At 45.6% G+C, this 143,612-nt stretch overlaps 1 protein-coding gene and 2 long non-coding RNA genes across 4 annotated transcripts; all 3 read left to right on the forward strand.

Moving 5' to 3' along the window:
- Nucleotides 1-36,352: 36,352 nt before the first annotated feature.
- On the forward strand, nt 36,353-41,839 carry EN1 (engrailed homeobox 1). Its single transcript, XM_060178008.1, has 2 exons — nt 36,353-37,700; nt 40,632-41,839. Exons 1-2 carry the CDS (start codon nt 36,869-36,871, stop codon nt 40,946-40,948), a joined length of 1,149 nt encoding a protein of 382 aa, XP_060033991.1. The 5' UTR covers nt 36,353-36,868; the 3' UTR covers nt 40,949-41,839.
- Nucleotides 41,840-47,575: 5,736 nt separating this feature from the next.
- Nucleotides 47,576-112,612, forward strand: LOC132534326 (uncharacterized). Its single transcript, XR_009546050.1, has 6 exons — nt 47,576-48,389; nt 50,415-50,494; nt 92,938-93,027; nt 101,768-101,821; nt 105,112-105,221; nt 111,439-112,612. It is a non-coding gene; the product is annotated as an uncharacterized LOC132534326 (long non-coding RNA).
- Nucleotides 112,613-136,394: 23,782 nt separating this feature from the next.
- Nucleotides 136,395-139,826, forward strand: LOC132534327 (uncharacterized). 2 transcript variants are annotated; one of them, XR_009546051.1, is made up of 3 exons: nt 136,395-137,410; nt 137,618-138,033; nt 139,259-139,826. It is a non-coding gene; the product is annotated as an uncharacterized LOC132534327 (long non-coding RNA). The 2 variants fall into 2 exon arrangements; XR_009546052.1 differs by having other exon boundaries at nt 137,622-138,033.
- The last annotated feature ends 3,786 nt before the right edge of the window (nt 139,827-143,612 follow it).

A 143,612-nucleotide genomic window follows, 5' to 3' on the forward strand; every position in this document is an offset into this window, starting at 1 on the left:
AACAGTAAATACAAAGCAGAACTTGGACTGGGTCTGGTGTATTGTTCCAAAGTAAAGGACTCTGGGGTGGGGCTGGGGGTGGGGGTGGGGAGGTTCAGGTCCTGGAACATGATGGCAGAAGAGGACCTAGAGGGCATAATGGTTATGCAAAGAGACTCTTACTCCTGAGACTCCCAAGTCATGTTGAACTCACCATTTTTTTTTATTTATAAAAAGGAAACATTGACAAAAACCATAGGATAAGAGGGGCACAACTCCACACAATTCCCACCACCAGAACTCTGTATCCCATCCCCTCCCCTGATAGCTTTCCTATTCTTTATCTCTCTGGGAGTATGGACCCAAGGTCATTGTGGGATGCAGAAGGTGGAAGGTTTGGCTTCTGTATTTGCTTTCCCGCTGATCATGGGCGTTGACAGGTCGATCCATACTCCCAGCCTGCCTCTCTGTTTCCCTAGTAGGGTGGGGGCTCTGGGGAATCAGAGCTCCAGGACACATTTGTGGGGTTGTCTGTCCAAGGAAGCCTGGTCAGCATCTTGCTGGCATCTGGAATCTAGTGGCTGAAAAGAGAGTTAACATACAAAGCCAAACAAATTGTTGAACAATCATGAACCTAAAGGCTGGAATAGTGCAGATGAAGAGTTGGGGTATACTCCATTTTGTAGATAGCTAGTAGGCATATTTTAGTTATATTCCATAGGGCCTGTGGCTATACTGTTTTTTTTTTTTTTCCCTTTTCCCTGAGCCTGAAATTTGATATGCAGGTGGGCCCAAGTTATTGTCTGGGGAGATGACGTCATGGATGGAAAAGGAACAGAAAGCTGGATCAGGGAAGAGAGTAGCTCCTTAATATGGGAAAGGGGTATAAGCATTGTTGACTGTAAACCCCATTGATTTGATTTGGTCTAGGTCCTGGAACATGATGGCAGAGGAGGACCTAGTGGGGTTTGTATTGTTATGTGGAAATGTACAAACTATTATATTTTACTGCTGACTGTAAACCGTTAATCCCCCAATAAAGATATTTTAACAAATAAAAAAAGCAAATTTCACCTGAGGAGGCTGGTCTTGTACAAATGCATAGTCCCGGGGAAAGAACATTTCAAGGTCTCCATCTTGTGGCCACCCTACAGAATGCAATCCCTGGTCAAGTTGACAGCCCCACCAGCCACATGGAGGCAACTAGTACATAATGGAAGTAGCTTGGAGCCCTCTGTGGAGAACTTCTTGGGGTCCCTGGGAATTGGGGCTGGCTGGGAGCACAGGTATACAGCAAACATAGATAGAGATTCAGATACTGTTCTTCTAGGCTACCTGTCCTAGATCCCAGACAGGTGAGTCCAGAATTCCCTAACTTTAAGAAAAGCTCCCATGTCTTTTGCTTTTCTTGTGCTGTTTTCAGTGCCATCACCAGAGCTGGGCACAGAGGTGGGTTACAAAGGGAGCCACCCTGCATGCAGAGTGCTATCCCACAATATTGTGACTGCCCTGCCTCAAAGCCCCCAGAAGCCAAACCTATCCGACTCCACTTTCCTACCTAATGAAGAGATCCAGCTCATTTCCACCTCCATCTCCCCCTGGTCACAATCTAATTAGGTTCTTTTACAATCAACTACTCATAATTAAAGAGGAGCAAAGCCCATGTGTCACTGTTAAACTTCATCCATTAAACAACAATGTCCAATTTGGAAATCCCTCTTTAGACACGAGGAAACGGTGCGTGTGTGAGGGATCAGAATTCTCCAGATATACTAACCTAAGTCTAATTGCGTACGGAGAACTGAGGCCTCACTTCATTCCTCCTGCAAGTGCTGTAATTAGAGCTTAATTAGGGAGAATCACAGGCCAGCATCATTATCCAGGTGTCACGCCAGCCTAGAGGAAAACAGTTCAGTTCTTCTCACATGCATGCTGCTCTAAAGCTTTGAAAAGCATAGGAATGATAGGGAGTCCGGCGGTAATGCAGAGTGAAGTGTGTATGGCGCAAAGCACAAGGACCAGTGTAAGGATCCCAGTTCGAGCCCCGGGCTCCCCACCTGCAGGGGAGTCGCTTCACAGGCGGTGAAGCAGGTCTGCAGGTGTCTATCTTTCTCTCCCCCTTCTGTCTTCCCCTCCTCTCTTCATTTCTCTCTGTCCTATCCAACAACAATGACATCAATAACTACAACAATTAAAAAAAAGGGTAACAAAAGAGAAAATAAATAAATATAAAAAAATCTTTCTACCTTCTAAATGTAGCAATTATTCAGTTGCCTCTTCTCCTTTATCAGTGGACCATGAGTTTATAATAGTGCTCTACACTCAAATACATCACCATTTCTGCCGTGCTGCCCCCCATCTGGCTTCCATTCCCCACTGTCCATGCTCTCCCTGTGCCCACACCTCAGACCTCCCACCCCTTCTCCCTCCTAGAACTTCCAGTGTTAGTAGAGTCCAAATGTTTGTTTTTGTTTTGTCTTGTTTGTTCATTTGTTTTGTTCCTTCATATTCTTATTGTCTCCAGGGTTATCGCTGGAGCTTGGTTCTGGCACTACGAATCCACTGCTCTTATGGCCACTTTTTCCATTTTATTGGATAGGACAGAGAAATTGAGAGAGGAGGGGAAGACAGAGAGAAAGAGAGAGAGAGAGAGACAGAGACCTGCAGATCTGCTTCGCCGCTTGTGAGCATCGCCACTGCCAGTGGGGAGTTGGGGATTCGAGCCCAGATCCTTATGCATGTCCTTGCACTTAGTACTATGTGCAATTGACCAGGTGTGCCACCACCAGACCCCCTGTTTCTTTATATTCTTCATATGACTAACACCTTATGGCATTTCCATTCTCTTGTTTACCTCACTTAAGCACAGCCAACTGAAGTTCCATCCCTGTTGTTGCAAATGGCAAGGTTTCATCTATTATTTTACTAACCAGAGCACTGCTCAACTCAACTTATTGTACTAGTTTTCTCTTTTTTCCCATCCTGACATCTGATATGCAGGCAGACCCAAGTTATTTTCTGGGGAGATGCTGGCATGGCTGGATAAAGGGCTAGGAAGCTCCCAAAGTTCCCTTTAATGGAGTGGGGGCTGGGTGCAAACATGGGTTGTGCCCATGACAAAGCAGTGAACTATACAAGTAAGCTCGCTGGCCAACCCACCCATTTGAAACAAACTGAGAGTTTCTCCTTTGGGGCTTACAGGTGTCTCACCTGGTAGAGCACACAAACTACCTTGCATGAAGACTCAGGTTCGAGCCCTGGGCCACCACATGGAAACCCGTGGGCTGGGCGATGGGGCAGGGAGGGGGGAGACACTTCACAAGCTGTGAACAGATGCATAGTGTTTCTCCTCATTCCCTCTGCCTCTTTTTACTTTTTAATCTCTCTTTTAAAAATATTTTATTTATGTATGTATTGGATAGAGACAGAGAAATTGATAGAAAGGAGGGAGAGAGAATGGGAAGCACCTGCAGTATTTCCTGACCACTTGCAAAGATTTCCTCCTGCAGGTGGCACTTGAGCACGGGAACTTCCGCTCCACCATGTACGCCAGCACTCAGCCCCACTTGACCTGTCTCTCTCTCTCTCTCTGTCTCTCACCAGAAGAAAGAAAAGAATGCTTTCTGGGAGCAGTGATCATAATGCAGGCACTGGCTTCAGCAATAGAAACAAATCTCTTTTTGGAGAAAATATTCATAACGAATATATCTGACAAGAAAATAATACCTAAGATATTCCAAGAATTCAACAACCACAGCAATAAACAATTGATAAAAAATAGAAGGCAGAACAGCTCCCCTAGTAGTGTCTGATTCAATCCCAGTACCCCCATAAGCTAGAGCTAAGCACTGCCCCCACCCCACCCCCGTGTGTATGGTATATGTTCAAACTAACTAACTAAATATTTTTAAATGAGTGGAAAACCTGAATAGACAGTTCTCCCAAGAAGGCATGCATAGAGAATGCCCGCATATACGTGAAAAGATGATCACCACCTCTTACTACCAGGAAAATCAAATCACAAGCACAGAGAGCTCTCAGCTAACACTAGTGAGAAGGCCCTAGCTGAGGACAAGAAACCACTGAAGGGGAGAAACCTTCATAAATTGTTGGTGGGAATGTAAACTGGTCCAGCCTCTTTGAAAACAGTAAAGATGTGGAAAGTAGACCCAGAAAGTTCATGTCTGATGATTTATATGAAGAGTATGAAAACAGTAACGTGAAAAGATACATATGTACTGCCTCACTCTTCACGATAGTCAAGCTATGGATACAACCTAAGTGTCTATCAACAGGTGATAGTGTAGCCCAGGAAACTAGCTCAGGAGGCAGGGCGTGTACCTGGTGAAGCATGGGACCCAGGCTCCAATCTCAATACCACATGGGAGGAAGAGACTCTGCGACCTGTGGATATTCCTGTGCTGGGGTGTCTCTGTCTCTCAGTATCTTTTCTCTGTGTGTGTCCCTCTGACAAAGCAGTCTGAGTCTGGGAGCAGTGCAATTGTGAATGTGACTCTACAGAGGGAAAGAAAGAAAGAAAAAAGAAAAACAGAAATATATAAAGAAGTTGGGACACTGCCTGGCTAAAAACGGGGGGGGGGGCAAAATCTTGCCATGTGTGAAAACCTGGATGGAATTTGAGATATCTATATAAAGCGAAATAGGTCAAAAAGAAGGAAGAGGAGAAGGAGGGGGAGATGGAGATAGACAAATATCAGACAATGTTATTCTGTGTGCAACAGAAAGAGACAACATGAGGGTCAGGCTAAGTGGGTTAAGTGCACATTGGTGCAAAGCGCAAGGACCAGCTTAAGGATCCCAATTCAAGCCCCTGGCTCCCCACCTGCAGGGGAGCCGCTTCACAGGCAGTGAATCAGGTCTTCAGGTGTCTGTCTTTCTCTCCCCCCTCTGTCTTCCCCTCCCCTCTTGATTTCTCTCTGTCCTGTCCAACAACAATGATATCAATAACAACAACAATAATAACCACAACAATGATAAAACAACAAACCCAACAAAAGTGAAAAGGGTAGTCTCCAGAAGCAGCAGATTTGTAGTGCACGCACCGAGCCCCAGCAATAACTTGGAGGCAAAAAGAAAAAAGAAATAGACAACATAAGTGAACAAAATCAAATAAAACAAAACAATCCTCAGAGTCACAAGGGTTCATGAAGGGGTAGGGGGGTTGTGGGGGGATCAAGCACAAGAAGCTGAGTGGAAGGTGGAGAGAGGCGGGGGTGGGCGTGGGAGATGGGAAGCATGAGTGGTGTCATACACTTGAAGCAGTGAAGATAGTACTCCTCAAGCTTGTACACTGCCATAATTCAGTGCTAGCTTTTTAAAAAAAAAGTCCTGGGGCCCAGCAGTGGTGCACCCAGTTAAGTGTACATAGTATGAAGCCCAAGGACCCACACAAGGATCCCAGTTTAAGCCCCCAGTTCCTCACTTGCAAGGGGAAAGCTTCACAAGTAGCAAAGCAGGTCTGCAGTTGTGTCTCTGTCTCTCTCTCTATCTCCCCTCCCCTCTCAATTTCTCTCTGTCCCAATAAAATGGAAAAAATAGCTACCAGGAGCAGTGGATTCATAGTGCCAGTACTCAGCCCCAGCAACAACCCTGGAGGGAAAAAAACCCTTTCATATGGTGTCTTAAAAATCTGTTTTTTGGGGGTCAGGCGGTGGCGCAGTGGGTTAAGCACATGTGGCGCAAAGCGCAGGAACCGGCGTAAGGATCCCGGTTCGAGCCCCCGGCTCCCCACCTGCAGGGGAGTCGCTTCACAGGCGGTGAAGCAGGTCTGCAGGTGTCTATCTTTCTCTCCCCTTCTCTGTCTTCCCCTCCTCTCTCCATTTCTCTCTGTCCTATCCAACAACGAATTGCGTCAACAAGGGCAATAATAATAACCACAACGAAGCTACAACAAGGGCAACAAAAGGGGGGAAAAATGGCCTCCAGGAGCGGTGGATTCATGGTGCAGGCACCGAGCCTAGCAATAACCCTGGAGGAGGAAAAAAAAAATCTGTTTTTTTTTTAATTTATTTATAAAATGGAAATAGTGACAAGACCATAGGATAAAAGGGGTACAGTTCTACAAAATTCCCCACTACCAGAATTTTGTATCCCATGCCCTCCCTTGAAAGACTTTCTGTTCCTTATCCTTCTGGGAGTATGGACCCAGGATCATTATGGGGTGCAGAAAGTGGAAGGTCTGGCTTTTGTAATTGCTTTCCCAATGAACATGGGCATTGGCAGGTCAATCCACACTCCCAGCCTGTCTCTCTCTTTCCCTAGTGGGGCAGGATTTTGGGGAGTCAGGGATCCCGAACACATTGGTGGGGTTGTCTGTCCAGGTAAGTCAGGTTGGCGTCGTGGTAGCATCTGCAACTTGGTGGCTGAAAAGCATTAAGATATAAAGCAGACCAAATTGTTAAATAATCAAGAACCTACAGGTAAGAATACAGTAGATAAGATTTGGGGTCTCCATTTCTGAAAAAGCTAGTAGGTCCATTTTAGGTATATTCCAAGGGGCTCATGACTTTAATAATTTTTGCCTGAGCCCAACAGTTAACATGCAGGTGGACCTAAAGTCTAGAACATTGCTCAGCTCTGACTTACAGTGGTGCTGGGAACTGAAGCTGGGATCTTTGGTGCCTCGCCTATGAAAGTCTTTTTGCACAATTCCTATGTGATCTTACCAGTCCCTCAAGTCAGAACAGGACAGTCTCCGGGGCTCTGCACACAGTGGATCTTGTATTCAGTCTCCCAGAGCTCAGACTGCCCCATCAGCAGCCTCTGACTTGTTTGCATTCTTCCACCCACTGAACTCGGTGGGAGCGATTTGGATATATGAAACCGTCAGTGAATAAACCCAGAAACCCAGCGGAGTACTGAGGCAGTGCTTGGACCCTGTGCATAGTGGAGAATTGTGAACATGGCCTGTCCCTCTGGGGACCCACAGGCAACTCTAGAGTCATTGGGGTCTACTTCCATGCAGGGTCCCCTTAGGGGAGACCCCCTCCACACACACACACACACACACACACACACACACACACACACACACACCCCTCCCCCTCTCAGCTTGGGCTGGGGCTGGGGCCAGTCCACAAGCACCAGCAGGTCCCAATGGGCTGTGTCTGTAAGCGCCCCTGATAAGGGCTCAGGGGATCTCCCAGCTCTCTGACTCCCCGTGACTCACTGCTGAAGGGCGCCGACAGATGCTTTGGCATCCTCCCTGCAGCTGCCTGGGGCTTGGAATAAAATGGAAAAGAGACTGTCAAGGCAGAGAAAGTTCACTACTCAGACTATAGGAAAGAGAGAAGCCCCAGATAACAGGAGGCCTTGAGAAAGCCCCTCCCACACCAGTGGTGAATCTTCTCCTGACAGGTTATGAAGCTTCTAAGTCCTAAGGTTAAATTTTCCCAGATACAGCTGTGCAGTTGAAAAGAACAGTAACCATAAGAGTAACTAAGGTGACCGGATGCTGAGCTTGGGTACAAGTCCCACTCCCGTAACCTTACAACCTCTGCTTCTGAATTATTATTATTATTATTATCTTCATTTATTTGTTGGGTAGAGACAGTCAAAAATTGAGAGGAGGAGGGGAGATAGAGAGAGACAGAGAGACACCTGCAGACCTGCTTCACCATTTGCAAAGCTTTGCCCCTTGCAGGTGGGGACCGGGGTCTCAAACCCAGGTCCTTGTGCTCTGTAACATGAGCACTCAACGAGGGCACCACCACCTGGCCCCCAACCTCTGTCTCTGTATTGACACTTTCTGCTCTCAGCCCCCTATAGAAGCTGGACCATCCCTTTGTTTGGAGCTCAGGATTCTTTAAGAGCTTGAGCTCTTTCTTTGGCCCGTTCACTTTAATAAAGTTCCTCCTTGTTGACTCTGTTGACCGGCTCTGAGTCTTGAATGCACAACTGGATGGAAAAAGCCACTCATGCACATGTGAGCTGGGGGAGCAGGGAGGGGGGTGTCTGCACCAGGATTATATCCTGGTCTCAGCTCTGAGCTCTGCTCTGGCCACAGTTTTCTAGAAGTTGGGTGGGTCTGAGGCTCAGCACTTCCAAGGTGAGCAGTGAGAATGTGGGGGGCGGGGGTTCAGCCCACATACACCTCCACCACCCCGCCAGGGTCTTCACTGGAGGCAGCACACCTGTACCACTCCTGGATTCTTTTTTTTTTAAATCTTTTTACTACCTTTATTTATTTACTGGATGGAGACAGAAGTCGAGAGGGAAAAGAGAGATAGGGAAGGAGAAAGACAGAGACACCTGCAGTCCTGTTTCACCACTCTCAAAGCTTTCCCCTGCAGGTGGAGAGTGGAGTCTCAAACCCAGGTCCTCGTGCACTGTAATGTGTGTGCTCAACCATGTGCGTCACCACCTGGCTGCCCCCCCTTTTTCTTCTTTTTTAAAAAACATTTATTTAGGGAGTTGGGCAGGTAGCACAGCGGGTTAAGTGAACATGGCAAAAAACATTTATTTATTTATTTATTTATTTTCCCTTTTGTTGCCCTTGTTTTCATTGTTGTAGTTATTGTTATTGTTGTCATCATTGTTGGATAGGACAGAGAGAAATGGAGAGAGGAGGGGAAGACAGAGAGGGGGAGAGAAAGACAGACATCTGCAGACCTGCTTCACCACCTGTGAAGCAGCTCCCCTGCAGGTGGGGAGCTAGGGGCTCGAACTGGGCTCCTTAAGCCAGTCTTTGTGCTTTGCGCCATGTGCGCTTAACCCTCTGCGCTATCGCCCAACTCCCCTTTTTTATGATGGTGCCAGACAGAGTAGGAGAGAGAGGAGAAATAATACAGTGTGAAGCTTCCCTTTTGTGTGGTGAGCTATTTCCCTGAATTCTGGAGCAAACATTCTTTTACTGCTGATGGCCCCTCATTCCAAGGAGGGGCTGAGGCATTTGCAAAGTCAAACTCTGGGAATCTGGGGAAAGTAATAGGGTATAAACTCTGTGTGGTGCCTAATATCCCCAAGGGAACTGCTAAGCGCAAAGAAGAATCCTCAAGTCAAATAGGAAAAATAAGGACTCTGATTGTTTTCACCTTCGTTGAGTTAGGGTTTGACTGCCAAGCCAGGTGTGCTAAAGGAGTTTTCTGAGTTCTTTTGGTTTGATTAAAGATGACAGAGGAGGCCTAGAGGGGAAGTGCTAATTACAGTAGCCATTAGAACACCAGCGCCATTGTCTCATTTCTGCAGTGGTTTTCTCCATCCATCTTTTTAAAAAAAATAGACCTCTAAGAAAACTGCATTTGCATAGTCCGCAACATACAGTTTAGATTTTAAAAAATAATAAAGAAAAATGAAAAAGGAGAGAGGAGAGAGAGAGAGAGAGAGAGAGAGAGAGAGAGAAAGGAGAATAACTAGATAAAAACCCAATTCTGGCCTGTTGAACTAGCTAAGCAGTACAGATCACACCTTACAGGCATGAGTCCCTGGGTTCAATTTCCATCTCCACCCCCAAACTACAAAAGGACAAAAGGTCCTAAGTGGTTAAATAGAGCTTTGGCCTCTGTGCCTGACTCTCCTGCATAGACACAAGAGTCAGTACTGTCTTTCCTTACCCAGTTCCCAGCACAGAAGAAATTCTAGAGCTTCCCCCTGAGAAGTGGTTGCTTGCCCACAGGAAACAGTTGTGTAAGGAAGCATCCAGCAGAACTTCTGGAGCTTCCTATTTCTGAAGGGGCCAGTCCTTCTCCAGGGGGTTTCAGGACTATCTGCTGGCTGGCTGGGTCCCCTGCTGGGTTGGAGGCTCAGCCTGAGCTTCTGTCTGCAATAGAGAAAATGGGGGGCAGAGTGGTGGTGCACCAGGTTGAGCACACATGTTATGATGCTCAAGGACCCTGGTTCAAGACCCAGTCCCCACCTCCAGGGGGAAAGCTTCGAGAGTGGTGAAGCAGAGCTTCAGGTATCTCTCTGTCTCTCTCCCTCTCTATCTTCCCCATTCCTCTCAATCTCTCTGTCTCTATCTAAAAAAGGCGAGAGAGAGAGAGAGAGAGAGAGAGAGAGAATGGCATCTCTTTAAAAAATTTTTTTATATTTATTTTCCCTTTTGTTGCCCTTGTTTTTTTTTTTTATTGTTGTTGTAGTTATTGATGGTATCATTGTTGGATAGGACAGAGAGAAATGGAGAGAGGAAGGGAAGACACAGAGGGGGAGAGAAAGACAGACATCTGCAGACCTGCTTCACTGCCTGTAAAGCGACTCTCCTGCAAGTGAGGAGCTGGGGGCTTGAACTGAGATCCTTAGCCAGTTCTTGCGCTTTGCACCACCTGTGCTTAACCTGCTGCGCTACCGGCAGACTCCTGGAATCTCCTTTCTATGCACAGGACTATGAGGGCATCTGCTCCCCGGCTTACAGTGACTCCAGGTTTGTGTGTGTCCTAGAGAGGCTGGGAATACTCCTTCATGGGTGGACAGGGACGCTAGGCTGCAGGGGTGCTCAGGGTTCCAGGGCAGCACCTTCAAATCTCTGGCTCCGTAGGAGTCCTTGCCTTGACCCTGACTTTGAATAAGAGAGACAGAGCCTGTTCTTTCACCATCATAAGCCAGAAATGAGCAGTGTACTTGTCAGTCTCTCTCTTTCATAAAAATAAGTAAATTTTTTAAAAAAAATTTTAAAAATAAGTAAAATTATGTTTTAAAAATGAAAAATAAAAAGAACTGCACTCTTAGCCAAAACCTGGATGCAGCCCAGGTGTCCAACAACAGATGAGTGGCTGAGCAAGTTGTGGTCTATCTACACAATGGAATATAACTCAGCTATTAAAAACAGTGATTCGTTTTCAGCCCATCTTGGATGGAGCTTGAAGAAATCATGTTGAGTGAAATAAGTCAGAAACAGAAGGATGAATACGGGATGATCTCACTCTCCAGCAGAAGTTGAAAAATAAGATCAGAAGAGTAAACACAAGTAGAACCTGAACTGTAGTTGGTGTATTGCACCAAAGAAAAGACTCTGGGTGGGTGGGGAGAATACGGTCCAAAAAGGCTGATAGAGGAGCTAGTGGGGGTTGTATTGTTATATGTAAAGCTGGGAAATGTTATGCATGTACAAACTATTGTATTGACTGTTGAATGTAAAAAATTAATCCTCCAATAAAGAAATTAAAAAGAAAGAAAGAAAGAGAGAGAGAGAAAGAAAGGGAAAAAAAAGAACTGCACTTTTAAGAGTTAATTTCAGAAAGTTGACATCACAGAGACCATGTAGCTTAATAGTGTCCTTCTCCTGACCCAGGGAGAAGGACACCCCACTACTGTTTAATCAGGTCAACCTCATTGTCACCATCTTTCAACAAAACCTTATGGGGGGATAGTCTCATGTGAACCCCAGAATTTTGGTGTGCTCCTGCATGCTGATGTCCATTTGTCTACTCGGTTGTCAGCTTTTATTGTCAACTGAAGTTCCCTGTTTCAAATTATTTTTTAATTGATTTAATAATGTTCAACAAGTTCATTGGATAAGAGGGCTACAATTCCACATGATTCCCAGAGTTCCATATCCCCTGCCCTTCATTGGAAGCTTCTCTGTTCTTTATCCCTCTGGGAGTATGGATCAAAATTCTTTATGGGGTGTAGAAGGTGGAAGGTCTGGCTTCTGTAAGTGCTTCTCCACCGGACATAGGAGTTGGTAGGTGGATCCATCCCCCCATCCTGTTTCTATCTTGCCCTAGAGATGTAGGGCTCTGGAGAGGTGAGGTTCCAGGACACATTGGTGAGGTTGTCTGCCCAGGGAAGTCAGGTTGTTGTCACGGTAGAATCTGCAACTTGGTGGCTGAAAAGCATTAAGATATAACTGTTTCAAATCTGAAGCAAAGATTTGGGGTGGGATGTGTGCCTCTCCTCACTTACCAAGGGAAAGTCGTGACTGGAGACATCATGTGTGCTTTGGCTTCAAGGCAGCTGGAGTCACACAGCTTCCTTCAACCTACACCATTAAATATATATATATTGGGACTGGGAGGTAAGTACAGCGGGCTAAGCACACATGGTGCAAAGCACAAGGACAGGCATAAGGATCCCGGTTTGAGCCCCACTCCTCCCCACCTGCAGAAGGGTCACTTCACAAGTGGTGAAGCAGGTCTATAGGTGTCTGTCTTTCTCTCTCCCTCTGTCTTCCCATCCTTTCTTGCTTTCTCTCTGTCCTATCCAATAACAACAATAATAATAACAACTGTAAACAACAAGGGCAACAAAAGTGAAAAGGTAGCCTCCAGAAGCAGTGGATTTATAGTGCAGGCACTGAGCCCCAGCAATAACTCTAGAGGCAAAAAAAAAATGAATGAATGAAAAGTGTTATTCATATATGTCCAAAACAAAAATTTCATGAAGCAATCTTTTTCTTTCAACCGACTCATTTCATTGAGGAAATGTCGATGTAAAAGACAGTAGCTGGAGGGAGTCCTGCGGTAGCCAGCAGGTTAAGTGTGCATGGCACGAAGCACAAGGACCAGCGTAAGGATCCCGGTTTGAGCCCTCAGCTCCCCACCTGCAGGGGAGTTGTTTCACAGGCGTTGAAGCAGGTCTGCAGGTATCTATCTTTCTCTCTCCCTGTCTGTCTTCCCATCCTCTCTCCATTTCTCTGTCCTAGTCAACAACAATGACATCATCAACAACAATAATAATAACTACAACAACAACAACAAAAAACACCAAGGGCAACAAAAGGGAAAATAAATATTAAAAAATACATATTAAAAAGACAGTAGCTGTCAGATGGGTACAGGCACCAACACCGGACAACTCTTACACTCCCCTCCCTGTAGTTCTCTCTGTTGAGTCCTTGAGTCTGTTAAAATAGATCACATGCTTTTTATTAGTAATTTGATTTTGATTTACAAAATTATAAGGTAACAGGGGTATAATTCCACACCTTCTTCACCACCAGAGTTCTGTGTTTCCATTCCTTCCATGGGGAACTGCATCAGTTCAGGGGCCAGTCAGTGGTACACCTGTTTAAGTGCTCACATTACAGTGTTCAAGGACCTGGGTTCCAGTCCCTTGTCCCCACCTGCCAGGGGAAAGCTTCATAAGTGGTGAAGCAGGGCTGCAGGTATCTCTTTCTCTCCCTCTTTCTATCTCCCCTTTCCAATCAATTTCTGTCTGTATTCAATAGTAAATAAATAAAAGATTGAAAAGAAAACTGAGAAATGTTATGTACAAATTACTGTATTTATTGTCGAATGTAAAACATTAATCCTCCAATTAAAAAATGAAAAAAAAAATAAAAGATTTTTAAAAAGAGAGAAGAAAAGCTGTATTAGTTCTCCCAAGATCACAGGTGTGGGCTGACTATCATTTCCATAACTATCTATCTATATTTTTATATAGTTGCCCTTTTTCTTAATGGTCCTGCTTCTCTTCTCTTCGTAGTCACGGCTACTACTTTTAAGTGTCCTTCTTTTTTCTCTCTTGTTGGGAAATTGTGCAGATGTGGTTGAACATTGGCTGGGCCCACAAACCACTAAATTTCCATGCAAGTATTAGTTACAGATCCCCACCACGTTATCCCCTCAAGGTATTGCTAATTCAGTTAAAACCATTGCAACAGTTGCTAAGGATGCTTCCACCAGCATGCCTTTTGTCTCTCTCCACCCCCTTTCCTAGCCAATTCCATCCCGACTTGCCACTTCCAGAATTCTCCTATAAAAGTCACTCCTGTTTCCGCTCTCTTCCTCTCTTTCTCTCCCACGTCCAGACCTGGAGAAGGGCTGGCGAGCATAGTGGGAGGCAGCCATTATGCTAGCTCCACGTGGCCTAAACCTGCTGTGCTCACAGCCAACTCTGGGGCTCCTGCATTAATAAAAAATTGTATTACCATGCCCACGAGTTCCTGGTCTCTTCTCTCTCCCCCGATGCAAAACCCAACACTCTCTCTTTTCTCTTCAGGTCCTGATGGAGTTGGAGTTCAGAGCCCTTTGTAGACTATGTTTTTTTAAATATTTATTTATTTATTTTATTTATTTTCCCTTTTGTTGCCCTTGTTGTTTTTATTGTTGTTGTAGCTATTATTATTGTTATTGATGTTGTCATTGTTAGATAGGACAGAGAGAAATGGAGACATGAAGGGAAGACAGAGAGGGAGAGAGAAAGATAGACACCTGCAGACCTGCTTTACAGCTTGTGAAGCGACTCCCCTGCAGGTGGGGAGCCAGGGGCTCGAACCAGGATCCTTACACTGGTCCTTGTGCTTTGAGCCACGTGCGCTTAACCTGCTGCGCTACCACCTGACTCCTTATATTTATTTATTTATTTATTCCCTTTTGTTACCCTTGTTGTTTTATTGTTGTAGTTATTATTGATGTCATTGTTGTTGGATAGGACAGAGAGAAATGGAGAGAGGAGGGGAAGATAGAAAGGGGAAGAAAAAGAGAGACACCTGCAGATGGGCTTCACCACCTGTGAAGCAACTCCCCTGCAGGGGGGAGCCAGGGGCTGGAACCAGAATCCTTACTCGGGTCCCTGTGCTTTGCGCCATGTGCGTTTAACCCACTGTGCTACTGCCCAACTCCCGTAGACTATAGTTTTTAATGGTCCACTTTTTTTTTTGGAGCCTCAGGCATAAGAGTCTCTTTGCATAGCCATTATGCTATCTATCCCTACCATGGTTCACTCATTTTAAAAAGAATTTATTTATTTTATTTAAAAAATATTTTGGGGGGATTCGGGTGGTAACACACCGGGTTAAGAGCATGTGGTGCAAATCACAAGGACCAGCTTAAGGATCTCAGTTTGAACCCCCCAGCTCCTCACATGCAGGGAAGTCACTTCACAGATGGTGAAGCAGGTCTGCAGGTATCTATCTTTCTCTCACTTCTCTGTCTTCCCTTCCTGTCCCCATTTATCTCTGTCCTATATAACAATGATGACATCAATAACAACAACAATAACTAAAACAAGGGCAACAAAAGGGAAAAATAAATAAATATATAATTTAAAAAATAAGTTTAAAAATATTATTTATTATTATTTTTTTTTAATTTTATTTTAATGAGAGAGAAATATACAGAGAAAGATATGGTGAAAAGACCAGAGCACTGCTCAGCTCTGTCTCATGGTGATGTTGGAGACTGAACCTGGGACCTCAGAGCCAACGGAAGGATCCCGGTTCGAGCCCCCACTCCCCACCTGCAGGGGAGTCGCTTCACAAGCGGTGAAGCAGATCTGCAGGTGTCCTTCTTTCTCTCCCCTCTCTGTCTTCCCTTTCTCTCTCGACTTCTCTTTGTCCTATCCAACAACGATGATAGCAGTAACAACAACAATAATAATAACAATTATAAACAACCAGGGCAACAAAAGGGAAAAGGTAGCCTCTAGGAGCAGTGGATTCATAGTGCAGGCACAGAGCCCCAGCAATAACCCTGGAGGCAAAAACCCTGAAGGCAAAAAAAAAAGGAAGTGAAGTCATAGTACCTTTTCTAAATATCTTTTGAATTCACCTACTTCCCAACACTGTTCTCTCTCCTCTGCATGAGAGCTTGTATTCATTTATCCTCAACATTCTCTGTCTCTGAATTATTCCAGCAGTCTCTAGCTGGTCTTCTTTCTTTCTAAATCCTCCTCAAGCCTATACCCCACAGTGGAGAGTAGGTTTCTCATATGTATGCCTGATAAGCTTAATCTAATATGTTATCGTATATTAGTGTGTGTGTGTGTGTGTGTGTGTGTGTGTGTGTGTATCATATGTCTGCTTTGTCAAATTTGTGTTAGGGATTGGTCTAAGGGTCCTCTGGACCAGGAATGTTAGCTGTTATTTAGTTCAACTCTCTCTTTTTTTCCTGAGAGATAAAGTGAGAGACATACCAGGCTCACTCCAGCGCTAGTGAAGCTTCCTGGGAAGCTCCCATGTGATGACATCTGCTTTCCTTGGGTAAGCCAGAACAGCCCCTGCTGACTCAGGCTTCTTACACACTGCATATATAGCTGAAATCCTAAGTATCTGTGTGTGCCTCTCTCTGTTTTCATTCATCGCAATTTCTTGAAAGCACTGCATTTCTGGTGAGTATTTGTTTCATGCAGTCTTTTGGGAGAATAACTTGACATTTTCCAAAACTGAGCTTATGAACAACTGTGGCCAGGTCATTGCATTGTGGTGTGGGTAGGGCAGGGTCAGTCAACTGCAGCCCAGGGCTCAGTTTTGTTTTATTTTGCCAAATACAATTATACTGGCCTTCGGCCACACTCATCTGGTTCCTTTTGACTCTGGCTGCTTTTGCCCCAAACAACAGAGCTAAGTAGCTGAACCAGGGATGGGAAGACCCACAAAAACTAAAACAGTTTACCACCAACAAGCTTTTTTTTTTTTTTTTTCTTTAACAGAGTTTGCCAATGTGGAGCTAGAGGCTTACATTTAAAGTCTGATTTTGGGTTTTTTTTTACTTATCTTTAAAAAAATTTTTTTTTTATTTATTTAAAAAAGGAATCACGGGAGTCGAGCTATAGCACAGTGGATTAAGCGCAGGTGGCGCAAAGCGCAAGGACCAGGGGAAGGATCCTGGTTGGATCCCTGGCTCCCCACCTGCAGGGGAGTTGCTTTACAAGTGGTGAAGCAGATCTGCAGGTGTCTATCTTTCTCTCCCCCTCTCTTTCTTCCCCCTCCTCTCCATTTCTCTCTGTACTATCCAACTACGATGACAACAATAATAACTACAACAATGAAACAATAAGGGCAACAAAAGGGATTAAGCAAATATTAAAATATATATATATATATAAAGGAATCACTGACAAAAACCATAGGATAAGAGGGGTACAACTCCACACAATTACCACCACCAGAACTTCTTAACACACACCATCTCTCAGTAGGTGAATTTTTATTTTTTTAACCAGAACACTGTTCAGCTCTGGCTTATGGTGGTGTAAGGGATTGAACCTGGGACTTTGAAGCCTCAGGCATGAGAGTCCCTTTACATAACCATTACACTATCTACTCCTACCCTAGTTGGCTAATTTCTTTTAAATTTCTTTATTGGGGAATTAATGTTTTACAGTAAATACAATAGTTTATGCATGCATAACATTTCCTAGTTTTCCATATAACATTACAACCCCCACTAGGTCCTCTGTCATCCTTCTTGGACCTGTATTCTCTCCCCCCAACCCCAGAGTCTTTTATTTTGGTGCAATACACCAATTCCAGTTCAGGTTCTACTTGTGTTTTCTCTTGTGATCTTATTTTTCAACTTCTACTAATTTTTTAAAACAGTTTTTGTTGTTGTCCTTGTCATCAGGTCTTCACCGTCCTCAAGCTGATTTTTTCAGACAGAAAGAGAGAATAGAAAAACAGGAGAGATACCACAGCACCAAAGCTGCCCCAAGTGTGGATGGACCTGGGCTTGAACCTGGCTCACAGGTGTGGCAAAGTTGGCGAGGTGAGCTAGCTTGCCAGCCCAAGTTTTAAAAATTCTTTTTAATATGTATTATTTGTTTTATTATAGTGAGAAAGAGAGATGGAAGTGGAAGTGGAGGTGAAGATAGGGGCTGGGCAGTGGTGCACCCAGTTAAGCACACATGGTACTGAGTGCTAGTGCGAGGGTCTGGGTTCAAGTTCCTGCTCCCCACCTGCAGGGAGGACAATTCACAGCTGTGAAGCAGATCTACAGGTCTCTATCTTTCTCTCTATCTCCCCCTCTTCTCTCACTCTCTGTCTTATCCAATAAAAAGGAAAAATGATTGCCAGGAACAGTGGATTCATAGTGTCAGCACCCCCAATGATAATCCTGGAGGCTCAAGCAAGGGGTGGGGGGGATGGACACACGACACAGAGACCAGAGCATTGCTCAGTTCTGGCATAGGATGGTGTAGGAGATGGAACCTGGAACTTTGAAGCCTCAAACACAGGCATCTTTTTCCAGAACTATTATGCTATCACCCTTACCTATTTTTTTTAAACTTTTAAAAAAAAATTAAGTATTTATTTTCCCTTTTGTTGCTCTTGTTTTTTTTTTATTGTTGTAGTTATTATTGTTGTTGTTATTGAAGTCGTCATTGTTGGATAGGAGAGAGAGAAATGGAGAGAGGAGAGGAAGACAGGGGGAGAGAAAGACAGACACCTGAGGACCTGCTTCACTACCTGTGAAATGACTCCCCTGCAGGTGGGGAGAGGGGGCTTGAACCCGGATCCTTACGCCAGTCCTTGCACTTCACACCATGTGAGCTTAGCCCGCTGCGCTACCGCCCGACTCCCACCTTTTTTTTTCTTAGAATTTCTTTATTTTAATATTTTATTTTATTTATTTGAGTAATTGGGTAGAAACAGAGACATTAAGAGGAGAAGAACAGATAGAAAGAGACAGAGAGACACCTGCAGCACTACTTCACGACTTACAAAGCTTTCTCCTCGTATGTGGGGGCCTGGGTATCGAACCCAGGACCTTGTGGATTGCAACATGTACGTTCAACCAGGTGTGCCACCAACAGGCCCCGGCCTTATTTTTTAAAGAAAAGTTTTAAATTCCTAGGGAAACGGAGTAAAGAGCACAGAGGGTTCCCATATGCCAGTCATGTAGCTTCACTGGCCCGCCCCACCCAATGAGGGTAAAAACAAGCAAATAAAGAGGTTTATCAACAAACGCCCCAGCTAAACCCGGGACCAAGAGGCGGCTTGTGGTTGGTGTCATGTCATGTAATAAGCCACACGATGGCGCCAGAAGCCACTTTTCCAACATGAGTCAACAGGGGCTCCCAGCCTACCAATCTCTGCCCTTCAGTTCCTCTTGAACAGAAAGAAAGGGAAATGTTTTGGCTTTTGTTTTTACCATTTTATTGAGGATTTAATGGTTTAGTGGGATATCATAGGCAGAAAGGAATTTTTAAAAAATATTTATTTCCTTTTTGTTGCCCTTGTTTTTCTTATTGTTGTGGTAGTTATTATTGTTGTTGATGCCGTCATTGTTGGATAGGACGGAGAGAAATGCAGAGAGGAGGGAAAGACAGAGAGGCGGAGAGAAAGATAGACACCTGCAGACCTGCTTCACCGCCTGTGAAGCCACTTCCCTGCAGGTGGGGAGCCTCGAACCGGGATCCTTACGCTCGTCTTTGCCAGGTGCGCTTAACCCGCTGTGCCACCGCCCAATTCCCTGAAAGTAATTTTTACTGAAGCCATAATGAGCTTTCTTCACTAATGACTGATAAGTGATAGAAACCAGTGAGCAAATTTCCAACATGGCTTCTAAGGGGGAGAAGTGAGTCAGACCACTGCTGTCTGCTAGAACTATAATATGAGGGTGGGGGAGATATGCAATGATTATGCAAAAAGACTTTCATGCCTGAGGCTTCAAAGTCCCAGATTCAATACTCCGCACCGCCATAAACCAGAGTTTAGCAGTGCTCTGGTCTCTTTTTCTCAGTACCTCTTCTTATATAAAAGCAAATAAAAGTATTAAAAGGAGAAGGAGAAGAAGAAGACTGGCCAGGTGGTTGCACACCTGGTTGAGCACACACATAACAGTGCACAAGGACCCAGGTTCAAGCCCCTGGTCCCCACCTGCAGGGGGAAAGCTTCATGAGTGGTGAGGCAGGGCTTGTCGGTGTCTCTTACTCTATCTCCCCCATCCTCTCAATTTCTTTCTGTCTCTATCCAATAATGAATAAATAAAAAAATTTTTTTTAATTTTTTTTTTTAAAAAATCTTAAAAAAAATTTTTTTTTTATTTATTTATTCCCTTTTGTTGCCCTTGTTGTTTTATTGTTGTAGTTATTATTGTTGTTGTCGTTGTTGGATAGGACAGAGAGAAATGGAGAGAGGGAGGGGAAGACAGAGAGGAGGAGAGAGAGACACCTGCAGACCTGCTTCACCGCCTGTGAAGCGACTCCCCTGCAGGTGGGGAGCCGGGGTTCGAACCGGGATTCTTATGCCGGTCTTTGTGCTTTGCGCCACCTGCGCTTAGCCCGCTGCACTACAGCCCGACTCCCAAAAAATTTTTTTAAAAACATAATGTGAGCCCTTAAAAGAACTGGAATAAATTGTTTCAAATGCCACGCTAAGTGTGACTAGGTAAGTGCTCACCTGCACACACTGCACTGCGTAAGGACCTGGTCCAAGCCCCTGGTCCCCACCTGCAGGAGAAAAGCTTCATGAGTGGTGAGGCAGGGCTACAACTGTCTTCTATGTCTCTCTCCCTCTCAGTCTTTCCCTCCCCTCTCAATTCCTCTGTCTCTATCCAATAATAAATAAGTAAAATTTAAAAGAAACCCTCCTGAAATCCCAGTGTTGGGATTGCCTGTTAATGCACATGTCACCATACGAAAGAACCCAGGTTCAAGCTAAGGGGATGCAGAAACTTCTTCTTTGTCCTCTGGGTCTGTATCCTTTCCTTTAAGAGAAAATCCCATGGCCCATGCACTTCCAGAACCCAGGTCTTTAGCCTGTGAGTTAGAGGAAGGGGAAAGTGTGTCAGGTTTAGGACACAGAGACCGACCGTGTAGACTCAGAAGGGCAGAGGGAGGAATTGCAGGTGTGACCCAGCCTGGCTGCTTCCAGGCTGTCATGATGCTGAGAAGTCATCTTTACACTCGGGATAAGTGCATCTCGGCTCTACAATGCCTGCACCACATACAAACATTTATTTTTATTTTATTTTTTACTGGAGTACTGTTCAGCTGTGGCTTACGGTTTTATGGTGGATTGAACCTGGGACTTTGGAGCCTCTGACATGATAGCCTCTTTGCATAACCATTGTGCTGTCTACCACCACCTGCACCACATATAAACAGACAAACTTTTGTTTCAGTTCTGTCTAGGATGGTGGCCTCTGGGCTGGTTTAAAGTGAGACGTGCTATGACTCTCCAATGCCAAAGCACTGACAGCTATAGCAAGACAACATTGCACTGACTTCTTTTTACACTATTTGTATGCGGAAATGATGTTCTGAATATACTGAGTTAAGTGAATTATATTAAACTTCAATGTCTCATGTTTTTGTTATTTCATTTAATATGGCATTATATTAAAATTATTTATTGGATAAATGCAGAGAGAAATTGAGATGGGAGGGGAGATAGAAAGGGAGAAAGTAAGAGAGAGAGGGGCCAGGTGTTGACACACTTGGTTAAGTACATGTATCACCATGCACAAGGGCTGGATTTCTAGGCCCTGGTCTCCACCTGCTGAGGGAAAGCTTCACATGTGGTGAAGCAGTGCTGCAAGTGTCATTCCAAGTGTCATTCTCTCTCTGCCTCTCAATTTCTCTCTATCCAATAATAAATAATGTTATGAAAAAATATCACTGTGAGGAGTCAGGCTGTAGCACATCCGGTTAAGTGCATGTGGCACAAAGCATAAGGACCGGCATAAGGATCCCGGTTCAAGCCCCCGGCTCCCCACAGGCGGTGAAGCAGGTCTGCAGGTGTCTCTTTCTCTCCCCCTCTCTGTCTTCCCCTCCTCTCTCCATTTCTCTCTGTCCTAGCCAACAACAATAATAACTACAACAATAAAACAACAAGGGCACCAAAAAGGAATAAATAAATATAAAAAAAGAAAATATTTTTTTAAAAATCACTGTGAGAAAGGCAGCTTCACTGCTGTCTCACAGCCTTCTACCCTGTGAGTGAGATAAAACTGGAGCTTGAAGCTGGGTGCTACGATTTATTTTTTATTGAAATGCTGCTCAAGTTTCTTTTGCAGCCATTTAATACATGACTTTAGCGTACGTAAAGTATGCTTCCTAAGCTGCTAATTACGAAGAAATAATCTTTGGAAATATTAAAGCATAGTGGATTCTGGAAATAAATCCACATGGAAGAGAATGAGAAGTAAAATTGTTTTCCTTTTAAGTAAGAAATTGGATCTAACTGGAAGAACTGTTGATCAGCTCAGAAAAACAAATTATGCTTGACCTAGAGCCAATTTGGCTCATTAATAGAAAACAATCTCTCCCGGGAGTCTTACGCATGTTATCCTGGGAGCTCCACTGTGTGCACTGCGGCCTGCCCACTTTATGCGGCATTACTTTCCCCATCTCTGTCTCCTCACCCCTCTCAACTTCTCTGTCTTTATCCAATAAATAATAAATAATTTTAACATAATGCCACATTAAATAAAATGACAAAAACATGAGACATTGATACCTTATTAATATAATTTACTTAACTCAGCATATTCAAAACATCATTTCGATATACAAATAGTGTAAAAAAAAAGTCAGTCCAATAACGTCCTGCTATAGCTGTCAGTGCTTTGGCACTGGAATCACAGCTACAACACGTCTCACTTTAAACAAGCCACATTTCACGACGTACTTTATTCATTATATATTAGAGGGAGTTTCACAAGACGCAGAGGAGAGAGTAGCCACAGCACCACCATAGCACACGGGTGCTGGGAACAGACTGGGAACCTCAGATATGAAACTCTGATGTTCTGGCCCCAAGGGGTCAGTTTTTAGTGCCTGGTCCATGGACAAGGAATCGGGCCTGCCATATCTGAAAAGAAGCCCCTTTGCCTCAACAGCCTGCTCAGATCAGAGTGTGCTCTTGCCAGAATTAGCCCAACTTTCATGTCCCTACAGGCCAGCTCTGATCCAGCAGCCAGAGGGATCTAGAACCTGGCCCCATGCCTTCTCCTTCAGGACCTCCGTGCCAGGCTAAGGGGATCCTAATGCCAAAAAAAAGTTTGCTGCAAAGGGGATCCTAATGCCAAAAAAAAAAAGTTTGCTGCAAAATTTCTCGAGGAGGGAATGTTCATGGGTGAACCAGAAAGGCTGACTCAACAGCTGTTGCTGAAAACTTAGCTGCAGTATCAAATGTGTCTCATTAGGTGACATATCTGATTTAGAAACAAATTCTTCATAATGTAGCAAGAACCCCCGGGGTGGAGCTGGGTTCAACAACAACAGCAAGACATACTTGCTTGGAAGTTGTGAAAAGAATGTGTGCATATTAAATCCTTATATCACCCCCCTCAAAATTCCCAGGGCACCCTTCCCATTTTCCTACCGTGGGACTATTGTGGCCTCAATGTGGATGGTCAGCCCGGGATGAGGAGGGGACAGTACTGTCCACTGTGCCATTGTCCTGGACCAGATGCAAACTGCCTGCAGACCTGGAACTTGCCCGTGAGGTCCTGCCTTCCCCTCCCCCTCCCCCCAGGGGAAGCAAGTATGAGGCTGCAGGGTTGGTGAAATGCAAAGAGGAAGCATGGGGGGAAGGGCCCTGGGAGTGGATTTTGCCCTCTCTCCAGAGCAGGGCCGGAAAGGCTATGGAGGTAGGTGGTGGCTGCCCATCACTATGGCGCCTGCAAGCCAAAGAGCAAATGCACTTCCCAGCAGATATGACCAGGAGCCCCAGCACCAAGGCTTTACAGAGCAGGGGCAATGAAGTGCAAAGCCATGGCACCCCAGCTTTATAGAAGAAGAAGAAACACAGTAGGGCAGGGGGTTAGATAGCATAATGGTTATACAAAGAGACTCTCATGCCTGAGGCTCCAAAGCCCCAGGTTCAAGCCCCACCCCCCCACCAGCATAAACCAGATCTGATCAGTGATATGGTTAAAAATAATAATAACAAAATAGGGAGTCGGGCAGTAGTGCAAAGGATTAAGCGCACATGGCGCAAAGCACAAGGACCAACATAAGGATACCAGTTCGAGCCCCTGGCTCCCCATCTGCAAGGGGAGTCCCTTCACAGGTGGTGAAGCGAGTCTGCAGGTGTCTATCTTTCTCTCCCCCTCTCTCTCTTCCCCTCCTCTCTCCATTTCTCTCTGTCCTAATCAACAACAATAATAACTGCAACAACAATAAAACAACAAAGGCAACAAAAGGGAAAATAAATAATAATAAATTAAAAAATAATAATAATAAAGGACTTATTTTTTTAAAAAAGAGGAAGGACACAGTACAAAATCTACGTGTGAACTAGAGTGACCAAAATGGCAAACTCCAGGATGCCTCCTAGCTGTGGATCTGATACTCGCTTTGTGCCAAACCCCAGTCGAATTTTGGTCATGCAGTCTCTGGGGGCTTAAACCCCCAACCCTAACATTCTCTCTGTTGATGACAATTCTTACTCAAGTGTCATTTAAGAAAAGGTCTACCAGTAAGACAATTGCCTATATGATATATGAAAATGTTGAAGTTTTTTTTATTTTTAACTTTATTTTTTTCATTATTATCTTCACTTACTTATTGGATAGAGACTGCCAGAAATTGAGAGGACAGTGAAGATAGATAGATAGACAGATAAAGAGAGAGAGAGAGAGGGAGAGAGAGAGAAAGAGAGACCTAAGCCTGTCTCTACCGCTCATGAAGATTTCCACCTGCAGGTGGGGACCAGGGCCTGAACCTGGGTCCTTGTGCACTGTAACATGTGCACTGTAACACATACACTCAACCATTAGCGGCACCACCCACCCTGATATGCTGCTTTTTAAAGTTATTAAAAGTATAACATAGACAAAATAAAACATTTTGGTTTAAAGCTTAAGGTAGACCAGAATTTGTTCCTTTGGGAAAAGTGATAGTATTTATTTATCTGTTTATTTTAAGAATTTATGAATTTATTCATGAGAAAGATAGGAGGAGAGAAAGAACCAGACATCACGCTGGTACATGTGCTGCTGGGGATCAAACTTGGAACCTCATGGTTGAGAATCCAATGCTTTTTCCACTGCACCACCTTCTGGACCACACAAAAGTGATATAGTATTTATAGAAGTAGTTATATTTTCCCCATGAGGGAAAGCCAGTGTCATTTTTCATCACAGCAGGAACAGTGGGATCTCCAAGGAAAGTGAAGATGACAAAATAGGAAAGGCAGGTGTACAGAGTCCATGTTGCTCACAATTGGATTCCCGAGTCACTAAGAAATGAGATGAAGGCAAATTCAAGGGCAAGTTATCAAAGTACTGAGGTGATTCTCCAAAGCCAAAGGGCCAGGGATTGCTGGGGTAGGTATTCCCACAATCTTCTGTCATGAGTCACTGCTGCCTGCAAAGTGGGAGCTGTGCTGCTTTGGGCTCACGTGGCGCCAGTTCTGCAGGAGCAGGGGAGCACTGGCTGGAGAAGAGGGCGCATGGTGGCAGGAAGGTGGGCAGTGGCAAATGGCCTAATAAGGAAACACTAGGTCCTGGAAAAGTCCTGGTGTTTTATGCAACCAGAAATAAACAAGTCAAAGGGAAGATTCAAGAGCCCCCCTGCTCCTACCTCCCTGAAAAAGTTCAGAGCAACAAGAATAGGAGGGATATACATTTCCAAGACATCGTTACTCTGCAAATGTGAAGGGTCAGTCTACCAACCCTCTCATCACCGTCACCAGTGGCTGCACCAGTGGTGAAGATCAAGTCTGGAAAACAAAAGGTCCAGTACTCATAGAGGTTGGAGCTTGACAGAAGACCCCCTGCCAAGAGGAAGTCTGACTCACCAGGAGAGCCTGTAACTCCCACCCTGTGTGCTCGGCAGCGCTGGGGTTTAACAGCAGACAGGAGGGGTGTTCCCAGGCTCCAGACACCCAGTACTCTGGGCTGAGTGTTGGCTGTCTGGGGCTGTGCTTTCTGGCACATAATTACCACCATCAAGATTATTATTAGCATTAGGCATTGACGGGACACTTAATATTTTCAAAGCATTGTCATGCAGTTTAATTAGTTTTCCTTGCAACATGCATGTCGAGTCTGCACTTGATATCCAGGAGACTGACAGAAGGCAGAGATAAACACTAAAGGCTGGTGGAAACATGGAGAAGGAGGCCCAGTTTCTTGGCGCTCATTCTCTGGCCACTCAGCCACGATCACTCATCTCCCCAGCTCCCTGGCAATTCTGGAGGCTGCCCCCTGCCATCAAGGTATCTATGTGTCCAGGGATGCTGGCAGGGGTCTCTTCCTGGATGTATTTTGGCTGACACCTTTAAATAAGGTCCTTGTCAAGGTCAAGGTCACACTCATTTAGAACTGCTGACATCCTCACTGTCTTTGCAAAAGTCTCCATCAGACTTGCCATAAAATCCCAACATAAGCCAAGGCAGCTTCCACTGGGATGGCTGCAGCGTTTGACAGGCTGGTTGGCGCTGTTAAAACTGAGAGCACTGCCCCTGCTTGCTGGCCATGGGGAGTCCCTGTTCCCCTGGGAGCTGCAGGGGGTGGATTCTACTTCAGTCAATAAAAGCTTTTTTGTCTCCACCCCCAGGGGACCTCAGTCCTGCTCCTCCGTTTTCCAGAAGGAGAGAGAGAGGGAGAGGGAGAAGAGAACTGCCTCCTTTACACACTTACTTTGCTAAAAGTAGTGGAGATATCCTTTTGGGGAGGAAAGCCCTGAACTAAGGCGAGCAGTCCTTCAGGCACCTTCTGAAGATGTTGTTATTGGGGGAGGGGCATTTCCCACTGGCCCTTAGGTGTCTGGGAAGTGATAGGGACTGAGGGGACTGGAAGTATTGACCCTCAGTCCCTCCTGCTCCCTCCAGCCTATTCCTATTCTCTTAAAGGTACACCACAGGCCTCTGCCTGAGTGTCTGGGAGTGGGGTGATCCCAGCAAGACTGGGGGAAAAACTGAATTCTCCTCCTCCTACCCTTTGCCCACCTCAGGCCACTCTACCTCCATTCCAAAAATCTGGGACTTGAGGTAAATCTGAGATTTGAAGTCTGTTTTTTTTTTTTTTAGGTTTTATTTACTGATTAATGAGAAAGATAGGAGGAGAGAAAGAATCAGACATCACTCTGGTACATGTGCTGCCGGGGCTTGAACTCAGGACCTCACACTTGAGGGTCAAGCGCTTTATCCACTGCACCACCTCCCGGACCACTGAAGTCTGCTTTACAGAGTCCCGGGAGGTGATGATGGAACTGAAACAGTCTCCCTCCCCCTCCCCCTTATTTGCCGCTCCCCCTCCAATTCTGCCCCCTTCGCTGTGAACTGGGCACAGGGCATAAGACCCTGTACAGTTTGGGCCCTGTGACCCCAGAACTACAAATGGGGTTCACACATTTCAGAGCTCTGGCCGCCAGGTCTGAAGAGCTGAGCTGTGCCCAGAATGACCATGGGTTTCAGTCAGACTCTGAGAAGTGAGAAGAACCCCACCCCACCCCCAAACTTCCTTCTCCAGGAGAGGGATTATAGCTTGTGCTAATGGGTGTCTGGGAAACCCCTTGGACATGAGGGCTGGGCTCCTACTCAGAAAGCTGCTCTTAAGGACGAGCTGGTGCATGTCTTGGCCCTGAATTGTTTCATTTCTTGATAGAAACAGCCACCCGGGTCCTGCGTCCACAAGCACCCTGGACACCTGGGACTCCAGGGAGCAGTGCAGGGTGCTGGCAGGATAAAGCCGCAAATGTGCTGCAGGGGTTCAAAGTGACAGCCCCTCTGGGTGGCCACAGGAAGCTTGTGAGAGAGGGGAGATCTGAGGCCAGCACAAAGTCGCTAGCGGAGGTGCATGTCAGGCCTTGGGGAGTAGAAGGGAGAGCAGTGGACCCTTCACTTCTGCAGGGGTGCTTCACATCCAGACTGGCCATTCTGATCCCCACCCCTACACACTCACCCATGAGCATACAACCTCCCCACCCCCGACCCCAAGCTCGAGCACCTGGACCACCCAAACAGCCTAGAACCTGCATTTTCCTTCTGCCCAGCAAACACTGGACCCTGCACCCAAGCCACCTCTGCGTTACAGATCAAAATGCTGCTCCCTTCCCCAGCTTCTGAATTTATTGATTTTAGGGGGCATTCAAAGGCTGGAAGGGACAAGAGGCCTGAACTCTTCTGTATTAATCACCAAGCCAGCTCTGCTCCCTGGGACACAAGGTCTTTTGAGAGCTCAGAGTGTCTGTGGACTCCATCCCCACCCTCTAGGACACTAGCCAGATTCATATGCTCTCCTCTGAAGTCTGCTTCAGTATCTATATACTGGTCTCAGGACACGCTTTTTTCCAGTGGACAGATGAAGTTTTCTTGCTTGTCTGGTGATTTTTGCTTAATTAAGTAAATGCGTGCTCCTCCCCTATGATAATTCGAGCCAGAAACCATCCTAATTCCGCTAAAATAAAATTGGCTATACCTTAAAAACAAAATGCGTGCAAGAGATCAAGGTATAGAGGGCACAGAAAGATTCAGAATCTATTAGGGGGCAAAGACGGAAATAAGACAAGGCACACTGAGTCTGTGGGCATCTCTCAGATTCAGAGTTAGAGTGGGGCTGGGGGTCAGAGGGAAAGGGTACAGTCAGATTCACTGGGCTTATAAACGGGGTCACCCCGCACTGAGCAGGTGCAGAAGGTTTCCAGTACAGAAGGGTTCCAGTCCCCTACTGACATATTCCGAATTTACTTTCTGAATCACAGAGGAAACACTCTCATGGCTTTGTCCATTGCGAGGCGAGAAGATCCAAAGACTTCTCTTCCCAGAATCTCGCTGTCAGGAGTCTGAAAAGAAGATTTTTTTCCCCCAGTCAATTCAAAAACCCACCTGTACCAACAGCCTGGCCAGCGCCGCCCACACCAAGCAGGTGTAGTTCTCCGACAGCACCGACAGGTGGCGCGTTCCTCACAGGAAAACCGGGCGCGGTTTTCCCCCTTCCTTCCCCCGACCCTCGAATCCGGCTTCCTACCCTGACCGTGGGCCTAGCTAGGGTCCTTCTGCGGAAAGAAAGGGGGCCAGAAGGGGTTCAGAAGCTGAGTGCATAACGCCTTGGCAAGAAAGACCTTAAAAAATCCGGATCCAGGGCGGCTTGGACTTGCTCCGTGCTTGACCTTTTAAGGGGCCAATGAGCGCAGAGTGTCCTGGCGAAGGCTCTGCCCTACAGGCCAGGCAAGGAAAGTGCTGGGGTCCCAGAAGGTCACCTCTAGAGGGTGCTACGTCCCGCCACCAACAAGGCCATTCAGCTCACCCAGGTTCTCCTGCCTTCTTTCCTAGGGGCCCCACCCTTTCTTGGAGTCTTTTTTTTTCTTTTTTTTTTTCTTTTACGTTGTGGGAGGAGGGTAAGGGAAAGAGAGCGCTTTTTCAATTGCTACGATAATTGTCCGCGAGATGAGTTTCTTAATCTGCTCATCCATTATTGACTTCTCGTCTAATATTTAGCTTCGTCGCTTTGCTCGCCAGAAGATCACATTCGGGATTTCTTTGCATAACAATTTTGGGTCGGGCGCCCAAGGTGGGAACGGGAAGGGACGTGCTTGGAATGGGTTTTGGGGTTGGTCTCTCGCCCCCCCCCATAAACACACACACACACACACACACACACCCTTCTCAAGAAGTGAGGCCAGCCTTCCCTCACCTCCCAACAACCCCCCAACTGCGCCCCACTTTGGGCCAGGAGAGCTCTGGAGGCTGGGAGAAGCCACTGGAAGCTACTCAACTCCAGTGGGTGGGATGGGGTGGGGGGATACCGGCTCGAAGAGGACCTGAATGTAGGAGAAATTTCGTGACACACACACACACACACACACACACACACACACCCCTACCTCTAGGAAGAAAGGGACCCTCACTTGAAGATGAATGGAATAGACTGTACAGCTGCCAATGAAAGGAGGTTGGCATGAGACCACTCAGCTCTCCACCTGGGATTTATGAGCCTGGACAAAACTGGAGCGTCCTTAATCCTGAACTTATTCTGGCATCCCTGAGGCCAGCTCAGGTCTGCGTGTGACTAGTCCCTTCTTTCCTCTGGGGCTCAGTCGCCCCATCTGTGCAATGGGCTTTGGGTCTGTGCGCTCCCTGAGGCTCCTTTGACCTTGATCTTCCTATGACTCCCCACCCCACCCCACCCCCGGGGTTCAGGGATGTTACCTGTATGGGGTGTCTTGGTGGCAATACAAGCAGTAGCTGGCTTCCCTTTGATGAGGGAGCTGGGAGTGGGCATGACAGGGGGAAAGGGACGCTTTAGGGTCTGAACTCTCACTTCTGGCGACTCCACATGCTCCACTGGAAAAGGCTCAAAGTGACTGGTGTTCGGATGCACACGCGCACGCACACGCGCACACAGAGCGGTCACCGGAGTTTTGGCACATGGAAGACCCACTCACCTGAAGCCCCTGCATAACCCCACATTCTTGTCCTCGCCCGTGGTCCTGAAGGTGGAGGCAGAAGGAGAGGTGGTCGTGAAGGCCTAGGCACTGCCATGACACCTCCTTCTCCCCCACCCCCCACACCAGCGCCGGAGCCAGTCCGGGGGAGCCTCGCCAGCTCCGGCCCCTCTCTCCTACTGCACTTCTCCGCCCATCCCCTTTCCATCTAAACTTTTCCCTCTCCAGCCTCCCAGGCCATTTCCTGCTGCGCCAACGGTTAGAGTTTTTCCTCCTGCATCCCAGGGCAGAGGGTGGGAGGCTGCACCCCCTAGGACGAAAAGGGGGCGCGGCCTGGATGGCTGTCGGGGCTGCGGGCTGGAGGCTGGAGGCTGGAAGGCGCCGGCCCGGAGACCGAGTGGCGAGAGCGCTCTGGGTGCGCGGGTTCTTGCGGGATTTCCTGGGGGCTGTGGGAGTGAAGCCCCGGGACACCCCCAACTCTACAGGATTACAGGGTGAGCAGAAAGAACTCGGTTTCGGAGCCGCGGCGGTGTTCCTACGCAAAGGACTTGGATGTTGGCGGTGTGTGTGTTTGGTGGGGGTGGGGAGGGTTGTTTCTTCTTTGTTGGAATTATTTATTTTGTCCCCAACTTTGAAATTGAGTCTGGACTTACCAAATCGCATACTGAACCGGGGCGGGAGCAGGAGACCCTGGAAGCTGAGCTGCCCCCTCCACCCACTAGCGCCCACACTGACCTATCTGCACACGCCCGAGGCCAGTGGACCCTGACCTGCGCCGAGCTGGACCCAGGCAGAAGCCAACACTCGGAGAGGTGGGGACGGGGGTAGGCAAGGGGCCCCTGTTTCTGGGGTCTTCGGGGGAGCAGAGCTCAGAGAACTTTTGAGGCAGGGGGAGGTGATGAGAGAGGGCGGAGACAGAAATAAAAACAACTAGAGCTTAGTAGACGATGAATTTATTTCAGTGTCTATGTGGTTGTTTCTTTTTTTTGTGGGGAGGTGTTTCCACATTATGGGTTGGGTTGTGGAATTTGGGCAGAATTCAGTGTAAGGAGAAAAGCAGAGTGTCTGATTAAAGTGAAAAAAAAAGAGGAAGTGAGTACCATCAGCTGGTTTTGGGAGCCCTGAGCTAGAAAAATCCTCAGCTCTGGGGACCTTGCAATACGGGGGGGGGGGGGGGGGGCAGGAAAGGCTCCCCCACTCCCTTCAGCCCTAGAGGAGGAACCCCTCAGCTTGCTCCCTCAGGGATCTCTAACTCTTTAACCCTTGAGCAGAACCCACAGTGAATTTGGGGCCGGGAGTTACAGGAGCCCAATTTAATACTCCATAGGCAAACCTGGGCTGAGCCAGCCCACTCCAAATCCCAGATACAGGTGCCTGTCTTTACGAAACGACCGAACTGTTTTCCCTTAACCCATAAAAGGAGGAGAGAGGAATTGAATTTCTCAGCTTGCAGCTTGCCCAGTCATTAAATTGGGGGGGGGGGGCGCTATCAAACTGTTTCTAGAAAAGAAAAGAAAAAAAGAGAGAGAGAAGAAGAAAAGCTCCACAGGAAGCACTCCTTCAGATAAAAGGGAGAAAATTCCAAGGGAGTGTGGGGAATTTGGGGGCAGGGGGCATAAATCCAAATACTGATATCCAAAAGGTGGCCTCTGTCAACTGCAGACTGACTTTTACACTTTCGAGGAAACTGGATGTTTGAGGACTTTCTGTTATGAGTCCAGAAGGAAAAGAAAGAAATCCTCCCAGCTCCTAGGAGCCTTCTAGGCCTTCTGCAAACAAAGCGGCGGGGGGGGGGGGGGGGGGGGGCTCCAATTTCTAGAATCAACAGGGTATATCTTGTTGCAAGGTCTGCCTCCCATGCACCCCACACCTACCTCACCCCTGCCCCCTATCCCCTCCCCTGGTCCAAGCCAACTCTGAAAACAAATGCTAAAGCTCTCGAACCAATGTCCGAGGAATCCCACCCACCCACCACAGCCCCATTATTATCGCCTCCAAATGAAGACCCGGAGTGCTAATTGAATTAGTGTATTGAAAGGACTGTCAGGTACAATGACGTGGCTCGAGGCCCCGCATTTCCCAAGGTCTATAGGCTTCAGGGACCTGCGATGTATACTCTGACCTTCTGGCTCATAATAATACCGCGGCACTTGTAGTAGAAATCTCTTCGCATTCACTTCCAACAAAACCGCTGGTCACCCAGTCCCCATAGGAAGGCTGTGCGCTATTGTGTTGCGACAACTCATTCATGTCCCGCGCCACGAGGCCCCGCCACCATCTGATCTACACTGGAAATGCGATTACCACCGTGTGCAGGCGGGTGCTCGGCTCACAGTCTAGCCATGCACACGCCTGGGCAGGGCCCAGGGTCTCCTGCTTCGATTCTCCGCACACTCAACCTCGCAGGAGAGGCAGAAGCCTGCAAGATCATGACAACTGTATCTGTCCAAATGGAAATTTAAGATTCTGCCAAATGCAGTCTGGTGGAGGTGTGTGTGTGTGTGTGTGTGTGTGTGTGTGTTGTCATTGTTGTTGTTGTCTCTTTTCTGAAGAGAATATACCCAAACCCTCAGCTAACACATGCCCCCTTGCTTCATGGGGAGAGGGTTGTCTTAGGTGTACAGGCCACTGCTCCTGTCATGCACACAAACACACGTAATGATTTCACTGTCCTCTCTCCCTCTCTCATATGAAACACACACAAGCAAATGGACACAAATGTTGACTCTGCCCCACCATTCTCCCAGTGTATAAGTGGTTTTTATTACACTGGGGGAGGGGAGAAGCCCAAGGATGGATTCACAGCTTTCACCTTGAGAGACATTTTCCTTATGATGTGATCAAACTTCTCTGGAGCCACCCCCCCCACCACCACCACCCAGTTGTCCTGCCTGTTGGGTCAGGTGCCCTTTGGTCATGGGATACTTTGAGCAGGAGCAGAGAATGGAGGATACCTGGAGTGGTCGAGAGGCAGGAGAATTGGGTCTGTGCTCACCCTGCTAAACCCACCCTTCCACCACTGAAGACCCTTTGAACTTTTCTTTCTTTCTTTCTTTCTTTCTTTCTTTCTCTCTTTTCTTTCTTGGAAAGAAATCACAGAAGTTTCATTCTGGGTTTGTCATCTAAAGCAAAACAATTGTTTTCTCCTTTGTCATTCTGCACTTTTTTGGCTGGCTATGGGAGGGGAAGCTGGAGATAATCAATGGATTGCTGAGACACGTCTGGGTCAGTGGCCTTCCTTCCGGGGCCCCTTGCCCCAGGGGAAGTTCAGAACTCCCAGGCAATGGCAATCTGCACTGGTGGGGGGAGGAGGCACAGAACTTCCGTCCCCTGGGCCCCAGGTTTGGTGACACTCTGGGCGGATTCTTCCACCTACCTCTTCCAGCCCACCTTCCTGACATCCCAGACTGGACATCTGTCAACTTGGAAAAAATTCCTCTTTCTTCTAAAGTGGAAATGAGTACCCCAAACTGGACAGATGGACACACACACACACACACACACACACACACTGCATATGCCCATAGACCAGTCAGCTGCTGCGCCTTCTCCCTCACCCGCAGGCACGGCCCTGGTTCACTGCACCCCGCACACCCACACCCGCGGCCGCCAGCATTTGCTCGGTCCCAGCCCTCACACACCTCACTCGCAGACTTGCGGGAACATCAGCAGGCGAACTCCACATTTATTTTTCAGGAAGCAGTGGGACCAGAGGAGAGGGGGTCGCTGGAGAGCGGGCCACAGTGTTGGGTGCGAGCACCCCTGGGCAGGCCCGGGTGAGGTGGGGGGCGCGGGGGTTGGAGGGGTGGGTGGGGGATTCAGTGTGCCGAGCGCCGCCTAATCCAGCCCAAGCTCGTGGGCCGCGGGTGCATTTATCATCCCATTACTGTAACAAATCCGGGCTCCACTACATGAAAGGTAAAATGAATTACCGACGTTAAGCCGTCAATAAAGTCATTTCTGTAAATGGTGTCTCCAAAGGGCCGCCGCATTATTCAGCTGGCTTTATCAGCTGGCTGGAAATTACGCCGAGGAGTCGGGCCGCGCGGCGCGCGGGGCCGTTCACTTTGATTAAGCGTCTTGCCAGCGCGATGTGACAGAGCTTTTGACCGGGGTTTTATTCACAGGCCTGTGATGAACGCCAAGCTGATCAGGCGGAATGAAGAGTAATTAAAACCTATAAATTATCTTCCGCAGCCCTTCTCGAGGCGTCTCCTGCAGGCGAGATAAGGCGTCGAGACCCTATTTACAGCGCTGAAAGGGACCGCGGTGCACAAAAGCTACGCGGCTAAATAGGATATTGATAGTGTCCTAATTAGAATTTAATTAAGTATCCACGCTCGCTCGCGGGATAAAGATTTCAATTTTTGCGAACTTAAATATAAAATTAAAAAACCAACCCACCCACCCACGCACCCACCTCCATTTCGGGGGAGATAGACTATAGGGGGACCAGGAGATGTGGGGGAGTCTTTGCGTTTAGGATCCAAGACTATCCCAGAGACTCCAAGGTTGGCAAGAGGTGGGGAGCGACCTGGAAGGATTTCTTAAGACCTTGGCCCTGAGCAACGGGAGGGGGAGTTTGCTGTCCCCAGGCCTTGGGACAGGGCTAACCTGGTGCTGGGAGAGCTCTAGGTCCCCAAATTGAACTGGCTCAGAAGTGCCACCAGTGAGCGATGGCAATGCCCCAGGTCCACAAACTCCTCCGAAAAACTCTGAGCTACTTGGGACATATTGCTACATATTTTCCTCCGAGCCCCATGGTGACTTTTCTGGCCCCAGCGAGATACTCCCACTATGCAATAGCTCTCCCAAAGAGAGCCTTTCTCTGATGTCCCCATTGAGGGCCAGTGGCTGTCAGGGCTCACACTTTCGCTGTTACTCCAAAGTCACATTTCCAGGAAGAAAGGCCTCAGTTGCTTGAACCTTTCTCCCATTCGCTCTTAGCACAGGCTTCAGCACACAGCTGACCCCTAGCCCCCACCATCACCCCTCAAAAAAAAAAAAAAAAAAGCAAACAACCGGGAAACAAACCTTCCATCACACAGTACCTCATAATACTCTGACCGTGAGATATTTTTTCTTTTCTTTCTTTCTCTCTCTCTCTCTCTCTGTCTCTCTCTTTTGGAGGGGTGTCCCCACCAGGAAGCAGCTGAAAAGACTAGAGGTGGATCTTCCTGAAAGTAGGAGAGGCTTGGAGCCCCCGTGGTTCTCTAAGGCTGGGAAAGAGAAGGAGCAAGTCTAGAGTCAGAGGCCACTGGAGTGTGGGGGACAGTCACCGAGAAACTTGAGGTTTCTAAGTCTAAGCAGTCCTAGGAAACTTGAGGTTACTTGGTGAACTAGCCAGGGCAACCACCCGGCTATGGCTGTCTGTGTTTGTTATCACTTCATAGGGGGAAAGTAACCCAACCGGAGGTCCCCTGCATCCCAAAGCCCGGGGCCAGAGGCCATCAGTATCCCCAGTCGCCTGGCTCAGTGGGTTGCCCGGGATGGCTCTCAGCCTCCGGAGAGGCTTCCACTCCCTGGCTGGAGGAAGAACCTGCGCCTGGCGGTGGGCGCTTGATCGGGCTCTCTCTCGCCCTCTGGACCAGACTTCGTGGTGCCTGGCCAGCTTTAGAGGCTGTCGAAGGTCCGAACATGGAATGGGAAGGGGTCTAATAACCTGGAAAGATGACGCAGCGCAGCCGTATGCAGAACAAACCTAACAGAAGGTGCTGGCTGGTGCGGGGAGGGGGGAGCAGTAATTTGTAATAAATAAATAAATATAAAGCATATCTCAGTCTATTGCATGTATACACCCTCGTCTCCTTTACACACACACACACACACACACACACACACACACACACACACACACACACACACACACACTCAGAATCAAAGTTTGGGTTTCTCCGCAGTAGAGGTGCTGAAAAGCTGATACTCCGGTTTCCTGACCCAGCACCCGGCGCGCCGGCACCCACAAGCCTGCATTTCTTCAACAAGTTGTTTATGGAGTTGTTTCTCTATTTGTCTATATGCCAAAACCCACTCCTCCTAGGTCTCCTCTGCCCCTTCCTCCATTCCGGCCATAAGGGGGGGGAGGGGCTCGGGTGCGGCTCGGGGAGGGCGGGCCCGGCGCGCAGGGACCTAGCGGCAGCACCCCCTCTCCGCCCCCGGCCGCCGCCCCCGGATTATTTATCCGCAAAGTCCCGAGCGCGCCCATTGGGCCGAGGTCCGGGTGTCAGCGCAAGTCCTGGTTCGCCATTGGCCCTGAACACGTGCGGCCCTGACTCACGTGCTTCCGGTTTGAAGGCAAAAAGTGTGCCTGGGTGATTTTTTTTTTTTTAAACGAGAGTTTGTGCAAAGATCGAGCTGTCAGAGATTTGAAAAAAAAAAAAAAAAAAAAAAGGCAGCCCCAGCGCTGGCGGAGACGCGCTCTCCCTGCAAAAAAAGCAAAGGCGATTAAAGGCACTGCCAGCCTCCCGCTCTGGGCACAGCTGAGCGTGACACTCGGGGAAGTCAAACCCCTCACCACTGCTTAGGAAGATGGCTAGACTTTAAAGACTATTTTTTTCCCTTTAAGAAAAAAAATTGTCGGAGCATTTTTCTTTTTCTTTTTTTAAACCTCTTGCCTCCTCTCTCTCTCTCTCTCTTTTATTAACCTTTTTGGCCGTGGCTTACTCCCCATTTTCAATCAAATCATTGAATCTGGTTGCAGAAAGGAGGAGAAAAAAAAAAAAAAACGTAGCCAAGTGTCTCCATATCTGGATGTCTACAGATTAGAGAGGCAGAGACAGCGAGATATATAGCCTGCGCCGCCTGGTGCCATCGCCCGGGCTTCGGCGGCCTCCTTCCTCTGCGCAGCCCCGCGGGCCGCTGGCAAAGTGGGGTGCGGAGCGCGGCGCGGGGGGCGGGGGCCGGCGAGGTGGCCGGGGCGGCGGGGCGGCCGAGCATGGAAGAACAGCAGCCGGAGTCTAAGAGTCAGCGCGACTCCGGCCTCGGCGCGGCGGCGGGGGCGGCGGCCCCAGGCGGCCTGGGCTTGAGCCTGAGCCCCGGAGCCGGCGGCAGCAGCGGCAGCGATGGAGACAGCGTGCCGGTGTCCCCGCAGCCCGCGACCCCCTCGCCGCCCGCGGCGCCTTGTCTGCCGCCCCTGGCCCACCACCCGCACCTCCCCCCACACCCCCCGCCCCCGCCGCCGCCGCCACAGCACCTCGCGGCTCCTGCTCACCAGCCGCAGCCCGCGGCCCAGCTGCACCGCACCACCAACTTCTTCATCGACAACATCCTGAGGCCGGACTTCGGCTGCAAGAAGGAGCCGCCGCCGCAGCTGCTGGTGGCCGCGGTGGCAGCCGGAGGCGCGGGAGGAGGCCGGCTGGAGCGCGAGAGGGGCCAGACCGGCGCGGGGAGGGACACGGTCCACCCGCTGGGCACGCGGGCGTCTGGCGCCGCCGCGCTGCTGTGCGCCCCGGACGCGAACTGTGGCCCCCCTGACGGCTCCCCGCCCGCGGCCGCCGGGGCATCCAAAGCCGGCAGCCCAGCAGCGGCGGCGGCGGCAGCGGCCAAGCCCTCGGATGGTGGAGGCGGAGGCGGCGGAGGCGGTGGAGGCGGAGGCGGCGTGGGGAGCCCGGGTGCGCCGGGTGCCAAGTACCCCGAGCACGGCAACCCTGCCATCCTGCTCATGGGCTCAGCCAACGGAGGCCCGGTGGTCAAGACTGACTCGCAGCAGCCTCTGGTGTGGCCCGCCTGGGTCTACTGCACTCGCTACTCGGATCGCCCGTCCTCGGGTGAGTACCTGCATCGCCGCCCGGGGAAGGCAGACCTGGCCGCCTGAGCTTGCTGTGTGTTCGCTGCTGCTTCCTCCTGCGTGCACCCAGCGCCTCGGCCCAGCCAAGACCCCGGGACCAGTGTGCACCCAATCTGAGTCCCCAGCTCAGGCTCCAGAGCCAGCGGTTTTGAAACTCTGCCCCCCCTCTTTTTAAATTTATTAATCTCTGTTATGTTCAAGAAAGCCGCGTTCGGTTCTTGATCGATTTTTTTTTCCCAGGAAAGGGGGTGTTTAGAGTCTTCAGGAAGGTGGGCCTAGCGACCAGGTTTGAAATTGCACCAGCTTGGTCCTGCGAAGGCCGACTTCCAGCCAGACTTAGAGCTGAGAAATAATCCTTCCCTGTGTTGTTGTTGTTGTTTTCAGACACAAACACCATTTTTGGCATTTTCCTGCAGAATTCTCTTATAGAGCAAGAGATTTGAGGAAATACAGAGGAGGGGAATGCTTCTGGTCGTTGTCCCCTCTCTCCTTAGGCCGGCAGTGAAGAGAGTGGCCCCATGTGTAGAATGAAATGCAGTAACAGACATGGTAGATGCCAGGCTCCTGGTTCTCCAGAGCTGATAGCGAGGCGGTGGAGAGACAAGACAGGTTTGGCTCAGGTCAGAAGCAGGCCCTGGGGTGAGAGTCAGCCTACACAGCCATGCGGCTCCCCGCAGCTATACTGTCCTACCCCTTCTTCTTTCCCTCCTTCCTTCTGCACTTCTACCAACTGGCAGATTTTTCCAGTAGCAGGCTTCTTGTTCTCGACTTTTTTGGGGGATACTTTCTGCATGTTCCTTGCTTTTGAAGAAGCCAAAGCTGAGACCTACTTTGAGTCAGACACTAGGCCAGCGAGAGAAGGCCAGGCCTGCCTGCTTCTGTTGCCGGCTGTACCAGTGGGGGCTAGCGGTGTCTAGGAGAGCAGCTGGGACTCTGGCCCACTTTGGAGGTTCCAGAACCCCTGGGCTGGCTGTGACTTGGCCCTGTGCAGCCAGGAGCCTCTCTGCTTTGGCATCCACTGTAAGCCTGGAGCGGATCGATGCGCCCTATCAGCCCCCACCATCTTGAGCCCCGTTATTGACATCGGGCTTCCTGAACCTCCGAAAAGCTGCTTTGATTGACTGGCCTGATGGATAGAGTGATTGAGCTGTCAGGCCCGGGCTGGCCAGAAGGCTACGATTTTATTACAAGTGTCCACGCTTTTGCACGCACAGCAAATACTCCAACCATGTCCAGATGTGTGGGACACCCGCTCACTTTCTAGGCCCTCTTTAACCCTCAGAGCTAGTTACTAAGCTAGACCTAGGCCTCACCGCCTCTGGTCCTCTGTGCTCCCTGCCTGGAAGCTGGTGTTGGCTTTGTTCTCACTGTCTGCCTTCTTCCTGGGTCTGGACAAGGGGACTGGCCACTCTCCTGTATGGGCAGACCGGGGAGAAGGACCCCGACCCTGACCTGAGTGACTGAAGTTGGCCAGGACTAGACCCTTTTATCACAAGATGACTTGTGACCCCAGGCGAGGAGGCTGCCTAGCTTGTCCTTCCTGTATTGCTAAGGTGGAGATTCCAGTGAAGACCCCTTATTTCAGCTAATGATAGATGTTAGCAGATCCAACAGGGACTTTACCTGGTTTAGTAAACTCCAGTAATTAAGACAGGGCCCAGCGAGTAAAGGCCAGAAGACTCCAAGGTGGAGTCAGGTGGATCAAGACCCAGGCTTTCTCATCTGACTCTCCCAGCCCCTTCTCTCTTCTCTCCAGAGTTGCCCTTCTAGACTAGGTTCTGAGGATGACCTTATCTTCCTTGCTGGATTTCCTGTGCCTTCTTTCCATACCCATTTTATGGACAAAGCTCAGACTTTTGTGGGAATTGTCAAGTCTCTATCCTCAGCTTGCTCATAACTGGGAGGAGGGGTGTCCTCTTGCTAATGCCGTAGATGGACAGGGGAAGTGAATCTAGCTTGGTTTTGTGAGGCAGGAGTTTTCCATCCAGTAATGCATTCTAAAGAGGGCTAAGGAGGACCCTGCCTCTGGAGCTGGGTACAGGGGTGGGGAAAAATTCTCTTTCTTACTGGTGTCACCCCAGGGGCAAGAGTCAGAAAAAAGGGGGGCTCCAGGACCCTTAGTAAGATAGGTCAGGTGTGCAGCCTTCTCCCCTTCTTCCACAGGAAGTGTTCAGTGTGCCTCTGGGGTCCTGGGACAGGCTTCATTAGGCTTGTGAGGAGAAGAGAAGACAGTATAGTATGTTGGAACAGATACCCGGTCAAAGCAACCTCTGTACCCCCTTTCTTTCAGAGCTTGTAGCTGGGACGTTATTGTAGCTGCCCTGGATGGGGTAACACTCTATTTGGGTGCGGTGTAGGTGCACTTATGAGAAGGGAAGGGAGGCTTCGTTTGAAGTGAAGATACTGGGTCAGGGCTGCCCTGGTGACCCCCCCCCCCCAGGGCAGTATCTTCACCATCTTGGGCCCCTGTTTTTATGCCCAGGCTGCGCAGGCAGCAGACCCCAGACCTCCATCCAACTCTGGGCCGGGCCTGCTGGGGCACTATCTCTCCATCTTGGATTCTGTGGTTTCAGTCTGTCAAGACTCTCCTGTTGTGAATCAGTGTGTGTGTGTGTGTGTGTGTGTGTGTGTGTGTGTGTTGCGCGGGGAAAGGTGTTGCACAAACGCCGTGGGGCTTTCAGGCTCCGCAGAAGGGCACGGGAGACCCAGCCGCCTGGCGAATGATCATGGGGAAGGAGGGAAGGAAAGGACCAGGGACGTAGCGGGGGCCTCCGCTAGCGCCTGGGCAGAGCGCGGGTGCGATCCTCGCCTGTCTGGGTGCCGCTTCTTACGGCTTCCTCTGCCCTCTCCCCCCTCCCCTTGTCCCTCCATCCCCAACCCCACCCCCACCTGGCCCTCTCCGCCGCTGCAGGTCCGCGCACCAGGAAGTTGAAGAAGAAGAAGAACGAGAAGGAGGACAAGCGGCCGCGGACGGCGTTCACCGCCGAGCAGCTGCAGAGACTGAAGGCGGAGTTCCAGGCCAACCGCTACATCACCGAGCAGCGGCGGCAGACCCTGGCGCAGGAGCTCAGCCTCAACGAGTCCCAGATCAAGATCTGGTTTCAGAACAAGCGCGCCAAGATCAAGAAAGCCACCGGAATCAAGAACGGCTTGGCGCTGCACCTCATGGCGCAGGGACTGTACAACCACTCCACCACCACCGTCCAGGACAAAGACGAGAGCGAGTAGCCAGCCGCCGGCCGGCCGGGCGGGGCGCGCAGTCTGGTCGCCCGCCCGCGCCCCCTCCAGGGTCCGCAGGCCCCGCAGGCCCCGCAGGCTCCTCCGGGGAGAGACCAGCGCACAGAAAGGAGGGGGCGACGGAGAACCCAGAGAGAGAAAGAGAGATGGAGAGCGATAGGGAGAGGGAGAGAGAGAGAGAGAGAGAGAGAACGACTTCCCCAGAATGGAGAGTCCCATTCGAACGAAAAGCGTTTTTTCTTTCCTTCCTTCTTTATTTCTTCTTTTTTTTTTTTTAAAGGGAGAAAGACTTGGACAGGTGCTATCGAAAAAAAAATCAGATCTGTTCTCTCTTCACAGTATAAGGGACAAAACTGCGAACTCCTTAAAGCTGTTATCTAGCCAAACCGATTACGACCTTGTATATATTTAATTTCAGGTAAGGAAAAAAATATGTGTAGCGATCTCTATTTGCTGGACTTTTGATTAACCACCTTTATTATTATTGTTATTATTATTGTTATTATTATAATTATTTTATCCCCACCTCTGCCCCGCCGCCCCTAGCCCACTTTCGTTTTCGTCGCCTTTTCCTTTTGAATGTTACCGCTTCTCCAGTGCCTCCCGCCCCGCATCCTCGTTTCTCTGGGACTTTTCTTTGTGTGTGCGTGAGTCTGTTTCCTCGCGTGTCCGCCCTCCGCCTCACGCCCACCTCCCCAGCCCCTTCTGTCGGTCTGTCTGTCCTGTTCCCCCTTTGAGTTTTTTTTTTTTTCGGAGACTTGTTGAGAAATACGACCCCCCTCCCCAACAGACTGCGAGACTGAACCGCCGCCGCTACAAGCCAAAGATTTTATTATGTTCAGAAACCTGTAGTCTGAAATAAAGTGTACACTGTGCTCACGAGCCTCTGGCAGCCCTGATCTTTGCAGGCTGGGGGAGGGCGCCGGCGCGGGGGCTGCAGGGGAGCCCGGCCACACCCAGGCAGGCTCTGAGCATACACCCTCACACCAGGCGGGCGGCGGGGCAGCTCTGCACCGGCCTTAGGGCCAAGCATCGCTCTATGACCTGCAGGTGCGGGTGGAGGTTCTGGCGGGGCTCTCAGTGTCTCTGATGGCGGTCCAATGAGCCTCCAGGCCTTGAAGCCCCAGTGCTGACTTGAGAAACACTAGCGGGTTACCAGGCTGCTATAGTTGCAGGGCCCAGTCTGGCTGCGGCCTGAGGCCATTCTACTTGCACCTCTCTCCAGCCAGTCTCTCCTCTCCTCTCCTCTCCTGTCCTCCTGTGGGTTTTCATCTCGTCTAGAAGCAGAAGACAGATCAGAGATGCAGGGCTGCCTCTCACTTCTCTGTGTAGTCAGCCAGGGAGAGAGGGTCTCTGCCCTTGCCTGTACTGCCTGGATCTTTCCTTTGGAGAAGCACAGAGCAAGGGAAACACACACACACACACACACACACACACACACTCTGGTCGATTGATCTCAGGGCCCCACTGAGGCTTACTGAGAAAGGAGGCCCAGATGCTGGGAAGTCTGCAAGGCTCCAGTAGCATAGCTGCCACTGCTGGGATTGCTCTGGGCTCCAACCTCCGACAAGGGTGCAAACCTGTCTGTTAGTACCCCCAGACTAAGCCAGGGTTTACCTTGGAATCCCTACAAAACTTGATGGAGTGGGGCAGATGGTAGTCCCCCTCACCCACCAGAGCATGAAGACACCCAACTTCCCAGTGGGAAATAGCTAAACTCTTACCCCTGACTTGGGCACTAGGTCTCCAATAGTCAAGAATGGGGATATCTTCTCAGGAGGTATCAACTCGCTTTTGTTCAGGATCTTTGTAATGGCCTGTGCCTCTCTCCTCCTCCCCTTCTGCACTATGTATGTGTGCATCTGTACCCGTGTGTGACTAAGTATGTAGATTTCTCTGCAAAAGGGAGAGAGAGAGAGAGATATGCACATATGACACACCTGAAGACCTACCCAGTTTTGTGTATCCCTGTATAAGTGCTGTGAGCATTGTGTGAGTCGGTGTTCCTTCCTTTGTAATTCAATGCAGACTTGGATGTCCCTAAGTTCACAGTGCGTGCACACCAGAATGTTCAAAGCTTTGTGCAGTTTGTACACTCTAGAGATCTCTCTCTCTCTGTGCTCATCCCTTGGGATCCTTCCCTGCTGCTGTTTATGAAGGAATGATTTTGTGAGGAGTGAGGATGATCATTGCCCTTTTTTCCCCCTTGCAAAAAAAAAAAAAAAAATCCTCCCTTATGGAGAAGTGGCAGTGAGTCCCTGCTCAAGGGTTTGGGGGATTGGGCTTCTATAACCTGAAATGGGAGAATGCATTTGGTATTTCTGTTGGCTCCCAAATTGGTTACACCTGTTAAACCTCTTTCTCCCCTCCCTTTCTCACCTTCTTGGGGGTGTGGAGTAACCAGAGTGTACAGTACATGCTCAACCAATTCTTCCAGGAAGAAAGAGCTGAAAGTGGGAAGATGGGTCTTTCTTTGTGAATGATCAGGGAGAGTTGTTTTCTCATGACTGAATGCACGTCCTTTTTCTTTTCTTTTCTTTTTTTTTGTCCCCTCTCCCTTGGCAAAAAGGGGATCCTGGTATCTTCACCCACTTCAGGTCTTCAGGTTAGAGGGTCTGAGACTGACAGTACTCCTTCCTGAATTCAGATAGTTGAGGATAGCAGCCAGGGTCAGACCACACATTGGGGGGTGCCCATGCCTGGAAAATGAACTACTCTTCCTCACCCTGCCCCACTGAGGCCTCTCAGCACACATTTGACTACCAGATCCAGAGGCTGGGGCAGGGACCAAAGTGAGCATAGACTTCAGGAATCATTCCGTTCCTTAAGGCTATTCTTGACTTCTTTCCTGAGATCAAAGTCAAGAACTCTTCCCCTTAACCCTGGGGGACAAAAAGGAGGATGTAGCTCTCCCTCTCTGTGATTGTATTAATAAAGTGTATGGATGTGTCATTATTATGTAATTTGATTTCCTGCCTATTATCTCCTTTTATCTTCCAATTACAACGGGCAGATAGAATTTTCTTCCGTGCTCAGTGGAGGAAACTCAGAGGATGTAAGCATTGTTCCATGCCTCATCTCTGGCTGTGTGTCTTCCTGCATGTTGCATTCACTCAGTGCAACTGCCTTTCCCTGTGCAACCTGGCTAAGGCCCTAAAGTGGCCATCTAAAGTGACTTTCTTATTTTTCTTCCCCCCAAATCCCATTTTCTTTCTGCCAGATTTCGACAGAGGAGGGAAATAAAATTACTCTGGTTAGACCTCTGTTTTTTTTGTGTGTGTGTGTGTGTGTGTGTGTTTTTGGAGGAGAGAGAAAGAGAGGAGAGAGATGGAGAGAGAGAAATAATAATCATAAACAGGCATTGATTTCTCTGATTTATGGGACTAGCTTAGTGAGATACCTGTATATTAAAGTCTGGGACTGCATCAAAATAAATACTGGAGTGTACATCCCAACTTCCCTATTTTCTATCTTTTTTTTTTTTTTAAGATTGGATTGAACCATAAACTTAAATCTTTTTCAGCCCAGGAGGAAATACACTCTAGCTGAGTCTAAACAGTATTGATCCCTAACTCTTTCTGAGGGCAAAGGTCTCTGTTTTCTTGCTGGAAACTCCCTTTGCTGCAGTGGGGCTGGAGGGAGGAGGTTGTGGATGGGGTGGAGGAAGGAGGGCGTATTTCAGTGTGAAGGGGGCTGCTTTGTATGTCTCTGTAGGTGTCCCATGTGCACGTGTGTGAGGGTATTTGTATAAGGGTAATAATGAGATATATATTTATTTACGCTTGTGAAGTGAAAGTGTGTTTTGGATGTATGGTTGCTTGAGGTGTGTGTGTATGTGTGTGTGTGTGTGTGTGTGTGTGTGTGTGTGTGTCTTCCTAGATAGGGCTTCCCAGGGCACAAAGAAAGTGACTAGCTAGCTACCTTGTCTGCCCTCCACAGTCCTGTCACCTCTGTAGGTTTCCTTAGGTGGTATCACCAAGGCCTCCGTGTCCCAAAGCCTGACCCCCATCAGTGCTCTCAGTAACAAAAGCCTTGGATGACTCCTAGAGGCCAAGGTCAAAGCCAGAGGCTGAGAGGCTCTGGCTGAAAATATCTGCGGTTGTCCTCTTGAGGGGGTGGAGGGTGTTGCCCATTAGTTCCTCTAGTGCTCAGTCTAATTTATCCCTTTTGTGTTGAGGAAAAGCCATTTCTCTGTCAATACAGGCATCCAGGTGTTCTCTCTCTTCTACTCTGCTCATGCACACTCCAAAGGGCCCAGAGAACACTGCAGCAGCCCCCAGCTACTTTGCTTCATATCCCAGGACGAATGAATTTAATTTGCATGCATCACCAAGGGTTCAAACTGGTCACCATCCTTACTCCAGTTTGCCTCCATCATCCTTCAGGCACCAGGCCCCTCAGTAGGCCTCCCCCACTTTGGACTCAGGTGAGGGGGTTACATTCAGGTGACTACCTGGGAGAAAGGGGAAGGACAGGGCACCCTGCCAGGCACCACCCTCCCTCTGTAGATGCCTTAGGTTCCCATTTATGCAGAGGGTGCTCACAAGGATACTTGATATAAGAAGTCTTCACAAGAGAACTGAGGGGAAAGTGCCTCACTGGAAAGTAGGAGCAATGAGAGGCACCCCTATTTCAATTTCTTACCCCAGTGCTGCGCCCAGCATGTCACTGAGACTAGGGTCACATGGCACTCAGCACACATGCATACAGTCTGCATGTCCAAGCACAAAGCATAAGTGTACACACACACACACACACACACACACACACACACACACACACACACACACACACAGATGATATATGCTTTCATACAGACCTAGACAGGCTGACGGGAAGAGGTGTATTCACAGCCAGCATGTGGACATGACCTATGCAGAGGTTTCTGGTACATGTTCATACCTGGTCCAGGAAAGCGCACCTGCACGCCCTACCTGGTAGGGGGTAGGGCACTCTACCCACTGTAGGTGCTGGACCCAGGACATACCTGCTTGTTCCCTCCTCATGGAGGCCACCAGGGAGAACTGAGGCTGGGATGGGTGGGTTTTCCTGTTCCAAGGGAGGAAGACTAAGTGAGGGCAGCTTCTTCTGTTTCCCTGGTGGCAGCTGGATCAGGTGATGCAGGCCTTACTGCTACAGATATTTTGCATCCCTGGGGCACAACCCCCTCACACACACTGCTCCTTGCCATGTGTACAAATCTCTTAGATTTCACAGAGAACTTGAGAAGCTGTGAATTATCACAGTCTGTGCCTTGACTCTGTCTCTAAACCACAGCCCCCAAGACAGAGACATCTTTCTGGATTCTTTGGGAAGCTTCAGGCTATGGCAAAGGAGGACTCTTGAGTATCTAGAAGGGGGGAGGTGTACACATCTTATCTGGAAGAGAAGATATGGATTCACAGCTTCTGATTCCACATCTGCCAGTGCTGAGACTGGGGTGGGAAGTGAAATGAGGGTGTGGTGCCAGGGGATGATGGTATAGACCAGGCAGTGGACACAAGTCCCCTGGTCCCAACCCCACATATGAAGTAGAAACACAAATATACTTTTAGGGTCCAGCAGCCACTGGGAGGTCATGCCACCACTGCCACACAGGTGCACTCAGGACGCATGGGGAGCACTGTCTTAAGTGTGTTCATCCTCCTGCGAGCCACAGACCTGGACAGCATAACCACAATTACAGTGGCCCATGGGTAGATAGGGTAAATAGAAGGAATCCAGGGAGGAGTCCACCCATCCCACCCCAGGGAAGGGAGGGGGGAGCAGGAATATTTAAAATGCAGTGCAGACCACTGAGTATGAATGGGCTGGTGTCCTAATTACAACCAACATGTTCCAGCAGAAAGCTGCCCAGTGCCATTGCTTGGTTCGAACACAGTGTGAGAAGTGCGATGGAAAAAACAAACAAAACCCTCCTGCAGCTGGTAGCAAAGGCCTTCAATAATCCTGATTTTGTTCCAGCTGAAGGCAATGTAGATGCTGACAAAAACAAAAGCAAGTTCCAGCAGCCACCTTGGCAGCCCACCTCTCCATGGGACTCTGGACAGAATGGACAGGATTCAGAGGAAGAAACCTCCAGGAATGGAAGACAGGAGACTCATACATCATGTTTACGGGGGAGGGTGGTGTTGAGCAAGTAGGTTCCTCTAGCTAGTGCTGCAACAAGATTCACTTCATTCACCCTCTCACACTGAGCTTAGGAGGACCCCCAATTGACAGATGAGAAAAGTGAGATTGGAGGTCCTCTTGTCAAGGTTGCACCAAGCCACCTGAACTGGGACTCTGTCAGTATGCAGCACAGGGGGCACGGCGGGCAGCTGACTTGGGGTTAGGGCCCCTTCCACCATCTTAGTCTCCCAGTCCCAAGGCTGCACTAGCAGCTCAGGTCCCAATGCCTGTCCTCACTAGGAGAGTAGGTTCCCCTGGAGAGCTTGCGGTCCAGCCTTGCATTAAAATGCTCCCTCCCCAACACGCCCCCACCCCGCAGCTTTGGCCCTCAATCCTGCTCATCCTCCTGAGCGCAGAATGCCCGCCCCACTCTGGCTCCTGATCCTTCCCCCACCGCTTTCCAGACGCTCTTCCGGGTCAGTGGTTAGCGCAGTGTGGCCACAACCCGCGCGACCTCCTTTTATAAAATTGGGGGGGGGGGCTGCGGATGGGGCATGTCCAGGAACCTCGACGCCCCAATTCTGCTCTCTCAGCAAGTACTGAGGGGCCTTGCCCACCCGCCCTGGTAAGGCAAGGGCTGCCTCTATCTCGCCTCTGCTCCGACTCTGGCCAAGGGACAATGACCCTTCTACACCCCCATCTCTCGCCCAGCCACCTGTAGGGGCTCCCCAGGGACCCTTGTGCGAGCACTTTCGGTTTGGAGTCTAGGCCGGGCTGCTTTCCCGGCGGTGAGTGTCGGTGGACTTCCCAGCCCCGGGTTCGAGCTCCGGCCGAGAGGGAGGTGTCGTGGCTCCCGGAGGCTGCCCTCCTGCAGCCAGTCTGTCAGTCTGCTCGGCCTCGGTCCCCCAGTCTGTGGCCGCCCCAGCACCCGAGTTTGCTGCTCCGGGGGGACCCCAGCGCTGGCACGCACCTCTCTCCCTTTTAAGGAGGCTCCAGGCGCCCCACGATGCCCTCGAGGCCCCCCTCCTCTCAAGCTCCGGGGCTCCCCAGGGTGGGGTGGGTGGGGTGGGGGACGCCCTTCTCGGGGTGGCAGCTTTCTGGGACTCGCACTCTCGGGTGCACCGACCGAGGCTCGGAGCTGCCAGCCCCGGACCTAGGGGCCTCCAGATGGCGGGGACCCGACTTGGACTATGTTGCTTCAACCTGCCCCACACCGGAGCCGAACCCGCGTCCCGCCTGTGGGTGGCAACCACGAGACCCCGCACCAACGGCACCTGCCTCCCCCGTGCGCGGTCGGGCCGCGCTGGTCTCCCAGGACAAGGTGAGCGAGCACCTTCCCAGACCCCCGCTGTGGGGCGCCACCCTGCGCCCTGCTGCCTCCAGTCCTAGCGGCCCTGGAGGGTGCCTCCCTGCTGGGTGCCTCCCTGCTGGGTGCCTGCACCCCCGGGACTCCGCTGGGGCTCCTCACAGAGTAGTGCTCCGTGGGCGCGGCGGGACTTCGAGGAGCAGGCACCCCCCTCTAACTCCCGGGAATTCCTTCCCCGCGCCCTGTCCTCACAGCTCACCTGAACTTCGGAATCTGCCCCGCGGAAGGATGTGGAGGGGCTCCCGAAGGAGACGTCCCTTTGCTAGCCCCCCCCAAGAGGCTGATCCCCCTCCCCCAGTTCCCAGCTTTAGGGCCTTGGGTTTCTGATCTGTGCTCCGCAGTGCCTCTCCACCCCACCCCAAAAAGCGCACTTTGCGGGTCCACCATAAGGAGGGTGTTTGTAGGTTAAGAGACACGTTTGAAAGGAAGGGGTGCCGGGGTGTCTCGGGGGAGTGCTGGAGACAGGGGAGACGCTGAGGGCTATGATATCTTCCACCTTCACTCAGCTGAAGTGCACGTGAAGTTGTGGACTTCTTTGGGGGGGTTGTTTCGGAGTTAACGCCCTCAGTTTCTCTAGGAAGAGTTGTCGGAACTACTCCCCTCCCCAGGGTTTTGGATTTGGCCCACCCATCCTTTTGGCAAGTTAGGGCACCTAGGATGTCCCTGGGCTATGCGGGTCCCCCTGGTGGAGTGGGAGGACCATTCCTCCCCTGGAGACTGCAGTGTTTGGTGATCATTACTTGAAATTAGAAGTCTCCCCCCCTTTTTTTTCTCTCTTTCCATCTAAGCCCCAACTTAGTTTCAGAGACTGAAGCGTGAAAGCTTTTTTATAGAGATTACCAATGCTTCATTTATTCCCACAAATGGCAAACACGGCCTGGGAAAAACCGATCGAGCGAGCTCCTTGTCTTGGGTCCTCAGCCGTCTCCATATTCACAAGCTCACTTGGCTGTGAGATGGCTGTGGAGAGCCCCTGCCTTGGGCAAACCTGGAGGAGAGGGAGGGAGGAGGAGGGAAATCCCGCTTTGCTGGGTTGCTGCAGAGGTGTCCCTGATGGGTGGAATAAACACCTAGCTGTGGAGGAGGACAGCAGTAGGACACAGACTTTGCATGCAGACTCCCAGGTTCATCCCAGGCACCATCAGAACAGAGCTGAGTGGTTCTCTGGTTTAAACAAACAAACAAAGAAACAAGCAGAAAAACAGACAACTATCAAAACAAGCCACAAGTTATTGACTTGAGAGTTGAAGGATGGAGGCAAGGAAGAAAGGGGTGTTCTTGGGGTGGTGCATTTAGGTGTGTATGAGACATCCTGGTTGTTCTAATTTCTGACATTTCTCTCATCTCCTAGTTACAGTGGAATCTGGGGTGATTAGGATGTATGACAATAAAGTTGGGGAACCCATGCGCCACATCCTGACCTCATTATGTGCCCCATTCCAACCCTACACCAACCCTTGTGACTTTCTCCAAACTTGGCCAAGAGATTGTGACCCTAGAGACAGCTTCTCACAGATGTCTTTTGTGACATGCCCAGTCTCCGAAGCAGATAGTTTCCTTGGAAAGTGTGAGTTGGACACAGAGTCAGAACTCTGTAACCTTTGGTATACAGAACTCCCCTAGTGTTCTGGCGCTTGTTTCCTCCGTAATCAGAGTTCCATAAAGGTGGACTGGAAGGAAGTGAAATGGCCTCCAGGAGAAAAGTGACAGAGGGCTTTATTGTTTTGAGACAAGAGTAGGGAAACTTGAAGAGGGTAGAGTATGAACTCCTAGAAGGAGAATTCTCCCAGTGCACACATAAATACCTTTGTGACACTGTGTTATTACCTCCCAAAACAGTGACATCTCCACATTCCAGCTACCCTACACTGGAAGGTTTTTTTTTTTTGGGGGGGGGGGCGGTGGGGATGGAATGGGGGAGAGGTGCAAAGTGCATTATCAGAAAGGGCCGTCCGTTTCATTTCTTCTCCTTTTACCCAGCTCACAGGTTGCTGGGAAGGTAGCAGTCCTGCTTTGTTTTTCCTAAGACAACACCTCATAGAAATGCAGATGTGAGTATTGTCCACCTGGGCCTGGCTGAAAGTGATGCAGTTTCCTTGGTAGCTGCTAGTAACTTGTTTATAGCTTGCAAGGTGACGCAGTCCCTGCAATTGCCTTTACTGTTCTTAAGAGATGATGACTCACTGCCAAGGTGTGGAGTGACCATATAGAAAGGGGCTTTCTATATCTTTCTTTGAGCATGAGGTTACCACACCTGTGTGATCGGGTAGGCAGGGCCACCTGGGTGGGGATGGAATGCTGCATGAAGAACACGTGACCATACAGCGCTAAGTTGGGCAGAGGGTTTGCTGCTTTCATGAACCGTGGCTCACTTCCATTAATTACTTAGTCATTTTAATGTGAAAACAAATACCAAGGTGCTCTAGTGCCCATTATGGACTAATGACCTGCAAAATTAGATGAAGAAGGACCCAAAGAGACTTGAAGTAATTCAGGAATAGTTAACCCTTCTCAAATCCTTTCTTTCTTTCCTTCTTTCTTTCCTTCTTTCTCTTCCTTCCTTCCTTCCTTCCTTCCTTCCTTCCTTCCTTTCTTTCGTGAATGAAAAATTTGAAAGGTGTTCCTTAGGACAGAGCTTGGATTCTAAGGATGACAAACCATCATTGTGGTTTGGATCACCATTCATTGTGCCTGGAACAATTACTGAATCACTCAACCTGGGCTAAACCAAGTGGTTGTGCTCATGGACCAGGCACCAGTGGGATGGAATCGTAATTCTCCAGGTTGCTCATGTAGATTTTCAAATTAGCAAAATGAATTCCTGAAGGCTGTGCCTAGGTGTTTGGAATATAGTAAACCATTGGAATCCATGTCTTAACTCTGACACTTCAGAGGCAATACAATGTTTTAGAGACCTCCTTTTTAATTTTTTTTTTTAATTTTGGTGGGGGTGGGTGGGGGGTATCTGCTTAAGTTGCCTGAACTTAGGATCAGTAAAATAGAAAACCCAGTCAGGTTTAGTCACACTGACTTTATTCAGTTTAGTCAGAAGCTTAAGAAAGAACAGTTTTCTCTTGTCATCACACACAGTTAGTTTAAGTTAGTAGTATGAAAACACAAATGTTCAGAATTTGGAACTTTTTATTTTTCTTTGATATGTTTCCTTTTCATCATTATGGCTGCACTTTTGGTAGTTTTTTTTTTGCCCCCTGGGAAATGTGGTCATATGGAAGAGTCTCAAAGAGCTTTCAGAAGCATAGTCTTGGGATAGTGGGCTACTGGGGGATTCCTTCTATTCTGTGTGTCACATAAAACAGACAAAACTGCTGGAGTGACTCGGGATCTTTTTTTCATAATATTATTCATGTTTATCACTAAGGAAAATATTTTCTTCATTATAAGCATCACATTTCTGTAGGGGCAAAAGTTGGGCAGAAATTTGAAGCCTCTTATTGGAGCCATTGTGTCTTTAATTGCTTGTGGTAAGTTCACCATCACTGGCCTAGCCCTTGAAGTTTACATTCTTGGAATTCTAGGACTCTTTCTGGAATTCTTTTTAGGCAAAGCCTATACATGTAAACCAATTTGAGTAAAAAAAAAAAAAAAATGACACCGTGAAATAGGAGTTGGTTGAAATAGAAGAAACAGTGGTATATTTGTTTACACTACCTCCCCTTCCCTTGATCAGAATAAATCTCAAGTTGGAGTCAGACCTGTGGTCCTTCTAAACAAAGTGTACTATGTGTCACCAACTGCCTCAAGTAGAAGACTGAAGGGACTGACACCCATTAATCCCTTGTAAATTCAAATGTCCTCACCCCTAATGAATATATTTCATAAAACTGCAGGCTGTGGAATCCTTAGGGAGAAATTAGAAGCTGGCCTGTGAGCTGAAAGGTGACTCACTTCTTGTAGACATTTCGTTTTAGAAGTCAGACTCCAAGCCCTTGATAAATGTATGTGTGTTTCCTTCAAGAGGTCTTGGTTAGAACCTGAACTAGAGTTCCTTCCATCTTCTCATTAGTTTCTACCTTCTAAAGCAGATGACTGCGGGGAAGCAATTACAGAAGCCAGACCTTCTACCTTCTGCAACCCTCAATGACCCTGGGTCCATGCTCCCAGAGGGCTAGAGAATGGGAAAGCTATCAGGGGAGGGGGTGGGTTATGGAGATTGGGTGGTGGGAATTGTTTGGAGTTGTACCCCTCCTACCTTATGTTTTTGTTCATTAATTCTTTCTTAAATAAAAAATTTAAAAAATTAAAAAACAATAAAGCAGATGACTCCTACTTTTCCTTGGGACCCTGAGACAGTGAACTGTCAGCCTCTCTTTGGGGCCAAGAATTTAATATGCTCAGAGATGGGAAGTCAGCCATCGAACTCAGTCCCAGAACAACCCAGGATAATGATAAAAAAAAAAAAAATCCCTCTTGGTTGATTTGACTCAATATCTTTGGCTCAAGGACAAACAAGTCATTACAATCCCTCACACGGTTTTTCTAAACTTATCTAGAGTCTCATCTCTGACATTCCAAGAGGCAGATGCCAGCATGAAAATGGAAGCTTATGCTACCATTTGACCATCTTGGCTATATTTATTTACTTATTTGTTTATTTATTTTTCAAAGTAAGCAGAAGAATAAATGTAAGAGGAGAAAAAAAATTAGGACTCTTTAATGGTAACCATAAAGCAGATTTTATTTTTTAAATGGAGTTTGCTCTTTAATAAATAAAACTGTACATGCCAATCTGGGAAGTGTGCTGTTTATTTGAGAGGGTAAAAGATTCATGAGGAATCGAATCATGGGAGATGTTGGTTGGGTGCAGTTTCTAGATTCATATTTGGAAGAAATCAAGTCTCCTTCCTCAGGTAACTCAGGGTGCCAGCTGGGCCTCACCTAGTGACCAGGCCTCAGGCCTCTGTGAGCAGGAGACAGAGCCACAGGCTGTCCATCAGTACTTTTTTTTCCCTGGCCTTTGAAGTGCCTGTCCTTGTTCTCCAGTTAGAGTGGTAGAAAATGGAGACAAATGACTTTGCAGGGAGAAGGGTGGAGAGGTGTACTTGAGTTTCTGGTGCAGTTTTCTTCCAGCTACTCTCTGTATCTGAATGGTGGGAACTTTCTGTTTGGAGGAGAATTATTCCTCTGCGCAATTGTCAGCTCTGCCAGGAAAGTTAGGGCTACCATGTAAAAGGGGACTGCCTGTCTCCCTGTCTCCCTTTGTCCTAGATTGGGAAGGGCTCCTGGTCAATAAATACATATTAATCATGTAAAAGGATTGACATGCAAATGAAGGGCACCATTGACAAGCCCTGGATGGCAGAGGAGAAACCCTTCTGCAGCTGTGGTTCTGGTCAGAGGAAGCCAGGGCTGCACCAGGCTCTGTACTTGGCTTTTTTTTTTTTTTTTTTTTTTGAGGCATAAACTCCTTTTGCCAATAATTATGTGTAAGAGTTAACTGAATTGGCGATGGCTTTAGGATCTTTTGCTTGCTTATTTCTTAGCTCTGCCAAACCTCCATGTTCTTTCTTTCTTTTTTTTCTTTTTTTCTTTCATTCATTTTTTTTCTTTCCCCTAATTTAAGTCTGGCAATAGGCAGCCACCCTTTGGATCGCCGTGTCTCTCGGCCCAACTGGAAGTCTCCAAAGGTACTTTGTTCTTCTGATCAAAGAAAAAGTTGAACCAAACAGAGAAATGGTTAAAAGCTTAGCTGAATGTTGTGAGGAATGCTTGATATTATAGGAATAATTATTAGTTGTCCTTATGAATCATTGCTTATAAAACAGAATCTGTGTATTGTTGTGACTTATTTTGTAGAGCAGGAACATCACAAAATAACTGTGATGTAGGCAGGATTAAGCTTTCATTCAGTTTTTTTCCCTGTGTGTCTGTGACACCTGTGGGTGTGTGTTGTCCACAAAAATTATTTTTAGGATACTTTTAACCACTTATGAATATGATCTGGAAGTGAAAACAAAACATAATGTATTACATGGGCCCAGAAAATTTTTGTGGCAGATACGGTTTCTTTATTCATTACAAATATCAAAATAGAAGAAAACATTTAAAGTTCTCTGATAGACTAACTTGTTATGTATATTGATGTAGAAGTGTATATAGTGAAGAGAGTTATTTGGAGTGATGTGTGATCTAATGCTGATCTTCCTTGAGGGCCGTTTAAGAACTGGCCCATTGGAGTTTATACACTTTAAGCTTAGGACTCATATCTATAGGCGCTTGTCAGCTGAGATACAGGCATTCAGAAACTTTGGAATTGAACCACAGAGATGACTTGGGTAATATTCTTACTCAGGTGGCCAGTCTCAAAATGAACATGAGCCCTAGCTTGGTAAAGACTGTGTCTATCTGGGGGTTCTGGTAGGTCAGGCCCAGGGAACTCTTATTGGGAAGCATGCATATGGGGCATGGTGTCTTTCTTTTGTAATCAGTGTCTAATCTTATCTAATGCTCTGCAGCTGAATAACAGGCCAGTCTCACCAGCCTGAAGAAAACAAGGGTAGGGGGGGAACGAAATAGTTTTATTCCCCAGTTTGAAGTGTTAACATGAAGTGCTCAGTGTGATATTCTGTGAATTAAATGTAACTGAGGGTGACTGTGGGACCCAGTCCTTTCTGTACTCTATTCTGGGGCTGTGTTAGTGGCTGACTAGATTATTGATTTACCAAGGCACATATACTTTTTGAACAAATTTTAGTCTTTTTTGGGGGGTTCTCTTTGTGTTGGGTGAATACTTGTTGGCCTTGAAAATTCCACACCCAGTTTAGAATTAAACACTGTCACCTAGATTCTAGCTATGATCATATTCTGTTAAATGAACATTGCTAATGTTTATCAAGGTTTCAGAAGAATCAAATATTACCAATAATTCGAACTTAGCCAACATGGTATTTATTGAAAACCTCTCTCTTTCTCCTGTATGTATGTGTGTGTGTGTGTGTGAAGGGGAAAGTACTGCCAGAGATAAATTATTTAACATGATTTTCTTGTGTTATAGAGAGGCAGAGTAAGCCTCATTTTTTGGATTATGATTTGTATTATGAAATGCTTATCAAATGTTTTCCAAAGATTAGTTTAATTTTAATTAAATAAACCTTTCTCAGGAGGAGGCCCCCAACTATTTCTTGTACCCAGAGGCGAGCGTACTTGTTGTTTTTAATTATTTTCTGCTGTTACCCAAACTGCTTTGGGTACTCCTGCCCAATTAAATCAAAGGTGCCATTCCTTATACACAATATGTTTAATATTTAATTTTAATTAAATTAATTAAATTGTTTATTTAATTTTATGTGCATTATTGTGCATAGAATAATGCAAAATTCATGATAGTAAGAATTGGGGTGGGGAGGTGAATCAGTGAGTTTCCAACAAGCTAATTTCAGAGCTTAAAGGAAACTTCCCATTCACGTGCAGGGGAAACACCCTAACCTAGCCAGAACTTTCTTTCCCTCGCAGGCTTTAGATTCGGGCTCTCTGCCCTCTTTCATCTCACTGAGCTGGCTTTCCAGTCTGCAGCTGCAGCTGCTTGGTCAGAGAGGAGAGGGTATGTGCGGGCATGTACATGCTGTTGTCACGGCTCATGCTCGAGTGGCAGTTTCTACGTTGCTGAACAAGGAGCCACCAGCACAGTGCTCCTGGGAAGAACAATTTTCTGCCAGAGACACAGGCAAAACTTCCAGTAATGTCTTCCCACTCAGGAAGGTCCCACTCACATGGCTCTCAGCTGCTGCGTAAGCCAAGCTGGGGCTAGAAAGGAAACTACACAGGCACTTGGAAGGGTTCACCTTTCCCCTGGCAGCATTCTTTGAAGAGGGAGGTCTGTTGACCTGACTCAGTTTCCATTACAGCTGGCATCTTTATGGCACAGTTATTCAGGAGTGTTTTATTTTATTATTTATTTAAAAATAATAGTAAAGGGGGATTCATAGTCTACATTAAATACCATTGTTGATGCAGGTGTAAAATTTCTTTGCAGAACATGAGTCTAGGTGCTCCTCCACCATTATGTACCAAGACCGGAAAACCCCGACACCTCAGCGCCCTTTACTCTGATGCGATACACCAAACCCAAGCTCTACTTTGTGTTTCCCATTTCTTTTTTTTTTTTTTTTTAAATTGTTGCTTGTTTGTTTTCATTGCTACCATGATGGACTTTAATCTCACTACAGTTCTCAGTTCCCAGGAAGTCTGTCTTAAAAGACACAAACTACAGAGACTCATTTAAAGTAATCAGGATATCTATTGATGGCTTGTTTTATCATTGCTGCCATCTGAGCTGTCCTAATAACAATGGGTTATGGAGTAAAAGGTTCAAAACCACCTGAGCTGAAATAACTTACTGAATTTTTTAAAAAGCATTTATTCCTCTCTTTTATTCCTCTTTTCCTGCCTTCTAAATAATGATGTTATCCACATCATGGTCTGGCACTTGGGCATCTGAACCAAATCTTCCAAACTTGACTTCACAGTGTGCTATAGTCACTAAACTTCTTTCATCTTCAGCCTGTTGGGCAACGGCTGACTATTTACACTCACCAGCTCTATAATTTTTTTCTTTTCTTTTTGGAAGAACAGTTTCTTCTAAGAAACCTTCTACTTATTGAGACTCACTAGTTGTACTTAGTAAAATATAGCATTTAACTTGATTAGCTCAACCACTGGGGAGAGAAAATGGAGAGGAAAACAAAAATAAACGTGAAGAAGAGAGGATTGAGTGTCTGTAAGTGTGAGATTACTTCTTCTCCTTCTTCTTCTTCTTCTTCTTCTTCTTGTTCTTCTTCTTCTTCTTCTTTTTTCACTAGCCATCTTATTAGAGTGGATCTGCTAAAAATAAACTCTCGATTTCTTTGCTGGTGTTGTTTTTTCCCCTAAGATCAGTTTTGTTTCAGTAGGTTAAATATTATCATAAAAGTAGCTGATGATGCAGTAAATTAAAAATCAGGTGGTGGAATATTTTTGCAAAAGCCTCTTTATTTCTATGGCACTTACCCAGTTGAGCAAACCTTAGTTTCATACCATGAGCATTTGTCAGGAGGAAGTTTTGCTTCATATGTGGGGTTGGGGAATCCTGAGCACAGTTAACCATAATGGAAGAAAAAAAAAGTGAAACAAACATATAAACAACAACAGAGAAAAAGGTAAAAGAGAGACACTGAATTTGGTATGAGATTAATGGCAGTCCACTAGAAAAAGAAAAAGAATAAAAACAAAATAAAAAACAAAAACTTCCCCACTCTCCATTGAAGTTGCACATCTATAAACATTGAAAAAATAAAAAAGGTTTTTAGTATAAAACACAGTCCTGCATAATAGAAAAATATGTACTGAGAACAGATGCAGTCGGATTTGTGGAGCACTGCTGTGTCACCATGTTTAACCTCAAATTATGAATTAAACAAGAAGAATGAATACCAAATTAGGATTCGCCTAAGCTTAGCTTTGTGCTGTGGGACAATGAAAATTTATTTGAATTCTATTCCTTGATGAGGTTACAGATTTTCTTCCAACAGAAGATATACATTAATATGGTGGAGACAATTAATGGAAGTTCATTTACTGTGAAAGTCTAAACACCTTTTCATAGAAACAGAAAACTCCTATGCAGATTTAGAATTTAGAAAAAAAAATTCTTACTCAACTGTTTTTTGGAGAAACATCCCATGTTGTTATAATCTTTAAAAAGTATTTTTAAGGGTGGTATGTGGTTTTATTTCTTGTTAGTTTTTGATTTTTTTTTTTTTTTTTGGGGGGGTGATGTGTTAGAAAACCACTGTTAAAGAGTTTGGCTCTTAGGAGTACCACAACAGGCTAAGAATATACAACAGACTATGAAATAGTAGGCTTCATACAGCTATATCTTGATACTTTACAAAGCTGACTGCACGGTGAAAAGACAGTTAACTATTCCTCCTCACCTAACTGGAACCAGGGAATAATGTGTTCGACCCTCACTCGCGAATGCCTTCACCACATGCTGAAATTGGGGTGAGAAAGAAGGTTCTGGGAATGTGAACAAGGGAGCAGACAAGCAGTCAAGTCAGATATACTAGGAGTAATTTCTTGTGTTTTTGGATGTGAGAAAACTTTTCAAGCCCCTAATGTAACCCATGTGCATCACTGTTCCAAATTTATTAAAGAGACTAAATCAGGAGACATAAAATAGACATAAAATATAACCTGGACACATACCCTAGTATTTTGGAAAATTAAGGAAAACTTACCCTAGTCTGACTGATGGTTCTCTGCTTCATAAGCATCTGTTATACTTTAGTGGTGCTGCCTTTTTTTTTTCTTTTTAATCAACTTTGTGTCTTTGAAGAACTGACAAAGATTTCTAGAAAAGTTGTGAAGATTGCTGTCTTTATTTTTACTGTTGTCACAGCTAAGTATAATCTCCATGTTTACCTTTTTGCAGAGGACATTCTCATGAGGATTCCTCTGAGGTCAGATAAGCAGCCATTTGAGTAACTTTTTTTTGGGGGGGGAAGCTGCTGCCTCCCTTGAAGAAGGGGCTGGACTTCACATGCAAACTCAATTTTGAAGATAAAAGAACAGTTGCATGTATACAAAGGCAGTTTGTTAAAATAAAAAAGAAAGAAAGAAAGAGAGAGAGAAAAAACAGAAAAGAAAAATGGCCAGGTTTAATCAGAGGGCCAGCTTAGCTAGGATGCTTTTTTATAGGTACTCTGGGGCTTTCCTTCCTCTCCCTTTATCCTGTTTGATTCAGTAGACAAGGGTGAGTGTTGGGAGTCTAGCAAAAACTAGGCCACAACCTGATGGTCCCACCTCCCCCTAGCCCTCCTTCCCCCTGCAAGTCCAAGGATGATTCGAGTTCTTCCTAGGTCTGTCTGGTGCTCTCTCTTAGTAATTCTGTTGTGAGGCCCAGAGTTGTAGCTCACTTGTTTACTCTCATCTTCCTTCTCAGAATGAGTTTCATTTCAAAAGTTGGGGGCTGGAGTGGCAGAGAGGGAGGGGAAAAAAAAAAGCCCTTGAAAACCAATCCTTTAAATCTCAGAGGTTAAAAAAACAATCTCGCTAGGGAAAGAGAGAGACAGGCTGGGAGTATGGATTGGCCAGTCAACGCCCATGTTCAGCAGGGAAGCAATTACAGAAGCCAGACCTTCCACCTTCTGCATCCCACAACGACCCTGGGTCCATGCTCCCAGAGGGATAAAGAATAGGAAAGCTAATAGGGGGAGGGGATGGGATACAGATTGCTGGTGGTGGGAACTGTGTGGAGTTGTATCCCTCTTATCCTATGGTTTTTGTCAGTGTTTCCTTTTTATAAATAAAAGATAAAATAAAAAAATCTCGAATGGATGCCCAGCTCCTGCACTGCTTCCCCACCCCTTACTCTAACCCCCCTCCTACACACATACACATGCCTATGTGCTAATCACATTCAGGCCGAAGGCAGCACCGGGCTACTTGGCTGCAGCCCAGAGGACATTTTATTTTATTTACAGATGAGCTGTTAACCCCTGAAATATGGATTCATCTGGACACAAGGACAGCTAGCCCATTTCGGCAGCTCCAGCCCAGAGCTGCAATAGTACTTACTTTAATTAGCTGTGTCATTCAGAACAGAGCTGACTAGCCAGCAGGCCTGGGAGGAGGGGCATCCCGGCCCCTCGCAGCCTTTGCACCAGAAGGGACTCCTCAAAGGTGTGCAGCTCAGGGCCTGGCCACAGGCTGAAGTTCACTCCAGGGTTCAGTGAGACTACACTACTTTCTCTTCCCAGGTGGGCTTCTAAAGTCATGACTGCAAACCCAGAAACCTGGGTTTCTGCATTCTCTTTCTATTTCCAGATAATAGCTGTTCTTTCTGAAGTGCTAGCTTTCAATGGATAGCTATGCCCTTATTTCACCAATTTGACAGCTTCTCAAAAAAAAAATTTTTTTTTTTTGCTTTTAGGGTTATTGGTGGGGCACAATGCCTGCAAGTTTCCATCATCCAGTGGCTATTTTTCTTTGCTAGAGGGTGAAAGGCAGAGGAAGAGACAGAGAGAATAAGAGATACCTGTAGCCCTGTTCCACCGCTCATGAAGCTTCCTCCTTGCAGGTGGGATGGGACTTTAAAGCCAGCTCCTTGCCTGTGGTAACATGTATGCTTTTAGCATACATGTTACCATCCAGCCGTACTTAGTGTCTTTAAGAGCTTCTCTTTCAGAATTACTTTTATGAGTTAGTTAACAAGTCCCATCCTCACGCACTCCCTGTCTCTTTCCCGGCATATAAAAAGAGCTTGTTGGGGGCCGGGCAGTGGTGCAGTGAGTTAAATGCATGTGGCGCAAAGCACAGGGACCGGCGTGAGGATCCCGGTTCAAGCCCCCAGCTCCCCACCTGCAGGGGAGTCGTTTCAAGGGCGGTGAAGCAGGTCTGCAGGTGTCTATCTTTCTCTCCCCTTCTCTGTCTTCCCCTCCTCTCCATTTCTTTCTGTCCTGTCCAACAACGAACAACATTAAAAATGGCAATAATAATAATAACCACAACGAGGCTACAACAACAAGGGCAACAAAAGGGGGCAAAAAATGGCCTCCAGGAGCGGTGGATTCGTGATGCAGCCACCGAGCCCAGCAATAACCCTGGAGGGGAAAAAAAAAAGAGCTTGTTATTTTACCTCTGAACTTCTATCTTGCTTTGAAACTGCATTTCTCATCACTGACTTTATTCACCAGACCTGACTCAGAATAATTTTCTGCTCTCCCCAAACTTAGATTCCCTTACCCGAAGGAGGAACCTTCTTCACCACTAAGGGTTTTTATAAGGCTCTATGACAGGCTCCCACACACTTCCCAGAGAGCCATCCATTATGCTTTGCAGCATGGTGGTATAATTAGAATAAACACACACATTCCCAGCAAGTCTCTTTGGAAGAAAAAAAAAAATTTTGGATGTGAAAGTTCCCAGCTGATGAAAATTCTAGTCATAGCCAGGACACCTGCCACCCCCCCACCTCACCCACCGCACCAAGACAGCCTGCTTCAACTAGTGGACACTGTGAAGTGCATTTTTTATTTGTGTTTCACACATATGCATTGTGACTAGAGCAGGGTCCTCCAAAGCAAATCCAATGATCTACTAAAACATCTGAGGTAGAGAATCCAGCACTAACCTGTCTCTTAACGAACTCACCCAAGTCACATTTTAAGTATTTCTCTCATAATATAGATGTGTGGACAACAATCATGCAGAAAGCCTCATTAGTCATGACGCAGACTCAGAGAATACATTTCTGGCATTAGAAGACCTAATATATCTCATCATAGCTCAGATCATCTAAGCATCTATTCAGACAGCAACTATCTTTTTTGTGTTCATTTTACACACACACTTAAAAGAACTCAGGGTGGACCCATCTTTTTTTTTTTTCTTTCAGAAATTCAGTTTTGGCTTATGGTGGTGGTAGTGGTGGGGGATGAATTGAACCTGGGACTTTGGTGCCTCAGGCATGAGAGTCTCTTTGCATAACTATCTACCCCACCCCCCAACAACAGACTTTGGAATATACTCTGAAGGAGACTTAAATTGCACCAGTAAAGGAAAGACTCCAAAAGCAGTTCTGAGGGAGAGTTTGATACCTGGCATTTAGGAGATTGCATTAACATAGTCATCATGGAGAGAAAAAGAAATCAGAGCTAGCTAAGTCTTCTTCAGGTTAAGCTTCTCACTAGCATTGCTTTATTTTGTAACATGTATGCTCTACTGGCTACCACCAGGCCACCGTAGCTTTATTTTGAATATTTTTTTTGCCCAATTGGAAGGAAAAATCTCTTCTTGCTCCTGGAGTGGGAGCAGGGAGCCAAAACCTAAAGCTGAAGAGGAAGATGGTTGCAATGGACAAGGGGGATCTTTGTGGTGTGAGCCAACTGAGGGGACGATTCCAAGACCCCCCCCCCCCCAAGAGGACAAAGCATGGAGCCAAGCCTCTGGTATCTTGATCACTATCCTTTGGAGTTCCAGCTTCTTCTCCTTTTTTTTTTTTTTTTTTTTTTTGCACAGGGCATGCTACAGGGGTTAGGAAAAAACTGTGCTGCCTCCTGCTGTATGACCATGGCTAAGACTCTCATCATCTCTAGGGTTGAGTTTACCATTTGCAAGGTGAAGTGATTGGATTAACTCTGCCTTCCGTCTGTCTGTCCGTCTGTCTCCCTGCTTGAAGTCCTAGATGGAAATGTGACAGGTGGCAGAATTGATGAACAAATCTCAGTGCTGCAGGTACAGGTGCACTACACTTACTAAAGCCTGCCCAGGCCAGTCAGTCACAATTTTTCCTACTCTTGGCTGGAGCTCTACTGGCTTACCGAGCACAGAGGTGTTATTCGGTGCTAGCAGGAAGTTCTGCGTAATGGTTGCATGCACCTTTGGTTAATAAGCATGGAAAATAAGTTTGATGTTCTTCAATGAATGTTTAAAAGTGAAGACAGTTATACATTACCCAGCATGTTGTTGTCTCTTAGTAAATGGTTGCCATCACTATTAATATCATTATAGCTTCTCTGGTTGGCAACATGTGGATCAATAGCAGAAACATTTATCCTTCCTGGGGAGTTGGTTGTGGCTTGGCTGGGGCTGGTTTCCAAGCCCTTCCAGAAAATCACCTGGCCTTAGACTATGCCGACTTCAGGCTTTTCGTGCAGGTGGACACAGTGGGCATGCCAGTTCCTGTACACTTTAGGGCATTGAGCTGTGTGGGAAAGAATCTCTAGCCATTGTTTTTTCTTTTGTTTTTGCCTTCAGGGTTATCATTGGGGTGTGGTGCCGGCACTACAAATCTACTGCTCCTGGTGGCCATTTTTTTCTATTTTTTATTGGATAAGACAGAGAGAAATTGAGAGAGGAGGGGGAGATAAAGATGAAGAGAGAGAGGCACCTGCAGACCTGCTTTGCCACTTGTGAAGCTTCCCCCTTGCAGGTGGGGAACAAGGGGCTTGAACCTGGATTCTTGTGCAGGTCCTTGCACTTAGTATGTGCACTTAACCAGGTGTGCCACCACACAGCCCCCTCTACCCCTGGCTTCAGCTTGAGACAGCCCTCATTCCTGCTCTTTATTAGCACGAAGGTGGCCCAGGACTATTGGATGCCCAGATTTGTTGGGTTCAGTCTTAGGGTTGTGGCTGTTAAGTCCAATGACCCATCTGACTAACTGCCACCTCGTTGTGCTGGGAACAGGGGTAGCCTTAGGGAGAGGCAGGGACATAGCATGGCTGCTTTTCTTTCTCAGTGAGTTTCACATGTGGTTCAGGTAGAGGTGATGCAATTGAGAATACACATCGCATGACTGCTTTCATAGACTTCTGTGCCACGCAGCATAACAAGAATGTCCATATCTTGACTGTTTCTATTTGCCCAACCATCTCTTGGACTATTTACATATATATTATCTCATTGACTCCTTATGACAGCTCTTGTCATTAACATTATTTTTCATCTTATAACTTTGGACACTGATGCTCAGAGCCATTAAGCAATTTTCCCAAGATTGAACAGTGGCAAATTTGGAATTCAAAGTCTATGATCTTTCCAAACATTAAAAAAAAAATGCTTCTGTACAATGAAATGTCCTACAGCATAATGAAGCCAAACATTAGTAAGCTTCTGAAGATTCATCTGGTAAATGTTAAGCATTTCATAAGTCTTTTACTTTTTAAAATTTCATTTATTTATTATTGGAGAATTTGAGGGGGGATAGAGAGGGAGAGAGACAGAGAGACACCTGTAGCCCTACTTCCTCACTCATGAAGCTTTCGCCCTGAAGAGGGGGGATTAGGGGTTTGAACCCAGGTCTTTGGGCACTGTAGTGTGTGTGTGTTTAACCAGGTGCTCCACTGCCTGGCCCCCAATGTTTAGCATTTAAATCAGCAATAGTTCCAGGAATTATCTTTTGAAGGGGGAACAAACAGGAAGTAAGAGATAGAAGGATCCGTTGTGAGCTGAGCTGTGGGTGGAGTATGAAAGGAGCAAGGAGTAAGTTAGGTTCTGGGTGAGGCTGGAAGACTGTCCTATGAGGCTCGAGCTGGGAGTGATGTAGCCTTGGCTGCTGTGCTGGGACAGGTAACAGGTGACAGATGATGGACACCTGTGTTTCCCATCCCTCTGACTCTGCTTCTCCCTTTGGCTTCTGGAGACTATTCTCTGACCTGACCAGTGGTGGCATAGGCCCCTCCAGAATTCCTGCTGTGTAGACAGTCATGGGATTCTAGGGTATAAGAAGGATTTCCTTTTCTCTCTCCCTCCCTTCCCCTACCCATTTTTTTTTTTTACTTCTTTCCTTTCTCCTGTCCTTTCTTCTCTTCTCTCCTTCCTCCTCACGATCTGATTTTTGAAACTATGATTCAAACAATAATGAAATGAAATCTCTCAGTGTAGTTATACTACTGTCTGCCATTGAATCTCTCTTTCACTTTTCTGCAGCACTGCCAGCCCATGTGCATTTGTTCACCTTGTGTTGAGATGGTTGTAAACCGTCAAGCAGACATGGCATTAGGGCTTTCTTTTCCTCCCCCCTGGCTCCCCTTTCTTTAGACTTTGATACCTGAACATGATGGTCGATATAGCCCACTGGGCAGGGGGTGTGGTGATGGACAGAAACCTGTCATCATGGCTGCCTTTCTAGTTGCTTCATTTTGGGGGATTCAACTCTAGTTGATTTCACTGAGGCATAGGGTAGGGCCTGCATGTTCTGAGAGCAAAATGCAGAGGAGTTTGCACTTCCTGGGGTAGGAAACAGAGTAGGTGAAAGTGGGTTGACTGTGTTTATCTGTGGTATATGGAGGAGGGACTAAGAAGCTGGCAGAGACCAGGGGTGGGGGGTGGGGGTGGGGCTATTTGGGATTTTAGTTGATTCCTGGTTGTTGACTTTATGTCTCTCCACCTCTTTAAGGCCTAGATTCCCTTTTGCTAAGTGGGGATAGTGGTATTTATACTGATTTTTTCTTTTTTTTAACATTTTTTAATATTTATTTATTTATTCCCTTTTGTTGCCCTTGTTGTTTTATTGTAGTTATTCTTGTTGGATAGGACAGAGAGAAATGGAGAGAGGAGGGGAAGACAGAGAGGGGGAGAGAAAGGTAGAAGTAACTCCCCTGCAGGTGGAGAGCTGGAGGCTCGAACCGGGATCCTTACGCCAGTCCTTGCGCTTGGCGCCACGTGAGCTTAACCCACTGTGCTACCGCCCGACTCCCTATTTTTTGCTAGACACAGTGAAGTGGAGAGTCAGAGAGAGGGTGAAAGAAACCACTGCACCAATGCTTCCTACACTGTGGTAGGGGCTAGGAGTAAACTAGATCATGCACATGGCAAGGCAGTATACCTTCTATATTTCTTGAAACGATTGTGAGAAATGAATGAGATCATGTTTGAAAATTATCTGTCATTCTGTAAACATTAGTTTTCTTCCTGCCCTCTTTTTCCTTCTCCTTGTAGATGGCTTTGAGCAGCTTGGAGATGATGATGACTACAGTTACAGGTTGACTCTGGCTATAGGCTCAGGCTGATATGGTGTTCTCATGATGGTCCAGAATAGTCAAGGCAGCAAGACTCCTGCCAACATGTAGTCTAGTGTGGGGCATAGCCAATAAAGAGGTATACATAAAAATAAGAACTTTCAATGATGGTAAATGCTATAAAGGAACAATAGATATGTACACTGGAAGGTTAGCTGTGACAGTTGAATTTTATATGTAAGGATCTGGTATTTGGTTGTAAAATCATACCACAAGGGTGGTCTTGATTTTTTTCTTTTTTAATTGTCTCTTTCTTTTTCTCTCTCTCTTTTTCTTTCTTTCTTTCTTTCTTATTGGATAGAAACAGAGAAATTGAGAGAGGAGGCAGAACAGAAAGTGGAAAAGAGACACCTGCAGCCCTACTTCACAATTCATGAAGCTTTCCCCCTGCAGGTATTGAGCAGGGACTTGAACTAGGGTCCTTGTGCACTGTAATGTGTGTGTTTAATCAATTGTGCCACCACCTGGCCTGTTTCATTTTTTTTTCTTAGTTTGGAGTGTCTTTGAGACTGAGATCTTTATTTATTTGTTTATTCATGACCAAGCACTGCTCAGCTCTGGTTTATTGTAGTGCTGGGGGTTGAATCTGGAACCTCTGAGTCTCAGGCATGAGGGGCTATTGCATAACCACTATGCTATATCCCCAAAGCAACATGTTTAGGATATTTTTTTAAGAAGAGAAAGAAGCTAATATGTACTTCTCCACAAACTCATTCTCTGGCTTCAACAGTTTTGAGGGGGGAAAAAGAATGTTAGAGCTAATGTCTGCAAAACAAGAGGGAATAAGGCTTGTAGCAATCTGGGGTCGAGGGCTGGCATATGGGGCTTGAGAGGGGCAGTAGGGCAGGGTATGGGCAGAAAGGCTTCTGGGAGGGTCTGTATACTGAGGCACAGGCATCACAGCCTAATTTTCAGTGCAGGGTGTCCCTGGAGGGCTTTGCAGAAGGCTAGGGTGTCCAGCTCTGACTGCAGGTTTGCACACTTGTATATTTTAGAATATTTTTCATGAGGTGGTGAGCACAAACAGCAGACTTTGCTGAGGGCAGGCATGGCTGGGAAATGTAACATGCTGTGTCTTCTTGGTAGAAACAGGGCGTGTTGAATGTACAGAAGCACATCATCCTGTGTTGATCAATAAGAACAGAGCCACCACACTGGTGTGTGTGTGTGTGTGACTCAGAGGAAATGTGGAGGCATAGAAGATCAGAGAGAGATCTGGGTAGAGACCTATGATAGAAGCTTAGGGAGGGGAAATGTGGGGCTTGGGCTGAAAACCATTGGAAATTAGTTCATTCTCTTTAAAAAAAATTTTTATTATGTTTATTTATTGGATAGAGACAGCCAGAAATTGAGGGGGAGGGGAGATAGAAAGGGAGAGAGACAGAGAGACACCTGCAACACCACTTCACCATTCACAAAGCTTTCCCCCTGCAGGTGGAGACTGGGGCTAGAACCCCGGTCCTTGAGCATTATAACATATGTGCTCAAAAAGGTGTGCCACCACCCAGTCCCTCATTCTTTTGTCATCCTGCTATGACTTCCCAGTCCATCAACTGTGTGTCAGTGCCTACCAGGCCACAGGGTGGTGCACAATCTCCTGGATGTTCACAATTGTGCTTGGGTTCCCAAGGACTGACTACTGTTGCTTTTTTCTCTCAAGGGCCCTCCTCAGTTCCTGATGATGTATGCCCAGAAAGATAGTGCCAACCTAGAACAGGTGGGAGTAAGTAGACTCAGAAATGTTGACAAGGGCTGTTGGGGCATTGTGATGCTCTTGTGATTCCATCATGATTCTTCTGATTCCGTTGGGATACTCTCAGAGAGAGAGCATGTTCATCAACTCACACATGGATATGCATTCAGATGTTTCTAAACGTGTGTAAATGGCCACTTTTATATGAACCCTGTTATGTGTATCGACAGGAACATGAACTCACCCAATCCTGACAGCTCACAGATGGCTCCACACTTCTGTTGACAACAGTGGGCCTCACACCCAAACTCTGCACACACAGGCCTGCATGCTCAGATGAGATTCTTCCTGGGAGAACTAAGCCTAGAGCTGATATATCATCAAGGCTCAGAATTCAGATTCTAGAATTCAATTCCACTCCACTCAACTGAGGATGTTCAAACTGTGACTCATTGCTCACTATGGGGTCATGACGTCAAGTCACAAGGTTGCAACGGACTTTTTGAAAAGTTCAGTAGAGTCCAGAAGGTGGCATAGTGACTGTGCACCAACCTTTCAGTTTTGAGACCTGAGCGGGTTCCATCCTAGGCATCACCATAAACTGGAATTGAGGTCTCTTTCATTAAAAATAAATTTTGAAAAATGTATTATTCTATCAGAGTGTGACTCACTCTGTTTTATGGTGGTGCCTGGGATTGAACCTGGGACCTTACGAGCCTCAGGCATTAAAACTTAAATAACTACTATGTTGCATACATGTACACATGCATATCTACATATGTACATGTGCATATAGCAGGGGATACAGCTCAGTAATAGAAGTGCTAGAGTGCATGCTTCACATAGATGAGGCCCTGGACTCAATCCTTAGTGAGTGGCCCCTGCCCTCAAAAAAATAAAAAAGTGCAACGAATACAAGAGAGGAACACATAGTAGAGGAAATCCATAAGTCCTTCTGTCCTATGTAGTAGTATGGGTTAGTGTCATTTCAAAACCCTTTTTTCAAATATAGATGTGTATGCACGTATTGGGAATACTGTGTACATTTTTATTTTATTTATTTAACACACACACATATGCGTGTGTGTGTGTGTGTGTGTGTGTGTGTGTGTTCCTATCAGAGCACTGCTCACCTCTGGCTTATGGTGGTGCAGGGGATTGAACATGCGACATGAGAATCTCTTTGCAGAACCATTATGCTATCTACCCCCACTGTATAAATTTTTAGTTCGCTATAACTTATGACAAAAGAATGTTTGAAAAGCGACACAAAACTTTGTTGTCTAGCACTGTGATGGGCAGTGTAATAAAAATAAGATTTTGTTCTGTTACCATGGAACTGCCTTTTGACAGACTGACCAGGCCTGGTCAGAGTGGGTGGTGGAGTTCTGACCAGAGTAGGTAGGGGTGAGGCTGACAGGGTGGTCAGGGGCAGGAGCAGTAGCCAGGGGGAGTCTTGTGAACCAGAATGCACAGGGCTGGAGGAGGTGGGTTCAGTGAAAGTGGCTGAGGCTCTCCCTGGCTGAGGCTTAGGGTTTGAATGACAGGCTGGGGATGCAGAAAGAACGTTGACCTACCTTTCCTGAAGGCTGAGTGTCTATGTGTGTGTATGTGAGACAGAGAGAGAGAGAGAGAGAGAGAGAGAGAGAGAGAGAGAGAGAAGGAGAGGGGGGGAGGGAGAGAGAGAGAGGGAGAGAGACTTTTAGTTGAGAGTGGCCATGGTTCTCCTAGGAAGACTCTGGAGGAAGTGTTTGGAAATAAAGATGGAGATTTGCTGTCTCCTGGGTTGGTGGGTCTAGAGTGGGCTCAGGGAGGGAGGAGGTAAAGGAGGAAAGGGCTCAGGAGAAGTGTGAAGATCATTGATGGGTCTTGGAAGGGGGCAGAGCAGAGAAGCTGTGACTGAGAGTGGGGAGGGTGGGTGGCCTCAGGCAGAGAGACTGCCTGAAATCCTGGGGCAGTTTCCAAAATATGTTTATTTTACTGTGTCTTATGCAGGTATAACTAAGTCTTGGGTCCAGATGTCACCCTACTGACCCTGTAAGCCACTGAGCCTCAGTGAACAGCAAGAACTTTCTTCAGAGTATCTCTGAAGACAAGAGTCCAGGAGGAAGAGTAGGAGCCATCATTTCCCCCATCTTAGCTAGCATGTGAGAGAGATGGTTTGATGTGAGGTCTCACTCAAATGCCTGGAGAACCAGGACTGGGTTCTCAGCCTCTCTGGACAGAGAATGTGGGGACTAGGCTTCCTGCTCTTGAATATTCATCTTTCCTCAGGGTAGCTGACAAGTGTCTGTCTCTCTGTACCTCAGTCTCCTCTCCTGAAAGAGAGGGGATGGCTTTTGTGGAGCTCAGATGAGGAGTGCCTGAGCTGGGGAAATGGGGGTGGATCAGGTTCTCCTACCTCCCCCCCCCCCCCAAGCCTGGGCTCCCAGCTCTATCAAACTCAACTAACAGGTGAGAGGACACAGAGCAGACTGTGCCAAGACTGACTACTAACTCAGAGGTTCTGGATTGAATTTTGTGACTTGGTTTCTGGAAACACAGCTGATACCCTGGGATGACTTGCCTGGAGGCAGGGGGCTTGTCTCTTTGACCTCCTCAAGCACTAGGTCTTCCTGGCGTCTGGTTGGGGTGGTGTCAGGAAGAATGCCTACCTTCTGGATGAGAAAGGAGGAAAGGAGCAAAGGAGCTGTTATGCTGGCCTACCTGCCCCAGCAGCAGATAGGAGAGCGAGATAAAACTCCGAAAGTGGCAAATTTTCCACAGATGCTCAGCTGTAAAGGCCCTTTGACTGGGACTTCTAAAGGGTCTGTGTGTCGGGGCAAGCACTGTGGCGGTGGCTGCCGGAGGCTGCCAGGATTATGCCTGGTGGAGGAGAGAGAGAGAGAGAGAGAGAGAGAGAGAGAGAGAGAGAGAGAGAGAGAGAGAGAGAGAGAGAGAGAGAGAGAGAGAGAGAATGGCAGAGGGCTGGGGAAAATAGCTCTGAAAATGAGCCCTGGGCAGAGGCAGGTGGTGCGTTTGTGTCAGTGCAGGCACACCGTGGGCTCGCGCATGTGCACACTAGCGATGCGCCCCTCGGAAGGCCTCTCCCGGAAGCCACGTGAAGCTGCAGGCACAGACGAAAACAAGGAGACAAAGGATGAGAAGGAGCAGTGCCAGCACAGATGGGCAGGATTCTGAGTCTAAGACTGAGGCCCGCACCCAGGGCCTGAGAGAGGAGGAGGGTACAGTGGGCCCAGGGCAGGTCTGCTGGGTTGTGCGAATCAAAAGGCTCTTCTTCTGTGTGGGAAGCCAGGCAGCCCTGTCTTCTCTGGCCGGTCCATGCAGGTAGAGGCTCCTGGTAGCTTCCCGGAAATATCCTTTCAAACCATTGTTAAAGTCAAAGGGCTTCAAGATCTGGCACAAGTCATTCTGCTTATGTGGTCACAATTATTTTCAGTCATCCAACCCAGAATAGTAATGGTTTTCTGCCAGATCCTCTGGGGATCTGGGCATTCGATACTTGTGTTCAGTACCTACTGACAGTGAAAGAACATGGAATGGGGGCCCGGCGGTGGCCCACACAGCTAAGCACACATAGTATAAAGCACAAGGGTCCTGATTCGAGCCCCTGGCTCCCCACCTGTGGTGGGGGGTGATGGTGGTAGTGGTTTGCTTCACAAGCGGTAAAGCAGGTCTGCAGGTGTCTATCTTTCTCTCTCCCTCTCAATTTCTTTCTGTCTTATCCAAAAAATTGAAAAAAAAAAAAAAAAAGGCCTTCAGGAGCAGTGAATTTGTAGTGTAGGCACTGAGAGCCCCAGCGATGACCCTGGAAGCAAAAGAGAAAGAACAAGGAAAGAACCAGGTGCTGTACAATAGAGAAGATGATGAAAGCCTTTTACAACAGAGAGAAGGGTTGTCTGTTCAGAGACACAGGCAGACACACACACACACACACACACACACACACACACACGGCCACAATGGTGATTTTACAGCATTGGTAATGATATGGTAACAGCTCTTTTTGGGCACCTAGTATATGCAAGGCAGTTCTAAATGCTTTGCATATATTAAGTCATTTATCCACCGAAGTGGAATTATTCACCTCCCTTTAACATGAAGGCTGAGGCACAAAGAGATCAAACAGTGCACAGGCAGGCCTGTCTGAGAAGGTACAGGTCCTAGAAGGGTGGTCTGGTGAGCTGAGGGAAGTGAAACTCACAAGTTCAAGGTAACCAGAGCCACAGGGAAGCAGGCAGAGGCTGGCTGGTACGCGCTTAATGCAGTCACACAGCCATGCTGTGCACAGTGAGTTGTCACTTGAACCAGACTCTTAGACCATAAGGACAGCCATTTTCTGTTGCTGTTAGTGCCTGTTGGTCTTCAGCCCCCCTGAGCTCGGTTTGCACACCAGGCTGGCATCATGGGGCATACCCCCCTCCCCAGGCTTCTCTGCTGCACAAGTCCCCCAAGGCCAAGGGCAAAGCTGACTGTCAGGGCTTCTGCGGAGCAGCCTCAGGTCTGTCTCAGAACAGCATGGAGGGTCCCTTTAGCAGCGGGGCCCTTCCCAATCTTTGTGCCTTACTTCACCGGTGGCTTGTAAACATTTGGAGGTCATCTCTTTGTTAAAGTGACATCTCCTTTACAATATCACAAGAGTGGCACTGACTGGCCCAATGAAGGGCCATGTCTGGAGAACATTTGAGTCGCTGTGAAGGAAGATGATTTTTGAGGCCCGAATGCTGCATGGTTGGGCTCCCATGAGAGGAGTAAGTGCGCTGAAGAGAAGTTTGAACACATAATGGGACTGTATCTTTGGTTTCTAGGTCCACAGTGACTTCTGGTCTGTTTTAGGTGACAAGGGAGGTTGGTGACAGACAGGAAAAAAGGCTTCTGTGTCCCTCTGGTCTTTGTCCCAAGCAGCAAATGCTTTGAACATGTTAGATTTAGGTAGGTGAGTTTTAATATTAATTTTAGTTTTCTTTCCATTCTTGGAAGGCTGATCTTAGATTAAAATCTCCACTCATCCTATGTCTGTTTATGCATTATCCTGGGAGAGTTGGGTGTAAATAAAAGAACACCCTCAGAGCCCTTGGTCTTGTTTCTGGCATACTGCATACCTGTGTACATGGCTTTGATGTTTATTTAGGGTAGCACGGTCTTCTAAAAATGCTTTTATTAAGCAATAATGAGCCTTAGCACACGGTTTCTTACATGTGTTTCATCCATCCTATTGTTAAGGAGCAAATTAAATTATCCATACTCCTCTGGATTCTTCAGAAGCTAGACAAAGAGTCAGACAAACATCAGGCAAATTGATAAGACAAAAAGAAAATTAAAAATGTATTAATGCCATGTGTAGATCCTATATACATGGAAGAGATAAGACACCAGCACAGCTGACTCACTCACTCCTGTGGCTCCAGAGGTCATAATTGAATAAGTGTAGCCAGAGCAGAGGATATTGGGAAGAAGAAACAGGAAGGATTTGCTTTTTTTTTTTTTTTCCCCAGAGCACTGCTCAGTTCTGTCTTAAGGTAGTACTAGGGATTGAACGTGGGATAGCAGAGCCTCAGACATGAAGGCTGTTTGCATAACCATTATTAAGTTTGCTGCTTTGAGCTCAATCTTGTGGAGGGTGGTAAGTGATGGACTCCTGATTTGCTTTGCTTCAGGAAAGACCAGGGAGGGGAGTCAGGTGTTTGGGGCACTTCCCTCCCTCTCAGCTGTCCTTCTTTTCTCTGTTGTCCCTTTGAAGCCACAGGGTGAACTGTGACTGCCATGACATCCCCCTGCCCCATAGCTTAGATCCTTGATCAAGGTCAGATACTGTGCAGCCCTCCCAGCTCTTCTCCCAAGCAGAGGCCACGAGCCCTGTCCAACGCCTGCCTGTGGCTCTCAGCTCTACCTCAGGACATTTATGACAGTCAGCATTAAAGGAGCATTGCATAGTACCATTAACCCAAAGAAGTGATTCTGAAGGTACAAGTCTGACCAACTCAGGAGGTTTAAGAAGGTTCCCTGTGCAAAGACCTTGATTTCTTTTTATATTTTCAATTTCTTTTTCTTTAATTTTTTATTAGTGATTTAATAATGATTAACAAGATTATGGGATAAGAGGGGTACAATCCATACAATCCCACCACCAGAGTTCCATATCCCCTCCCCTCCATTGGAAGCTTCCCTATTCTTTATCCCTCTGGGAGTATGGACCAAAATTCTTTATGGGGTGCAGGAGGTAGGAGGTCTGACTTCTGTAATTGCTTCTCCTCTGGACATGAGCATTGGCACATGGATCCATACCCCCAGCCTGTTTCTATCTTTCCCTAGTGGGGCAAGGTTCTAGAGAGGTGAGGTTCCAAAACACATTGGTGAGATTGCCTGCCCAGGGAAGTCAGGTTGGCATCACAGTAGCATCTGTAATTTGGTGGCTGAAAGGCATTAAGATATAAAACAACAAACTGTTTGATAATCAGGAACCTAAAGGTAAGTCTAGATCAGATGGAGCAAAGACCCCAATTTCTATATATGTCCATTTAACAGGCCTTTGTTGAGAGGTCAAAGGTAGAGTTTTGCTGTTTTGTTGGGTGGGGGGGTGCTACCTTTGACCTCAGAAAGTGTCATTTGAGGCTGTGGGTTAAGGTAGGAAGGAGAAAGGAGAAAAACCCCATTCAGGTGTTTTTTTTTTTTTTTTTTTTTGAGGTTGGAGAGGAGTTCTTTGACTAAAACAAGTCATTCTAAAAGCTGAGGAAGGAGTTCTTTGTAACTCAGTAGTAGCCAGAGTAAATGTTTCAGTAGTAGCCAGAGAAAATGTAGGTTGGATGCCAGGAAGAAATAAAAATTTCCCAGGGGAGGACACAGGCCAACTGAAGGAAATCAGTGTTCCCTCTACCCTCTGCCCCCAAACCCCAGGAAACTATAATGGCAGTGCCAAAGGCCAGCACAATTTCTGCTGTCCATATCATTTGGGGCTCATTACCTGCCTCCCCTCTTGACATCCACAAGTCTGTATTGCTTACACTATCTTGGAAACCAAACATGGTGTCTTCCTCTGTGACTATAGGCATTGCACTACAATCTAAATAATGACTCCAGAGGCAGAGCCAAGGGAGCTTCAGTGACTATCTTCAGTCTGCTTCAGAGGAGTGGGCAGTTAACTGCTGGGTCTGTGACCCACCCTGCTGTCTGCTGTGTGCTCTGAAAGTCTGGGAGGCCTGGCTGTGGATTCAGTGCACTTGTTACTGTGGAGGTGAAACAGGAGTAGACTTTGTGGCTTAGAGGAGGCAGGGCCCCAGCATCTGTGTCAAGTAGCGTAGTGGTCAAGCCCGACCTATGGCCATGACTCACCTAGTCAAACTCCAGCTCACAGACCAGGAAACTGTGACCTGCAGCTGTTGCATTTTTAGCAATTTGAATTTCAGAAGTGGTAGCATGCATCTTGGAATCCTTAGACTCGAATGGGCACCTTCAATACTTGTGTGTTTCTTAAGTAACTCACATTTTGGTACAGTGTTGTAACTAGGATCTAGGTTGTGAAAATGGCTACTTGGAAAAACAAACAAACAGACAACAACAAAAAACAGAAAACAAATGCCACAAACAAGATGGAATGAAAAACTGAGGGACAAGGGGAGTTGGGCGATAGCGCAGCGGGTTAAGCGCAAGGACCGGCATAAGGATCCCGGTTCGATCCCCCCGCTCCCCACCTGTAGGGGAGGTGCTTCACAAGCGGTGAAGCAGGTCTGCAGGTGTCTACCTTTATCTCCTCCTCTCTGTCTTCCCCTTTCTGTCCTATCTAACAACGACGACATCAATAACAACGATAACTACAACAACAGTGAAAAAAACAAGGGCAACAAAAGGGAAAATAAATAAAAAAGAAAAACTGAGGAACAAATGCTTAGAACTCACCACAGTGTGGGGGGGAAACCTGAATTTCTTTGATAAGTAAAGAATTGTTAAAAATTCAGAAGAAAAGGTTTACAAAGGCAATGGGAAATTGACAAAGAATATGCATTCGTCATTCACGGCAGAGGCAACTCAAAGGGCTCTTAAAATATCTGCAGAGTTGCTCACCTTCACTTGTGATAACAAAAAGACAGATTTGTGATTTGAGGCAATGTTTCTCATCTCTTTAATTGGTGAAAGATTAGCAGGTTCTTGTCTCCAGTGCTGCCCTGGCTAGGCTTTGCTTGGGGGGGGGGGGGAAACTTTCGGACTCTGTTGTTATTTACATTAGTAGAGTCTCTATGGAGATTAATTTGGTAACAACTATCAAAATAAGAAATGAGCATCCCTCACACATATTTTAGCATATACCCCCACAGTAATCATGCATAAGGATTTTTCACTAAAGCACAGGGAACAGGAAGAGAGTTAAAGGCTCAGTGATTAAGAGACTATATTTAACCAAAGAAAGGACTTACTGGGTAAAGATGGTATAACCATCTAATATTGCATAACAATTCACATAAATGAGAAAATTATATGAGTGCATATGATAAACTACTTGATGGAAAATAGTCATTGCAGAAGAAATGCTACTATTTATATAAACAGTCACAGAAACACGTACATCAGTGACTGTCCCTGTAAAAACATACACGTATATGAAATTGTTTACTTACGTATGCACAGATCATCTTTGGAAGGGCACACCCACCAAAATAGTGACAGTAGTTGCTTCTGGGAAAAAGAATTGAGGGACTGAGTGATGCAGGTTGAGGGAGACTTATCCCTGTTCTTTTGTTCCTTTTGAATTTTTATTTTATTTTATTTACTTATTTATTTTGCCACCAAGGTTATTGCTGGGGCTTGGTAGTGCCTGCACTATGAATCCACCACTCCTGGAGGCCATGTTTTCTTTTTTTTTTTCTATTTTTATTTGACAGGACAGGGAGAAATTGAGAGGGGAGGGGAGATAAGGAGGGGGAGAGAAAGATAAACACCTGCAGACTTGCTTCACCATTCATGAAGCATTCCCTCTGCAGGTAGGGAGTGTGTGTATATGGGGGTTGAACCCAGGTCCTTGTGCATGGTGCTATGCGTATTTAACTGGGTGTGCCACTGGCTGCCCCCACCTTTTGAATTTTGTATCAAGTGTGTGTTTTCCTGGTTTTAAAAAAAATGGTACATATTCAATTCATCTACCTGAGATTCAGGGCAATCTCCCCATCTCCCAGGCACAACCCCACCCTAGGTGACAGTGATCTTGATGAGGGACAGACCTGAGCAGGAGGCTGCATCTAAGACACATTCAGCTCTGGGCAGAAAGGCTCCTGGTACAGAGAAGTCCCCAAACACACTGGGATCAAAACAGAGCATTCGAGTTACCAGTGAGCTTGGAAACAAACACCTAGTTGCAGTAAATCACAAACCCATTATCAAAGGTCAATGTGACTCCCCCTGCCCCCCTCCCCTCCCTGCCTTGGGAAGAGAGGTCTGTGAGGGCAAGAGCAGTGTTGCCTTTCTTATCCTTGTAGGCTTTGCCTGTAGTGCTGAGATACTTAGCAATTATGGAGAGGAAATCATCTGGCTGAAGGGCTCATGGAGGTTATGTCTTCTCTAAGGGGGCCCACATTGGAAGCAGGTGGGGCCATGGAAAGACTATGGCATTTACAGGTGTAGGGAGACAGCATAATTGTTATCCAAAAGACTTTCATACCTGAGGTTCCAAGTTCAATCCCCAGCACCACCATCAGCTAGAGCTGACCAGTGCCTGGTCTCTCTTTCTCTCTGTATCTCTTTTATTAAAAAAGAATAAATCAATAAAATGCTAAGGAGAGAATATGACATTTACAACCAGCCTGCCTAGTGTTGGAGTGTGGCCTCAACACTTACGAAGAGGATAGTGTCAAGTTAACTAAAGGAGGAGGACATTAGCTTGAGGTGAGTCTAAGGCCAGAGTGACCCACCTAAGCAACTCAAGATATGAGCCTATTAATGCCTCAAGTCTGTGAAGCTGAAATGTCAAGGGCAACCAGTCACAAACAGCTAACTGGACTTTAAGTTCAATCAGTCTAATAATATCCTCTCTTTGCTCCCACAATTTTCCATATATATTTTTTAAATTACTTATTTTCCCTTTTGTTGCCTTTGTTGTCTTTTTATTGTTGTTGTAGTCATTGTTGTTGTTATTGATGTCGTTGTTGGATAGGACAGAGAGAAATGGAGAGAGGAGGGGAAGACAGAGAGGGGTAGAGAAAGACAGACACCTGCAGACCTGTTTCACCACCTGTGAAGTGACTCCCCTGCAGGTGGGGAGCCAGGGGCTCGAACCTGGATCCTTAAGCCAGTCCTTGCGCTTTGTGCCACGTGCATTTAACCCCCTGCGCTGCTGCCCGACTCCCCAATTTTCCATATTAAGCCTTTCTCCTGTTCTCTGTCTGCTAGCCTTCCTAACTACTTCTAACTTGGCACCACATGATTGGGATCAATGTTTGCACAAATAGACTCAGTGTAATATGCCTTAGTTTATCTTTTAACTATAGACAGGAAAAAATCCGTAACTTTTCTGAGACTCAGTTTTGATCAGCAAAAGGGAGATGATTCTATCCCACAGGGCTGTCACTGACCTGACACGAGGGCCGTCTTTGGGCCCCTACCTGCCCACGTCCTCTAGTGCTCTAAGATGACATCCTTAGACTGGCAGATGATGACATTAGTTAATGGGCTTTTGCTAGTTGACCAAGAGTTGAATTCTGTCTGTCTGTGAAAATGATAAACTATGGGGTTTAGGGTCAATGACTTGACCTCTTTGTGTAGCCTAATCTGTAGAATTGGAGTAGCAGTACCTATCTCATGTAGGATTGTGAGGATCAAAAGAAAACCTATGTTTTACTTTCATGCTCTTAGCGTCAAGTTAGACTTAGCAAGAGCAATAAAACATATTATCTCTGGGGGCTAGGCAGTGGCACGTCCTATAGATGACATGCATTACCATGTATAAAGACTGGGGTTCAAGGTCTAGGACTCCACCTATTAGGGGAAGGGGGCTCATAGGAGTTGAAACAATGCTGTAGGTGCCTCTCCCCCCTTGCTATCTACCCCATGCCAATTTTTCTCTGTCTCTATGAAAATGATATTAAAAATATCAACTCTTTTTCTTCCTAGCATTATTTTGAAGCACCTTGCTAAATCTAGCCGGCTGTTTATTGATCTTAAACAAATATGGCTGTCAGGCTGAATTTTTGGTTTCTTTGAGCATGCAGTGGGAGGTTTTGGGACTGGCAGCACAGATGGGGCCCTTCTACACTTACCAAAGCTACTGCTCCACCCTGTGGGTGCAAATGACCCAGTTAGGCCCACTTGTTTCTCAGGAAATTATTTCCATCGGCAAGTGTCCATGTCCAACTAGACCAGAGATGAGTGACTGAGAAATAACTAAATCCATGCAGTTCAGTGAAGAACATGAAGCATTTGGGCCAGTCTTTGAAGAAAATAAAAATGGACTTCAGAAGGCCTCAGTGAAGAGTAGAGGGAAGTCTATTACTGGGGCTAACTCTGGATTTCTGTCTGAGGTTCCCAGTTTGTGAAGCTTAGGCCTTTTTTTTTTCCTTTCAAGAAAAGGTATCATATGAAAAGGGAGCAAGAATGGGCCTGTAGGGGAGATATTCTCTTAATAAAAATATTGGGAGAGTCAGGCAGTAGTGTAGTGGGTTAAGCATAGGTGGCGCAAAACGCAAGGACCGGCATAAGGATCCCAGTTCGAGCCCCTGGCTCCCGACCTGCAGGGGAGTCGCTTCACAAAGGGTGAAGCAGGTCTTCAGGTGTCTGTCTTTCTCTCCCCCCCTCTGTCTTCCCCTCCTCTCTCCATTTCTCTCTGTCCTATCCAACAATGACATCATCAACAACAACAATAATAACTACAACAATAAAACAACAAGGGCAACAAAAGGGAAAGTAGATAAATAAATAAATAAATAAATACATATTTTTTAAAAAGAAATACTGGAAGCTTGTGGGTGGTTGTAGAGGGTGGAGAAACTGAGGCAAAGAATGCCATACAGGTTGCCAGTGTGCCGCTGAGCTGGCCATGAAAATAATGTCAGGATGGAACTTTATTATAGGAATTTACTAGCAACATAACTCAGTATATCCCTCCTCTTGAACAAGACCACACATTTCCATAACACCTGTGATGAGGAGGAGAAGGAATGTTTTGGGGGGTGAGATGGATGGGGTAGGAGAGGGATCAACACCAGGCACCTATAATTTAAAGAAAAAAGCCCCAAACAACACATCCTATGGAAAGCATGCTCAGAAGTAGCTTGGACCTCCTGCAGATGACATAAAACTCAAGGGATAAGCCCCCACACCTACAAAGGTTCCCACCATCCTAAGACAACAGCAGGGAAGGAGGCCTGGTTTAGCCTAGCTCCTTTATGACTGACCACTTGTGTCCTGATGCTTATTCTGAGCCTTTGGGTTTCTGAAATGGTGTTACCTGGGATCTGAAGGCTCTCTGACAACAGATACTGGAATCACAATTTCACCCAAGCTCCCTTTTCACGGAGTAAGGCTGACACTGGGTCAGTCAGACCTCTGGTCTGCAGAAGGACCCAGCAAGGTTGAGGAGGTGACACCCAGGGGTCCGCCAATAATCTGCAAGCTCAGGTCATTCCAGAAACACAATAGGACCTCAGCACCCTTGGAACAATGAGAGGAGAAATTGAAAGAGACTCTGAGCTCTTAAATGATGATAATTTGAAAAAAAAAATTCACCACCATGAAATTTCAACCCAAGAAGGGCCTTCAGTGGGAGGCCATACAAGCAGGATTCTGCAACCTTATTTTGTAAGCACTCCCTCCCAAAGTTTAAATATTAATTTGTCTGTAATTGGCGGCGAAAACAAACAGGCAATTAAAAACGCTACAAAGCTGACTTTCTCTTGCCTCTGCTCTCCCCTCCCTTTTCATTTTGCCGCCGCCTAGAACTGGTTGTAAGACAATAGGACCCCGAGCTGTGTGGAATTCTAAGCCCGAGCTTGCCTTAAAGCTACAATATGGATTTAATTTATATGCAAATGCAAGCAATAAAAAGGCAGACACTGTAGAAATTATAGGTCCCCCCTCCTTTTCTTAGGAGATGCTTAAACCCTTTCTCTCCTCTTCCAACTAAGACCTAATTATTATTGGCCCCGCTACCTGCTTCCCCCCACCCTTGCCCATTCTGGGTGTAAACTCAACCATTTAAGAAAAGACACAGAATATTGGGGTAAAGAGACAGCATCAGGATAATTTCACAGTCCGACTCCCCCTCTTCCCTTCCATCCATCCCCCACCAGCCACCATCCCTCCCCCCCTTTTTTCCTGCCTGGGCCCTCCTGTTGACCAGTAGAACGCAAAACTGATCAAAGCCAGCCGGAAGCCCTAAGTAGGCCAAAATGGAGCTAAAGTATGCTAATAGAGTAGCTAAATATACTTTAATCCTGTTATAATACAAGGTAACTCAGAGGCAAGGGAAAGGGCCCGGTGGCTTTGGCAGGGGGTGGAGGAGGCACTTGGGGACCCCTGTGAGCCATGAATAGAAGTTGCTTCCTATTCTTTCTCTGGCTGGGGGTTGGGAGGGGGCCTCCTTCCTCAGATGCCCACCCCAGCCCCGCCTGCCCCGTTTGCTGAGTGTCAACAGTTGGGTGAGCAAGACTTCTCAGTCCTTAGATCAGTACCCTGTGACCCTCCACATTGAAGCCCAGGCCATTCAACCAAGCCTTCCAGCTGTTGCCTGGAGGATGAAGTTTTTTTTTTTTTTTTTCCCTTCTTCTTCAAAGTAGAGGCTGGCTTAGGAGAACTAGGCAACAGTTTTAAATTATGTCCTCACCACCACCCAGCTTGCTCTGTTGATTCTGGGGTGGGGGTATCTGAACAAGGACTGCCTGGTCTTGCCTGGGGAGGAGTTATGTAGATGACTGATACAGAAGTAGATTTTTGAACAAATACACAGACAGACTTTGAACACAGCTGAGCAACCTCTGCCCAGCTTCAGAGTCCTTTCTGCCTCCCTAGCAGGGATGTTAGAGAAAAGAGAGGAATCATTCATTTTCTAACTTGCCTGGGGTCCCTCTATTTCTTCTCTCTCTCTTTCTTTCTCCCCCCCCCCCCCCTTTCTGGAATCTGGGCTTTGGGAACTCATTCCAGAACTTCAGGGAAGTAGTTCCTGGGTTTGATTTTACCAAAGGACTGGGTCCCAAGGACTTCAGAAAAGAATGATGTGATTTTCGAGCCAGGCGACTGCCACTGGTATCAGAAGATTAAAAAAAACAAAGGCTGTCTTGAGGCCTGCCTCCCACATTGTGGCTGGAAGTCTGAAGGTTGGAATGGGGTGGAGTAGTGCAAACACCTCCCCCCCTCCACCACCATCTCTCTGTTAAGTACAAATTACATACTAAGTTGAAATGGCATATTTTAGATTGGCTCAGTTTTATGAGAAGGTCGGTATACCTCTCTGAAATGGAATTCAATCCTGAATTTTTTGTTTGGATGCAGACACAGAGCTCTCTCTCCTCCATTCTTTTTGTTCTTCTTCTTCTTCCTCTTCCTTTTCTTCTTCCACCCTGCACCCTTTAAATGTGCACTTAGATGCTGGGGGGTGGGGGGGAGAATCCTCCTCCTCCTCCTTTGTTTTATTTATTATCTAATGAGAAGAAAGGGGTGGGTGGGTGAAGTCCAGATAGATCATCACTCTGGAACACATGGTGCTGGGGATAGAACTCAGTAACTCATATCTCATATTTGAGAACCCAAGGCCTTATCTATTGTGTCACCTCCCAGGCCACATTTGACACTGTGCTTAGGGATGATAGGTTTTATGAAGCAGACCAGAAAAAAACATGAACAGTTAGGTCTGCCCTAAAATACTGGCATTGTGCAAACAAATATTCCCCCCATTTTTGTCCCCTCTAGTCTTAGATTCCCTGGCCTGTAAAGTGTAGGGTGGGGAACAGGGGGTGGGGAAGCTCTAGGAGATGATCTCAAAGCTCCTCTGAGGATTCTGACATCTGGTCGTCCATCAGTCCCCATCCTCTGCAGCAAATGTCTGTATGGATTTGGAGGTTTCCTGCCACAAGAGGTGCTGGATGTATGTGTGGTGTCTATATAGAACCCCCCCTCCCCACCCCCAGGAACTCAGAGGAAAGACCTTGGAGGGACGAGGCCACCAAATGCAAAGAAAACCCATCAGCTTCAATTTAAGAAACACCAGAATTTGATCTCTCCTCTAGCACAGAGGGGCATTGAGTTTGGCAACAAATTCTTCACTTCTCCACACTTGAGTTTGTTACAATCTCTGAAAGGGGATAGGCATACCTATTATGTCTTGGGTGTGTGTGTGTGTGTGTGTGTGTGTGTGGTGGGGAGGGTTCAGGATCAGATGACCTAATATTTTTAACATACTACCTATCGTTCATAGGTCATGGCTAGTACTGCTTGAAAATTAGCTCTTAGTTATTGTAAGACTTAGAACATTGTTGTTCTATGTTATCAGATGAGTAATTCCTATTTGTCCTTTTGAGTTTTGTTTTGTTTTTTCCAAAAGTCAAAAGCAAGACTCAAATGGAGTCAATCTGGAGTGGTCACCTCTTCCCATCATCTTTCCTTTCAAATGTGAGGGCGCTGGTGTTGCTCAGACCTGGTTTCTAAATGGTCCTCAGACGGTCTAAGGCTCTCTCACCCTGCCTCTGCTTCTGTCTTTCCTCTCGGATACCTCCTTGGAGTTCTGGTCTAAAAACTCAATAAGCATAAAGGAAAAAAATATGAAAACTACTTGCAAATGTCCCATCTGGCTAAGACTTTCTATTTCTCACTTGAGTAGACACCCCCCAACCATGAATCTTGAAGCCTGAGTCATCATTTCTGTTCTTGCAACAACTCATCAAATGGTTTTAATTATATGGTGTTTTTCCAAGTAAACAACCCCACTCAAAGAGAAAACAATCTCCAGTTCTTGTTGCATTATGACGGGAATCATCCCAGCACCATAATTTCTGGTGACATCAGTGGCCCCCCGAATCTTCCATATAATCCTTGTCCTGTGTCTGCCATCTTTTGCTGGTGGCGAAGAGGAATCAGAAACCAGCTCAGAGGCAGGATGGGGTGGGGGGGGGGGCGGGAATGTGCAGTTTGACTTTAGGATGAAGTTCCAGCTGAAATCCAGGAATTATTTTGGTAACAGTTTTGCTAGGGGAAAAAAACATACATTTTTTGTTTTCGTCACAAACAAATGCAATGTTATCCTGACTAGAGACTGACCCACGAATCATCCTCTGGTTGACTTCCAGAGCTCTGCTGCTGGTGTGTGAATAGTAACAGCGATTATGGAGTGATTCTGCTCCTTCCTTCCTGTAAACTCTTGATGTTCCACACAGTCATTAACATTTCTCTGCATGTCTCATTATGATCTCATCAAACATTTATTATTACTTCAAGATGGATAATTAAAATTTTATACAGTTATTTCTCTGTCTGACAATCCAATAGATTTCCACCCCCCTCACTTCCACTGCTCATCTGCATCCTCACAAGCGGGTGATAAAACTCATGGACTTTCAATGGCAGATGCAGAAAGCGAGGGCGTAAACTCTAAAAATTCATTTTGAAGAGGAGTTTGGATCCCTAAGAACTGACTCCGTTTTTGCTATTGCAACTGCTAAAGAATCAGAGATGGCCTGTTAGGGCGATCCTTATTCTTCATCAAATGAATAGTCCGATTACTCTGGTAAGGCTCCGGGACAGATAAACTAGGGACACGAGTTATTTTTTTTTTTTCTCAAGGCCAGAAATGGATTTGTTAGAAATGAATACTCTCAGACAGCAAATGCAATAAACTCAAAAAGATTAGTGAAGAATTACTCTTTTCCAGGATGCATATTACATGTAGGATTAGAAATCCTGATATGGATTATATATCACACATACTGCACAGAACACAGATATATCAAATTCCTGACAACCAGGATGAGAATGTCTTTTTTTTTCCCCTCCCCACTGGAATTTAAGAATGGTGGTCGATTTTCGGCTACTTACAACTCGAAGAGATTTCCGGATGGGAAGAACACCTGGCCTTTACAAGCCTGAGCTCTCTTGCTTTTTGTGTTCTGTTCCTGACCCAGACCTGGATCTCTAACAGGAAGCTCATCTGAGACTAAACTTGACCCTGAGGGGCCTGCCGTGGAGTTTCTTAAATTGCTGGAATTTTGACTGTGTGGCTACATATCTCACTATTTCACCAACAAACAAACCATCGGCACCAAGATCCAGGAAATTTAAGAGTGTTTTACATGTCTCCTTTAAATAAGCAGACCAGGGAGATGTCAATTCAGTCCATTCAATTTAATTAACTGGATTAATGGCACTTAATTTGGGAAAAATACTAATGCTGTCCTTTAATTATTGCCCTGATTCAAAGTAGAAAAGCCATATGGGGGTTTTTGGACATTTCTAAAGTTTTTAAAAAAGCAAATGTGCTTTGAAAAGCATCACTTGGCAAACCACCCTCTCCCTCTCTTTGGGGGCTTTTCACACATAACTGGTTCAAGTTTCAGCATGGTTCACCAGGAGAACTTTTGTTCTGATTCATTTGGCTAGGCAGGGGTTGAGCCGATGGAGCAGCAATGACTGGGTTCTGAGTTGCTTGAGAAGACAGAAGGATCCCCCCCCCCCAAATCAAGGGCCACTCAGGCCATTTAGCCATTGTGTGCATATACCTGGGTCATTTCTGACCTCAGAAGCTCACTTTCTGGGATTAAGCCAGCTCCTTCTCCCAGGCTAGTCATCTGCTCTTAGTGGCAACCATTTAACCACACACAGCTACATTTTTTTTTCAATATAAAAAATGGGCCTGGCATGTGAAGCCGATAGTCCTTGCCTTCAAGAAGCTTCAATTCACTTTATTGTGCTCTGACTATGTGCTGATCAAGAGAAACAGTATATATTGTAGGCAGAATATAGTTGAGTCCCCATGTAGCTTGTGTAGGGATCCCAGGAGGTCTGAGGTATTTTGGTATGTGGGTGGGGGGTACTCAGGGGTGACTCCATCTGTGCAAAATTTATCTTCGTAACTCCCACTCTGCTTAGGAAACATGTGAAAACTCTATATAACTGGACATTTTAAAATAATTTTTTATATTTATTTGTTTTTTTTTCCTTTTTGTTGCCCTTTTTTATTGTTGCTGTAGTTATTATTGTTGTTATTGATGTCCTCATTGTTGGATAGGACAGAGAGAAATGGAGAGAGAAGGGGAAGAGAAAGATAGACACCTGCAGGCCTGCGTCACTGCTTGTGAAGCGACTTCCCTGCAGGTGGAGAGCCGGGGGCTTTAAATAGGATCCTCACACCGGTCCTTGCGTTTTGCGCCATGTGCATGTGACCCACTGTGCTACCGCCTGACCCCTGGAAAATTTTCATAATTATACTTATGGATGTTCTTTGCAAAAGGCCATTGGACTGTTTCTTCTCTTTCTTTTCTCTCTCTCTCTCTCTCTCTGTGTCTCTCTGTCTCTCTCTAACCACCAGAGCACTGCTCAGCTCTGGCTTATGATGGTACAGGGGATTGAACCTGGGACTTTGGAGCTTCAGACATGATAGCCTCTTTCGTAACCATTATGCAATGCCCTCTGTGTCTCCTCTTTTATTCCATCTTTAGAGTTTTCCTCTTTTGTTCTGCAAATTTTAGTTTTCAAGAGGCTCCATCTTAGGTTTCAGCATCTCAGCATATCTCTTCCCCTTCTCCTCCTCCTCTCCCTTCTGTCATTAGGGTTGTTGTTGGGGCTCTGTGCCAGCACTATGAATCCAACGCTCCCTGTGGCCATTTTTTTTCTCTTTTTCCTTCCTTTCTTCCTGCCTGTCTTTCTTTATTTTTATAGGATAAAGTGAAATCGAGAGGGGAAAGGGATAAAGAAAGACACCTTCGGACCTGCTTCATCACTCATGAGCCCTCCTACCTGCAGGTGGGGAGTGTGGGCTGGGACCTGTGTCTTCTGCACATGGTGCTGTGCACTTGGTCAGGTGTACCATCTCCCAGCCCACTCAGTATTCTTTATACTCCAAGGCAAGAGGGTTTTCTGAGCTCTTCTTGTGGTCTACCTATTAGATTTTTGCGGGGAGGAGATGGAGGACAAGACACCCCTTCTGATTATGAAGGCAGTAGCTAAAATTTGTTGATGGGTGGTGAAGTCACTCTCAAAACAATTCTTTGTGGTAGGTATTGTCATCATTTTGGAGAGAGGAAAAATGAGTCCTAGAGTGTTTTTTTTTCCCTCCAGGGTTGTTGCTGAGGCTCAGTGCCTGCACCATGAATCCACTGCTCCTGGAGGCCATTCCCCCCTTTTTTGTTGCCCTTGTTGTAGCCTTGTTGTGGTTATGATTGTTATTGTTGTCATTTGTTGTTGCATAGGACAGAGAGAAATGGAGAGAGGAGGGGAAGACAGAGAGGGGGAGAGAAAGACAGACACCTGCAGACCTGCTTCACTGCCTGTGAAGCGACTCCCCTGCAGGTGGTGAGCTGGGGGCTTAATCCGGGATCCTTAAACCGGTCCTAGTGCTTTGCACCATGTGTGCTTACCCCACTGTGCTACTGTCCAGCCCCCCTAGAGTGGTTTTTAAATTATCAGTTTTTTCTAGATGCAAACTTTACTAAAATCAGAACTTCCTTAAAAGTAGATGATGTTTAAAAGGTAAACCAGACACATTTGTCATCTTCGGCAGGGGCAGGAGGGTGCCAGGGACCATGCTAAAAGCAAATGGAGATGACATCACAATTGTTGAGCCATGTCACATTCAGAAGTGTATGTGAGACCCGTGCTTTTGCAAGACTTCAGACATTCCATGCCACTAGGCTGATCAAAACAATCCAAGGGGGCTAGCCAGGGGTGAGGGTGAGCGCAGATGTGCTCAATGTTAGGTTGTGTCTGGGCACACAAAATGATACATTTCTTACTGACTGGTCAATACCAGCACAATAAAGAGAGAATAAGAGAAAAAAAAGTGCAAAATGAAAAAACTGCACATGTTGCTTGAGTGTGAGTAGCCTGGTGATTGCTAAGCTGCTTTTGTAATAGATGATACTCTCGAATCCATCTTCCCAGTCCCCCAGACAACAAGAGGGTCAGTCTCTGATAACCAGAACGTTACTGGAGGTCATTTTCTGTCAGGCAAGTGCACAGGAAAGATGAAATGAACTTAAACCTTGCCCTGGAAGAAACCCAATGGCCACTGGATACAGACATGCTGACTAGAGTGATTTACATACCTCTCTACAAGTCTGAATGAGGGAGTTGGAGTTGGGTTACTTGACCACTGGTTGTGTGACGTCTCAGTGTTTTTTAATTAAGCCAGATACCCTTTGTGTGTGTGTGTGTGTGTGTGTGTGTGTGTGTGTGTGTGAAATTAGATGACAACTACTTAATACTTCTTGAAAAGATTATACAGGTTTGCTCTGGGTGGCCTATGGTTCTATGTCTATGGGTCAGGTGGGGCCTCCAATGTGTGTTCCATTTGGCCTAGAAATCCTGCCTCCTCTTGGACAGATATGAAGCAAAGTGGAGAAAGCAGAGGCAGGAGCTTTGTAAACCTGTTAGACACTTTGTCCTGTGGCAAGCACGTGAGGTTTATGCCATTTGGAGAGGAATGTGGGGACAATTAAACAATGTTTAGGGCCAGCAAAGTAGCTCACTTGGATAGTATACTGTTTTGCAATGCACAAGACCTAGGTTTGAGTCTGACTCCCCTCCCCCCCAACACACACACATACACATTGAAGGAAGAAGCTTCAGTGCTGTGGTCTGTCTTCCTCACTGTGCCACTCTAAAAAGATACAAATGGTGTTTAGAACTGTGCCTGGCAGATAGCAGAAGTGCTGCATCACTAGTCTATAGTGAATATTTTCCTAATATACTTAAATTAACAACAGCTTTGGGGTAATTTTTTTGTTCTATTTTGAGGTGATGCCATTTATATGATCTTAGGAGAGGATAGTTTGGGGTGCTACTGTCTATTCCTCTCTTCTTATTTCTGCTTTGTTCTTTGCTGTTGATATAATGACACTTCAATTGTGGAGAAGTCCAGTGATTTACCCAAATGCCCACAACGAGGTTGCTTGGACTTCTGCTGAGTTGTGGATGCTCTGAGGTTCCATGTCTCTCTTTGCTTAGTCCAGGATGAGGCTGAGAGCTTGTCTGATAGGGAAGCATCATATCATCTGAGTCTGAGTACTAGTGTGTGGTTCAGATGACTACCTGTGGTCTATATAATGAGACCTGACATGTGTGGGGGAATTAGGAATTGAGGACAAGGGTAGAAGGCAAAAGAATGGGAAGAGTCAGGAAATGTGCAGAGGACAATTACTATCTTGGGAAGAATGAGTCTCTGATTTTTGGAAACTCCCCATTTCTCTGACACTGAATAATTTTTCTCTACTTTGTAATATTCTGCAGGGTTTGATGCTTCCTTATACTCATAGTATGTCTCTCCTAGTAGGCTGTAATTTCCACTAGAGATATTTTGGTTGCCGCTATATTTCCCAAGCCAAGTAGAGAACATGGGGGCAGAGCAGGCAGACTGCACACTGTTGTATGAATAGTTGTGCTGATAAGAGCATAAACAAGAATATTTCCATAAGTTTTCATCCTTCTTGCATTAAATGGGAGGATCAGTCACAGCTGCATTGGTGGCAAGGAGGTTTGAGCCATTTGTCTATAGTGGCACTGCTAAAAATAATTACTGGTAGATTAGATCCAGAAGCCAGTTCCCTAACTCTCAGCATGGGACTGAGTCCTTGCATTGCTTCAAATATAAATTCCACAGTATTGGAAATATCATTCTGCTGCTTCACTACATGTGAGTGGGAAAGAAGCTTTGAGCTAAGTGCTTGTAATTGAAGAAGAAGAAGAAAAAAAAAAAACAATCATCAGAGTTTCATGGGTAGGGTTTCATGTAACTGTGGTTTTATATGGCTGACAACATAACAGAGCTTGTTGGATTGAAATGAAAATGAAAATGATGGCCAAAACCTTGTCTGACATCATTCTCCACATGGAAAGTGGGACTTGCTTTCTTGCTTGAGGAGAGAAGTGAGAGTTTCCATCCCAGACTGGCCATCAGACTTGGGCAGCTTAGAGGAGGGAGAGGGTCACCCCATCCATTCATAAAGTTACAGACTCAAGGTGCTCAGGCTAAAGGAAACTTAGAAACACCGTGTGAACCTGTGCTTCCCAGAGAACACTGCACATGCCCCTGCTTGAGCACAAGAGGATGAGCAATTCATACCTTCTATTGCAGGAGTTACCTATTTATTTGAATGTGTAGTAGGCAAAAATGACTCTTTTATCAATCCCATAACATTAGGTTGTTATTCCTTAGCATAAACCCTGCAAAAAAAAAAAAGAGTGATAGGAAAGAAGAGCCTTATATTTATTAGAGAACACAAATGATGGGAAGATGGCAAAACTCATGAGGGCAAAAAAGAACCTTAGTTTATGAGAAACTTAATTGTTGTTATTGCTAGGGTTTCACTGCTTTGGACTGACTATTTTTCAGACAGAAGGAGAAATACACACACACACACACACACACACACAATCTAAAGATTAAATCTTCGTCCATGTGGTAGAGGTTGGATTTATGTCTGAGTTGCATGTGTGACAAAAGAGGAACACTGTGCAGGTGAACTATTTTGTCAGTACAAGAAAAATTATTATTATTATTTTAGTTAAGGAAAAAGACCCATCATAATGGTCACTAAATAAACTAGTGACAAATAGATGTTGTAGGGCCAGGTGGTGGCACAACTGGTTAAGAGGACATGATTTAGTGTGCAAGGACCCAGGTTCAAGTCCATGGTCCTTACCTGCAAGGGGAAAGCTTCATGAGGGGTGAAGCAGGGCTGCAGGTGTCTCTGTCTCTCTCTCCCTATCACCCCCTTCCCTCTCAATTCCTGGCTGTCTCTATTCAATAGGTAAGCAAAGATAATAAAAAAAAAAAAGAAATTCAAACTTCTTACTTACCCAGACATATTACTTTTTATTGAGCTAATGCTGTGTTATACTAGTGTAGAAGCTTTTGGTATGTGTCCTTATGAATCAGTGTCTGAACCTAATGCATTCTGTTTGACATCAAAAGTCCAGTTCCATTCTTCAACGTATAATGGAGCCTTTTGGCTCAAATGACCTCCCCTCCATTCTGACTATCACTAGTTTGTTATTATTTTTCATTGTCTGTATGATTCTCCTACTCCCAAAAACTTTTTCTTGAGGAGGGAGGGGGGAGAGAGAAAGGAAGAGAGAGAGAGGGAGAGAGAGAGAGGGAGAGCGGGAGGGAGAGGGAGAGGAAGAGGGAGAGGGAGAGAGAGAGAGAAACACCAGTCCTCAAACATGGCAGTGGTTGGGGCTTTACTAGGTGACCAATCTCCTCTCCCCCACTACCCATCTGGCATTATTATATAGAAGTTTGTTTTTGTTTTATTTCATTAATTCATTTTTTAGTCTTCCACCTAAGTGAAATCATACAGTGTGGGGCTTTTCCTGTGTAGCTTATTTGACTATGCATAGTACCTTTTAAGGTCAGGCATATTACTGCAGATGGCAGGATTTTTTTCATCATTTTTTAAATATCCCAGTATTATTCCATAATGTTTATGTCCTGCATCTTTATCTGTTCACTTGCTGATGGGCACTTAAGTTGTTTCCAACTCTTGGCTATTTTGATTATTAGAATGTTTTTGACCTTGTGTCTCCTATTGAGATCACATATTTATCAGCTATTAACATTACTTTCTCTGCCAGAGTGATACTTGGGATAAGATATATAAAAACTATAAATGAAGGAGGATAACTTTAAATAAATGAAATGCAATTTAAAAATTATAAATCTTTTATTTGTGAACAGAAAAAGGGAACTAAACATAAAAATCAAATACAAAAGCTATGAAATGTGATAGAGATGGAAGATGTACAAAGGTACATTAAGTAATACTGTTTAATTTTCTTTTTTTAAATTTTTTTCTAGATATCTTAATTTTATTATCTTTATGGGTAGAGACAGCCAGAAACCAAGAAGGTGGGGGAGACAGTGAAGGAGAGAGAAAGAGAGACACCTGCAGCCCTGCTTCACCATTCGCAAAGCTTTCTCTCGGCAGGTGGGGATCAGGGGCTCGAACCCGGGTGCTTGTGCATGTATGTTCAACCAGGTGTGCCACCACCTGGCCCCACTATTTAACTTTCTACAAACTTCTCCTGTTAGTGGCAAAACAGATTTTGCTCTCACTCAAAATTATTAGTTTTAGTGAAATGTATTTGAATATAATTTTAATGTTAGCTTAATCATAACCATGAGACTAAAAATTCTGGTTCCAAGTTTATTTTAAAAAAACACTTAGTTTGTAATAGCTGTCAGAGCTGAAAAAAATTGTTACAAAGACACAGTAATCCAAATGGAAGAAATGCAATGCTGGCTGTGCTTACTAAATCAAGATGCTTATTGAAAAAAAAAAATACCATCCAGCAATTATGCAAAGAGTTTTATTGAAATTCATCTAGTCAGCTAGTCAGTTTCCATCTTCCTTAATGTCAGTTTTCGTAAACTAATCAAAAGCTATATTTTTAACAAATGGGTTCAAGATCCACTGAAGTTCTTCTTTTGGAAAAAAATTTAAATAGGTTAAAATTGTCTCCAAGTTTTTAAAGTGTGTAAATATTAGGGCTGTTTAAAGAAAAAATATTACATATATTATTTCAGTGACTAAAATCATGTAAGGATGATGCTTCCAAATGCTTCCAAACATAAATGCTTAAAGTACTTTCATTAAAGCACTCATTAGTTTAGCAAAACAATTGTTTATCACTCATATCTAAAACATTACTTTAAGGGGCTCACAAGATAGCACATGTGGATAGTAAGCTTCTTTTATCATGGGCACAATACATGTTCAAGCCTGTTTCTCACCACACTGAAGGAAGTTATGATGTTGTGGTACCTTTCTGGCTTGAATTTTTTTTTGCCAGTGAGGTTATCATTGGGGATTGGTGCCTACATGATGTCTCTAGAGCTCCTAGTGGTTATTTATTTTAATTAATTAATTAATTAATTAATTGAGGCTTAAATAAAAAGAGGTGGGAGAGAGAAGGGTAGAGAGACACCTGCAGCACTGCTCTGCTACTTGTGAGGCTGCCCCCACACTGAGAGTAGTAGCAGGGAAGGGACTTGAACCTGGGTGAGTGGAGATTGAATCTAGGATCTTGGAGCCTCAGGCAAGAGAGTCACTTTACATAACCATTATGCTATCTGCCTCCACCCTGTCTTTGCCTTTCTAGTTGAAAAAAGTCAGCCAGGAGCAGTGAAAATCCTGTGATGACAAAAACCAAACCAAAACAAAAAAACTTTAATCTGGAAGGAGTGGATTAAAAAAAAAAGGTAAAAAATTCCTACTTTTATACTGTAACAGTTTCATTGCCGAAAACCACAGCTATTATTATTATTGTTATTATTATTTAGTAAAAGTTGGTATTAGTAACCTTAAAATAATTGTTTTTAAAAATGTAATTACCGGGAGTCAGGCAGTAGCACAGCAGCACAGTGGGTTACAGCACATGGCGCAAAGTGCAAGGACCAGTGGAAGGATCCTGGTTCAAGTTTCTGGCTCCCCACCTTCAGGGCGGTCGCTTCACAGGCAGGTGTCTATCTTTCTCTCCCCCTCTCTGTCTTCCCCTCCTCTCTCCATTTCTCTCTGTCCTATCCAACAACGATGATATAAATAACAACAACAACAACAATAACTACAACAATAAAAAACAAGGGCAACAAAAGGGAATAAATAAATATTAAAAAAAATGTAATTACCATGAGATAACCTATAGTCCTCTTATGTTAGAAAACATCTTAATAGTCGTTCTGTGTCTCACTACAGAGTGTCATGATCATTTAAGTATGCGAGGTGATGTGGTCCACAGGTCCCACAAGAACTGTCCATGTGACAAGATGCTGAAATACTGGAGGAGAGTCAAGGGGCCATCCTTGTTCTGTTCTCTGTACCCCTACATACCCACCTGACTCATGAGGGTTAGACTTAATAACCCAAGAGTGCTGAGTTCAGCTGAAGTCAGATATGTGTAACATTTCTGTTACAGATAATACACACAAGTAGACCTTCTTGTCCTTTGTCCACACACCCTTCTCTAAGGTGGTTGGCTTGGTCCATGATGCAGAGTGATAATTCACCAGAAGGGTGAGGTGAGGGATGGACATTAAGGAGAGTGGTCTAGGCTGCAGTGAGGGAGGCGTTGTGGGCATGTGTGGAGAGCACTGCATGAGTAGTGACTGGGAAGTGAGAAAGGTGCTGAAGGGAGTCCACATGGACAACCTCTGGGACGAGTCCTGGCAGAGCCTTGATGCCAGGAAGCCCATCTGCTCTCTCTGGGTTGGACTGCAGCCGCATTATAGGGGCAGCAGCTGAGGGTGAGGCACTTCTGGTTCCTGCAAAGTCACATGGTGTGACCTACTTTCTGGCAACTCCTCACCCCCTTCCTTTTGCCTTTGTTTTGGGGCCTTTGTGTCCTGTACTTTCATATCTCTTTGGTTCTCTGGTTCCTGGGGAACAATCCGACGACCTTGCTTAGGTCACAGACCTGTCAAAGGGGGTCACCATCTTCAGTTGTCTGCATAGCTGGCACCTCAAGGTTGGGCAGCTGTAGAACTTCTAAGGGTGAATGGGATAGTGGAGAGGGTTACAGTTACTGGTATTTATATACTTTCCTCATGTTTGGGAGCTAGTGTCTGCCCTAATCTAGCTTTCTAGTCCTATTCTCAACTCTGACACCATCTTTTCAGACAATACTTGTAGTCCACCTGCATTGCATGTTAGCTATCAGGCTCAGGCAAAAATTACTAAATCCATGGGCCACATGGAACATACCTAAAATAGACTTCCTAGCTTTTTCCCACCTGAAAACCCCTAGTTTCATCTGCTCTATTCTTACCATTGAGCTCCTGTTTATGAAATAATTTGTCCTGTTTTATATCTTACCGCCTTTTAGCCACCTAGTTGCAGACAATAACATGACACTGTTCTGACTTCCCTGGGTAGATGACTGACCTCACCAATGTGTCCTGGAACCCCACCTCACCAGAGCCCTGCTCCATTATGGAAAGATAAAAACAGGCTAAGGGTGTGGATCCACTTGCCAACACCCATGTCCAGTGGAGAAACAATACAGAAGCCAGACCTCCCTCCTCTGCATCCTATAAAGAATTTTGGTCCATGGTCCCAGAGGGATAAAGACTAGGGGAAACTTCTATTGGAGGGGATGGGACAAGGAACTCTTATGGTGGGAATTGTACTCCTGTTATCTTACAGTCTTGTTAATCATTATTAAATCATTAATAGAATGTTAAAGAGAGAGAAAGAGACCCAAAGGGAAGAGAGAGTGTCTGAGGGAGAACAGCATCTCTTTGTTGGACCCTCTCTCCTCACCTGCAGGGGAATCACTTCACAGGTGGTGAAGCAGGTCTGTAGGTATCTGCCTTTCTCTCCTCTCTGTCTTCCCCTCCTCTCTTGATTTCTCTCTGTCCTATCAAAAAAAAAAGTGTGAAAGATAAAGCAATCCTGAGACAATTACATGGGCCAATATCACCCCAGTTTAAACAAACAAAGGTTGACCAACCTGATCACAGCGGTTATGGTAGATCAGTGAATGGTAAAGTTGTTTCCTGCTGAGTTTCTAAAAACCAGGTCTCCATCCTCCAAGTCGCTCACAGTGTCTGTCATGTGGATGGTTGCAGTGGACCCAAGAGATCTGTCCCTTGTCCTGGTCCCTGAGACTTGGCACCTGCTGGGATCTCCTATGTGTGGAGGATATAAGGGCAGGTGGACCCCTTTGTGGGGGTCACATGAGGAGCAAGAGTTCTGGGCAGGGATGAAGGTTAGCTGCCAGGGCTCCAGGGTGTTATCACCAGGCACTTGTTGATAACACTGAGTTTCTGCAGCACTCTACCCCCTACCCTCGAGCATTCTGCATGGGGCCTAGGGGCATTCCGTTTTGCGAGTATCAGTGCTAGCCCAGCTTCCTTTATTGGTTCTGACACACATACCATATTCAGGCACACCTTGGTGGCCTCTGTCAACACTGCACACATGCCAGATTCAAATCTTACACATCTGGCCTTCAGCGAGGATTTCTGCTGGGTTACAGCCTTGGGACCCCCAGAAGGTGGCGCCGTGCCAACCCTTCACTGCCTGGGAATGCCACGATGGAGCAAGAAGTCTTGGAGTCCTGGCAGGTGGTCCCCTGAGCAGATTTGTGAACGTCCTCTCCTCCCTGGCAGGCTGAGGGCTCAGGGCACCAGTTCCATGGATGCAGGAGGAAAAACAAAGACTTAATGCTATCACGTGCCAGTCCTACAAACTTAGGAAGCTTCAGTGTCATTATCAGTCAAGGGGAGGGTGGTAAGACCAGCTTGGTGGTCCAAAGATCATGACATTTGTAAAAGAGCCTGGGAATTTCAAGTTGGATTGATATGGGTGAGACTTCCAGGTGAGCAATATTACATTCTGTAATATCAGTTTCCCCAGATAGTGGACATTGCTTTCTCATGAGCTGGTTATAGAGGTCTGAAGATAGCTCACCAGGTAGAGAACCCACTGTGTGAGAGACTCTGGGTTCAAACCCTGACACCACATGGGGCATTACAACACATGAAGAAGCTTCATGGTTGGAAGAACAGTGCTGTGTGATCTCAGTCACTCAGTATCCCTCTTTCTCTAAAATAAAATGGGGGAACAAAAAGTTAGTCTAGAAGTGATAACAGGTGCCTGGCCCAGGAGCACTTAAAAAATGAGGTGGTGATAAAAATCCAATGTGAGGGGCTGGGTGGTGGCACACTCAGTAGAATGCACATGTTATGTTTGAGGAGCCAGGTTTGAGTCCCCTGTCGGGGTGGGGGCAGGGTTTCATGAGTGGTGGAACAGTGCTGTAGGTATCTCTCTAGATGTCTCTCATTCTCTCTCTCTCTATATATATATGGAACAAAATAAAACACTAAATTTAAAAAAATCCAATGTGATAATTCTTGTCAAGTGCTGCACACATAATCCACTAATGGTGCTTGCTATTATTATGTCCTTTGTGTTAGTGCTTAGTGGGGTGGCTTCACACAGAATTGATGTCAGAATATGGGAGTTTGCAGGGAATAGTGAATTGTGACTGTCTCTTCCCCTTGCTATCTGGACAAGTCCCTGCAATGCTCTGGGTTTCCATTGGGTCAAGTCTGTGATTTCAGATCACACAGGCACAGAAGAGATGTGTGTTCCTATCAGATTGCATGGGTCCAGACCCTTTACTGGTCTGTGTCTATCATCTGCCACCACCAATTAGACATGTCACATGCATTAACAGCAGACCAAAGAGAGAGGCCATTCTGCTGGTGCTGCTTCCTTCTGGAGTCAGCTCTCTTGAGGAATCACGGAGATTTGAGAGGAAATGCTTCACTGGGTTGGTCTGAAGCTGAACACCGTGGGTGGTGGCGATGGTCCTCCATCTTGGTCTAGAGAAGGATACTCAGTACAACCCAAAACAGCTGGGTGGTCTTTTGCACCCTTAAGCTGTTGGCCCCACCTGTCATGTTGCCTTCCAGTGTGAGGAAACCTCAGGCAGCCAAGAGGTTTCTGACTCCATGTGCCCCTGGGCCAGACTCAGGATCTACCAGACAAACCCTTCTTCAGATATAGTGGAAAAGACTCAGATACAGTAGAAAATACTTTATTTATTTATTTTTTTTGAGTGAGTAGAATTTATTTATTTTAAATATTTATTCCTTTCGGTTGCTCTTATTGTTTTATGGATGTAGTTATTGTTGTTGGTGATGTCATTGTTGTTGAATAAGACAGAGAGAAATGGAGAAAGGAGGGGAAGACAGAGAGGGGGAGAGAAAGATAGACACCTGCAGACTGCTTGTGAAGTGACTCCCCTGCAGGTGGGGAGCCGGGGACTCAAACGAGTATCCTAAAGCCACTGGTCCTAGTGCTTTGCACCATGTGTGCTTAACTCACTGCGCTTCTGTCCGACTCCCAATTTTTAAAAATTTTATTAGTGATCTACAAAAACCATAAGATAACAGGGATTCAGTTCCACATTGTTCCCACTGCCAGAGTTCTGTGCCCCTATTCCTTCCATTGGAAACTGCAGTGGTTCTTCCAAGGTTATAGATATGGGTTGACTATTATTTCTATATCTATTTATCTATCTATCTATCTATCTATCTATCTATCTATCTATCTATCTCATCTATTTAGCCATCTTTTTTCTCATTTATTTTTCCTGTGCTTCTGCCTTCTCTTCCTTTCTGAGTCACACCTACATCTACTAATATTTCCAAATATCCTTCCTTTTTTCCTTTCTCTGATGGAATTGGAGTTCAGAATCCTCTGGAAAAAACACTTATATTATTATTATTATTATTATTATTATTATTATTATTATTATTATTATATTTATGAGGGAGAGAGGGAGACCAGAGTACTACACAGTCATATGTAGTTCTGGGACATTACATGTGTAAGAAACTCTGCTGAAATATCTTCCTGACCCCAAAGTTTTTCTCTTTCAGTGAACTTAAGCCAGGATCCCATGAGGCCTTTTTTTGACTAGGACTTGCCATTGGGTTCTGCCTTCAGCCTGTCAAGTCCAGTTATAGCAATAGTTCTAAGTTAGATGAAAGAACATCCCCATCCCATTCCCCTCACACTTTCCCAGAACCTGCATTACCTCCACAGAGGCACTAATTTTTGCTGTAGTTGCTTTTATAAGAGCTGCTTCCTAGAGTACATAAAGAATGATCCTAACAGATCTGTTGAGTGAATGAAAGTACCCAGCTGTGTGTGCGTGTGTGTGTGTGTGTGTGTGTGTGTGTGTGTGTGTGTGTGAAAGAGAGAGAAAGAGATTTAATATTGATTTTCAAGATTACAAGACCATAGGGGTATAGTTTTTAAAAAATATTTATTTATTCCTTTTGTTTCTCTTGTTGTTTTATTGTTGTAGTTATTATTATTGTCATCATTGTTGGATAGGACAGAGAGAAATGGAGAGAGGAGGGGAAGACAGAGAGGGGGAGAGAAAGACAGACACCTGCAGACCTGCAGACCTGCAGACCTGCTTCACCGCTTGTGAAGTGACTCCCCTGCAGGTGGGGAGCTGGGGGCTTGAACCGGGATCCTTATGCTGGTCCTTGCACTTTGCACCACCTGCGCTTAACCCGCTGTACTACCGCCCAGCTCCCATAGGGGTATAGTTTTACAACACTTCTACCACCCAAGTTTTGTGCCCTCAGTGATACTCCCAGTGATAATCACCATAGTTCTTTCAAGGTCTTAGATAGGACTTGATTATATTATATATAATATAATACGTTGCATATACTATTATATGTATAATATATAATATATATATATATATTCAAGTTTCTGTGTTTCAGTGTTGTATTCCACACATGAGTGAGATCATCTGGAAGCTACCATTCACTAAGCATAATTACCTCCAGTTTCACCAGTTTTGTCTCAAAGGACACAATATAGTCTCTTTATACTGAGTAGTAATCCATTAAGTATATGTCCCATGACTCCTTTCTTCTTGTATTTATAAGACTCAAATGAATGATATTTCTTCTACCATTAAAGCTTCCCCTCCCCTTACTCTATCAAAGTATGCTTAATAGGTTCTCCCTCACCCCCATATTAAAAAAAGACTTTTAATCAGGAAAGTGAGAAGGCACATGCCAGAGAAGCATGTGAGTCCTTTGGACAAAGATGGCTGACCCCAGGTGGCAGATAATGCCCATTTTTATTCACTTCATTTCCAAGGCACTCTTTTTTTTTCTAATTTTTTTTATATATTTATTTTATTTATTTATTCCCTTTTGTTGCCCTTGTTGTTTTATTGTTGTAGTTATTATTGTTGTTGTCGTTGTTGGATAGGACAGAGAGAAATGGAGAGAGGGAGGGGAAGACAGAGAGGAGGAGAGAAAGATAGACACCTGCAGACCTGCTTCACCGCCTGTGAAGCGACTCCCCTGCAGGTGGGGAGCCGGGGTTCGGACCGGGATCCTTATGCCGGTCCTTGTGCTTTGTGCCACCTGCGCTTAGCCCGCTGCACTACAGCCCGACTCCCTCCAAGGCACTCTTGCACCTATTACAATTTCTTTGTGTCTTTTCTTTTTCCTCTTCCCTCTCAGGGAGGTGAAACAGAACCTGACTTCTTCAGGTGTTCTTCAAATTGTCTTCCCTCTCAGTGTGTCAGTTCTGGGTCCTGTGAAACTGTTGCCCAGCTATTTCTTCATGACTGTGAGATTCCTTCTTTTATCTTTCTTTCTCTATTTGTTTCTCCCAGATACTCGCTTTCCCATGATCTTTCTGGTGTCCTGAGTCTACCCAGTAACCCATCAGACTGGTTGTTTTTGAATTCGGCAGGAAAGGGGGAGGCAGTGCACCAAGACTATCTGCTTGTCTACATGTTGGCTAATGTTCAAGCCACCCCTGCCCATGGTCCTCTAACTTTGAGTAAGAATATGAAGGGATCTAATTCCCTTCTTTGCAGCAATCATACTCTGACATAAATCTAAGGCACTCTTACACTTAATTATTCCTCTTATTTCCATTCCAGGCTTCTTATCACAGCTCCCAGGACTTTCCTGTCTGACCTCCACATACATTTGCAACCCTTTCCTCACCTGCTATGTGCTCAATTCACAGTTCATTGTTCCCTCAGCATGTTGTGCCTTTTGCGCGCCTCCTGAGACTTTGCTCAGACTGTTTCCTTCCACAAGAAGTTCCCTTCCCTGACTTTTTTGACACATCATCATCCCCAAGGCCTGATTGATTTGATAATTCCTCTAGTTCCTGTGGAATCAGCCACCCTCTTCTCCAATCCCATAGCATTTTGAGTCATATATTAATGACCCCATTTATGGAGTTTTTGCTGTAGTCTTTCATTCATATTTCACTTTCAGTAGGGATTATGATAGAACCTAATTCTTTGGAGTTTCCTTCTTTGCCTCATTCTACCCCACTCATCCTTGGAGCTGTATGTAACCTGATCCATGCCTAACTCTTTAGAACTTGGTCTGAGTGGACCTTTTCCCCCATGGTTCCACATTGGCACCCTAGTACCTTTTCTCCGCCGTGTAGCCTGTGGACTAGAAGCCTGGCATCCTCAGAAGCCTAGCATCCCCTTCTAGTCATTTTCCTTTAACAAGACCCTTTGGGGGTTCATACATGTGTCCAAGTTTGGGAACCCTGGGCTCAGTTTTCTAGGAGTTTGATCGAAACATTTGATGCTTTTAGCTGACTGCTGGGACAAAGCTCCACTGAACTAGTCCTTTGCCTCCCAGTGGCCAGAGAATGTTTCATTGCACCTTGGCTTGTCCTCAATCAGAATAAATGAGGGCAGTGTTCTTAATGTGCCAACCAGCAGGTTCTTCTCCTCTAATTCAATCCATATGTTTTCTGTGACTCCCTTTTAGGAATGTAAAAATAACCCTATTACCAACTCCTCCTCCAAGTAGCCTTTTCTCTGTAGCCAAGTTAAATCCAAATAGAACATCTGGAAATTCTATTTTGTTGCCTAATTTAAACCAGACTAAAACCAATCTGCATAAAAGTTTATGAACTTTCTGGAGCCTCACACCTTATATTTCCCCATCTGCAGCAGCCTGCAGTTTGGGGGCCAGAAGTAGAAAAAAAAATTGGCCATGTCTCCCTCTAGGATGGGGGAAAGTGTTTGTGGCTTTGTGTATTGGGGCAAGGAACTGAGCTGGTGGTGTAGTGAGTGGGATGAAGGGGGAGGACAGCAAGGGGGAACGGTTAGGACGAGATTTCCTTGTGTAAAAGGAAATCTGCAGGTAAAGTTAAAGGTCCTTTCACTTTTTGACTGAGGTGTTGGGTGGCAGAAAGAAGAAAAGAGAAGAGGGAATGCCAGACTAGGGAAGAAAAATGGGGTGCTGTGCAATTGGAGAGGGTAGTGTGTGTGTGTGTGGGGGGGGGGCTGAGGCACACAACAGCCAGAAAATACCTGGGAGGTGTATTTCAACAGCTGTCCATTGGATCCAAATGGCTCCAGACTCAGACAAGGTGAAAATACTTCTTGTCTTTTGTTATCCATTTGACTAGGGACCCACAGACTTGACTGAATGAAGAGAACAGAGAAAATCAACTCCAAATAAGGTAAGCAAGAGCCAGCAAGATCCCAGTCAAAACACCTAGAAGACTCTTTTTCGGTAGAAACTGACAAGCTGATCCTCAAATGTATGTGGTATTACCAAACACCTGGACTTGCTAAGTGAGTTTTAAGAAGAATGAAACTGGAAGACTTAGAGAACCCAATTTTAAGATTTGTTACAAAGTGCAGTAATCTAAGTGGCATGTTGTAAGCAGAAGTGTAGACATATCCATGACTTGAGTGGGAAGAAATCTGAAAAAAAGAATTAGATGCTTGAGAACTAGGGTCCAGGAGTGAGTCTTGAAACACTGCATTGTAAAAGCTCTCCATTGGTTCCTACAGGACTGACTGCCTCAGAGGCCATCATGGAGTTGTTATGATCCAGGATCAGACATTTAGAACCATGAAGCTGCCTTCATCATCCCACATGTCTCTTGATATCCAGGAAATTAAAAAGGGGACTCGACGCTGCTGTTGAAATTCTTACATCCTACGACTTTCCTCCAGAGATAAAGGAGGGGGAGAGACATACACCCTCACAAGCTTCCATTTTACTTCTGCTTTCCAAATCTTGATGGAATCTAAATTACATTCAGTTTAGCTGCTGTAGAGAGAACTCTGGGAATTTTTTTTTTTTTTTTTTGGATTTCCAGTAGTAAGGAGAATTACTCAAGAGGCAGGCCAAAAGTCAAACCCATCCATAACTTCTTATGATTCTAGAACTGCAGCTGCTCACTACACTTAGATGTGACTCCAACAGTAATCACCTTCTGCTGTTCCTGGTAGTCAGAGTTCAGTGCTACAGGGAGGTGCAATAAAAATATTGGCCAACAAACACCAGATACTATGCCAAAAGTTTTTATGGGTTACCTCGCACATGTTACAATGGGAAAGGACGCCGGCTCGAGGCCCCAGTCCCTACCTGAAGGGGGAAATCTTTGCAAGTGGTGAAGCAGTGCTGCAGGTGTCTCTCTTTCTCCCTCTCTATCTCCCTCTCCCCTCTCAATTTTTTTCTGTCGTATCCAATAAAATGGGAAAAAATGGCCTTCAGGCGAAGTGGATTCATAGAGCTGACACTGAGCCCCAGTGATAACCCAAAGACAAAAAAAAGGGGGGGAGGGGGAAAGAGAGACACTTACAGTCCTGCATCACCACTTGCAAAGCTTTCCCCCTGCATGTAGGAACCAGGAAGTCAAACCTGGGTCCTTGTGCATTGTAACATGTGCGCTTAACCAGATGCACCACTACCTGGCCCCTCAGAGGGGATACTTCATGAACACTGAAGCAGGTCTGCATGTGTCTTTCTCTCTCTCTCTCTATCTCCCACTCCCCTCTTAATTTCTCTCTGTCCCATCAAAGAAAAGTAGAAAGAAAAAAAAAATGAAAAAAGTGACCACTGGGAGCAGTGGATTCATAGTGCCAGCACCAAAATTGAAATGAAAAAATAAACCCTGTCAGAGAACTCTCTATAGAGTCCTTCCTGAACCTCTCCAGTTTCTGGTAACACCAAGCAGTCCTTGTCCTGTAACAGTGTCATTCCAACCTCTATCTCCACATTATCTCCTTCCTGTATCTCTCTTTGTCTCTTTGGTCTCATAAAGATCCTAGTGGTTGTCTCGGGTCCACCCTAACCCAGAAGGATCTCACCTGGAAATTAAAAAAAAAAAGTTACAGTTAAAAAAAAAAGCCATATTTTTACAAATGTGACAATATCCACAAGCTCTAGGGCGTAGAACTTGGGGACATATTTCTCTGGATAATGCAACTAAACCGCTATACCCACCATGTTGAAAATTTCATTGAATCCATTTCATCCAAGTGACTGTTCAGTAACCAAACATATAAAGTAGATGAAGAAGGGCAGACTTCCCACGAAAAGGGAATATCTCCACCGTGTAGGGACTGGGACATAAAGGGCAACTCCTATGGCCGACCTTCCATTTCTGGGAACCTCTGTCAAAGCATATTTGATAAGTCTTGCCCATAGTTGTTAGAAATAGAAATTCTTGGGAGTCGGGCTGTAGCGCAGCGGGTTAAGCGCAGGTGGCGCTAAGCACAAGGACCCGCATAAGGATCCTGGTTCAATCCCTGGCTCCCCACCTGCAGGGGTGTCGCTTCATAAGCGGTGAAACAGGTCTTGCAGGTGTCTATCTTTCTCTCCCTCTCTCTGTCTTCCCCCTCCCCTCTCCATTTCTCTCTGTCCTATCCAACAACAATGACAACAATAATAACTACAACAATAAAACAACAAGGGCAACAAAAGGGAATAAATAAATAAAAATAAATATAAAAAATATATATTAAAAAAAAGAAATAGAAATTCTTTTCTTTTAAAATTTGATTTATTATTTATTGCCACCAGGGTTGGCACTGAGCCTTTCAATTTCTGGCTGTCTCTAGCCAATAAATAAAGATAATAAAAAATTAAATTATCCCTACCTGAAAGTGAGGAGCAAAGGCTCAAACCCAGGTCCTTGCACATGGTAATTTGTGCCCTCAACCAGACACACCATCTCCTGCCCATCCTTACAGCCACTTTCTGACTTTAGACTCAGACTGTCAGGACTACAAGTAAGAGGTTAGCACACTGGTAGGGGGTGAGATACGCCAATTTGAAATCCTGAGTCTGATTCCCAGCACAGCACATGCCAGAGTGGTTCTCTGGTTCTTTCTCTCACAAACAACAAACAAACAAACATTTTTCCAATAGAGAAAACAAACTTGTGTTCTTTTAACACCAGTTAAATTAATTATGATAGCTTTTACAGGGGGAGCCTAAGGAAATTAGTACAACAGGTAGAGTCTCATTTATGGAAGAAATCTTTGAGCTTCAATTAAATTCTCCTAAAATTTGTAGTTAGTTTATGGGAATCCTATCCTTTATCTTTAGAGATTGAGTCCTCCATTCCTCCCTCTCTCCCTGCCTTCCTCCTTTATTTCCTCCTTCTCTTTCCCTCTTTCTTCCTTTCTTTCTTCCTTCCTTCCTTTTGAAGCAACCTTTTTTATTTTCCTTTATCGGTGAACTTCTCCCTAAATCTTTCTTGCTAATCCAAGTCTATGTTTCCCAAGACCACAAGGAAGAGTGGAAAAACATAGCTCTGGGGTCAGATAGATGTGGGGTGAAGTTCTGACTTTGCTGTGAAATCTTGGTCAAGCTTCTTAACCTCCTTGGTTTTTATTTTCATTATACAAATAAAAATATCAATATTGATTTTATAAATGAGGTGGATAAGATAATACGCTTAACATAATGTTCAATCATAGTAATTCTTACCCCTTCTTCCTTTTCTTCAAGACCCTCTCCCTGGAGGAATTCTTTGAGGAATGTTAGTTCTGATGTTCTTTTCCAGTGTGTTGCAATTGCTTTACTGACTTCAGTACCCTCAGACCAGCCTTGAATGAAAAGTAAGTCTTCACTTAACATCATTGCCAGCAGATTCTTAGGAATTATTACTGTAAGCAAAATGCCACGTAGTGAAACCAGTTTTTACTTCAAATTAAGGAAGAATTAAGTTCCTAGTTCCCATTTCTGATCATAAGAACTTCAGCAAACTTCTAAATAAAAACCAAAACACTTCCAGAATTAAACAATTATTTCCATGCATTTACTTATTCATTCATTTTTTTTATTTTAAAACACTCATTTTAATGAGGGAGAGAGGGAGAGAGAGAGAGAGAGAGAGAGAGAGAGAGAGATGAAGCAATGAAGCTTCAATGCATGGGGATCAAATTCAAACTTGGATCACATGGTAAAGCAGCATACTATCTAAGTGAGCTATTTCACGGATCCTAAAAAAATATTTTATTGATTTCATGAGAAAGGAAGGGAGGGAGTGAGAGAAAGAGAGTGAGAGGGAGTGAGAGAGACAACACAAGCATCGCTTTTGGTATATGTGAAGGTGTGGGTAGAATTTGTGACCTCAGGCTTGGAAGTACAGATTTCTACCACTGCACTATCTCTCAAGCTCCTTTCTTTCTTTCTTTCTTTCTTTCTTTCTTTCTTTCTTTCTTTCTTTCTTTCCTTTCTTTCTTTCTTTCTTTCCTTCTTCCTTCCTTCCTTCCTTTCTTTCTTCCTTTCTTTCTTTTTTTTCTTTCTTCTTTCCTTCCTTCATTCCTTCCTCCCTTCCTTCCTTTCTTTCCTTTTCTCTTTTTCTTTCTGTCTCTCTTTCTTTCTCTCCATTCCTCCCTCCTTCCCTCCCTCCCTTCCTTCCTTCCTTTCTCTCTCTTCCTTCCATTCTTAAATTATCTTTATTTATTTATTGTACACAGACAGCCAGAAATTGAGAGGAAAGGGGTTGATAGAAAGGGAAAGAGACACATAGACACATGCAGCCCTGCTTTCCCCCTGCAGGCAGGGCCCCGGGGCTCAAAACTGGGTTCTTGCACATTGTAACATGTGTGCACAAACAGGTGAGCCACTGCCTGGTCCCACCACCACTCTTTCCCAATATGCTTACTCCAGTTCAAGATCAGTGGTAGCTGGTGTCTACCCCAGCAGCCAAAGTTACAGAAGAATCTATATTTGGACAGGAAGCCCTTCACACACACACACACACACACACACACACACACACACACACACACACACACACACACACAGGACTGGGGCAATTGAGACACAGTGCAGTGAGCTTTATGTGTGCTGTCTTTGGGATGTGGGAAGAAACCCAAGTATCTAGGAGAAAATGTGTTGTATGCTTTACATTGGGTTGTTCTAGCTCTCCCCCTGCCAAGAAAATTGGATCAGTCCTGCTAGTTTCGCAGGCCCGCTTGGCCCCGCCCCAAGGAACCCCCGAGAGGGTTCCAGAGTTCCAGAGTTGCAGAGTTAGAGAGTGCTTGGCGCCGTCGCGGGGGAAAGAGGCAGCAGAGTTCTGTTTGGTGATTAGTTTGGTTTAGTTTATGAATCATTGTTCCTGAATAAAGAAATACAGCTTCCCTGCCCAGCCGTATGTCTCTGGTCATCTCTGTTACCCGCCCGTGAAGCTAGCCTGGCCAGCTAGAACCACCGAATTTTAACAACAGACAGGGTGAGTGTGCAAGCTCCGTGGCTCCATCTGGGCACAGAGTTTTTTTTCTTATCAAAGTGATGACAAGATTGCCACGAATGAAGCAAACTTTTGGAGGTCCTGCAGGTCTTGCTTGCTGATTCCTACAGGCAAACACACCTCCAGTGATCTGCCATCCCCTTTGCATGTACTCCATCAACTAGTGACAGGAAGGGACTAAGTGGGACCCTAGATGAATCTGGGTGGCCGCTGCACTTCTTAACTCTCCCTGAACTTCCATTTTCAGAGAGCCAGCATGCAGAAACCCTGCTTAGTCATGGGGTGCACTGAGATGCATGCCTTCTACAAGTGGGGGCTGTTGCCTGTAAATGGAGTAGAAACTCATTAGTCCTCACTCTGCCCTCTTGCAAACACAATAATGCATTTCTTAAAAAAAAAAAAAGAACCTGTCACTTTTGCCCCATTTCTTCGTGGTTTCTGCACAACCTTACGGAATGGGAGCCTCATTACGAAGACTTTATTAAGCTTGCAAAACAGACGAGGAAGTGCAGCAAGCAGCACAGCGGAGCTAAACTTGCCAAAATAAATGAACAAAGCACATCCTGATGCCTGAACCCTCCGGGAATGGAAGCCCAGGAGACCTAGGAGACTATTAGCAGGCGACTTTATTAACTTCACTCGTGGGGATGTTAACCTGGGGCGCCGCCCCCAGATGCTGCCACTGTAGGCTCCAGGTTCACCTCCTCCTCCATCCTGGCCCCTAGGCTTCCCCTTCAATGATGGGTAGTCTTCCACTTGCTCCTTTTGCTGTGTGATCCTGAGGTCAGAGTCTCTGTTTGGGTGTGTCCTTTGCTGAGATGAGCACCCACAGTCTGGGGGGACAATGTGGTGAGAGGCTGCAGCGGGGGTGCAGAGAAGGCAGCAGAGCAGACTTTAGTTTGCCCAGTTAGGTCGGGCAGATTCCTCTCACATCAGCTTGCTGTCCTGTTACCCCATCTCAGACTGTCCCGTCCTTGAAAACAGGTGAACACAATGTATTTTTTTCCCTCCTTTTTTGCCTCCAGGGTTATCGCTGGGGCTTAGTGCCTGCACTATAAATCCACTGCTCCTGGAGGCCATTTTTTTCCATTTTATTGGATAGGGCAGAGAGAAATTGAGAGGGGAGGGGGAGATAGAGGGAGAGAGAAAGAGAGACACCTGCACAAGAATCTGCTCAAGGATCCCAATTTGAGTCCCTGGTTCCCCACTTATGCGGGGGGTCACTTCACAAGTGGTGAAGCAGGTCTGCAGGTGTCTATTTTTCTCTCCCCTTCTCTGTCTTCCCCTTCTTTCTCAACTTCTCTCTGTCCTATGCAAAAAAAAAAAAAAAAAAGGCCTCCAAGAGCAGTGGATTCATAGTTCAGGTATTGAGCCCCAAGGATAACCCTAAGAAGCCAAAAAAAAAAAAAAAAGCTTTATTCATCTCTTTGGATATCGTCTCACACAATGTTAAATGGATTAGGGCAAGGCTGCATGGCTGCATGGTTGCATGGCTGCATGGCTGCATGATGTGAGGACAAACGGCCCTAGCAGAGCAGGACTGAGGAAGGAATTTCAGAAGTGAGGTTGCATAGCAAAAGCTAGAAATACAAGCTGGCTTAGAAAAGAGAGGGTAGGGATTTGATGATGCCTTTCTGGGATCTAATGATGAAGTTTATAGAGTCTTTACACAACCTCACAACTGTGGAATGCAACCCTGTGAGGATTCAAACTTGTCTACCTCAAGGAGAACAAATTCATTGCACACATTCTGTAGCTACTCTTGGCACCTGTTGCAGACATCATCAGTCAATCACTTGTTTTTCCCTAGTGAGCCAGGGTGCAGCCTAGGACCCAGTCATCAGGAGGGGGAGTGCAAGCTGGACTCTATCTGCCTAAGTCTGATCTGACTTTCCATGTATTTAGAGACAGGGAAGCCCAGGTAAGACTTACAGAAGCCTCTAAGTCAGTTTGTAGTAATCTTTATATGGGAACTTTGTTCTCCTGTCTCTGACTCCTTTGTTTTATATACCAAGACCATGAAAGAAAATAGAAAAGAAATTAAAAAAGAAGCACTAATTGTTCACCAGCTGCCAGCTGTCACCCAGCAGTGAGCACTTGCTTTTCACTCACTCCTCCTGTGTATAGGATTCTTGTTTTACTGTAATTGACAGTTTACTTCCCTGTTTTCCTAAAACTTCACTTTAGAGAATCTGCTTCCACTTTCATCATCTGCTGCTACCAAGTGTGAGAGAAAGGAAGACTGGAAAGTGTTCTTAGGGCGGCCCAGGAGGTTGTGCAGTGGTGGAGGGCTGGACCTGCAAGTGTGAGGGCCTGAGTTTGAGGCCTGGTACTGAATACGCCAAACGTTTCTCTCTCTCTCTCTCTCTCTCTCTCTCTCTCTCTCTCTCTCTCTCTCTCTCTCCTTTCTACATTTTTGTTTATTTTTATATTACAGAATTACATGTTGACAGGGGTTTGAATCCATACCATTCCCACCACCAGAGTTCTTAATCTTCACTCTCCCCACTGCAATCCACCACAGTTCCCCTAAAGTTGTAGACATGGGCCAACCATCTTCTCTACAACTATCTATCCACATTTATACATAGTTGCCCTTCTTTTTCTGATTCAATCCTCTCTTCCCCTGTAAGCCACTCATGACATCATAACTACCTCCATATAGCTCTCTCCTTTTCCTCCTCTCTCTCTGGGTGCTGATGGAGCTGGAGTGCAGAGTCCTCTTATCTTCATCCTATCACTTCTCTCCCGCTGGGAGTATGGATCAAGGTTGTTTATGGGGAGCAGAAGGTAAGAGTTCTGGCTTCTGTAGCTGCTTCTCCACTAAACATGGGCATTGACAAATCGATCCATATCCCCAGCCTGTTTCTGTCTTTCTCTAGTGGACCAGAGCTCTGGACATGCAAGGGTCCAGGACACATTGGTGAGGTTGTCTGCTCAGAGAAGTTGGGATGGAGTCACAGTACCATCTGTAACTTGGTGTCTGTCTATATGTCTATATATATATATATATATATATATATTTTTTTTTTTTACCAGAGAACTGCTCAACTCTGGCTTGTGATGGTATGGGAGATTGAACATGGGACCATGGAGCCTCTGGCATGAAAGTCTGTTTGCATAACCATTATGCTACCTAGCCCCACCCCCTTCTTGAATAAAATGATTAAGAGTGTTGTTAGGGAGGCTGACAACAGAAGAGGAAGACTGGGTATCTGTGTCTCTAAATGGCATGGAGGCTGCATCTTCATAGACAGTCCTCATTGCCACAGAGAATCACACAGCCTCCAACAGAGCTGCACATCTTCATGAGAAAGGGATTTCTCTAATTCGCATGAAAATTGGGTCATGCCCTTCCACCTCTGCACCCTATAAAGAATTTTGGCCCATACTCACAGAGGCTTAAAGAATAGGAAAGCTTCCAATAGAGGGGATGGGACATGAAACTCTGGTGGTGGGAACTGTGTAGAATTGTACCCCTCTGTTATTTTAAAATCATGTTAAACATTATTAAAAAAATAATAAAAAATTTTTAAAAATTGGGTCATGCTTCTTTTTTTTTTTTTTTCCCCCTCCAAGCTTATTTCTGGGGCTTGGTGCTGGCACTACGATTCCACTGCTCCTGACAACCATTTTTCTAACTTTTTAAATTTAATTTAATATATTTTAAAATGTATTTATTGTGGTCCTGGAGGTGGCTCAGTGGATAAAGCATTGGACTCTCAAGCACGAGGTCCTGAGTTCAAACCCTGGCAGCACATGTACCAGAGTGATGTCTGGTACTTTCTCCCTCTCTTCCTGTCTTTCTCATTAATAAATAAATAAAATATTTAAAAAAAGAAAGAAAATAATTTAAAAATTATTTATTTTCCCTTTTGTTGCCCTTGCTGTTTTTTAATTGTTGTTATAGGTATTATTGTTGTTGTTGTTATTGATGTTGTCATTGTTGGATAGGACAGAGAGAAGTGAAGAGAGGAGGGGAAGACAGAAAGAGGGAGAGAAAGATAGACACCTGTAGACCTGCTTCATCACCTGTGAAATGACTCTCCTGCAGCTGAAGAGCCAGGGAAGAACTAGAATCCTTATGCTGGTCCTTGCACTTTGCATCACGTGTGCTTAATCAGCTGTGCTATCATCCAACCCCCCTTCTCATTTTTTTTTTTTATTGAACAGGACAAAGCAGAGAAATTGAGAGAGGAGAGAAAGATAGAGAGGGAGAGAGAAAGATAGACACCTGCAGATCTGCTTCACCTTGCAAGGGTGGGGTGGGGTGAGAGTGGCTAAACTGGAATCTTTGCTCAGGTCCTTTCACTTTGTACTGTGTGCTTAACCTGGTATACCTGGCTTCCAAGGGTCATGCTTCTCTTCATTGCTACCTTTGTCCATGTTCTATCCATATATATATCCATATATATATATATATATATATATATATATATATATATTTGTGAAAAATGCTCAACCAATTTCTAAACAGGGCGGAATCTTTAAATGGACCCTTTGTCTAAAGTGTGTGTGTGTGTTTGTGTGTAGCTAAAAGAAGGTTCTATGACTCCCTGTCTCCCTACAACTGACAGATCCACAGGGAGCTAACTGCATTTGGGAAACCAAGGACTTGCTGCCTTAAGGATCTCCAGACCAGACCAGCTCAAGAGACACCAGCAGCCTCTCCTTAAGCAGAGGGCTCCTCCAGGGACACTACTGTTAGCAATAATGACTCAGCTGTAGGATTCTGTTATTTTCTGCCATCATATTCAGCAATTCTGGCAATCATTCTTATTGGCAACCCATTTCACAGATGTAAACACTGACTGTACCAGAGAAACCCAGAGACCTGCCTGGTGCCACACAGCAGGCTGGCTCAGACACACTGGTATCTGAGTCCCCTGCCTATAAGCAGAATGTCTCCTTGTCCCCCAAGACTGCTGGTGGAACTGGCATAGGCTGACCCAGTTCAGGCTGGATAACTCCCATGAGTCCCTGAACTTCCTGCTCAACTGAGTGGAAGACAATCATCTTTCAGAACAGCAATGGAACATCACTACACTGTATGTGGAGCAGAGTTTTGGGGCATTGCTCTTTTAAAGTCATTTTCTTTGCCTTCAGGGTTATTGCTGGGGCTCAGTGCCTGCACTACGGATTCACTGCTCCTGGAGGCCATTCCCTCTCCCCCTCCTTTTTTTGCCCTTATTTATTGTTGCTGTTGTTACTATTAATGCTGTTATTGCTGTCATTGTTGTTAGATAGGACAGAGAGAAATTGAGAGAGGAGGGGAAGACAGAGAGGAGGAGAGAAAGACAGACACCTGCAGATCTACTTCACTGCTTGTGAAGCGACCTCCCTGCAGGTGGGGAGCCGGGGGCTCCAATGGGGGATCCTTAAGCTAGTTCTTGCACTTTGCGTCATGGTGCGCTTAACCCGCTGTGCTATCACCAGACCCCCTTAAAGTCATTTTTAATGAGAGTAGGTAATGGCTCACAGTACAGTTGGTGACACCTGGGTACAATTTCTCATCTGGCTTTGAAAGGTCTTTGCAGAACACTCTCTCCCCCAGCTTAGGTGCTTTTCCATCACCATGCACCAGGACTCCAAGGCTCTCTCCACCCCTTCCCATCCTCTCCTTCCCCAGTCTTTTGTTTTGGTACAATACAGCTTGCCCACACCAAGTGTTTGTTGTTATTGCTGTTCTTCTTTCATAAGTCTTTAAGATAGAGATAACCAGAAATAGAGAGGGAAGGGGAAGGTAGAGAGGGAAAGAAACAGAGAAAATACTTGCAACCCTACTTCACCACTCACAAAGCTTCCCCCCTGCAGATGGGTACTAGGGGCTTGAACCTGGGTCCTTGCACACTGTAACCTGTGTGCTCAAACACATGCACCACCACTTGGCTCCTCAAGTATTTGTTCTTAAAAATGCTTATTTTGGGGTCCGGGTGGTAGCACACCTGGTTGAAATCATGTGTTACAGTGCACAAGAACCCAGGTTCGAGCCCCTAGTCCCCACCTGCAGGGGGAAAACTTTGAAAGTGGTGAAGCAGAGTTGCAGGTGTCTCTCTGTCTCACTTCATCTTTATCACCCCCTTGCCCCTTGATTTCTGGCTATTTCTATCCAATAAATAAATAAAGATAATTAAAAAAATTAAAAGATGCTCATTTTGATGGTAGCTATTGGTGATGCTGGGACCACTTCTATCCCCAAGCACCACTGCAGGGAGGAGGACACCCTGAAGCACAGTGCCATCTTCTAAGTGTGTGATGGGGAGTCTTGAGAGGCATCCAGCCTACGCATGAGTATAAAATACACAGGCATATGACAACACAAGGGTTCAAAGCTGACCGATGCCCAAGTTATTCTAGAGAGAAGTGTCTTTCACATTCATTCTCTCTCATAAAAGATGTTAGCAAAAGCAGGGTTCTTAAAATCTGCAGGTTACTTATGTTAGCATTTAACAACCACCACCATCAGGAAGCTAGTGCTGACATGTGACCTATATTTTTCTTGTCTGTTCCCTCCTTCCGGGATTCCATGGAGAGAGAGAACAGCTGTCCACCTGCTCACAGATGAAAATAGTTTTGTTTCCCTCTCTCCTTTTCTAAAAGTTCAAGAGTAACAATTGGCCTGCTTTCATAAGACCTGCTTGCAAACTTATTCCAAACCTTTTCTGAATCTCTCGCATCACTCTTGAATTGTGATAGTTCAAAGAAGTTTGTAATACTTAAGTGGGTGTTTTATCCCAGACACTGCACTTCCCTCCATTCTGTGCAGCCCCTGCCAAAACGAACAGTCACAGGAATCAACAGCCAGAGACGGAATTTGTGGCTTCTATTTTACTTGTAGTCCACTATCTACAGTATATATTCTTCCCTCTTATTCCTTTATCTGGATTATTGTTGTATTTTAGAATCCAGTTTAAGCTGCTTCCTTGTTGATTCTAATCATGAAGATTACAGTCACTCATGCAACTTGACACATGGATGTTCAAAGCTACACATTTTCTTTTTATACTAAAATAGAGCTCCTATATATATATATTCTCCTTTGATGTATGCAAAACAAAAACTGATAATATCTATAAGGCATAATTCTGATCTTTGCTCACAAAATTAAGAAATTTTTGATAATATATGCTAGAGCGTTTATGCAGAACTTTTGAGAGCATAATTTAAGAAAGAAGGTGTTGTGTATGTGTTCATAGTAGTAAGAGTGAAGATTTTCTGGAACCAACAGCATTGTAAGTACTTTATATAAATCATTGAAAATAGGTCATCAGTAAAATAAAACCTGAAGAAAGCATAGATGGGCAAGAGATAGAGGTGTCAGAAGATATTTCTGGAGGGAGGATTTGAGTTGTTCCTAACTCCAACTCGGGTTTCTCTGGTCTTAAGCTTGACCTTTTCTCCACAAAATGCTTTCTGGTTTGTGAAGGGTTGCATTTTAAAAAATTAATTAATTAAAATATATATATATATATTTTTTGCTGGGAGTTGGGCGGTAGTGCAGTGGGTTAAGTGCATGTGGTGCAAAGCACTAGGACCGGCGTAAGGATCCTGGTTCGAGCCCCTGTATCCCCACCTGCAGGGGAGTTACTTCACAAGCATTGAAGCAGGTCTGCAGGTGTCTATCTTTCTCTCCCCCTCTCTGTCTTCCCCTCCTCTCTCCATTTCTCTCTGGCCTATCCAACTACAATGACATCAGTAACAACAATAATAACTACAATAATAAAACAAGGGTAACAAAAGGGAAAATAAATAAATATTAATTTTTTTGCCTCCAGGGTTATTGCTGAGGCTCAGTGCCTGCAGTAGGAATCCACTGCTCCTGCTAATTTTTCCTTTTTGTTGCCCTTGTTGTGTATTGTTGTTGTTGTTATTATTATTGCTATTGCTGTCATTGTTGATGGATAGGACAGAGAGAAATATATAGAGGAGGGTAAGACAGAGAGGGTGAGAGAAAGATAGACACCTGAAGACCTGCTTCATTGCTTTGTGAAACGACTCTCCTGCAGGTGGGGAGCTGGGAGCTTGAACCGGGATCCTTATGCTTGCCCTTTCATTTCTTGCCATGTGCGCTTAACCTGCTATACTATCACCTGGCCCCCAAAGGGTTACATATTTAGAGAGAAGAAAATTCATAGACATTCTTTATTATTATTTATTGGATACTGACAGCCAGAAATTGAGAGGGAAAGGGGAAATAGAGAAAAAGAGAGAGACACTTGCAACACTGCTTTACCGCTTGTGAAGCTTTCCCCTTATAGGTGGGAACCAGGGGCTCCAGTTGGGATCCTTGCACATTGTAACATGTGTTCAACCAGGTCTGCCACCACCCAGTCCCTTGATAGACATTCTCAGGTAGAGAAGTCTTGTTCATGTTGTAGCAGGATGCCATTTAGCAGAGGATTCTGTTTCCATCCAGGTGAATTTTGGGCAAGGGGTGAGTATACAAGGGTGTGGGCCAGATTTAGCAAAATGATTTGATATCCACAGAAAGGCAACAGGCAAGTCATTGTAGATGTGTCTTTTCCTTTCAAGACTCCACATTCCTGGGCCCATGTGCATCTATCATGTAACAGTGAGGATGTCTGTATTTTATTATTATTATTATTGCAAATTAGAAAATGATCTGTGAAGAAATCAAATGTCAGGACTACAGATTCAGCCTCTGGCTCTGGGAGTGGAATTGGAGCAAAACCCCTCAAACTAACTCAGCTGGAAAATGAGGACTCACATTGAGCTGGCACTGTTCCCCGATCTGCTCTCGTTCTAAAGGGGAGAGACTTTCAGACACACTTTCTCCTGCAGCTCAGGTAGTCTCTGTTGTAGTAATTGCTCCCAAGCAAGAGCCCCACTGTAAAAAGCAACAGACATTCCCAATGACTGTTTCTCTGCTAGACAGAAGCAGTACAGTGAAGGACTTCAAAATGAGGGCATGGCTCTACCTACAGAAATCTTTGAGTCCTTAGAGGAGTTGGGCATGGAAATAAGTAACTAGGGGAGATAGCACAGAGGTTTGTTTATGCAACGGATTTGTTTTGTTTTGTTTTGTTTTTCCCTCACTGGGGCTTGGTGCCTGCACTATGAATCCACTGCTCCTGGAGGCCATTTTCCCCCATTTTGTTGCCCTTGTTGTTGGATAGGACAGAGAGAAATCAAGAGAGGAGGGGTGGCAGACAGGGGGAGAGAAAGACAGACACCTGCAGACCTGCTTCACAGCTTGTGAAGGAACCACCCTGCTGGTGGGGAGCCAGAGGGCTCGAACCTGGTTCCTTAAGCTAGTCCTGGTTTGCACCATGTGTGCTTAACCCGCTGCACTACCACCTGACTCCCTATGCAACAGATTTTTTAAGTTTGAGTTTCCGAAGTTACACCCACCACACTAGAGGAAGCCTTAGTTCTGTGGTGTCTCACTCTGTCTGAAAAGTTGGCTTAGAGCAGTGAAGTCTTGGTTATAAAAAGAACAACAAATAAAAGAAGACAATATCAAGATGCTGTGTTCTATATGATTCTAGCTATATAGCATTCTGGACCGTGCAAAATTATAGAGTTGACAACAAACAAACAAACAAAACCCCCAAATCAATGTTTACTGAGGGTTTGAGGAAGGATGAGAAGGATGAGAGGGAATAATAATGGAACACAGGGAATGTTAGGACCATGAAATAATTAAAAAATGTATTTTACTTACAGGTGTTGGGCAGTGGCACACCTGGTTAAGCGCACATAGTATGAAGCACAAGGACCCACACGATCCAGGTTTGAGCAGGGGCAACACTTTGCAAGTAGGTCTGCAGTCTTCATATGTCCATCTTTCTCTCTCCCTCTCTATCCCCTTCCTCTCTCAATTTCTCTCTGTTCTTTCCCTTAAAATGCAAAAAAAAAAAAAAAAAGACCATTAGGAGCTTTGTAGTGCCAGTACTGAGCTCCATCGATAACCTTGGAGGCAAAAATAAAATAAGATAAAAAAATATATATATTTTTTTCCTTTTTGTAGAATCTTTTGTCTACATATTTTAATTTCTTTTTTTTATTTAAGAAAGGATTAATTAACAAAACCATAGGGTAGGAGCGGTATAATTCCACACAATTCCCACCACCCAATCTCCATAACCCACCCCCTCCCCTGATAGCTTTCCCATTCTCTATCCCTATGGGAGCATGGACCCAGAGTCATTGTGGGTTGCAGAAGGTAGAAGGTCTGGCTTCTGTAATTGCTTCCCCGCTGAACATGGGCGTTGACTGGTCGGTCCATACTCCCAGTCTGCCTCTCTCTTTCCCTAGTAGGATGGGTCTGTGGGGAAGCGGAGCTCCAGGACACATTGGTGGGGTCTTCAATCCAGGGAAGCCTGGCCGGCATCCTGATGACATCTGGAACCTGGTTACTGAAAAGAGAGTTAACATACGAAGCCAAACAAATTGTTGAGCAATCATGGACCCAAAGCTTGGAATAGTGGAGAGGAAGTGTTAGGGGGGTTCTCACTGCAAAGTCTAGTGTACTTCTGCTTTCAGGTATATATTTTGCAGTAGTTTACGGATACGTGTGAACATATGCTCTCTCTCACAGAAACTGGTGTATATCTAGGTTTTGGGACTTTGTTAGAAAGTGAACCACCTGAGATGGAATTAGAGTATACTATGAAAGGAAAGTTCTCACCCGAGTAATGAAGCTGAAGGGTTGTCATTCCACACTTGAAGTCTCTGGACACAGTCTGAAGTGAAGCATGTTGAGGTGGCAATCGTTGCGTTGGTTAGGTTGTGATCGGCAGATGCAATATTATTTGATATGGATTGGGAGATGCATAAGGGAAAGTGGGCCCTATCCAATGGTTCCAGGATTGGGGGAAGTAGAGGCTCTATAGTGGAGATGTGAAGTTCCTGCTGTCTTAGGGTTCAAAAAGACAATCTATAGTTAATGTTATCATCACATTATTTGGTAATTGGGTTAACTTTGAAAAGTCCTTTTGTTAGGGTTTGCTGGACAGTACCCAGTATCTTGTATATAGCTGTGCTATTGGTTGCTGATAAAAAATATTTTATGGGAGTTGGGTGGTAGCGCAATAGGTTAAGTGTGAAGCCCAAGGACCAGCGTAAGGATCCCAGTTTGAGCCCCCACTCCCCACATGCAAGAGAGTCTCTTCACAAGCAGTAAAGCAGGTCTGTAGGTGTCTATCTTTCTCTACCCCTCTCTGTCTTCCCCTTCTCTCTCCATTTCTCTCTGTCCTATCCAACAAGGACGATAATAATAATAACTACAACAATAAAACAACAATGGCAATAAAAGAAAATAAATAAATATAAAATATTTTACTTATTCATTTTGAAGTGAATGAGAGCTATTGAGAGAAAGAGACAGTGGCCCAGGGGTTGGTGCAGTGGATGGAGCATTGGACTCTAGAGTGGAAGGTCCTGCGTTCAGTCCCTGGAAGTGCATATACTGAAGTGATGTATCAATCTTTCTCTGTCTCTTCCTATCATTCTCGTAAATAAATAAATGAATATCTGTAAAAAAATTAAAGAAAGAAACAGAGACCAGAGCACTGCTCATCTCTGGCATTTTTTGGTATGGTGATTTGAACCTGAGACTTCAAAGCTTCAGGATTGAAAGTCTTTTGCTTAACTATTATGCTGTCTCTCCAGCCCATGAAGTAATATTTCCATATAATTCTACAGTAGTGAATACATGCCATATATTTGTCAAAAACCATGGGATTTATGATCTAACCAAAGGATGAACATTAGTGTAAAAGATAGATTTTGGTGAATAATAGTGTATCAGTATCAGCTCATCAGTTACAGTCAAGGCACCAAATAAAACAAAGCCAGATGCAAAAAATTATATATATATATATATATAAGAAATTGGAGTTTGCACAGGGGTATGTGGGAACTCATTTTTTTTTCTTGGAACTCTTGCTTTTCATTATGTTTTTCTGTAAATGAAAAACTGCTGAAAAAGGACTAGTTAAAAAATTATGTTCCTATCAGTGTTCCTGAAATTACAGACGGTAGGGAATGGACTACAAATCTCTAAGCAGTGATAGTATCCTTCTTCTCTTTCTTCCTTCCATTCTTTCTCATTTATTCATTCATTCATTCTTTTATTCTTTCTTTCTTTCTTTCTCTCATTACTGATTTAATATTGATTTACAAAATTATGAGATAACAGGGGTATAATTCTGCACTGTTTCCACAACCAGAGTTCTGTGTCCCCATTCCCTCCATTGGAGACTGCACTGATTCTCTCAGGGTCACAGATATGGGTTGGCTATTATTTCTATAACTATCTATATTTACATATATTTGCCCATTTTGTCTGTGGTCCCATTTTCTTCCTTTCTAAGTCTATACCTATTGCTACTACTGATCATCCTGCCTTTTTTTTCTTTCTTCTTCTCTTTCCAGGACTTGATGGACTTGGTATTCAGAGCCCTCTGGTCATCTTCCCCTAACATTTCTCATCTTCTGGGGTTATGGATCAAAATTCCTTTTGGGGTGCGGAAGGTGGGAGTTCTGGCTTCTGTAATTGCTTCTTGGCTGAACATGGACATTTGCAGATCAGTCCATACACCCAACCTGTTTCTGTCTTTCCCTAGTGGGGTAGGGATCTGGAGAAGTGAGATTCTGTGACATATTGGTGAGGTTGTCAGCACAAGGAAGTCAGGACGGGGTCCTAGTAAGCATCTGCAACTTGGAGGCTGAAAGGTGGTAAGATATAAAGTAGGACAAAACAATAAAATTAATCAATAAGCAGGAACCAAAAATTAGGAATAGAGCAGATGGAAATAGGGATCTGAAGGTGGAGAAAAGCTTGCAAGTCTATTTTAGGTATGTTCAAGGTGTCCATGACTTTAATAATTTTTGCTTGAGCTGGATAACTAAGATGCAGGTGGACTAAACATATTGTCTGGGAAGATGGTGTCAGAGTTCAGAATAGGACTAGAAAGCTGGGTTAGGGCAGAGAGTAGCTGCCAAAATTGAAGATAGTGTATAAACACAATGAACTGTCTATCCCATCAACTTGACCAGGGCCTATATCTATTCATATTTAGCACAGGAGCCTGTGTAACTTCTGAGTCCCTGTCAGTCTGAGCTCGCAGTCTGTGGTCACAGCTGGGAACATTGTAGGTTGCACTCATTTCAGGACCCTTCTTCCCTGAGTGGCAGAATATGCTGACCCAGTGGCTGTCCCTACTATTGCTGCTGTACAGTGAGGGTAAGGTCCTACAGAGGCCCACAGGAGGGCTTATGATGATGTTCTTTATGGAAGTGACCAGTAATGGAGAGAGAGGATCAATTAGAGGTCTAGGCCCTCATATCTATGTGGGAATCCAAGGATTCCCTGACTAGAGCCCCAGGTAATGGGGTGCCCTGGTATAGACCAAAATAGGCATCATTAAGTGAGCCAATCCCTTGCCTTTATCCAGATTTTGTAGTCCTTTCTTTATCTGACAAGCTTAGTGTCCTTTCTGGCATCCATTTCATTATCAGTAAGAACCTTGCTGATGTCCTGAAAGGCTTCCTGTCTTCACTTCAGTGAAGGAAGCAGGATGCATTCCCAGGTTAAGCCAGGGATTAGGGGACTGGCACAGAAAAAAGTGCATCCCGGGCAGGCAGTGGCATATCTGGTAAAGCACATATAGTGCTAAGTGCAAGGACCTGCATGAGGATCAGGGTTCCAGACTCCTTACCTACAGGGGGGATGCAGGTTCTATCTTTCACTCTTGCTTTCTGTCTCCCCCTCCTCTCTTAATTTCTTTCTGTCTTATTCAATAAAAATAAATAAATAAATAAATAAATAAATGGAAAATATGGCTGTCATGAGTAGTGGATTCGTAGTGGAGGCACCAAACCCCAAAGATAATCCTGAAGGCAGAAAAAAAAAAAGTGCATCCCTCACTCACTTCTCAGGGCTGGATGCTGGTTTCCTGTCTTGAAGTTCCCACTAATATTGTCCCCTTTTCTGACTTATTCCCTGTCAGACCAACATACGACCCAAGAGTTGTTGAAAAGGTGGTTTGTTTAGAGAACTTACTTAAGTCACCTTCCAACATTACTTAAGCCTCTTCCAACATTACTTACTTAAGCCTCTTCCAACATTATCTTGGTGTTTATTGTGACTGCCATTTCACAGCTCAGTAAAATGAGATTTGAGACTGAGTCCATGACATTACGTGGCTGATGGGGTTTGGACCAGGTGCTCAGGCTGCATCCTCTCCAGCACATGGCTTTGCTTCCAGGGTGCAGCTAAGGACATGACCTCTGGCCCTGGGGTACTGCTAGGCCCAGGAGGCCTCCCAGCTGGGGGGATATGAGTTCACGTTTACTTAACACCAGAAAGATGAAACCCAAACCAGAATAATCTTCCTAGGTGTTTATTAAAAATAAATAAATAGAAATCAGGGAGCAGGCAGTGACACACCTGGTTAAATGCTCACATTACAGTGAGTAAGGACTTGAGTTCAAGCCCCTGGTCCCCACCTGCAGGGGGAAAGCTTCACAAGTGGTGAAGCAAGGTTGCAGGTGTCTCTCTCTGTCTCCTCCCCTCTCTACATTCCCCTCCCCTCTCAGTTTCTCTCTGTTTCTATCTGATAATAAGTGAATAAAAAAGGATAAAAAAATTTATTAAATAATCATTCGAAAGATCCCTCCCCAGTGTACACACAACACTGACAGATGTTCACAGGCTTGTAGGACATTCCCATAAAGTTATAAACATATCTTTCAGTGGTTACTTAAGATAAACAGATATAAGTCATACATATATATTTTTTATACAAGAGACAACTTGCTGCTTGGAAGCCAAATGAAGATTCCTGACTCTGAGGTGCACCTGAAAGATTAGGAGATCATATCAAGGATATTTAATATGGGCCAAGGCAAACAAGTTTTTCTTGGTGTTGTATATGTCTCAGTCAGAAGAGAAAATAAAAGCCTCTCTTTCCATGCAGGAGACTTGGGGCAGAAGGGGTCTTGGGGGACATTTCCCCCTCTGTGTTACCTGTTTCTGGGGCAAGGTTGTCCCTGGGGTGGGTGACTTGTGCTGCTCTCTTCCTCAGTCCTGGTTCATTCAGTCCACTTTGACTGAGTATTTCCTAAGTGCTGGTGCTGACTGGGTGCCAGACCCACAGAGCTCAAAGGGAGCGTACAGGCTGATGAGAGAAGCAGATACACAACTAGATGTTTTAATCAGATGTCATCATGGCTGCAAGTGCCACAGGGTGCATGCTAGTGTGGACTCTGGGAGCCAGCTTGCCAGAGTTCAAGTCCTGGCTCTGATGCTTGTTTTATACCCTGGGGCAAGTTAATTTCTTTCTCTGCTCTAGTGTTATCCTCAAAGTAGAATGGAGGGACTGCCTACATAGTAGACAGCTTTTCATGTATACCATCAGTCCAGACTTAGTGGCTTCAGATTACTTCCAGGTTATTTGAAAATATACATTGGTTGTGGGGATCTCTGCTCCATATTTCTCACAGGACTGTCAATGTCATCAAGGTATGGCCTGGACTGCACTCACCTTGGGCCTCCACTGTGGCCTGCTTCAAGTTCATTACTAGGCTGTTGGCTGGAGATACCAGGTTGTGTGTACTGGTGCTCACATGGCTACTTGGTGCCATCTGCTTGCTTCTCCCAGACAGACGCCAAAGAGCCCATTGATGTTACGTCAACATTATCACTGATACTTAGTATTGTTAGTTAGTGTCACTAAAACTTGGGATGTAGAAGCCCATCACTCTGGTGTTTTAGAAGCTAGCTACCAGTGGGGAAAGAAGGGTGGTGGTGCGCTGGGCTGTACGCACATGCACATGCACAGGGACTCAGGTTCAAGCTTCCAGTCTCCACTTGTGAGTGCTAAGGGGAGAAACTTCAAGATTGGTGAAGCAGAGCTTCAGGTCTCTCTCTCTCTCTCTCTCTCTCTCTCTCTCTCTCTCCCTACCTCCCTCTCTCTCTCCCTCCTTCTCTCTTTCTCCCCTTCCCATCTCAAATTCTCTCTGTCTTATCAAATAAAAAGGGAGAAAATGGCTACCAGGAGCAGTGGATTTGTTTGCAGGCACCAAGCCCCAGTGATAATCCTGAGGGAAGGGAAGGGAAGGGAAGGGAAGGGAAGGAAAGGAAAGGAAAGGAAAGGAAAGGAAAGGAAAGGAAAGGAAAGGAAAGGAAAGGAAAGGAAAGGAAAGGGATGGAAGCTTTCACAGCACATACTGAAGGGGAAGGTTCCACAGAGGCAGGGGTTGTTATGTCAGGCTCTGGGGTCACCTCCCCCAAAGGATTATCATGAGGTGTGGAAGAGGCTCCTCAGGACAGGACCAAGTTCTCTTCATTCTCACTTTAAAGCTGGTGTTTCTCAGACCCTGAGAAGCCTTCCTCCACCCCCAGGACACAGGCACATGCCACACACCAGTGTTTTCTTTCCTTTCTCTTGTTTTCCTGTCTCCCTGCACTAGTTCACTCGCCTCGTGACAATCTAGGTTTTCATCTGTTCCCTCACAGATACAACAATACTCTGCATTTATAAATAGTTATTGGTTGATTGACAGGACTGCACACTACTTCTCGGGGCAGACAGGATTGCAATGATGTGATCTCAGTCTTGCAGTGATGGCCCATGCTCATATTTAGTTTCCTGCTTCTCTGTGACACAGGTTGTTTTTGGCGCATGGTCACCTCCAGAGTACTTGAGTGTCTCTTGGAGCTCATGGCTACATTTTTTTTTTTAAGAGATAGAGAGGCAGATGGAGAACAGTATGGAGAATGCTTAAACAAATACAAATGGAAATGCTTTATGACACAGAAATTCCACCACTAGACCTAAAAGATATAAATAACACTGATTCAAAGGGATATATGCACCCCTGTGTTCATAGCAGCTTTGTTCAAAAAAGCAAAAACCTGGAAATAACCAGAATGTCCTTGGACTGATGACTAGTTAAAAATGTTTTGGGACATACACTCAACAGAGTGTTATGCAGCAATAAAGATAGGATGATATTGTGCCCTTTGGGATAACGTGGTAGAACTGAAGAAGATGATGCTCAGTAAAGCAAGTAAGGAGGTGAAGGACAACTACAGAATGGTTTCACTCATATGCATAATATAGTGAACTGGGGGGCCGGGAGGTAGTGCAGTGGGTTAAGTGCATATGGTGAAAAGCGCAAGGGCTGGCATAAGGGTCCCGGTTTGAGCCCCCAGCTCTTCACCTGCAGGGGGGTCGCTTCATAAGTGGTGAAGCAAGTCTGAGGTGTCTGTCTTTCCTCCTCTCTGTCTTCCCCTCTCTTCATTTCTCTCTGTCCTATCCAACTATGACAACAACAGCTATGACAACAATAACAACTACAACAAGTGCAACAACAAGGACAACAAAATGGGAAAAATAGCCTCCAGGAGTAGTGGATTGTAGTGCAGGCAGGGAGCCCCATCGATAACCTTGGAGGCAAAAAGAAAAAAAAAGAATATAATGAACTGAACATATACATGTGAAAAATTAAAAAAACCACAAATATCAATTTATTTTCAAGGCAGTAGAATAACTATAATGGTTATCTATGGAGATGGGGATACAGACCTTTGGTGATGCGAGTGGTAAAAAAAAAATAAACAAAACAGAGGCAGAGTAAAAGGACCATAGTGACGAAGTTTCCTTCAATGCTGTGGCGTCAGTCTCTAACCTGGGCCTTACGCATAATAAAGCTATCTGAGTGAGCTATCTCAACTGCCCTCATGGCTATATTTGATGTCAAGGACATTTCCTGCCATGTATAACTCAATCCCCTCCCCCTGCAGGAGGACAGGGATGTTTGAATGGCATAGGGTATCTTGAGACAGAAGGCTGACCTGACTTGGCAGTAGTGGGTAGCTCTTACCATGTGAAAAGCAGCTGTGCCTTAAGACCCCCAAGTTCTTGCATGTTACTTTCTTAGAAGCTGGTGTTTGCTGAGTCTGTGGTCTATGGGAGAAGCTAGAGATTTGGGGAAAAGATGGGGTAAGGCTTGCGGGTGAGAATGTGAGCCTATAGCTGAGTTGAGTCACTGGGACTTGGCGCCTACACTACGAATCCACTATGCCTGTAGGCCTTTCTCTTTCTTTTTGTTTTGTTGCCCTTGTTATTCTTGTTATTAATGCTGCTGTTGTTGGATAGAACAGAGAGAAATTAAGAGGAGGGGAAGACAGATAGGGAGGGGGGAAAGAAAGACACCTGCAGACCTGCTTCACCACTTGTGAAGTGACCCTCCTACAGGTGAGGAGGTGGGGGCTCAAATCTGGATCCTTGTGCTTTGCACCATGTGTGTTTAATCTGTTGTGCTACTGCCCAGCCCCCGACCTCTCAAATTTTAAAAGGACACTATTTGCCTGGGAGATGTAGCTGAAATACAGTTGTGGCCTAAGTGGCATGGCATAGGTTCTGAGACATTTATTCCCTTTTGTTGCCCTTGTTGTTTATTGCTTTAGTTATTATTGTTGTTGTTGTTGATGTCATCATTGTTGGATAGGACAGAGAGGAATGGAGAGAGGAGGGGAAGACAAAGAGGAGGCGAGAAGGACAGACACCTGCAGACCTGCTTCACCATCTGTGAAACGACTCCCTTGCAGGTGGGGAGCTGGGGGCTCAAACTGAGATCCTTATGCCACTCCTTGCACTTTGCACCACCTGCACTTAGTCCGCTGCGCTACCTCCCAACTCCCTAATTTTAATTTTTTATTAGTGATTTAATAATGATTAACAGGATTGTAAAATAACAGGGGTATAATTCCATATAGTTCCCACCACCAGAGTTCCATATCCCCTTCCCTTCATTGGAAACTTTCTTATTCTTTACTCCTCTGGGAGGGTAGACCAGAATTCTTTATGGGGTGCAGAAGGCGGGAAGTCTGGCTTCTGTAATTGCTTCCCTGAAGGATATGGATGTTGGAATGTGGATCCACACCCCTAGCCTGTTTCTATCTTTCCATAGTGGGGTAGGGCTCTGGGGAGGTGAAGTTACAGGACACAATGGTGAGGTCGTCTGCCTAGGGAATTCAGGATGGAGTCCTACTTAGTAGCATCTGCACCCCATTGGTGGCTGAAAGACAGTCAGATATAAAGCAGAAAAAAATTGTTTAGTAATTAGAAATTTTAAGATAATAGAACAGATGGAACTAAGGGTCTTCGGTGGGAAGAAGTTAGGAAATCGAGACCTTTGTAATGAGCTCCCAGACAGTGCTGAAGTGACTGATCTTTGGGATATCTTTTCATTAGTTTTCATTAGTAGCAAGGACTCATGCCCCTCATCAGCAGCTGTTCTGTGCAGAGATCTGGGAAAGTCAAGGGTTCCAGTCCTGTTGAATAGAGTATAACTCAGCAGTTAGGCTTCACACAAATGAATCACAACAACAAAGCAACCCAAGTGTGCAGAATCAAACGCAACTGGGAGTTTGTAGCGGGGTGGGGAAGAGAGAAAGGAGATATAATTAAATGAGTTTACAACAGACTTACTGCAGAAGGACGGAAAACATGGATTTTAGGGTGGCTAGAAAGGGCAATTAGGGCTCAAGTCACAAAGAGCTTGGAACCTCTTTGGATAATTCTGAGTTCTGGGGTGACCAAACTCAAAAGCCTACAAAGGTCCCTTTGAGACAATGTGCAGTGAAGGGGCCCATAGCCAACTAGAAAGAATGTGTCTATATTAAGGGTAGCTCACAGCTGATTGTGGGCATGGTGAGGAGTGTGTAACCAGATCCTTTGATTTTGAAGGCAAAGGTGTATATCTGGAATTTTATGTAAAGTTTTCCACTTTTTAGAAAGTAGGAGGCCAAAGAAAAATTATTTGCCATCACATGGCATAAGAAGACCTAATTCATGAATTTGATGGAGGCAGAAGGCAACCAGTGAACGTGTGAAGACTTGGGTCAAGAAGTTGTCATGTGCAAGGATTTGGGTTCAAGTTCCCAGTCCTCACCTGCAGAGGAGAAGCTTCATGAATGATAAAGCAGGATACAGGTGTCTATCTTTCTTTCTTCCTCCCTCTTTATTTCCCTCTCCTCTCAATTTTTCTCTTCTATCAAAACTAAATAAATAGGATGTGAGGACAATCCTGCTGGGACCTATGCCACTCCATTGATTGACAGGTTTAATTCAGCTGGTGTGGCTGGCTGAGCAAGTGTCCCTTCCTCCCTCACTGCTCTATGTGTGTCCCTTACGGAGCTGCATGTTTGCTTGAAGAGGACAAACTTCCTCAAATAGAGATGGAACAGTCTCCAGTTAAGGGTGTATGAGTAGCTGTGCTCCTCTGCTAGAACCTGCAAACAAGCTCTTAAAAACAAACAGACAAACAAACGAACAAACAGTAGTGCCCAGACTGTGCCCACAGAAGCGGAGAAGATGACTGGGGAGAGAATGTGCTATTGGTACATTTGTACTTTTCTAACTGTGCTCCTGTATCTTCTGAAGTAGTCAGTCACTAGATAAGAGGTCTCCTGAGGACCAAAAGGGTTTCCACTCTGAGTAAAGACAATTTTCTACTTCAGAGTGAAAAGCAAAATGGAGATTCCACTTTCTCCAGCACAGTCCAGAGACCAGCATTGTTAGAGGACTCTGCAGTTGAGGTGTGGTAGCAGAGTCAGGGGAAGTGAGTTTACATCTCAACCGTGTTTTCCCCATGTATGGGTCAATGGAAAATCAGCTAGCTCATTTTTATTTACTTTTATTTTATTTTTTTACCAGAGCACTGTTCAGCTCTGGCTTATGGTGATGCAGGGGATTTAACCTGGGACTTTAGGACCTCAGGCATGACTGTCTCTTTGCATAACCATTATGCTGTCTCCTCCACCCACTTTCTCTTTCTTTCTTTCTTTCTTTCTCTCTTTCTCTCTTTCTTTCTTTCTTCCTTCCTTTCTTTCTTTCTGTCTTTCTCTCTCTCTTCTTTCTTTCTCTCTATCTCTTTCTTTCTTCCTTTCTTTCTTATTTTAATCTTTCAAACAATCATGGATAGTTGTACCTCCCTCATCAGGTAGTAGGGAATATCTTTCTATCTGTCTGTCTATGTATCTATCTATCTATCTATCTATCTATCATCTATCTATCTATTATCTATCTATCTATCTATCTATCTATCTATCTATCTATCTATGTCTCTATATATGCAGACATGTACAGAGACAGACAGAGGGAGGGAAAGATACAACAGTAACATTGAAGCTTCCCTCATGTTGTGGGTGTTGGGTTTTAACCTGGGCTGTGTACATGGCAAAGTAGAAGTCATATCAGATGAACTATCTTACACCCCTTAACACTGCATCTTTGATTTGCTTTGAAGTAAGTAGAGATAAGGGAAGATCATATATATATATATATATGATATATTCAGCATATCTGGGACTTACAAATGGCATGGAGTTGACATGGTGCTAATGTTGTATGCTAATATCTTTCCAATGAGCCAGCATCTCATCTTCCTTTCCTCCTTCTTTCTTTCTGCCTACCAATCTGCCAGTTTTTTTTTTTTTTTCAGTCAATCCCTGTTTTTGGTGCACCTGATATTTGCCAGGTTCTTCAGGCACTGAGGATATGAGATGGAGCAAAGCTGGATCGAGCTTGCAGGCATGGAGGTAAACCTCTAATAATGAAAGAATCTGATGCACAGAGCAGTACTTGGAAGGGCAACACAGCCATAGCCATAGGGATGGCGTGTGTGTGCAGGAGAGGGAAAGATCTGATGTGGGCAGGGCCTATTGAGGAGACATGGCAGAGGAGCAGGAACTCAGCTCTGGGTTGAGACACACTAGGAAGGGGAAACAGGCTGTGAGAACTCAGTGTACATGCAGAAAAGCCAGTGTGACTGTGACCCCATGTGGGTGGCCGGCAGAAAGCCAGTCCTTTGGCATGCAGGACCCAGACAGAGGCTCCAGTAGGGCATTTACTCTCAACCCCGAAAGCAGTGCGGAACGACTGAAGGTTCCGAAGCATCTCAGCAGAGTAAAGGGATTCTTTTGGCTGCCCCTGAGAGAGGGGACCTCCACAGGTCCAGGCAGAGGCAGGAAAGCCAGTGCAGTCAGGGGTCAGGGGTGCCGGTGACTTGGAGGCTGAGAGGCATGTATCACAAGAAATTTGGGAGTTAAAACTGTCAGGATCTGGGCAGTTGTTAAATGGTTGTAAATACTTAGAGGATTTCCTCCTCTGAGTAAGAAATCCTCAGGCTCAGGGAGGCAGCTGCTATGCTCCCAACAAATGGGGCACACGGAGCCCCCAAGCATAGCCCCTGGGAAGCTGCCTCTATGTGCAAGTCACATTGGCGGGGACTTACTGTGTGGGCCAGCACTGGGTCAGGGACTACAGGGATGGTCTTTCTTGCATTGATGGGGCTACGACAGCTACACTACCAGCTATCTGGGAAGAGGCAAGGGACATGGTCTGCTTCCAGAACCTCCCCTTATGGCTGTGTTGCTGTGGCCATAAAGATAGCCAGGCTTCCCATAACCAAAATAGACTTTTTTGTCTTTCAGAAATTTGTAATATGCCCATTCCATATCCATGTACAGTAGACTAGACTTTCAGCTGAATGACTTAGAACCTGTCCAGGTGGAGCCAGGTGGTGGCAACACCCCACCAGGTTGAGTTCACTCGTCACAATGCACAAGGAACTGGGTTCAAAGGGTCGTTACACAACTGGTAAAGCAGGGCTGCATGTGTCTATCTTTCTCTCTGTCTCTCCCTTCCATCTTAATTTCTTTTTGCCTGTATCCAAAATAAACAAGCAAATAAAATATATAAAAAAACCAAAAATATTTTATAAAAAATCTATGCTGAAATGGTTATTTTCAAATAAAAGTAGAGTTGTCTGAGATACCTGTGTTGGGTACCACACAGATTGAAGACTGACTTGGGTTTTAGCCAGATGACAGGGCTTGGACACCTCTGGTTGAGCCCTGTGTGTGCAGCTGATCTGGACACCCAGTGACAGCTCCTCCTTAGGCATCCAATTGAGATTGCTGGAATGAGGAGAAATGCATTTTTCCCCGGCTTACAGGTGTCTTGGCCTTCATTAGAAACATCAGCTGTCTGTCCTCTCTGTGTCCCAGGGGTCCAGCTCTCCAGAGAGTGAGGGGCAGATGACAATTCTAGGTCCTGTCAGCCCGGTGTGGTTTCCTGCTGGTGGGCCTTATACCCACCCATTTGGAAGAGGCAAAGAAGTGAAAGGAGGCTTTGAGGAAGAAAGTATTGGCACACATAACCTTGCACAATGGCCCAAGTTCAATCCTTTGGTCTCCACCTGCAGGGGTGAAGCTTCAAAAAAAATGGTGGGGCAATGCTGCAACTTTTTCCTCCTTCATTCTGTATCTCTTCCTCTCTTTACCTCTCTGTCTCACCCTGTACCAAAAGAAAAAATGAAAAAAAGCAAGAGGCCACTGGGAGCAATGGTGTCAGCATCTGGGTGCTGAAGCCCAATAATAAAAATATAAATATCAAGAGAGACAATCTCACCAAATGTTCTGGGTGAAAGCATGAGCTCCACCTGAGTCTTCCTTCCTTCCTTTCTCTCTCTTTCTTCCTTTCTTCCTTCCTTTCTTTCTTTCTTTCTGTCTTCCTTCCTTCCTTCCTTTCTTCTTCCCTCCCTTCCTTCCTTTCTTTTTTTCTTAAGCAAAGGTGGGAAGTAAGGGGCAACATTGTCAGAAATTTGTTACCTATTTGAAAATAGTATCCCATGGCTCAAATAGTACTTTTGAACATTTCCTATTTCTCTACAGGCCCCAGAGCTAATTGGCGGAAGTAGTATCTTAGTAGCAGCACAAAAAGAGAAAAATGAGCTCTTTACAAAAAAAAAAAAATGCAAGGATACATAAGAAAATATTTATGCACAGTTTTGTAACTTCTTAAAAAAACACCCCTTTTAGGTAATCATTTATTTATATCCAGGACAAGTTCCTTTCATGGAAAAGAATTAATTCTTAATAAAATCCCATCACCAAAAGGTAATAGATCTTTGGGTTCAAATGTTTATTTCATACTTTGCTCTTGCGTGAAAGGATACTTCTGTTAGGGCTGCTGCTGTACTGGTTCCCCTGTTCCAGGGGGGAAATTTACTGCTCACTCTTTCAGTGTGTGTGTGTGTGTGTGTGTGTGTGTGTGTGTGTGTGTGTGTGTGGTGGGGGGGGGATGAAAGGGCTTTTCTTTCCTGTGATTTGTGTTCTTGAACTTGTAATTTTAAAATCTCTTCTTCTAGGGTTCCTCCTGTATTTGACAATCAGGGCTCCGAAGCTAAACACAGAGGCCTTAGCTGCCTGACATGCCTGCCTCCCACTGTGAAATCACAACAACGCAGCAGGCTTTGCTGGGTAGAACGCCCAGCCTCAACTACAGTTGTGTAATTTCCTATGATAAATAGCTTGGACGAACGCTAATCAAAATTACTTTCTGGGTCTACCTTATTCAGCAAGACGAATGCATGACACGGCCCCAGAGGCTAGGATTTGTTCATTTGCAGATGTTTTTGCTTACATCTGTCTGACCATGTTGGCAGCAGGGCTAGGGTGTGGGCCCCTCTGTCCCAGCATCCTGACCTCCTCACCTACTGACCTGCCCCCTGGAGCCTGGACACCGTTTGCCAAGTCCACCCAGCAAAGTACCTCTGGATCCCTCCCATGCCGGAGATTTACATCCCAGAAAGCAAAGAGGCTTCCAGTGCTGTGAAGACAACAGCATTGAGGCTGACAGCGTATGTCACCATTCTTATCCTTAAACCACACTCCCTCTTTCCTCCCAGCAGGCCAGTGGATATATGTAAACACATGGGCAGAATGAAATAAAAGAAAAATTAAAAAATTTGACCTGGCTGCAGCTGGAGGAACCACATGGATGAGAGGAGTTTTGGGAGACTCCCCAGCAAGACCATCAGCTCAGCTCAGCTCGGATGACATCACTGAAGTGTTAGGACTCAGTTAATGACATCAGTGGCAGGGGAAGGCAGATTTCAGTAAGGCGAAATGGTGAACATGTGAAAAGAGATTTACAAGCTTAGACCACCAAAGGCAGGCTTTGGCATTGGCTGCCTTCTGTTTTTGTTGCTCTGCACGAGGAACTAATTAAAACCACCCAAAGGCCAAGTTTACAAAGAACATCCATCTGATGGGACTATGTTCCCTTGGCTTAAACCTTGCAGGCTCACCAAATATGGCCACTGTCTGAGTAGGAAGCACTGTCCTGGAGTGAGAGTGATTCCACAGTGTGGATGCCATTTTCCTCGTAGGTCTTAACCTTTCATAGCGAGACAGACAACCAGGGAAGGAAGAAATCGAAACAAGATATGTTTAGCCAATTTTTACATACCATAATCTCTTTACCATGGTCAAGCAAGGGAGGAATGCACAGGTCAGTTGGTTCTGGCACAAATCCATTCCAGAGGGTAGTGATTTACAACTTAGCGCCATTCTCCACTCTTCCCTGAGAGGGATGTTCAGTGACCCAAGAATAACAAGATGCTGCACCAGGAATTCTGTTCTCACAAGAGAACTGTCTTCTAAGGGGTGGTCTTGGGAGCAGGCCCCCTGCCTGCCCACAGGAACTCAAGCTCAGACACCACTCCCAAGTCCTGGCCAGGTCAATCTTCTTCCTTTGGTGAGAGGTGGACAGTGAGGTGAGTTAAGAGGGTCTGAGACAGAAGTGGGGTCAAGACCAAGGGCCCTCATTCTCCTCCCTTCTCAGGGAATATTGAGTGGATTCAAGCCAGTACCAAAGCAGTTTATTCCACTCTCCTTCCCAAACTAAGTCCTGTTGGCGGTCTGGGCCCCCTTATAAAGACTCTTCTGGGGCTGGGTGATGGTGCACCTGGTTAAGTGCTCAGGTTATAATGCACAAGGACCTGGGTTTGAGCTGCTGGTCCCCACCTGCAGGGGGAAAGCTTTGCAAGTGGTAAAGCATTGTTGCAGTTGTCTCTCTGTCTCTCTCCCTCTCCCTCTCTATTTCCCTCTTCCTCTCAATTTCTCTTTCTCTATACAATAAATAAAGATAATGAAAACATAAAAAAAAAACTCTTTTGCTCCCAGCTGAAGGGAAAAGGACATTAATGTTGTTGGAAGATGAGTTAAATGGGGAGGGGAGGCCCAGGCAGAGAAAGAAATAGAGCAAGGGGAGGGGGTGTGCAGTGGCTTACCTGGGCTTACCTGGTTGAGGGCACAAGTACCCAGGCTGCAGAAGGTGTGTGTGGGGGAGTTTCCTGAGTGATGAAGCAATGTTGTGGGTATCCCTCTTTTTCTCTCCCTCTCTAGCTCACCTTTCCCCCTTTGATTTCTCTCTCTGTCTCTACCCATATATATGTATGTATGTATGTATGTATGTATGTATGTATGTATGTATGTATATATGAAACAGAGTAAAAGTTAGAAACTCCACCAATTGGCATCGCTTGATGTAAAAATGAGCCTGCTAGGAGCCTGAGAGGGTCCAAGGGAAATAAAAAAAATCAAGCTATCTGACAAGGTTTATAAATAGGCGAGTGAGATGTTGAAGTTATTTTAAGACAGATGCCTTTTTAAACTGTATTCAGAACACCTTTCGGGGCTCCTAGTTGCACAGTTCCTCAAGCAGGAGGTATTTCATCTTCACCACATCTGGAACTGTCAAAGAGCTAATGCCGCAGACCTCCACAGATGCGGGTGCTCCGACATAAAAGTACCCTGACACATCACAACCGACCTGGGCTGCAGAACAACACAGCTATGGAGGAGGAGGAGGCTGGGCTGAGGGAGGGGGAGGATTCGCAGTGACCCTACCCCCTCCGTTTTTCCTGCTGAATCAACTCTTCTAAGCAACTTCTCTGCAACTATCTACCAAGTGGATAACAACCACAAGCAAGTTGATTTTCTGGCTTGATTGACAAGAAAATCTCTCTCTCTCTCTCTCCAGGGTAAAATTGTCTCTGTCCTATAAATCCATCAGTTTAACAAAGGTGGGTTAAATTTGTGCTGTTTAATGCTCAGAGAAATCTCTGCTTACTAGCTTTGGGGTTTTCACCAGCTCTGTTGGGAGGGCATCTGGGTCATACCTGAAGGTGGGGGACAGAAGGGTGCACTGATATCTCCCCACATGAAGGGAACTAGTGGGGGTCTCAGCCTGCCTTCTCCCCTTCTCCCTACAGCCAGAGTCACATGTAGGGTTCTGAGTACCACCTGAGAGAACCTTACATTACAAACAACAACGACCGTGGTGAGATTTTACTTTATTTTATTAGGGGCCAAGTCTCAAATGTGTCATCACAAGCACTGGCTGGCTGCATCACTTGAAGTGTTTAGCACTCAAAAGGGGGGGAATAGAAGCAGGAAAACCTAACACCACTTCACTTATTTTTATTTTTAGTTTCAGCAAACTTTTATTTTTTTATTAGTGATTTAATATTGATTTACAAAATTGCAAGATAATAAGGGTACAACTGCTCACCATCCCCACCAGCAGAGTTCTGAATTCCCAATCCCTTTATTAGAAGATACAGCAGTTCTCTTAAGGTTGCAGATATGGATCAACTATTATTTCTACAATTATTTGTCTATATTTGCCCCCCTCCCACTTTTCTTTTTTCCTATGTTCCCATCTTCCCTTCCTTGCCAAGTCACACCTAGACCTATTACTACATGCAAATGTGCCTTCCTTTTCCCTCTTCTCTGTCCAGGTCCTGATGGAGTTGGAGTTCAGAGCCCTCTGCCCATTTTCCTCCTCTCATTTCTCCCCTACTAGGAGGATGGACCAAATTTTCCTGATGAAACCAGTTCTGCTGATAGTAACAGTGAGAACAGTAAATTCTTGGATCAGTTTTTATAACATTTTGGGGCCCGGTAAGACCAATGAGAAAAATGAAATTACTGACTGTTGGAAGCTTCAGGTTTTTTTTCTGTTTTTTTAAAGATTTTATTTATTTATGAGAAAGATAGGGGAAAGGAGAGAGAAAGAACCAGACACCACTCTGGTACATGTGCCGCCAGGAATTGAACTCAGGACCTCATGCTTGAGAGTCTAGTGCCTTAGCCACTGTGCCACCTCCTGGACCACAGCTTCAGGGTTTCTAAGGCTCTCTTTGTGCACTGTAAGAAGGGCGACATTTTCCCAGGGGAGGGGAGGAGTGGTGTTACACTGGTCTCTGCCCTTGGAAGTGCTGTTGCCCTATTTTCAAGGCAAACCAGCCACCTGGTCATTAAATATATATATATATATTTTTTTTGTCTCCAGGGTTATCGCTGGGGCTTAGTGCCTGCACTACAAATCCACTGCTCCTGGAGGCCATTTGTCCCCATTTTGTTGTTGCTGTTATTGTTATTATTGCTGCTATTGGGAAGGACAGAGAGAAATGGAGAGAGGAGGGGAAGACAGAGAGGAGGAGAGAAAGATAGACACCTGCAGATCTGTTTCAACGCCTATGAAGCAACCCCCTTGCAGGTGGGGAGCTGGGGGCTCAAACCAGGATCCTCAGGCTTATCCTTGAGCTTTGCACCATGTATGCTTAACCCATTTTGCCACTGCTGGTCCCTGAATACATTCTTTAAATGAATCTCCTGCAAAGGAAGTGGTGTCTTCTGGAATTGAACCTTGTAGGTTGCTTGGTCCATGTTCTATTAGCAAACCTGACCAGGTGTGGTGGTGGTGGTGGTGGTGGGGTGGCAGTGGCTTCAAGGGTCAACGTACAAACTTCCTGGTGCCTCCCTGGAACCAGCTCCAGCTTGGACACCTTGGGTGGGAGGGGCAGGAAGCCCGTGGCTGTTGCTGTTTGCATCCGCAGGCTTGGCTTCTGTCCTCTCTGCTTCCCAGGAAGAGAGTGTGAGCAAGAATAGGCCACTGCACAGCTTCTACCACCCTGTGGTTACTTCATGCCATGACATACACTCCGGAGACCGGGGCCTTCATTGCCATTCTTAGGGAAAACATCACCCCCGTTGCCAGGGTCTCCTGTCTGAGTCCCACTGTTCATAGGACCTTAGGAAAGCATCTTTGGATGTCAGCTCCAGCATATATGTTCACATTTTGAAATTTCCCAGCATTCCCCACATTAGGGCTCTTGTTCTAAATGGCAAAGAAGGCACCAGGAGAAAGAACTAGCCTGAGCAAAGCACGACGCCCCAGATCCAGCAGCTACTGAGAGGCAGGGGCTCCGAAGAGGAAAGTGTTTTGCCCACTGCAGCTGACAGAAGCATCGGTCCTGTGTATATTTTCTTCCCCATTTGTTCATCTTCTGAATGTTTCTTCTCACTGTGTGCCCCCGCCCCCAGTTTTATACGGAGCAGATGGCTTTCAAACAAATGGAGGAGCAGAAGCTGCAAAAGACTTAGAGCAAGAAAAAAAAAAAGCAGACAGACTCATATATTTCTTCAAACGATAAGATGAGCTACAGATGTGTGCTGAGGGTGATGGAGCCGGGTCCCACCACTCCAGATGCCACATTAGAGTCCATTTGTGTTTAGTGCTGGACAAGCTTCGGAGCTGTCAGGGTGTGACTTATGCAGCTTGTTTGTGAGATTTTATGACACAGGGAACAAGGTAATTAATATGTTCAGTCCTTCTGCCTGCAAAGAACCCTTCTCTAAGGATCCAAGGGTGAATCTATGGTGTGAACACAGCATCTCTCTCAAGTCAGGCAGGGTGAACAGAGCTGTCCTACGATCAGCCCACAGCTCCTCCTCCTTCTTTATTAGTGATTTAATAATGACTAATAAAATTGTTTAACAGTGGTACAATTCCACAAAGTTTCCTCCACCAGAGTTCCATATCCCATCCCCTCAATTGGAAGCCTCCCTAGTCTTTATCTCTCTGGGAGAATGGACCAAAATTCTTTCTCTTTTCTTTTCTTTTCTTTTCTTTTCTTTTCTTTTCTTTTCTTTTCTTTTCTTTCCTTTCCTTTCCTTTCCTTTCCTTTTCTTTTCTTCCCTCTCCTCTCCTCTTTTTTCTTTTCTTTTCTTTTCTTTTCTTTTCTCTTTCCTTTCCTTTCCTTTTCTTTTTTCTTTATTTTTTTTACCAGAGCACTGCTCAGGTCTGGCTTATGGTGGTATGGGGGGCTGAACCTAGGAATTTGGAGCCTCACGCATGAGAGTCTCTTTGCATAACCATTATGCTTTCTATCCCTGACTGGACTAAAAGTCTTGATAGGGTGCAGAAGGTGGAAGGTCTGGCTTCAGTAATTGCTTTTCCACTGGACATGGACATTGGCAGGTGGATCCATAACCCCGGCCTATTTCTGTCTTTTCCTAGTGGGGCAGGACTCTGCAGAGGTGAGGTTCTGGGACACATTGGTGAGGTCATCTGCTCTCTCCTCTATCTTCTGACCTGACCCTCCTGGGCCTCCCTCCCTTCTTCCTTGACCCTCCCCCCAGCAGGATTCTTGGTCCTCAAAATGTACTGTTCTTACCTGACACCTGCAGTTAAATTAATCTCAAATTAAGCTTGACAGAGCTGCTAAAAGAGAAACAGTTGTCTGTTGCAGGACCGAGCTGCATATCGAAAACAGCTGCTTGCCATGCATGGCTTTTTTAAAAAAGGAGGAACCGCTACAAAGTGTTTGAAAACACACATCAGCCAGGTCTTGGGAAGGCCTGTAATTAACACAGTGGTAAGTATCTGTTTCTATCTAAAGTTTCTTCTTCTACTTCTTTTACTTCCTCCTCCTCCTCCTCTTCCTCATCTTTTCTTCTTTTGTTTTTTTCAAGACTTGTTGTAACTTGGTCATAAATATTTATTACAAAATGAAACTAAAGATAGGAGACCTTTGCTGAATGCTGTCTGTATGCCATCACCCCTCTCGCCTCTGCTTTCCAAGACAGATTCCTAACAGTCGGAAGAGAGCACTGTGTTTGGGAGGTGCACACCCACTCCTGAAGGCCAGCCAACGTCTGCATCTGTGTGAAGGCTGCCACCTAGGAGAGGAGGAGGATGGTTACTCTGCACACAGACCCTCCCCCGTTGGGGCGTCCTTAAGGCAGGGGCTTTGGAAGTCCCAGGCAGAAGCAGCAGGAGGAGGCCCCGACTGGCCTCTGGCCTCTGGAGCAGAAATGTGGGGAGCCTTTGAAGTTACCACAACTCAGGTGGAAGCCCCTCAGAGCAGCCTGAAGAGGAAGTCATTCGTTTTCAAACAAAGGGGAACATTCCTCGGGCCCCTGGTGTTTCCACTAAAGCAGACCTCTGAAAAGTTAGTCTCCAGAGGCTCCCGGAGCAGCTGTTCTCCATCTCCACAAGGTACTGATGAGGGGGAAGGAACGAGCTGCCTGTCCAGCAGCAGGAGAGATGTGAGCTAGACAGGAGGAGGCTGGTAGGACAGGCAGGAAACTGGCAAGAGAGACAGTCATGGCCAAAGTTATGTGACTGCATTCACATGAGGCAGTGGACCCCTTCCCTTCCCCCTTCCCTTCCCTTCCCTTCCCTTCCCTTCCCTTCCCTTCCCTTCCCTTCCCTTCCCTTCCCTTCCCTTCCCTTCCCTTCCCCCTTCCCTTCCCCCTTCCCTTCCCTTCCCTTCCCTTCCCTTCCCTTCCCTTCCCCCTTCCCTTCCCCCTTCCCTTCCCTTCCCTTCCCTTCCCCCTTCCCTTCCCTTCCCTTCCCCCTTCCCTTCCCTTCCCTTCCCTTCCCTTCCCTTCCCTTCCCTTCCCTTCCCTTCCCTTCCCCCTTCCCTCCCCTCCCCTTCCCTTCCCTTCCCTTCCCTTCCCTTCCCTTCCCCCTTCCCTCCCCTCCCCTCCCCTCCCCTTCCCTTCCCTTCCCTTCCCTTCCCTTCCCTTCCCTTCCCTTCCCTTCCCTTCCCTTCCCTTCCCTTCCCTTCCCTTCCCTTCCCTTCCCTTCCCTTCCCTTCCCTTCCCTTCCCCCTTCCCATCCCTTCCCTTCCCCTCCCCTCCCCTCCCTTCCAGTCCCCTCCCCTCCCCTCCCCTTCCCCTCCCCTCCCCTCCCCTTCCCCTCCCCTCCCCTCCCCTTCCCCTCCCCTCCCCTCCCCTTCCCCTCCCCTCCCCTCCCCTTCCCCTTCCCCTTCCCCTTTTTCCTTCTTTCTCTATTTCTTGCCCTCCTTCTTTCTTCTTTCCTCCCTCCCTTTCTTTCTTCCTTCTTTCCCCCTCTTTCCTTTCTTTTTCTCTTTCTCCCTCTTTTCATCTTATCTTCTTTCTTTCTTTTTCTTTCCAGAGCACTGCCCAGCTCTGGTTTATAGTGGCTTTGGGAATTGAACCTGTCTGTAACTTTTGGTGCCTCAGGCATGAAAGTATGTATTTATTTATTTAATTATTATATAGCTATTATGTTATCTCTCCTGCCTCAACAACTTAATTTTATTGTTATTAAATTATTTTAATTATCATATTTCTTAATCTCTTTTTCTGTGGGAGTTTCTCATCCTGTGAAGTGGTGCTGCAGGGGTAGAGGGACAGAACTAATTCATTTCTGAGGCTAAGAATTTAGGTCCCCGTCTTCCTTCTTTCCCTTGCAGGCAGGACTCCACACCCTCCTCCTGCAGACCGGCTGCAATCTGAGCCCTCAGACCCAGGAAGTACCTTGCAAAGGAAAGTTGTATATCTCAAAGTTCAGTCCATCTAACTTGGTCAAGGAAGGTTCTCAGAGATGGGACAATCAGATGGAGAATCTCTCTGGCTTCTTCTGACATTAAGTTCAGGTTTGAGGGTTGAGTGGGTCCTATTTAGAAATTGGGTAGACAGGCTCAGTAACAAAAACTTGAATGCATCCTGCATACAGTGGCCATGGTGGAGAGAGGCAGGGCTGGCACCCTGTCACTGAACTCATAAACTCAAGTGAAACAGAATGGCTTGCTCCATTGAGAGAGCGAGATTCATATCCTGATGGAGTGATTGTCACCAGGACTCTTGTTCAGAGTCTCAGTTTCCTCATCTTGAAACCATGTGACCTCACAGCACTGTTGTAAGAATCATGTGAAGCACAGTGCTTGGTGTATAGTAGATGTTCAATAAATGATAGTTTGTTTGTTTTTTTGGTCATCATCTAGAGGATAATCCAGAGGAATAAAAAATATCTTAAGTCTCTATTTTTTTCTTTTCTTTAATTTTTTACAATTTTATCCAATAAGACAGAGAGAAATTGAGAGGGGAAGGGAGATATTGAGGGGGAAAGAAAGAGAGATACCATACACCTTGTGAAGTGGCTCCTCTGCAGGTGGGGAGCAGGGGCTAGAACCCCAGTCCTTGTGCATAGTACTATGTGCACTGAATTGGGTGCACCGCCACCTTGCCCCACCTCAGGTTAAGTTCTATTGGTGTCTTAGCCTGGCTACCACAGCAGCTCTTCAAATGAAAAATCTACGTGTCTTTTTTTTTTTTTTTTTTTTTGCCAGCAGAGTTCTTATTGAGGCTCAGAATCTATACAACTTCATTGCTACAAAGTAAGTTAATTAATTAACTAAATGTTTAGCTTCTGTCAAGTAGCTGTCTTGTTTGAAGACCGTCCTCTGACTTTTGCCTGCATTTAGTCAATTTCGGCCCTATCCCAGCCACCGGAAACCCATTCCCTTCAGGCTAAGGTGTGGACATAGCTTCTGGCCATTGCTAATGTCTTTACCTTTGACTTCCTGGGGTTCCTAAAGTCCTCTCCTTAAGACTGCAAATAGTCCTTTTGTTACAATCTCTTCTGAATGTTGTCTGAGTTAGGAGGTTGTAAAAGAGTGACTGAATTTGCAGCATCTCTCTAGGGAGATTTTCTGCAGGCTCTGGAAGGAGAACCAGAGTAGTTTGATGCAGGCATAGAATAGCAGGCTGCTCTTCCTTTTAGGGAGATGGGAGTCGCTGCAGATACCTCTCTGTCTCCCCCTGCCCTATCTATTTCTGACTGTTTCTATCCAATAAATAAAGACAATAAAAAATTAAATATAAAAGAGGAATATAATAATACCAAGGAGAGAAGATAGCTGCCATGTATATAGTGTCAGCTGTGTGACAAACACTCCCAATAGCATGCTCGAGTTCACAACCCATGAATTACAGACAGGAAATGAGGCCTGTGAGAGGCTAAGTAAAGTGACTGACCAAGATCTCATTTTTCTTTGGAGTTTGGGTTCGTCAGACTTGCTTAGTCCTAGCACTGAGGGCCTCCCAGAATGGAGGACCTTTGGGACTAATTTTGAGCTAATTACCGCTAGGGTCTGTGGAGTAGCAGTAGAGTCTGAGAGTGGATATGCACAATTATACCTGGAATACATATAGTTAATTTTTCTCACCTCAAGCAACTCATTAAGTCATTCTGCTCATAGCATGTAGTTGGGGGAGGCTATCTAAAGGGCTCTGTTTCCACTTGGGATGCGATAGGATTTTCCTGTGGCACACTTACCAATGTGCCTTATCTACCTCCTTCTAAAATCAAACAGAGGGCATATTCTGTATGCATAGAGAGCTATGGATAGAGGTGCCAGAGGAGGTGAAGGTGGTATCTGGAATCTTGAGGACCTGAGAAGTTAGGCTCATGATGGGCAGAACACAACTTCTGGGGTCTGTGGAGGTGCAAAAACTGCCACCTACCCGCTCCTGCCATTAACTCCGTTAACTCCAAGGGACAGGTAGAACAGTTTTCTGTGGCTGGTCCAGCCAGGATCTCCCATAACAGTGACAAGAGAGCTCCCATTTATGAGGCTCCTGTCACCTCCAGATATTTCATAGGCATCATTTAACATGCTTAGAACAACCTCTTAGCGGTGCTGTTAATCCCATTTTCAAGATGAGGAGACTGACTGAAAGAGACATTGAAGAAGTTCTCCAGAGGTCTTGGTAAGAATCTAGCAGGTCCAGGATTCTCACAGCCATTTCTCTGGCATTAAATTCTGAACCAGGCTCCACCTGCATGATATACAAGTGGCCAAGTCTCTGGTGACAACTGGTCATGTTCAGTCAACATTCATGGGGCTCTAGAGTGTCCCATCAGTGGGAAGGTGTTTGTGGCTTTGTCCTCTACTATTTCTGATTACTGCCTCATGTTTCTCCAACTTTGTGAATTGGCACCTGCTTTGTCAGCTGCTAGAATGGGCCTTTTTGCTTTTAATCATCCTGGGAGACCCTTGGTGATATTTGGTTTCAGCACTATGAGTATCAGGATGTAGAAATAACAGTCACTCAGTACTAAGTTTGAGCACCTCTTCTGTGGATAAGATTTTCCCACATATATGCCCAATCTAGGTAAGATCTTCCTTTTTCTTTACAACTGTTTTCAGTTTGTTGAGCTTTGTTTAGTGCCCTCTTATAGTGTTTCTAGAGCTTTCCTTTGTATATGTTAAAAAATTGTTTTTTAATTTTTTATTGTCACCAGGTTATTGCTGGGGCTCAGTGCCTGCACTATGAATCCACCACTACTGGTGGCCATTTTTTATCTGTCTGTCTATCTATCTATCTATCTATCTATCTATCTAATCTATTTTTATAACTTTCTTTTTTTTCTCTTTTTTCCTTCATTTCACAATTTCTCTCTCTCTCTCTCTCTTTTTCTTTCTTTCCTCCCTTCCTTCATTTCTTCTTTCCATTTTATTGGATAGGACAGAGAAAAACTGAGAGAGGAATTGGGGATAGAGACAGCTGGAGAAGCTACCATAACATGTAGGGATGGTAGCCATACTGTTTTATCTCTCTCTTGAAATTTTGCTAAAGAGACTTCTAAGGGCAAGAGAGCTTGGATGCAAATATTGCAAGAGAAAACAGTTTTCACAAGACTTCTCTGAAGGTGAATGCAAGCTCTATTAATATGTGACTAGTCCAACTCTGAAATGAATCTTCATTCAGCCCACAGTGGGTCCTTTTCTTGCTTAGGAAGACTTTGTGCTTTAGTTCCTTCAAACAGCAGCTGTGGTGCAGGGCAGGAGTCAGAAGGCTGGGTTTCTGACAAGCCCTACCACTTATCAGCTGGATGGAACTAGGCAAAAGCACGATTCTTTTAACTTTGATATCTTAAAAAAAACAACAATTAATTTATTTTGAACAGAGTCAGAGAAATTGAGAGGGGGAGAGGGAGATAGAGATGGAGAGAGGCAGAGAGACATTTGCAGGACTGTTTCACCACTTGCAAAGCTTTCTCCCTGCAGGTGATGACCAGAGGCTTGAACCTGGGTCCTGATGCACTATTCTTCTTCTTCTAGCATTTGCCCTTCTTCCGTAGCCAGTCAACAGCATCAGGTTGAGCCTGATGTAAAGTTTCGAGACCTCCTTTGAATCTGGAGAGGTGGCAGTCGTTGACTATGTGGGTCATAGTCTGTCTGTAGCCGCAGGGGCAGTTCGGGTCGTCTCTGGCTCCCCAGCGATGGAACATAGCGGCGCAACGGCCATGGCCTGTTCGATAGCGATTGAGGAGGGCCCAATCATAAGGTGCTAGGTCAAAGCCGGGTTGACGCTTGCAGGGGTCTGTGATGAGGTGTTTGTTCTTTACCTCAGCTGACTGCCAACTCTGTTTCCAAGAGTTTGGAACAGAGAAGTTCAGTGTAGGCGTAGGGGACCAGATTGGGTGATGAGACGTCAAGCGTTGGACAGGGTGGGCGAAGATATCCGCGTATATTGGCAGGTCCGGTCGAGCGTAGATGTGGGAAATGAACTTAGATGATGCTGCATCCCGACGAACATCTGGTGGGGCGATGTTGCTAAGAACTGGCAGCCATGGAACCGGGGTGGAATGGATGGTTCCAGAAATTATCCTCATGGAGGAATATAATTTGGAATCGACCAAGTGGACATGGGGGCTACGGAACCATACTGGGGCACAGTATTCTGCAGTGGAATAGCATAATGCCAGAGATGATGATCGTAGTGTGGAAGCGCTCGCGCCCCATGAGGAGCTGGCCAGTC

The sequence above is a fragment of the Erinaceus europaeus genome, chromosome 18 (genome assembly GCF_950295315.1).
Source record: "Erinaceus europaeus chromosome 18, mEriEur2.1, whole genome shotgun sequence".
Taxonomy (NCBI): Eukaryota; Metazoa; Chordata; class Mammalia; order Eulipotyphla; family Erinaceidae; genus Erinaceus; species Erinaceus europaeus.

Excerpts from the sequence above, each read along its gene's own strand:
- EN1 (XM_060178008.1), top strand. The coding sequence starts at position 36,869 with ATGGAAGAACAGCAGCCGGAGTCTAAGAGTCAGCGCGACTCCGGCCTC. Across the intron at positions 37,701-40,631 it reads CTCGGATCGCCCGTCCTCGG|GTCCGCGCACCAGGAAGTTG; the intron begins GTGAGTACCTGC and ends CCGCCGCTGCAG.